At 60.5% G+C, this 135441-nt stretch overlaps 6 protein-coding genes across 11 annotated transcripts; 4 read left to right on the forward strand and 2 right to left on the reverse strand.

The window, feature by feature from the left end:
- The first annotated feature begins 19715 nt into the window (after positions 1-19715).
- On the forward strand, positions 19716-45231 carry TANGO2 (transport and golgi organization 2 homolog). Of its 2 annotated transcripts, none has more exons than XM_082667712.1 (9): positions 19716-19802; positions 28099-28196; positions 34094-34182; positions 38119-38238; positions 38632-38746; positions 39699-39769; positions 41971-42124; positions 42497-42597; positions 43088-45231. In XM_082667712.1, exons 2-9 carry the CDS (start codon positions 28141-28143, stop codon positions 43126-43128), a joined length of 747 nt encoding a protein of 248 aa, XP_082523838.1. In that variant the 5' UTR covers positions 19716-19802; positions 28099-28140; the 3' UTR covers positions 43129-45231. The 2 variants fall into 2 exon arrangements, with proteins under 2 accessions (XP_082523838.1, XP_082523837.1); XM_082667711.1 differs by having other exon boundaries at positions 42493-42597; positions 43088-45230.
- Positions 45232-48044: 2813 nt separating this feature from the next.
- Positions 48045-69310, forward strand: DGCR8 (DGCR8 microprocessor complex subunit). The gene is made up of 14 exons (XM_082668044.1): positions 48045-48165; positions 52704-53704; positions 54150-54309; positions 56133-56275; positions 56437-56719; positions 57995-58192; positions 58350-58451; positions 59011-59109; positions 60366-60448; positions 64800-64900; positions 65130-65236; positions 66143-66270; positions 67211-67324; positions 67619-69310. The coding sequence occupies exons 2-14, from the start codon at positions 52985-52987 to the stop codon at positions 67700-67702; spliced, it is 2322 nt and encodes a 773-aa protein (XP_082524170.1). The 5' UTR covers positions 48045-48165; positions 52704-52984; the 3' UTR covers positions 67703-69310.
- A 427-nt stretch (positions 69311-69737) lies between these two features.
- On the reverse strand, positions 69738-74061 carry TRMT2A (tRNA methyltransferase 2 homolog A). Its single transcript, XM_082667435.1, has 12 exons — positions 73814-74061; positions 73132-73697; positions 72829-72937; positions 72404-72585; positions 72111-72225; positions 71904-72019; positions 71716-71827; positions 71154-71276; positions 70896-70971; positions 70509-70625; positions 70277-70373; positions 69738-70188 (listed from the first exon to the last, which is right to left on the reverse strand). Exons 1-12 carry the CDS (start codon positions 73835-73837, stop codon positions 69957-69959), a joined length of 1869 nt encoding a protein of 622 aa, XP_082523561.1. The 5' UTR covers positions 73838-74061; the 3' UTR covers positions 69738-69956.
- Positions 74062-74359: 298 nt separating this feature from the next.
- RANBP1 (RAN binding protein 1) lies at positions 74360-80288 on the forward strand. The gene is made up of 6 exons (XM_082667436.1): positions 74360-74516; positions 75582-75718; positions 77231-77388; positions 78722-78850; positions 79510-79575; positions 80034-80288. Exons 1-6 carry the CDS (start codon positions 74502-74504, stop codon positions 80147-80149), a joined length of 621 nt encoding a protein of 206 aa, XP_082523562.1. The 5' UTR covers positions 74360-74501; the 3' UTR covers positions 80150-80288.
- A 3122-nt stretch (positions 80289-83410) lies between these two features.
- ZDHHC8 (zDHHC palmitoyltransferase 8) lies at positions 83411-98125 on the forward strand. Of its 5 annotated transcripts, none has more exons than XM_082668311.1 (11): positions 83411-83552; positions 89786-89907; positions 90075-90232; positions 90310-90482; positions 90686-90788; positions 91218-91309; positions 91471-91612; positions 91806-91926; positions 92000-92109; positions 93434-94434; positions 97264-98125. In XM_082668311.1, exons 1-11 carry the CDS (start codon positions 83449-83451, stop codon positions 97487-97489), a joined length of 2352 nt encoding a protein of 783 aa, XP_082524437.1. In that variant the 5' UTR covers positions 83411-83448; the 3' UTR covers positions 97490-98125. The 5 variants fall into 5 exon arrangements, with proteins under 5 accessions (XP_082524437.1, XP_082524436.1, XP_082524439.1 ...); XM_082668310.1 differs by lacking the exon at positions 97264-98125 and adding an exon at positions 96179-96748; XM_082668313.1 differs by lacking the exon at positions 97264-98125 and adding an exon at positions 96179-96748 and having other exon boundaries at positions 90075-90148.
- A 741-nt stretch (positions 98126-98866) lies between these two features.
- CCDC188 (coiled-coil domain containing 188) lies at positions 98867-101041 on the reverse strand (the record flags this gene model as incomplete). The annotated part of the gene is given in 10 exon segments (XM_082668429.1): positions 98867-99053; positions 99143-99192; positions 99321-99378; positions 99567-99631; positions 99722-99781; positions 99889-99945; positions 100033-100137; positions 100292-100399; positions 100505-100984; positions 100988-101041. Coding segments are annotated over 10 exon segments (1224 nt in total).
- Between the last annotated feature and the right edge of the window lie 34400 nt (positions 101042-135441).

The following is a 135441-nucleotide window of genomic DNA, read 5'->3' on the forward strand; positions in this document are numbered from 1 at the left end:
TTACGAGTTGCTCCCTGGCTGACCAGCATGTTTGCTTTTTGTGGGCAAAGAGCAGCAGAAGTATGTGTGCTCAGACCCAGGCGCACAGCAGCGGGTGGGGCGCAGGCCACGCGGGGGCTCCATGTGCAGCACAAAGCCTGACCCAGGCCAGCCCGCCAAGGCCATACCAACATGGGGCCTGGGCATGGCTGGCAGTACCCCTGAAGGGTCAGCTCTGCTGCTCATGGGCCCCTGGGGAACCGGCTGCAAGGACAGAGCCCTGGAAAGGAAGGGTCAGCGCTGGGCTTGGCCATACCAGTGCCAGCTGGGCCAGGGGTGCGGGTGCACTTCAAGGTGAAAGGACAGCACAGAGACTCCCTCAGCACCCGCAACAGCTGGGGAAATCAAGGCCCATCGAAGAGACCAGCGTGGGTCCAGGGCTGGGCTCCACTTCCCCAGCACCTGTCACATAAATGAAACAGCAACGAACTGAATTCCTGCTGGGAGAGGTGGTGGTCAGCACGGGGGTGGTGGGCTGGCTGCAGACCCACGTGATAACATGGAAGGCAAAATATGCATGAATTTTTAAGATGGACCATGAGACTTCAAAGATGCTTTACCCAGCTGATCCTGGGTAGAGGTCGGCTCCAGACTTGCTTCCTCTGCTGTCCCGGGAGGCCTGGGGGCCGCCAGGGAAGTGCCATGTGCGGGACCTCAATGACCCTCTCTCTCCTCTCTGGCCAATGCCTTCCCAGCCTCTGTTCCCCTGCGAGGGCCCCACACTGCCTGCTGGGCAGGCCCCTCCCGCCCCTGCCCAGACCAAGCCACCAGCTTCCTGAGTCCTCGGTGGAGGCCGCTCCTCACCACGCTTGCCCGTCACCCATGGGGTGGATTTAGGAAGAGGACAGGGACACATATGCCATGCAGACACAGGCAGCCTGTCCTGGGGCACGTGTCCAGGCCTAGGTACCCCAGGAGTGGCCCCAGGTGGGTGGATGTTGGGTGGATGGAGGGATGGAAGGGCAGGAGACCGGGTGGAAAGGGACACAGATGAACAGTGAGGGGACGTATGGAGGCTGCCAGGAGGGGGCTGCATGGGAGGGTGGGTGGGTACGGAGGCAGCAGGGTGGGGGGAGAATGGGAGGCGGGCAGGAGGAATGAGTGGACGGGTAGTTGGGTGGATGAATGGGTGAGCAACGGTGAGGCTGAGAAACACTCCTGGGAAGGGGCCCCCAAAGCCGCTGGGGCACCACTGTGACCAGCGCCCGCTCCCCCATGAGGGTGCAGGCACACGGAGGAACTGAGGAGATGCCCACCCTCCCCCGAAACCATGCCCACACTCAGCATCTTCCTGCTAAATCAGCCGCTCCTCCTCAGAAGGAGTCCAGCCAAACCCTGCTCCAGAAATTATGGGGACAGAGTCCAATCTGGGTTGAGGAATTAGAGGAATTTCCTACGGGTCAGGCTGGCAGGAGGCCTGGGCTCCAGTGCTGACCCCTCGCCGGCCATTTGTTGGTACACTGCCCACTGCCCCAACCTTCACAAGGGGAGGGAGGGGACTGGCTACGGGTGGAGCCTCCTTTCACACCCCTGGCCCCACCCACTTGATGGGGAGGAAAGTAGGCAGCAGGGGTGCTGAAGGCCACCCACCTGGGAATGCACGGTGTCCCCCCCATGCTGCCAGCACTGTTCAGGCCTTGCAAGTGCCCATCTTTACCCTACCGCCCCTGCCGTGGTTGGATGGTGCCCACAGCCACGGGGACAGCTTCTGGCCAAGCCCACGAGGACGGGCACTGTGCCACGGCCAGGACCACAGGGTCACCCGTAGTTGGTGTAATGCGGGGGTCGCAGGGTGAGGGGGGGCTTGGATGGGAAGAGTCCGTGCTTGACCTTAAAGCAGTGGAAGGAACTGCCAAGGAAAAAGGACCAGCTTGCCTTTGTGAGAATGAAACATTTCTAAACATCCAGAAAGAGTGCCACGTGCTGTGGTTGTGGCTTGCTTTTCAAGTGTAGCGAGCGTTTCAGACAGACAACAAGTGGGACTGTACATGTAGACACGGCTCCACTGCTGCGGAAAATGCGTGGGCACGTGGGGACACGTCACACTACTCTCCACTGTTGTGTATGCAATTTTCCATGATATGGGAAGTAGAAGAAAACGACAAAGAAAACGAAAATACTGTCAACATACTGGGATCGTCTTCACAACATCCAGTAGAAAAGTGATATCCTTCATCTATACGGTGACTATATAAGTCAGTAGGAAAAACCGAACCCCAACTCGAGGTGGGAAAAGGTCATCAACAAGGTATGTGGCCCAGAGATAAGGTGCGAAGGATGAGTGTGGAAATGGTCACGCGCGCGCACGCACACACACACATATACACACGCACTGGAAAGAGGGCGTGTCGGCTGCAGCGGTGCTCTGGGTGGAGGGCTCCTGGCCCACAGGTTGCAGCAGGTCCGAAGTTCTGCACGTACCCATGTTCTAAGAGCTACTGCCTTCGAGAGAGGCAAGTAAGAAATGGGAAAGCAGGTGCCCCTCCCCCACCCCAGCAGGCCAGGCAAGTGAGCGCGAGGCCAGGGAACTCTCCCCAGGGGCTTGGGCGTTGCCGCCCGCCACCTGAGGGAAGCAGCTAGGTTTTCAGGGAGCTGGGAGAACTGTAACAGAATTCAGCCTGGAAACTGGGTTTCCCTAGCAGAGGAGGTGACCCTATCGCCACCTGGACCCGACACCATGGGGGTGGGAGGTGGACAGAGATGGCCCCTCAGTGACCTCCTCCTGCCCCCAAACCGTCCCTGTGGACACCCAGCAGCACCCACTGACCACACAGAGTACAACTACTCTGTGCAGGGAGAACGGTCTGGGCGGTTCTTCCCAAGGGGCTCTTGCCCTGCACTGATGGGGCGCCCTGGGCTAAGGGAGAGCCAGGTCCCTGGCAGCACTGGTCAGCCCCAGGGCAGGAGCCGCTGGACTGGTGGTCCAGGAGGACCAGGGGCTATGGGGAAGCTGATGCAGGAGGCTCGGAGCCAGGTCAAGGCAGGGACACTTCTGGGAGCCCACGGAGCCCGAGGTCTTGGGAGCTAAGGGCCTGGGGCCGGGCCCAGGGCCAGGGCTGGGAAACGGCCAGGTAACTACAGGCTGGACATGGCAGAGGAGGCCTCGCCCTGACAGGAGGGTGGGCCAGGTGTAGGTGAGCATCCAGCTGCTGCCCCTCCTCAGTGGGGGGTTGAGCCACAGGGAGCCCCCACCAGAGGCCCCCAAAGGGTCTCAGTCTGAGATTCCGGCCACGGCAGGTCACAGACACTTGCTCCAAGTCTCCGGGTTCCCTGCCTCTCTGGGTGGACCTGTGGGATGGCAATGGACAGCAGTCCCCCAGCCCTAGGCTGCCCCTCCTGCACCTGACCCAGATTCCAGCTGCAGCTGCAGTCAGAGGGCAATGCCTGACAGGCTCCAAGTGTGGGGTCTGGGCAGCAAGGACCCACCTCCTCCACAGTCTCTACAGCAGCAGCCAGGCCAGGGGCACCCCAAGGGCAGGGCAGGGAGGGCTGGGGCTGGTGGTCCCTCTGCCTATACCAGCAGCCTACCCACTCCAGCCTGGCCACAATAGGTGAGCCCGGGCATAAGGCTGGGGAACCCCAAGGTGCCCCACTGTGTGGGGTGGGCTGGCCTGTTGCCTCCATACCTCCCCCTAGGGTCCCTTTGGGAGGTGGCTCCCCCAACCCCCCATTCCATCTCAAGGAGAGCAGAGCAGCGAGGGGGCAGTTCTGAGGGCCCAGGCTCAGAGCCCCACTCCACCGTGCTCTGGGGTGGGCACAGGAGCCAAGGCGTTCCTGAGGCGGAGCCTGAGGCTCACAGCCAGGCTGGGACCAAACCCGACGGATCCAACTGGCACCGGGGCCTGGGAGCCCAGCTCCTACCCAGGGGCCAAGGGGTCCATGAGACCCCGAGGACCAACCCCCCACCGAAGGCACAGGTGGGGCAGCTGTCCGGTCAGGCTGAGGGCCGGTGGCCTGTGTGCACCAGTGCCGTCTGCCTGGAACACCCTTTCTCCCTCAGGACGCTGGACCCCTTCTTCCCAGGCCCCCTCTGTCACCATGGTAACACCCAAGCTTCTCTGAGGGACAGAGCCTCTTTGTGGTGGCACAAAGCCCCTTTGAGGGGCAGTGGGGGTTCAGCCCCTGGGAGCCTGTGGCCAGTAAGTCTCTGGGGGGCAAGACGTGGCTCGTCAGCCCAGCCCCCACCAAGGTTGCAGAGCCAAGAAAGATGAAGCAGGAGAGCCTGATGGTTAGGGGCTGAGACACCCACCCCAGCACCACCTGCCCAGCTGCCCACGGAAGGGTCTCTGGGATGAGCCCCAGGGCCCCAGGAGAGGCTCTCTGTGGGGGTCTGAGGACTTCCCACAGCCTTTCCGCCATTTGACAAGAAACATGCTCTCCCTGGATAAGTGGAAGAGGCACTGGCAGTGGGGAAACTCCCTGCCAGACGGGAAACCAGACTCAGGACTGGGTGGGAAGCAGGCACAGGGAGCCCTCAGGAGGCAAGCGGGTCAGATGGCGCGGCCTGGCATCAGGCCTGCTGAGGGGCTGCCCATGTATCCCGGCCTGCCTTGCCCTGCTGCAGGGCCCCCCATCTTCGCCTGCCTGCCCTGGGGGAAAACAGCCAGCCAGCTGGGTGGCCTGGGGTAGCCTTGCTGCAGCCAGGACCTCAGGACAGGTTTGGGCAAGAAGGAACCTCGCTGTGGCTGGGCTCACTCCAGGGGTTGGGAGATGGGACCCTGAGGGCAATGTGGGTCCAGGGCACAGTGACAGGGACCGAACGCAGAGCTCCCTGCCCCCACCGCAGAGTGTTGCCCTATCTGTGCCCCGGCCCCGCAGTCAGGGAGGCTCACCGCAGCCATGGAGCCCCTCCCCGTCCCAGTCTGCGGGCCCATGCCACTCTGGCCACTGCTGACCAGGCACGTTGCAGTGCCCTCACATGCTGGGCGCCCTGCCGGGCAGCCCTCCCCAAGTGACCTCAATGTGACCCACTGCGGCTTTGCTAACTAAGCCCCCAGGCTGGGGGTCACAGCCCCCGGGTGGCAGCACAAGGCACAGCAGGCCCCAGGAGAGATCTGCCTCTTTGTGGGCAGATCCACGCAGGGCCCGGGGGTGGGGGGCTGCCAAGGGGCCAACCCTGACATGGCAGTGCCCCTCGTGGTCAGCAGATGAGATACCCCTGCACCCCACGGAGGCCCCGTCTCACGCCCCCACACCCCGCCCGCCTGCCTCCCCGCCAGCATTCCTGCAAGCTGCTGACACTTCTGGGCACTGGGACGGGCCTGCACAGACTATCGTCAGCAATACCAGGTCCACCTCCCCACAGATCCCAGCCTGGGCCTTCTCCATCCAGGAAGATGGGGCCTGGGGCTCAGCTTCCAGAAGGAGGTTCCCTGGGAAGTGTGAGAGTGAGAAACTGGTCCCTTGTTCCCTCATCGGGAACAACACCAGGGTCCAGCAGGGAGACTCCAGGCCCTGCAGGCACAGTACCCACAGCCCAGGGGGTGACAGGTGTCAGGAAGACCCTCCAGCTGCCAAGGGTAGAGGCAGGGCAGCTGTGGCCACCTGGCCCTGGATGGATCAAAGGGGAGTGCAGGGAAGAGACCAGAGCATGCCCTGTGGAGGGAGGTTCCATCGTTGCTCCTGAGCCACAGCATCAAAGAGCCAGGTCCCCTCTGGTCTGCCCTTGCCCAGGGTCCTGTGTGGCCTCCAGCACTGGCTCCTCCCAGGGCCCCTGGGAACTCCCATTCTCTCCCAGAAGCTGAGCTGGATGCCAGTCTCTCTGCTCCAGAACCCCTCACCTGCCTGGGAGCCAGCTCAGTGCTCCTGAAGCCCGGGAGTGCCCATGGCACACAGGTCCAGACACCACCAGCCTCCATCAGACAGTAAAGTCCTGCCTTTTATATGCAAATGATGACCCAGTGGAACTGGGCAGGGGGCTTCACCCCACCCCTACCCAGTGCAGACTCTGGGCCCCACAGTGTCCCTGCCTGGCTCCCCACCCCCCCACACCACATACCATGACAGCCTGCTGGGAATCGGACTTGTCTGTGTGCCCTGCCCCCGCCAGGACGCAGAACACTGCAGCTGGTATGCTGACAATTTGGGGACCTCCTTAAATCCACCTGCAGGCTCACGCATGCAGCCACCCACAAAGTCATGCACACACATCCCCAGAGGCACCCAGGCTGCCCTGTGGGGCCTCACCTGCCCCAGAAAATGGATGGTAGGTGACCTGACACTCCTGACAGGTCCTTGTGCTGGGGGAGGTAGGACTCAGGCTCCTGGGGGTCAGCGTTCTGGGCAGACTGCATTCCTGTCCTGAACACCTGGCAAGGCTGCCCCCGCCAAGACCTGTGAGGCCGGGCCTGCCCTGGCTCCACAGCCTGAAGGTGCCCAGCCTCAGTCCACACCAAAGTGTCTCTGTGACAGGAGTGGGGACCACGGCCGGGCCAGGACCCTGGACAGAAACGCCGAGGCTGCACAGACCTGCCCCAGCCCCCAGGGCCCAGGGCAGACCCTGCTGCCCCCCGGGGACCCAGGAGAGCTGCCGTTTACCAGCACAAACATCAGGGAACAGCTGATGTGCCCTCAAAAGGTTAAAGATGGCCTTGAACTGATGAGCTGGGAACAAACTATAAGGAGAAGGACCGATCATGGGTGATGAGGATCCTGTGGGGATTTGAAGAAAAACATGGCGGAAGCTAAACAGCAGCCGGGACGCTGTCCCCAGGCTGCAGGATGCAAACCCAAGGCAGACCTGCCAAACGGGCAGAAAAGGACACAAAGGTGTCAAGAGGGAAGACAGGAGTGGTGGAAAATGGATCCTGGGAACAAATTCCCCTGGCACAGGAGGTCCCCGAGGGACCCCACAATGGCCAGGAGCCACCCCCAACAGAGGCCTCCAGCAGGGCTGTCGGGGTCGGGTTGGGGTCTGAGCTTTCTGCCCAGAAAGAAGCTGAGCAGACTGCAGTCATGTCAACCCTAGCCTTTACGACTCGCTCTCCCTGGGCTCTGTGCCCCAGCCTCCAGGCTGCTGTCCCTCCACAGGGCAGGAAGGAGGCCGCGTGGCCTGGCCTGCACCGGACACACCCAAGGCGGCACTGAGGAGGGTCCACGCTGCCACCAAGCTGCCCACATCCCAGAGGGGCTGGACGTTATCCATGCACAGATGTCAGCTGCAGGACCCTGCTGCCCAGCTATCGTCTCTTGTTTGCAGAAGCTCTTCTACAGCGAGGACCAGCTGACAGCTTTGTTAACAGGGTGCTTCCCTTTCTTCCTTAACTTGGGATCTTGAAAGAGTAAACCCAGCTCTGTACTTCCTTAAGGAAACATCGTGCAAAGTTCCCGGGCTGTCAGAGACGATTTGTCACCCCAGGCCTCAGTGTCCCCATCTGCACACTCGGTGTCCCGCAGGCACTGCGGCCCAGGGCTCATGGGTGCAGGTGTCACAGGGCACCAGCCTCTCCCTGCAGGGCACAGAGCAAAGGCCCCGGAGGACTGGCTGGCAGCCCCCTCGAAGCCTCGTTATCTTGCAAAATGCAGAGAGCAGCAAGTACATTCAGACGAATGAATGGCCTAATTAGGATTTCACGGAGAGTGAAAATATTTTGAAAAGAAAAAGTTTAACTAAAGGCATATTTGAAATACCAAACTCATCAATTGCAAACGACAACCTGGCAAGATGTGCCAGGGGGGCGGGGTGTCTCCTTCTCCCCACCTGACAATGGGCAGCCTTCCCTGTGGGCGAAAGAAACTGGGCCTCAGCCTACCCAAATCAGAGCTGCAGGGGGGTGTCCCCACAGAACAAGACCTAACTCAGGGCGGAACTGACGACTCTGGGTGCCCCGGTGGAAGGTCACGCAGGGACGGAGACGGACGCCCAGGGCCTGGGGAAGAAAGGCCCCTCAGCGGCCTGACAGTCCAGTCCAGGCAGCAGAACAAAGCACAGCAAGCCAGGGAACCGCCAGAAGCTGACTGTGGCTGGCGTGGCAGGGAGAGGCCCCAGGGGTGAGCTGAGGGGCAGGGGCTGCTCCAAGAGCCACTAGGCCAGTGGCCACCTCAGGCTTGCACAGACCACCCAGCACGGCTGGCGTGGCACTGTCCCTCCTGGTGGCCTGGGCCCCGCAGCGCAGTCACACCACCAGCCGGGAGGCACCCTGAGCAAGGAATGGCACAGCCAGAAGCTGGCATGGCTCTCGCACAATAACACAGCGGCCAGCGCGAAGTGCCACCTGTGCGAGCCCCACAGGGCGAGCAGAGCCAGGTCTGAACCCAAGTTCCACCTCGTAGAATGTTATTCCTGAGAAGCATGTGCTCCAGAGTGGGAAGGGGCTGGGGGCATCCCTGGGGCCGTGGTCTTCACTCCTGCCTCTCATGTTGAGCCCCCCCACCCGGGGAATGACCCACGAGTCCAATCACAGAGACCCCTGGATGCCTGGCTGAGAGCCGCCCACAGGCGAGGGCCAGCACCTCGCTCTCTGGCAACGCAGGCAAGATGCTTGCGAGGCAGGTGGACCGGCCGACCCAACCCGAACTGAGACACAAACAGGCATGCGTGTGCCTGGCCCAGTGGTGCTGCCACTGGAGGCCCTGGGGGTGCCAAGCCCATGACCCTAGAGGAAGAGGCCCGTTCACCCCCCACAGCATGACAAAGCCACTCGGGCATGGGACAGCCATGCCCTCCCAGCCACAGGGAGTCACACATTCACAGGCCGGATGCTGCAAAGGGGCCCAGATCACTGTGGGGGCTTCTGAGGGGCCTTCCCACAGCAGGGACCTGTTCTCAGTAACCAAGGAGGCTCAGGGGGGCTGGAGACCTGGGGAAACCAGAGCGGGATGCACACGCGCACAGGCCAGCACACCAGGGGTCCCGGGGAGGAGGCCCCGACTGCGTGGACCAACTTGCACCTGCAGGGCAAGCGCGAGGCCGCCCGTGACTTTTCAGAACAGAGACTGGTCAAGGGGAGGCCCCGACCTGATCTTCTAACAGGGCCACAGGCACCTCGAACCTGAGGATGCGGTATGTCACATTTATAGTTCCTGGTGATAAAAAACATCAGTCAAGAAACTGTTCAGATACAACCATATCAACACAGTTCAGCCCCTGCCTCACATTTATGTCACAGTAAATTCTAGACGGATGGAATCTCAAGTGTAGACGCTGACCTGGAAACACCGACAGGAGAAGACAGATGTGTGTTTATCTGGCCACATGCTAGACAACGCATGGAACAACAGAAGGATTGAAGGAGGAAGAATTCCACAGATTCCACCAAAACGTGAAAACTTTGAACAATTTTTGAACACGAAAGCCATCATAAGCAAAAATTAAAAGGCTGAAGAAAGACGGATGAAGGCAGGACCCACTCTGTGCGCAACTGCGACCCCAAGAGGCCCCACAGGGGCCGTGGCCACAGAGGCCCAGCCTCCCTCAGCCCGGGTGAGACTGGTGGAACCAGTGCCCGCGAGGCTGTGCCTAAGTGCCTGCGGCAGACACGAAGAGTCCGTTACCAGACTCGAGAAGCGCAGGAGATGGGGTAACAGGAAGAGGCAGAGAGAGAGGGACAGAGAGAAACAGGGAGAAAACGAGGAGCATGAGGGAGGAGGGAGAAACAGGGACAGGAAAAGAGCAGCAAGGGCAGGCCCAGCAGGCGAGGCGGTGGGCAGCCTCCCACAGACCTCATCACCTGCCATTTGGTGTCTGGTTGGCCTGCCAATCTGAGGCACGGTGGTCCATCAGAAGCTTAGGGGGGTGGGGGCAAGCACCTACCACCCTAAGCCCCAGATGCCATGCCACCTGTGCCACCAGCAACACCACGTCCCAAGGCCTGGTGCTCTGGCCCAGCAAGCCCTGGACACAGGCTGAGCCTCTTCATCCCAATCCACAAGGCCCCATGTGGCCCAGCAGTCTGGCCACTGAGATGCTTGGCCAGACCTTGGTCCTCCCACCTGCCTGGCTGGCAGGTTGCCACACCCGAGGTCTTGTGGAACACAAGAGGAAGGAGCAGGTCCCCTGCCCTCTCCTGTCTTACAGCCCTCAGCACAGGACACTCAGGCGTCTGGAGGCTCCTGAGTCTGTAGCCACTGCCTTCTCACCACCACCCAAGTAAGGTGCTGGCTGGGCCAGGCCATCCGCGCTGGACACCCAGGGACACTGAGAATCCACAGGCTGGGTGGGCTGAGCCTCCCACAGAGACGGGGCTGGGCGGGGCAGGGGCAGAGGGCCGGGCTGGGGCCTGGGCTCCCGCACTGGGGCAGCACAAGTGGCCACCACACTCTGCAAATCAGGCAACACAGCAAACTGACAGAGTGGTACCAGCAGGGCTCACTTCCCACCACACAGGGTCCTGGGGACCACAGGGACCACTCAGCCTCTGTCCCTCCTATACTTCCTGGGCACCATGCCTCGTGCCCCTGGAGCTGTGATGAGCAGAGAAGCCCACGCAGCAGGGCCAGCACCAGTGCCCTCGCCATGATCACAGCAGTCACGGCCCCTCCCCACTCCAACGGGGGCCCAGGGTGGCTGTGTGTGCCAGAGGCCATCTGGCCCTTTCAGACAAAGCCTCCTCCCGGCCTCAGTGCCCTCCTCTAGGAGCCGCAGCATGTGGGCCCATTGCCTGTCCTGGCTGGCAGCTCCAACCTCCCTGGTGCAGCAGGGACTACCCTGAGCCGGGAGCGAATCTGACGGCCTGTGCGACACCAGATACTGCCGTGCCAGGCATCCAAGTCAAGGAGGGTGTGAACCAGTCCAGCTAATGTCCTGGTGGGCTGTCCCCAGTGCACGCTTGTCCATCAAGCCAGACGTCCCTCAAGCCGGTATCTGTGGTCCATACCCAGGCCATCGGTGAATTCAAGTAGGGGTGGCAGGAGGCCCCACGTCCAGCCTTGTCCAGCCCAGGGCCCTGTGCCCACCCGGGTTGAGGCTGGCCGGAAGCACACACCACTCAGGCCACAGTCCATCCCTCCATGGACCACACCCACCGGCCCACCACCCGTGTGAGGAAGGGACGTCCCTGGAGGAGGTCAGCATGTTCAGACACCCATCCGGCTGGCTCCACATCCTGCAGGGAACCAGAGGGCACCTGGTGAAGCCAACCGGCGGGGTTAAGTCCCTTCTGCATGGGGCCAGAGCCCCAGCTGGACACTGTCATCCCTGACCCAAGGGCGTCTGGTGGTGCTCCAACACAGACTCGCTCCCACATGACCGTGCGTGTTCTCACCCCCACCCCACTGGGACTGTCACGTCTACAGTTTGCATCGGCTGCCATGGTCCCTCCTGGGCGTTTCTTATGCTGTTAACTATCCTTCAAAACCCTGACCATTTTGAGCCGATGATAATGTCTCCCTTCTCCAGAGGTTGGGTGTGCTCTGCTGTGATAAACTCCCACACCAGGATCCCACTGGCCTGTTCAGGGGGTCATGGCCCCCAGGGGTCTGCCCCCCTCACTTGCCCTGGGGCACAGGCTGCCTGCCTCTCCTGAAGCTCCCCGAGGCCAGCCCCCATCCATGTCCCTCCTAGGCCAGCAGCCAGCCTCCCAGTCCTGGACCAAGGACCATGCAGCTTCCTGTCTCGGCCAGTGGTCTGGGGACACGTTCCCTCTCCTTGTGTCTAGGTCTGGGGATGTTGCCAAAGTGTTTGTGTTGTAAAAATGAAAAACAGGGCACCACAGACAGGCTGGAGGCCACCTCCGGCAGATCACAGTGGCAGAAGCTCTCTCCCCTTGGCTCTGCAGTGTTTACCAGGTTGTTCCAAGCTTCTGTCCAACCTTCCTTTGTGGACATGGCTCATTTGCGGGCCTGCAGGTGGGTCTCTCTGCCTCACAGTAGCCCCTTCATCACGGGGAGGGGCTTCAAGTCAGGGTGGGATCATGGGGGGAGATCAAGATGCCAGGGCCAGAGGCAAGGAAGAACGGGGAGCTCAAGCCAGGCGTGTGTGTGCATGCGTGTACACGTGTGTGAGTGAGCACCTGGGAGGGGAGGCGTGGTTGGGAGTCTACCCACCCACTGCACCCTCCCCACCCACAGCAGGACCTGCTGCTCCCACCCTGAGGTCTGAGGCTCAGGGATCAGCTTTTGCTTAGAATGTGATGCTTCTGGGGCACGTCTGCTTTTGGCTTAAACGTTCACATAGACCTTGTTCCATGGAGAACCACGTGCTTTTCTTATCAGTCCTGATAACCGCCAGCCTCTCCCCAGTGCTGGCTGTGCCCCATCATCTCGGTGACTCTCACTAGGGGCCTGGGGTCAGCCCAGGACACCATTTTACAGATGGGGAAACCAGGTCCAGGCAAGGCAGTGCTGGGCCAGGATTTGAACTCAGGTCTTCCTGCCCCTAGGACACACTCCCCGCAATCCAGCCACAGGAAGAACGTGGTTCTCGCCTCGTGGGACTCCAGCAGGCCAATAACTCCACAAATGCAGAGGAGGGCCGGGAGTCAATGCCAGTGTCGGGGGCGGGAGGGCATCTGCAGGGCTGCAGGTGGGGAGGGGGCCCGAGGGAGCTTCCTGCAGGAGGGTGGGAGCAGGGGGGCAGGGAGGGTCTGGGGATGCAGGGTGGAGGTGGGACCTGAGGTGGAGTCTGTGTCCCCAGGGTGCCTCATCTCAGCAGCACTGTACAGATGGCGGGTGGGGGGAACAGAACCTCATAAGAGCCCTGGGGCCATGGAGAGACAGACGGACAGGTCTGAGATACGAAGGTAGAAGCATTGATGGGATTTGTGCCGAGAGGGTGGGGGTACCTGTCTCAGGGAGCCCTTTCTAGCATCCCTCAGAGGTGGTCCTGGCCAAGGACCCTGCACCAAGAGCCTCGGGGCCAAGGGACCCACCCCCAGCCTTGAAAAGGCCTGCTGTGTCCCCGACTGGGGCAGGAGGCCTCTGCAAGGGCTGGCCAAGAGTCAGAACAGCACAGACCACAGATGTCTGACAGCATGAGGCAGCCCCCATGTGCACAAACCAAGTCTGGCGGAGGGACAGAGCCCAGGCTGGGGGGATGCTGGGCAGGCAGCTCAGGGCCGCAGTGGGTGGTGAGGAGCCCGGGTGAGGGTCAGGCCGGCCTGACTGAGAGCTCGCTCTGCACTCGAGCCTTGAGTCCTGCTCCACCACAGCAAATCCTGACGTGCCCTTCCAGGCCGCTGGTCACTCTGTGCACATCTTGAAAAGGCACCACTTTGGCTGCACCCTTGTTTTACAGAGGACACTGAGGCAGAGAGAGGCACAGCCCTGCGCTGAGTGGCAGACACAGAGACCTTGCCCGGACCACTGGGCAGTGGCAAGATGGCCTATGGGGGCCAGGGAGGTGCCTAGGGCACACGCCCGAAGGAGGACCCCACCTCCACGGTCCCTGCTGGAGCCTGTGCTCAACAACCCCGTCACCCAGCCCTCGGCCTCCCTCTGCTGTACTGAGGCGGTGAGGGCACAGGGTACTTGCCCCTCTCCAGCTCCCCACCCTGAACAGGGGGCCTGGAGAAAGCAGAACTCCAGCCTCCCAGCGGATGCCTTGGCGGGTGCCTTGGGAAGGGTCCCACCTCTGGGGGAAGCTGGGTGGAGCCAGTCTTGCTGGCCATGGCAGTCCTGGGTGCCCTCTGGTGGCTGCACTCAGCTTGTTGCTGCTTTGCTAGAGGCCGCTGGCCCCTCAGGGTCCACTGGGGCAGTGGTGAGCGCTGTGCCTCACACACACACAGCCCGGCTGGGGGCCCTGTAGGTGATGTAGATGTCCACCAGCTCTGGGCTCTTCTTTCCGACCTGTGAAATAGGCTGAGCTGTGCAGCTCTCCCATTCGGGAAGCCCCAGGAAGGAATTCCTGACCCTGAGTCTCTCTTGGTTACTCTCTGATTCTGGGGCTCCTGCAGAGTGGCTGAGGCCTCATCCTAGTCTTGATGGAAGCTGGCAGCAAGGGAACAGATGTCTTCCCCAACCCAAGCCACTGCTGGGGAAGGTCCCAGAACCCCTCGCTGCCTCCCTGGCATCCCACAGCACCCCAGCTCTGCCCCCTCCCTCCCTCTGCTGACGCAGGGCACGTGCTAGGGGCTGGCCGAGGCTCTGTTGGGCCTGGTGTCCCCACCCCCCTCTGCGCTACAGTTCTTGGCTCCTCTTGGAAGTGCAGGATCCCACTGCTTGTGGTCCCAGGCCTGTCTCCTGGGATGAAGGGGAGTGAACCCACCTGAATCCTTGTGCAGCACAAAGAGGGATGGAGGTGCAGCCCCCATGGAAACTGGGAGATGCAAAGGGAGCCCTGAGGGGCCACCCTGGGGGAGGCACACAGCCCAGATTGGGGGGCATCTCTAACCTGGCAGGACTGAGGGCTGGCCCAGCTCACACAGGAGGCACCTGGTCAACAGGCACTTGTGCCCATGAGGAGAATGGGGTGACGGCTGTGCGGGTTGTGCTTATGTGACCTCCTCCCCAGGCCAGGACCAGAGTCCTGAGCACAGCAAGTGCTCTGTGCCCAGCCCTGTGCTAGATGCCTGTGGACCTCAGAGTTGGGGGTATGGGGCGGCAGGGAACAGACAGAGTACTGTGGATGGGACAAGGCAAGGCTGGGGGGAAGCACGAGTGCCCAATTCACAGCCCCACACGCTGTGGCCAGACCCCAGGTCCAGCTCGGGAACTGCTGTGGGTCCAGCACTGTCCCAGATCCAGATACACTGAGCCCAGGACAGGTGGGACCTGCTTGGGGTGGGCAGACCTCTGGCAGCCTGGACCTGGGAGTGGAGGTTCCCAGTGCAGCCCTGTGTGTGTCCTCACGGGGGAGGTTGCCCCACAGGTGCTAAGCCGGTCACCATCCAACCCCCTGGGTTCATAAACCCTGACTCGCCGTGTGCCCTGCTTGGTGACTCGGGAAAGGGGTGTGAGTGAGGGGTTATAAAATGAATCGATTCTAAAGAATGAAACCCTTGGGGCAGTTCTTTTCTTTTCCTTGTTCCTAAACACGCCTGGGTCTAAAGGGAAAGGCCGCTGGAGTCCCCAAGTTCCGTTTCCACTGGGACACGTTATACAGACGTTAGAAACGGTGACATACTGTAATAACCCAATATTTAATTATTTAAGATTAAAATAGGAAGGTTGGGGATCTCCGGCTGCCCGCCCAGGGTAACACCACGGCAAACCTGGGCCGAGTCCCACTACGAGTGGAGGGGACACGCCTCAGCCAGGGGACAGGGCGCAGGGGTGACGAGGAGGGGGACCCAGGTTGGGGCTCCGGGCAGGAACCCCAGGCAGCGTTCCCTCCCTCGTCCTCTGGGCGGCGGGAGCAGCGCGGCGCCGGGACATCCCTCGGCCCGGCCGTGCCGGTGCTTCCCGGCGGCGCGCCGCCCCAGGAAAGTTCCCCTGCCCCGGGCCCCTCCGGCCGATGGAAAGTTTCCGTGGCTGAGCGGCGCCAGCTCCAGGCGCCCGGTCGAGCAGGGGGAGGACACGGCTCATGTTGGGCCGCGGTCTGAGGGGCGCGCGGACCGAAGCGCACGGCCGGTCAGGCAGGACCCGAGGCTGCGCACAAAGGGACCCGCCCCCGTCGGTCCGGGGTCTTGCGCACCGCGGCGCGGGCTCGGTGCGGGTGAAGCAGAGCCGGTCTGGACCCCCGACCTTGACCCCTGCCCGGACCTCGATTCGGGCCCCTGCCCATCCCGCAGCCCCGATCCCGGCCCCGACCCCGGTCCCCGGCCCGAGCCTACCTGGAGCGCGGCGTGGGCGGCGCCGCAGCGCGGCCCCCGCCCCAGACGGGCGTCCCCGGGTCCCTCGGCGCGCGGCGTCCCCGGTCGGGCGCAAGTGACTGTCCCGGGGCCTCCGCTCGCACCGGTGCAGGACTCACTCCCCGAGGCCAGTGCAGCCCGTGGCAGCCCTCCGCCCCTCTCGCGGCCCGTGCGCAAAGAGGGCCTGCCGGCGCGGCGACCCTCGCCCCGCCCCGCCGCCGCCAGTGTTTCCATTGGTCGGGAGGCCCGGCAGCCGGCACCGATTGGACGGGCGCGGGGAGACACTGGCTTGCCACTGGGCGCTCCGGCTGTCCGTCTCTGCCGACCACGGCCCCTCGTGGAGTAGCGGAGGCCCGGGCACCTGCCGGGACCTCTGCGGCTGAGGCCCGGGCGCGGGCCGCCCCTTCCGGCGGGTCGCCCCCTCCCGGTCGCCTTGGAGGACGTCCTCGGACCGTCCGCCCCGAGCGGGGAAGGGAGCAGGCCCGACGCCCCATCGCCGGACTCGGGCCGGGTCGCCTCTATCACCACCCCCAGTTCCCAGGTATCCTGCTTCAGCGCCTGCTGTTGGCCCGGCGCTGGGCGCCACGCCCTCCCTTCAGCGTCAGTTGTGTGTATTCCCCACTATCCGCGAGGGAGCGTTCTGCTGCCCTCCCATTTTACAGACGGGAAACTGAGGCTCAGAGAGGTTCTCACTAGCTTTAGGTCACCGGGGCTCCAACCCAGTCCATCTGACTCCGGGGCCTGGGCGCTCTCCCACTCTCATTAACCCCAGGGTTCCCACTGTGGAGGCCGGAGTGGGTGGGGCTGGCAGTTTTTCAAGGGTAGAAAGGGACCCCTCGGTGAACAGCGGTTTTCCTCCTCGGTCAGGGATAACTCGACAGACACCGTGGGCTCAGCCCATCCTGCAGGGCCCCAGGGACTGGCCTCCCTCACGCGGCTCACCGAAAGGCCACAGGTCTGGGCCTGGGGAGGAGAAGTTTGTGTGTGCATTTTCCCCGCTTTCTGGTGTCCATTTCCTCCACCCTACCTGGGGTCATGCAGGATCCCTGTGGGGCTCAGCCACCTGAGTTGGGTTTAGCACAGGTTACATTTCCCTGCCAGGTGGAGAGCAGCCGCCTGGTCCCTGCAGTGACACAGGGCCCACACATGACCACAAATGGGACCACAGCCCTAGGCCAGCTCCAGGTAACTTTGGGGTGCAGGGGGCTCCAGTGTGGATGCTGCCCAGTGGGGCTTGTTTCAGGGGGTCCCTGACCAGTGACCCTGGCTCGTGTGTGGTTCTAAGCCGTTCTTGCTCTGGTTGCACCTGGAGATGACCAGATCCTCAGCTCACCGTATTCCCCAAGGCTGCACAGAGCCACATGGCCCACCACAGTGCTAATTGGGGGGACGGGGGGGGGGAGAGACATTCATGTCTTATCCACCCACATCAGGGGTCCACTGTGTTCACCCAGAAGTTCCTTGGTCAGAACGAATAAATGGAAATGATTTAGGGCTAGAATTCACCACTGGTACCACATTGGGTTCCCCTGTACCCTGGCATACATGACAAATCAACCCCCAGCAGCCACTCAGAGCCAGGCAGCCACAGCCAACTGACTGGAATTGGCACTGGAGGTGTCACCAGCACTAGAAGTGACAGCCATTTGGCACCCTGGCACAGGGATATTGCTTGAAGCTCTGGGTGGGCAGAATGAAGGGTCCCTCTCCAGAACATGGCAGACCCTTTCCTGTATTTAGGAGTGGATTTAATTAGCCCAAAGTTCTCTGTGGATCTCTCCAAGGGCATTGGGCCCTGGTCCTCCTGCAGCCCCTCCTCTCATAATGACCTTGTGGCCCAGCACCACCCCTTTCCCACACACTTGCTGATGGTGGCAAGAGGGGCTGGACAGATCTCTGCTGAGAGGGCAAAGGGGAGAATTGTGTACCAAGATCGGCCCAAGTGAGGACTCCCTCCATCCCCCCTCATCCCTACCCCCACCTCTCCTGACAGGCTTCCAGAGACCTGTCTGCTGTCAAGCTGGCTCACCAGCTGCACGGAGGGTCAGGGCAGGCAGTGCCAGTTCCACGAGGACCCACCATGACCCAGGCTGCAGATGGGGGTCAGAAACAGAGTGCAGAAGAGATGGTCTCTACCCCTAGACCACTGCCACAGGGGCCAGTAGCCTGGTCTCCTCCATTTTGCCCTCTCTACCTGGCTTCTGGCCAACTCTGTAGGGACATACCTGGGGCATGTGAGGAAAGCTGCAGGGAGAAAAAGGTTTCAGCCAGATATTAGGAGGAACTTCCCAACAGTTGCAGATGCATGAGATCAAAAGGGTGACCACACAAGGTAATGAGCTCCCCATCTAAGGATGTATCTATGTATGTATTTATATATATTTTTTTAGATTTTTTTTAACGTGGACCATTTTTAAAGTTTTTATTGAATTTGTTAGCTCCCTGACCAAGGATCGAACCTGCACCCCCTGCATTGGAAGGTGAAGTCTTAACCACTGGACCACCAGGGAAGCCCCTGGATGTATGTATTTAGAGGTGGGGTAGCAGTGAACCCCTTGTAGTCCTGAGACCACCCCCACCCAGATGCATCTCATTGGGCGATGGCAAGGTGGGATTTAAAGCTCCACGGAACCCGAGCATGGCTGCATCCCCCTTTGCAGGTAATGGGAAGGCACTGCTCAGGAGGGCTTGACCAGTCTGTGTCCCACCCCTCTAAGGCATTGGCCCAGTGATTTGGGGCAGACCACTGCAGTTGCTGCCCCATCCCCCAGGGCATGGTCACTCGCCTCCAAGCCCCCCAGGTCCTGCTTATTCAACACTACTATCTCTTGGCTGGACTGCATGATCCAGCTGCCAGGAGGGGGTCACTGGCACCCACCCAGCATGACTCTCTTGCCAGATGGCAGGAGGGAGGACTGAGTGTCTCACTGGGTCTGCTGCCTGCTGGCCAGGAGTCCTTGGACGTCGGGAGTCCTTGGCTTCCGTACCTGTAAAGGGCTTTTGTTGAGTTCCGGGAGGAACATAGATGAGATGGCAAGAGAGTGGGGTGGAATGGGCCTTTGGGGGTGTCATGCAGGTTTGGGTTTTACTCTTGTCTCTGTTTACTACCAGCCAGGCCCTTGCTCTCTCTGAGCCCCAGTTTTCACAGGGCGTCAGTGCTCCAAGGAAGGATCAGGGCACCTAAAACCTCAACACAGGGCTGTGGAGCTAATCCAGCCACTGCTACTTGCCATCTTCTTTTGACTTCAAGCAAGTGACATACATACTGCTCTGAGCCTCGATGTTTGCATCTGTAAAATGGGATAAATGAGAGCTGTGTCCTGCAACTCTGGGTTTAGAGCACTTAGCACATTGTTATTAACCTTAATATAACTATTTGCTGAGGGCCCACTTTGGAGCAAGCCCTGGGCCTCTGACTCCCCACTTTCTCTGCACTCAGACCCCAGACATAGCCCAGAGGCAAATGTGCGCAGGGAGCCCAGTGAACGACTCTGTCCTCTTGCAAGGGCCCGGGTCAGTGCCCCTTCCCAGCCTCTTGCTCACTTGTAACCCGGTGCAGATCGAGCCGGCAGCCCTTCATCCTGGGGCCGGCCCTGCAGAACAGCCTCGAGGTGGGTTAAAGGCTGCAGTGGCCGGTCCAGGGTCTGTCCTGAGTTTGGCAGGGATGTCAGGGGTTAGGGGTGCAATGAGGAAGATGGCCAGTTCAGAGGCATGGAGGGGGCAAGCAGGGCCCCACCAGTGAGCATCCCCGCAGAGCCTCCAGCAGGGCCCAGTGCAGCGCGGGACGCTGGGCGGGCAGGTGACATGTCCTCGAGGGCAGGGCCCAGGGCCGGTGTCTGAACCAGACGAGCTGCGAAGGCTGCAGGGGTCACGAGGCGCAGCCGGGCGCTTGGCGCAGCCCCGGGGGCGGGGCGCCGGGAGGTGCAGCCCGGAGCGATGGTACGCGCAGCCAACTGTGCTCCGGCTCGCGGCGCGCCGCCCCGCCCCTAGCCATGCTGCCCATTGGGAGCGCGCAGACTGTGTGGGGGCGGGGCCTGGGCGGTGGCGGCGACGCGCGGGCGCAGCACCCGGAAGTCGGCGGCGGCGGCGAAGGAGGCGGTGAGTACGCGGTGGACTACGGGCGGCGGGTGGCCGGCGGCGGGTGGCCGGCTGCGTTCCCCGCGGTGCTCGGGGCTCGGAGTCGGGAAGCGGGTCTCGGGAAGTGGGGCGCGGAGTCGGAAGCGGCCGTACAGCCCGCCCTGCCTCAGTTTCCCCTTCTCGAGGCAGTGAATGCAAATCCAGCGGCCGGTCCGGGGAGACCAAGCCAACCCCGGCCGAAGGAGCGTTCCTCCCATTCCTGGAAGGCGTTTCCAGTGTCCCCGCCTGGGTGGGGCGTGGGCCCCGCAGGCAGGGCCGGTGTCCCTCGGTGGGGCATACTGGCCGGCCGGGAGCTGCGCGGTCACCGCGGGGCGAGGGTGGGTGGGCTCCGCGGCTGACGGCCCCAGAGCCCTGAGTCACGCTGCTCCCTCCCTGCGCCCTGCTGCGGGTGACAGCTGATGTCTCTCCGGGGAGGCAGCAAGTGCCAGGTCATCTGTGCGTCTGGACACGGTCTTCCTGGGGTGGCTCAGTACTCAGACCTTCCCCCCAGGGCGTCAGGGGAGGGGACTGGTCAGGGCTGCACGCTGGGCAAGGCCTTGTAGCCTCTGGGCTTTAAGATGCCTTCCCGCCCAGCAGCTACCATGCTCGCCTCTGGGCCACAGATTTGACGTGGGCCTTCTGGCCTTGGACCGGTCCCTGAGGCTCAAGCCCCCGTCTGTCCTCCACTGGGGATGTCACATGGTCAGCCAGGCCTGCCGCTGCCATCCTGCTGCGGACCTGCCCACTGATGTTTTGCTGTTGCTGTTTCCATGCGGCAGCTGTGCAGTAATGGTGCTGTATGGGGCGCCTACAGCTGGTAGTTCTTGGGAATCGCTTTTTGCTGCTTGTTCCTTAGTCTTCTGGGCACCCTTTCACGGCAAGTGTTTGTTGGCCAGATACCGTTCACAGCAAAGAAAACTCAGGCTGAGGGCCAATGGTGTTCCCAAGGTCAGTAAGAGCCAGGGTTGGCCTCTCCTCCTGAGCCCCTCTCCCAAGAACCTTCCTGTGTCGGGTGACCTTTCGTGTGGGATGGGGCTGCAGGAGGGTGGCTGTGTTGGCAGGTGGACACAGCAGAGCTTCTGTTCCCCCCTTTCCAGGTTCCCAGGGCTCCCAGTGGGCGGAGCATGTTGCCCTGGTGCTCCCACCCCCTTGGACCCCTGACCATTCACTTCAAAAGCATGTGTCCTGCAGTCCTGTGGCTGTGTGTTACTGGTGTGTCTGCAGAATGTAGACCCCTCAGACCAGGCCACTAGCTGTCAGCTCTGCCCTGCTGCCCAGCCCCTGAGCCGTATTACTGCCTCACGCTTTCTTTGTGTTTTCATTTCTGGGCTGTCACTTTGATCATATTTACCCTGGGTGTAGTCACATGTGGTGTTGTGGGGACTTATTCCTGTGCTGGCTGCTGCTCTAGAAGGCGCCTCCCAGTCCCACTCGCCTGTCCGTGGATGCTGCTGCTTCTGAGGATGTCAGTAGCCCAGGGCAGGGAGGTAGGCGGGCTGCTACAAATAGGGCCACACTCGTCACTGACACCCCAGATGTGTGAGGACTGGGTCCATCCTTTGGCAACATGTCAGCCGGTGTTGAGGACAGTTTGTTGGTCTGGACCTCGGGGTTTGGTGATGGGCTCTGAGAGAATGAGGTCACCCCTGGACCACTGAGTTCCCTTTTCAGGGTATTGATGAAGCCTTTTTTTTTTTTCCCTCTCAACTTTTTTTTTTAGGTTGCAGAAATAATGGATACACGCTTAAAAGTAAAGAGGCCAGCCCCCACCTCCTGGTACTCAGGGCGGCTCTGCTGGGTCTTCAGGACCATGCCTACTATAAGTATTTGCTTCCACCCTCTTTCAAGGGGCTGGTGGGAATGCCCCCTTCCTCCCCTATTAACCATGTGAGCTATAGGGGCCGCCATAAGGCCGGGCTGGCCCCCGCCTTGTGGGGAAGCTGTTCCTGCCAGGAGGGGCCGGGGTGCGGAGCATCCAGAGCTCGCCGTGGCTCACTGTATCCCTCATCTGTGTTGCCCTTTTGAACCTTGAAGGGACAGTGATACTTGGTATGAGGCTGAATTAGTGCTCCTAAGACATCTTGAAGATCTCAGGAAAGAGTGTCGCCATAGAAAATGTGTCATGGTGAAATGCTACTTATCAGCCAGATGACAGAGCGTAGATTGTGGAGTTCTAGGTCGTGGGCGGGGAGGAGGGCGTGGTGTTTGGGGGGTGGCGGTGGGCTGCTTGGAATGATTAGGATGGCAGGGCTTTCTCAGCGAAGGCTCCGAACAGGACAATGTGTTCCCATGTGTTTACCTCCTCTGCTGGCAGCCTGGGGGGACGTCACACGTCACTTGTAAAGAGCAGCTCCTGCTGTCCTGCTCTGCCCTGTGCAGGGTGGGTGGGCTGCCCAGCTCCTCTGCTCAAGGGCAGATGGACAGGCTGGCTAGCCTTGACCGCGTTCCTCCACATGTGTGCGGTGCTGGGCATAAGGAGTGGGGCCGCCAACTCTAGGGCTCCGTCACCCCCTGCCCAGAGCCCTAAGGAACAGCCAGAGGAGACTGATTGCTGGGACCCGGGGCCTCACTGTCCCGCTGGCCCAGGCCCCCTTGTTCCTGCTTGCTCGCACGCGTCCCTGCGTTCCTCGCTGCCTCTGGCCAGCGTGCTCCCCTGTCTGACAGAGGGAAGTGCTCCCCGAGGGCACAGGCCCCCACCCCACCCGGCGGTCACCTGAGTGTGTGGGTCCTTGTGCAGAACTCAGGGCAGCCTGGCCGCTCCATCCTGTTCTGAGGAGCTCTGAGCTGGGACTGGATCCACCTTGCCCGGTCTCCCGAGAATTGCTCTTCCTGCCTCGCCCCTCAGTGCCCCCCACCCAGAGTAGCAACTCAAAGCCAGCGGGGAAGGAGGGCAGGGTCTGTCCATGTTCTCCTCATGGGCAGCTTTCCACGTGGATGATCCTGTTTTCCCTACCGGAAGTGTGCAGCGTCCAGCTCCAGGGATGGTGCAGAGTGAGCCCAGCATGCAGCCGCCATCCAGATCAGGGTGTGGACACCGTCACTAGCACCCAGACGTCTCCCTGCAGGTCTCCATTGTTCCCTGGCCAGGTGGCCTGCCCTGCTTCTGTACCCACGCATGAGTCTTGCTTCTTCCTTGCCTCGTACAAGCACCGAGTGGTGTGCTCTGATGGGTGGGGTCCCGCTCTGCCCCATGCTGCTCAGGCAGGTGGACACCGCTATGGACAGACAGCCTGGCTTCCAGCTCCGGGCTGTGGACTTCCTCGTCTGTGTCACTTCATGGACACGGGTGCCCCACAGGGTGCCCCACGGGTGCCCTGATCAGTCGGAGTTTTAGAAGCTTCTGTGAAAAGCCAAGAGGGAGACTCACCTTCCAGATACCACAGCATGTGCTGAAGCTCAGGGGCTGAGGGGCCGAGTGGTGGGGTGTCCAGGGCGTGGCCCAGGTGGTGGCAGACAGCATGCCCGTCTGCTGGGAAGCATGGGGGTCCGTGGCTCACACCTCCCACATAGGCAGACCCTGGATACATCCTAGAACGAAGCCCAAACGCAACCACGCACGGAAATCAAGAGAAAGGGGCTCTTGCTTTGGGATGAAGAGGGCAAGAGCCATGCAGTACAAGTGGGGGGACTTGCTGTGGAAGGACAGATGGGTTCCAATGGAGGCAGCACAGGCAGAGGGATGGGCCACCCCACCCCAATGCCACCGCACTGTGGGACAGAGGCCCTGGATCCTGGCACGGTGTGCCAGTGGCTGCTGGGGGATGCCAGCAGACCACCTGAGCATCTCCTGCCACTGCGGTGAGTGTGGGGGGAGCAGTGGCGGGTACCCTCGTGCTGGACGCCCCTGCGCCAGACATTGGAGGGAGTCGGCCAGGCATGCTCATCTAAGAGCGTCACCCCCTGCCCAGTGATTCCGCCTCCTGGGTGTCTGCCTGGGAGACAGGAAGGCACCTGTCGGGAAGGTCCTCAGCCTGTTTGTAGAACGTGCGTGCCGGGCCCTGCTGTGTTGCTCTGCATGAGTGGAAGCTGGATGGCAAGAGTGGATAGAAGGCACACGTGCCCTGGGCAGCAGCAGGCAGGTGGGGGACGCCGCTACCCCGGGCGTGGGCGAACTGCACGGCCAGGTGGCAAGAAGACAGGGTGGCGGGGTCCTTGCATGTGATGGAGCATACATCTGTGGAGTATGTGGAGCCATGGGCAGGGGCCTTCCTTCGGGGCCTTGCAGTGAGCACAAAATGACATGCCCTCCAACCCTAGTGGTGACAAAGATGGCTTCTCTCTGCCACCAGGCCCAGGGACCCACTGCCACGCCACGTGGGCACCCCGGGCATTTGTCAGGATGTTCGGCCATCTCACAGCCTGCATGCTCCGGTCCCGGGAGGCCCCCTCAAGACTGCTGCCCATGAGGCTTCCCCTCAGCCCAGGCCACCGTCTGGGGTCTTCCTTCCGTGGGGGCCCGTCTGAGGCCTGGCTGCACCCCTGTATGCAAGGCAGTTGTAAGGCAGCCCCCCAGCGAGATACACATGGGCACAGTGATTCCAGGACTGTGGCCAGGACGGAGCCGGTTGCCCCACTGTGAGCTTTCCTGGGGGCTGCTCGCACCTGGGGAGGGTCAGCAGGGATGCTCAGGGGCACGCTGGCTTCCGAGCATTTCCATGACATGGCTGGAGCAGCTCGTTTGTGTGCCAGGGGGTGCAGATGGGCAGGTCCAATGCCCGGGGCATCCTGAGAGCATGTACAGGGGTCAGGAGACCCCACGTGTGCCCACACTATCACCCCGAGTGCAGCCAGCAGGCACCCCCATCCCCCAGAGCCCCCGTGTGGCCTCTGGCACCACCTGAACTCTTGGTGAGAGAGGAGCCTGCCCAGGATGTGCCCGACCTGGGAAGTGGGTCCCCATCTGTCCCTCCCCTGCCCCGTGGCACTGGGGCCTGGCCTCCTCCAGGTCAGTGTGTCACCTGCCCCATCGGGTGGGGGCCCTGCCTGCCTGGCCTGGGTCCCCCACTGCCATCCTGCTTGCCATGGGGCCAAGCGAGGGGGAGGGAGGGAGCCCCCTCACCTGCAGAGGGCAGGCGTGTGGCATCCGACTGCCATCCGCACACCTGGCAGGGTGTGCGCGTCACCTTAGCGGCCTCCACGCCCGTTGGGCCGGCACTGCTTCCTGTATCGCTTGAAGCCGCAGGCTTTGCCCACCTCCAGGCGGCGTCCTCCCTGTGGTCGCTGAGGCCCGTGGGTGAAACTCCTCATCAGGCCCCAGGACCTTCCTGCCCACCTCTGGCTCTGCCTCTGCCTCTGGCCACCCGGCCCTCATGGCGGCCCCAGCAGCCAAAGAGCTCTGACGGCGTGTGGACACCCCGGGCTCCAGGTGGAGACAGGCGGGGCGGGGATGGCATTAGAAAGCCGGCGCGCTTCTGCCCTGGTCGACCCCCCTTCCTCGGCACCTGCCAGCCCAGGTGCTCTTCAGGGTGACTTCCTCCTGACAGGCTTAGGTGTCACCTGGTGAGGAGGAGTGCTGAGTTTACCTGGAGCAGTGGGACCTGTTGAACTGCTCCCCCCACCTCACCTTCCCACTCCATGGCCTTGGAAGCCTTGGGAGCGGAGGGGAGCGTTTCTCAGGAGGGGAGCGTTTCCCAGCAGCGGAGCGCCCCAGGCAGGATACCCCAGTTAGTGCCCCGCTGCAGTGCAGTGGTGGGACAGCAGTGGTGTGTCCAGGGCTTGCTCTGGGAGCCCCGAAAGTCACAGGGGTGTCAAGGAGGATTCGCCAGGCCCCGAAGAAGGTGTTGGAGTTCGGCCTGGGTGGGGGCAGGATGGGAGAAGGGCCCTGCACCCACAGGACCTGCGAAGGAGGGTGCTGGGGGTGGTGGGAGTGAAGCGGGAAGGGGAGGGGCCAGTTGGCAGCGGGCCTGGCTCGAGTGGGGGGTGAGGGATTGGAGAGAAAGGCAGTTCCTGATGGTCTCCTCCCCAGGGGCTGGCTTTCCTCTGGTCCTTCCCTCCCAATGACTGCGTCTTCACTCTTCATTGAGGCCGCAGCCCTGGGTTCCGCGCCCACACTTCTTGCAGCAAGCTGCCCGGAGACCTCTCGGCAGCCTTCCTCTGACCACGGAGCCCTTCTTGCCACCACCTTCTGGAGGGCTTGTCTGCCACCCACCTGGGCCAGCTAGGGTGGCAGGGTGCTGCAGCCGAGTTGGGGGGCTCTGCATCTGGCCTGTGAGCAGCGGTGGCCGGCGACCTCACCCAGTGCCAGTCATGCAGCCTGGGCTGGGCGTGGGGGGGATGGCAGGCATGCTGGCCTCCTTTGACGGCCCAGAGTAGTGTGTTCCTGGTGAGGCAGCCCTCTGTCCTGGAGGGGCCGGGGTAGGTGGGATCTCAGCAGGGCTTCTCCCATTGACCTCGGCCAGCCTGGTTGCCACAGATGACACATTGCCTGGAGCATCCTTGTGTCTGGGAGAGACCAGCCCCCTCAGGGTGGGGGACCTGTGTCTTCTGTGCTGGACTCCGGTCACGTGGCAGGTGCTGGGAGCCCCGCCAGCTACACGGGACGGGTGGGATGACCCGGCTCTGTGACGCCCAGGGTGCTTCCCATCACCCTGCACTGCGTTCTGGGTGGTTCTCATTCTCTGTGCCTAATCTGCTCCAACATTGCCTGCCAAGTTTTAAGTCGTACTTCCTGGGGCTTCTGTTTCTAAAGGGTCTTTCTGGTGCTGGGTGGACCCCCCGTTTACTCTTTATCATGTCCTTTCCCTGCAGATATTCCTGAGCTCCTTTCTCCTGCACTCAGTGGCTGGTTTTTGGGACGTGTGGGGACTACTGCTGGTTCTTGCTGTGGTGCTTTGTTTTATGTGGTTCTTTCTATTGTACTGCTTTTTGTTCTTGAAATTATTTGTGAGACTTCTCGGAAGTCTGTGATGAAGAGGAAAACTTTGGTTTGCCTGGTGCCCAGGGGCACTGCCAGTGCAAGCACCCATCAGACCAAGTCCCTGGACCCCCGGTGTGGCCTAGCTCTGCACATGGAGCTTCTCATGGACCACCCCCACTTCTGTGCGCCTCCCCTGCGGTCCTGGTGTGGCTGTGGATACAACCCCCCCACCCTAGGTCCCTGTCCTGGGGCGGCTCTGGGCCGTGTCTTCTGTCTCCCTCACCCCTGAGGCCACCAGAGCCCGGTTTGCCCCATGGGCCAGTGCCCTGAGGCAGGAGCCGCTGCTGTACTCTGCTCTCTTTCCTCTCTGGGTTCCTGTGTTCTCTGAGATGTTGGCTAAATCCTGCACCACCTTGTCAGCTCTTGGTGGCTTTTAATATTTTTCACCTTCTTTCAAGCGTTTGGAGTTGCTTTTACCAGGGAGGTTGCTCCCAACAGTCTGCCTACTAGTATTGGGATCATCAGGCACTCCTGGGATGATGGCCACCAGTGGACACTACCAGGCCGCCCTGGCGGGAACCCAGCCTGTTCCCATCACCTTGGGGAACCCTTCTGCACAGGGCCCTTCGGCATCAGCACTGCATGTGGCCCAGCGTCCCTGGTGGGGGGGCAGCGGCTGGCAGCCCATCTCACATGGTGCATGTCCCCTAGCGCCCTGGGCTGCTGGAGATGGTGCTTGTCACCGCGGCAGCGCCTCAGCTGCACAGCCACAAAAATTGGTCCTCTGAGGCTGTCACCACATCTGTGCCTGGAGGAACACAGGGCTGAATCCTGGGGGTCCCTCCAGGGCCCGTGGGGGCTGACAGGGAAAATAGTGGGGTGAACCCTGACCCTGCCACCCGCGCCAGCCAGACCAGTGAGCATGAGTGAGAGGAGGTTGGGATGCCCGAAGGCCTTGTGCGCTGGGCAGCTACTGCATGGCTCTGAGCCACGGTTGTGTCTGTGGTGCTGGCCTTGGGCTCCGGCCCCTCCTCGGCTTCTCTTTGCATGGTGGCCAGAGCCACCACGCCCGCCCACCCACCATGCGATGCTGGCATGGCTTTGAAGCCGGGGTCAGTGTGGTGGGAACATCCTCCTGTGAATCCCAAGGTGGCAAGTGTTCCATTTCAGACCCCAGAACCAGAAGCAATTGCCAACAATCCAGGGCCAACGAGGTCACAGGCGTCAGGGGAATGTCTGACCAGTGCCCAGGAGCGTGTTTACAGGGATGGGCGAGTGTCAGGGCAGCCGACACGTGGTCTCCTCGTCCAGCGAGGGTCTGGGTGTTGTGAGCCTGTTCCATTTGGGCAAGGGAGCTTTGCAGGTTTGGGAGGCAATTCTGTCGTCTGCCATTTACTCAACTAATTTTTCCTTCTCCCGCAGACCTCGTTACCCCGTGTGAGCCAAGCCACCCCTTGGGGACCCATGTGCATCATCTTCTTTAAGTTCGATCCTCGCCCCGTTTCCAAAAATGCGTACAGGTAACCCCCTCGTGCTGCGTCTGCTATCCTGCTCGGCCTTGGGAACACGCCATCCTCAGTGCCTGTTTGGGCTCCATGTGCGGGGTCGGGGGCAGAGGCCAGGCCCTGGGACACACTGCCCGGGCCCTGCCCTGCCCTCTCCCACAGTGGCCACTCAGTGTGGGCAGGGACCCTGAGTCGATGTGCAGAGATGCTAAGACTGAGCCGCTGAAGGTGGCCATGTGGGCAGGATGGGGGAATGACGTGGGTACAGCACAGCCCTGCACCTCTGACTGGGGATCAGGTGGCAACAGAACAGTGGCAGGGAGCGAGACCTGGCTTGTGGGGCTGGAGCCTGTGGCCAGTGAGCAGTCTGGGTGGTGAGGGCAGAGTGCAGGGGGTGGGTCAGGGAAGCTGGGGGACCAGCTGGAGGAGGCAGGAGGCTGAGGCCAGGGAGGGGCCACACGGTCTGGTTTCCTCTCCTCCCCATGACCCCTGGCTCTGGACGGCGCCCCTCCATTCCCCGGCACCCTGGTGGGAATCCACCGACATTTATCCACATGGAGAATGAGGCTGGGATGTGACCCTCAATCACAGATGAGCCACTAGTGCGACTGCTTAAGAAGTTTACATCATCTCAAGATCTGGAACATTTCAACTGGCTTCTGGGATTCCGTGCAACCTGATGTGTGGCTGAAGTAACTCATTCCAGGCTGGGGAATGGGGAGAAAGGGGTGCCCAGTGTCCCCTTCCTGCAGGGGAGTGGGCAGCAGGGCCATGCTGGGGCCCGGGAGTTGGCCCTGAACAGCCCCTGACAGAGCATGCCGTGTGAGTCGGGGTACAGCCAGGGGACAGAACCCCGGAGCAGTGATTCGAGCAGGGAATGTCTAACTCGTGGAAATATAAACTGTTGTGAGATCGGGGTGCCCGAGGCAGAGCCTGTCCTTCATCCTTGGGCTGAGACCCAGACCTTGTTGGGGGCACAGCCGTGGCATACCGGGCGGCCGGGAGCTCTCTGGGCACTTGCTGGAAGTCTGCCCGCTCTGCTCACGCTGGCTGCTGTCGGGCGTTTGTTGCTGGGGAAGCCGCACCCAGAGCCTGGGAGAGAAGCCTCTCCCCCTGCAGCGTCCCTCCAGCGCCCTCTGCTGACAGAACTGGACCCGCAGCCACTGCAGAGCCCCCAGGAAGGGCGGGAGTGGGGCTGAGGCAACAGGTGGATGGATCACTGGCGCTGTCGCCTCCTGCGCTGAGAGTGGCACTCCTTCCTCCTGACAAGTGAGGACACGCAGCCTGATGGCCACCGAGTCCATGGCTGCCTTGGTTCTTACTCACGGATTCAGCCAAGCCCTGAGGTCACCCCTGTTCTCCTGGGAGGGAGAAGGAACGGAAGGGACGGGGAGGGGAGCCTGCGTCCTGCCACGACCTGCCTCTGACAGCTCCAGGGCTGGGACTCGGTCTCAGCATTGATCTCAAATGTTGTCCTAGCCTGATGGCGCTGGAGGTTGAGAGGGACTTCTGGCTCCGGGGTGGGCAGCTCTCACGTGTGATGTGGGACTAGGATGGGAGGAGTGGGGGTGGGGCTGCTGTGGGAGGGACACTGCAGCAGGGCCGTGAGGAGAGCCTGGTGAGCTGACCCTGGGCCCATCGGAGACCAAGGAGGGGCCCCCAGCTCCTGGAGTGGGGGGGGCAGGCTCAGAGCCAGGAGGCCTGGATGTCCTCACCTGGGCTCCCTCCCACCTAAGCTGTCACTGCCCTGGCTGGCAATGCAGCAGCTTCTACCCCCACCCCAGTGCCCATCACTGAGTTCACTGCCGGCCCCCCACCCAGTGATGTCAGGAGAAGATTTGTACTTTCTGTGTGTTTGTGGTTAAGTATACATGACATAAATTTACCTTTTTTTTTTTTGCCATACGCGGGCCTCTCACTGCTGTGGCCTCTCCCGTTGCGGAGCACAGGCTCCGGACGTGCAGGCTCAGCGGCCATGGCTCACTGGCCAGGGCCCAGCTGCTCCGCGGCACATGGGATCTTCCTGGACCGGGGCACGAACCCGTGTCCCCTGCATCGGCTGGCAGACTCTCAACCACTGCGCCACCAGGGAAGCCCAAATTTACCATTTTTAATCGCAGGGCTCAGCGGCATTGAGCATTCACACTGTCATGTAACCGTCACCAGAACTTCCTCATCTTCCCAAACTGACACTCTGTCCTCAACAAACACTGACTCCCATCCCCCTCCCCAGCCCCTGGCACCCACCCTCCTTCTTTTTGTCTCTATGACCTTGGCTCTTCTAAGTCCCTCATGGAAGTAGCATCATATGTTTTCTTTTTGTGTCTGGCTTTTTTTCACTCAACATAATGTCCTCAAGGTTCATCCACATTGTAACATGTGTCAGGATTTCCTTCCTTTTTAAGGCTGAATAATGTTCCTTTGTGTGGATGGACAACATTTTGCGTCGGCGTCCATCCTGTCAGCGGACACCTGTACTGTTCCCGCTTCTCAGCTGCTGTGGACATTAGTGTACAAGTACCTGTCCCAGCCCTCCTTTCAGTCCTTTTGGGTATATACCCAGAATCAGAAAATCCTGGATCACACGGAACCGCCAAGTTGATTTCCTCGTGTGTCTTCTGATGGCTGTGCCAGAGGCTCCCTGCAGCGTTGGTCCATGTCCTCATGTTGGGTGGTGGAGTGGGTCTTTGTGGCGCTTCGTCGTCATGCATCATTGAGACTAGGTCCTCTCCCCACAGCCGGAAAGGCCCAGACCCAGGGCCGCCGTCCACTTGGACACCGCTGCCCACAAAGCCTGTCCGGGGCCTGGGACCCACACAGTCCCCTGCTCCGGCACCTTCGACATCACACCTGTTTTCACCTGTGTTTGTGAGCTAAGGTCACCCGTGTCAGTAATGCTCCAGGGTCAGCTGATTGCAGAGGACTCTTCCATCTGGGTCTGTGGCCATCCCTGCCGTGTGTAAGCACTGATCTACACAGATCACCTCTGCCCTGAAGGACAGAGTGGGACATCCTCACTCTGATGCTGTGGGCGGTGCCGCTCCTGGCTTTGTCCTTTCCAGTCTCACGGGAACCTGTTTTCTGGCCTCCCTAGAATTAGTTCCTGAAAGATGAGGCCAGCCCTGTCAGCCCCACCGTGCCTGTGGGGTTCTTGAAGCCTCTCTCCCCTCCTTGGGCTGCAGCCAATTTAGAGCGTGTGTCCTGTGGGCTATTCAGCCAAGTGCCCTCGTGGGTGTGGGAAGGGAGGGGAGACAGCCCAGTGTGGCCGGGAGTACATGTGAACTGCCTCTGCAGAGCAGCTCCAGGCCTGATGTTGGGCTGGGCCGTGACTGTCATGGACCCCTCATCTGCACCCCACCCCCATGTCACCAGCCCACTGCCCTCCATATTGGGGCGCACATCCCTCCAGACGTGGCAGCCCTCCCCCATCATATCCCACTGCCATGTCCCCCCAGACACTGCCCAGCATGATCCCCCAGGCGCCCTTGGGTTTGACCTGCCTTCCAGGCTGCATACCTGCCCACCCACAGGTGCTGCGCCCTCCTGGGGTCACCCCTGGGGGGTCCCGGCCTCTGCACCACACCCCCCATCACGCCTGAGGTTGCCCAGCACTTGGAACCTCCATATTTTGCTGACACGATGAAAGTTCCAAATCAGGGGACCCCGAGTTCATGGGATGGGGATGTCCTGGGTGGGCCTGACCTCATCGGGGTGGCCTGCAGAGGGACCAGCCCCTCCTCAGGGAGTAAGCTGCTGCCCTTGGAGGGGCCCGTGGCCAGAGCTTGAGGGCAGCCTCCAGGAGGCGAGTGACCTCGGCGCATGGCAGGCGAGACCAGGGCCCCCAATCACATGGCTTCAAGAAACTGACCCCTGCAACAGCGGAGACGCCGCCGACCAGCACCTGTGTCACCCCGGGGCTGAGCACCTGGCCGAGATGATGGGTGGGCGTTGCTTTAAGCTGCCGCATTTGTGTAGATGTTTGGCTGCATAGAAGACCAGCATACTCCCGTCAGTATGGTGCTGTCATGGCTGTCACGTCACCACCCTCTTTGTCAAAATGTCATTTAGACCCACAGGTTGATGCTTTTACTGGCTCCACCTGGAGGGACTGCTGGGTCAGCTGTTGCCCTTTGGGGTGGCTTCCATGGAGGTCGTCACTACTGGACACTTCACTGGACCCTGGCCTGTGCACCCGTCACTGCTGCCAAACTCCCCCCGGCGGTGTGCAGACCCCTGCCCTGACTGTGCCCAGACCCACCCCTCAAATGGTGACAGACCCTTTCCATGACTGTGCCCAGTGGGACTCGGAAGTGAGGAGTGAGGGGCTTCCTCTCGCTTGGAGCCTCCACGTGGTACCATCATGCCCACCAGCAGTTCGGCTAAACAGTGACTCTGATGAAAGCAACCCAGCGCTTCAGGCTCCTAGCGATTAGCAAACATCTCGCTTCTTGTCTACAAATGGGCAGTTGGAGTAAGAGGACAGAGGCACTGCTCTTTCGCTTTGTTCTTTTCCCTAAGTTTTCCTTTCTGGAGTCTTCACAAGAATGGTAACCAGAAGCCACGGCACCGGCCTGGTTCGGGCTCAGCCTCCCGTCCCCTGCGACTGCAGGGGTCAGGCGAGCGGGCAGGTGAGGGGCGCTGGGCACCTGAAGGAGGATGCTTGATCCTGGCACAGGAGCCACTGCACCCTCTGGGGGGCCCAGGCCCCGCAGCCAAGTCTCCCCATGCAGGGAGGGGGGGGCATTGCGCTGTCCTTCTCCTGACTGCTGGTTAGCCAGCTTCTGCCAGGATGGGTCCCGGACTGGGTCCCAGGGGGACAGGGCAGACATGGCAAGGGGCCATGGGGTCCAGGTCAGGGCCTGGCAGCTGGAGCTGCAGAGGATCCTTCTGTGAGCGGCTGCAGCTTGTGTCAGAGACAGTGAACCCCCCCGCCCCCTGCACCTGAACCTGGCGCAGCCCTAGAGCCAGCTGTGTGGAGGGACAGCCAGGTCACAGGCTAGACAGGTATCCTGAGGGTGGTGAGGCTCCAGGGTGGTCCCTGGCAGTGCCAGCGCCTGTGGCCGAGGTGACGTGGGAGGCACAAGTGGGGGGTGACACGTGCACACAGGTGAGAGACTTGCAGGGCCCTGGGGTGCCAGCACTGGTTTTGCCTTCAACTTTGTGAGTGTCTTTGTTAATTCACGTTTTACCACAAGCCGATATTCATGAAATCAATGAGTCGATGCAAACAGTACTTCTGAAGACTTCTGAGGATCTAACCCCTGACTCAGCGAACTTGGTTTCAGACCCACTGTGGCCCCAGGTGCCGTGCCCACCTGCGGTGCTTGGAGGGTCCTTCGGTGGCCACTCTTAGACCCCGGGGTCTTCGGGACCCTGTGGGGTGACCCTGCCCACTCAGTCGCCGTCTGTGTTCATAGTTATTTTTATTTATTTTTTTTTTTCATAGTTATTTTAAATGGCAGAGCTGACCGAAAACTTCGTTTTCTTACCTCAAAACCAGGGCCCTGAAAACATTGATGTCTTTGCTAATTGCCAAAGAAATACTTGTTTGATTCATAATACAAAACACTAGTGAAACACAGAAAAGTCCTCACTCGCTCCCTCCCAAAGACACCCCAAAGCGCGGGATGGAGCAGCCCTTGGAGTCCCTGAGCGCTGGTGGGAGGCTTACAGGGTGTCCCTCAGGGGAGGGACCGAAAGGCAGGAAGACACGCCCGCCCAGCGCCCTGTTCCGGGTGGCGGAGCCAGCAGGGCTGAGCCGGCAGCCACCCATCTCCTCCTCCCAGTGGGGTCCCGTCCTCTCTGGGACTTGCCCAGGTTGCTGCCTACCAAGGTGCTTTGTCTTGGTAACGAGAGGAAACACGTGACTCTTCCACATTCACGCGAGACCCTCAGCCGTGCTCTCTCCTCAGGCTCATCCTGGCCGCCAACAGGGACGAGTTCTACCACCGGCCTTCCAGGGCTGCAGACTTCTGGGGGAACAACAACGAGGTCCTCAGCGGTGAGTGTCCCCGCTGTCCACCCAGCACTGTCCACTCAGCTTCACGTGCCCGGATCCCCGGGGGAAGCAGCTGGAAGGTGGGGGTTGTATTTGGATCCACCATCCGCTGCGGTTGGTCTCGTGTGAGGCATGATTTCAGACCGGTCACCTCGGAGCATCATGGTTATGCGTGCACGTGTGTGTGTGTACATGCATGTGTATGTGCATGTGATTCTGTTAGACACATGCACCCCTTGCCCCAGGGAGAGTGGCCTGAGTTTGGGGAGCAGAGGCCCGGCTGGCAGGGCTGGGGGAGCCGATGGGGAGCCCATGGGGTGGAGTGGAGGTGACCGCACCCTGCCTGCCCTGCCGGTGGCTTCCGCGGGCCCCTTGGAGGGAGCAGCTCCTATTCCTGCAGGCAGGGGCCACTCGGAGGACGTGCAGACAGGTGTCGGCCGGGCCAGGGACCCTCTGCCTGCGGAGCCTGGAAGCTCGTCTGGAGCATCCACGAAGGCCTCCAGTGTGGACTGGGGTCGGGCAGTGGTGCTGCGTGGGAGGAGGATGGGAGTGGGGAGACCAAAGTGGGGGTCTGAAAGGAGGTGGGGAGAGCTGTGAGCGGGGCCCTCAGGGTGGGAGTGCAGGAGGGTGGGCGTGCAGGAGGATGAGGCTGGGTCTCGGCCTCACCAGAAGCTGCTCAGGAGACCTTGGATACCTGCTTGCTCGGGAGTGCGGGGTGGGGCTGGCGGGGAGGCCCCCGCTGCCTGAGCTCTGGGCACAGCGGTCATGTGTGTGGGGACTTCAGCCAGGCTGGCCATGGCTCCCCCAGAGGTCCAGTGGCAGGCCTGCTGGGCCACGGGAGGGGGTCCTAGGGGAGCCTGTGGGCATGGCCAGGACCATCCTGGGCTAGGACGGAACAAAGGGATCGTGGGGAGAGGGCAGGCCGTGTGTGTCACTGCTGCAGGGCACGCATGGGAGGCTGAAGTGGGGGCTGCTCAGGACGGGTGAGGTGAAGGGTGAGGAGCTGATCCTTCGGGAGGGAGGCAGGAGGCACTGCTGGGGCACTTTGTCGATGAAGACATGGAGGCTCAGACGAAGGGTGAGCCTGCCTGGGCCCCTTGGCTGTCCTGGCCCCTGGGTTCCATGCTTCCTGCCCTGGTCAGTGCCCATCCCGCTGGGGAGCCCCAGCCACTCAAGTCCTTCACCCTTTGCAGTGGTTTGGAGGCGGCCCCTGGTGCGTTGATACGCGTCCTGCCAAGCGGGAGGGTGGCCCTGCTGCACCGCAGTGCTGGGTGGGCCCGTGGCCACCACGCCTGGCTCAGGCCTGGGAGACCCCAAGGTCCACCCCCTCCCTCTGTCTGGCATCGCCCAGCGTGCACAGAATTGTAGCAGCAGCGTCAGCATTGCTGGGGACTTGTTAGGCGTTCAGGAACCTCTGGGTTCTGTTTCTTCAAGTCCTCCGTCTCCTGCTGTCTCTCCTCAGCCCCCCCAGTCACACGTGTGTCAGTTTATCTGAAGTGATCAGTGCCCTTCGGTTATGCTTGGTTCACTTAAAAGCCCTCTGTTGTCCCTGCTCCTTTTTAGGTGGTTTCTATCGCCATATCCTTTACTCACGTTCACTAACCTTTTCTTCTTTAGTGTCTAACCTGCTTCTAATCCCATTCTGCATATTTTTCATCTCACACACTGTAGTTTTTATCTCCAGAAATTCCACCGTGGTATCTTCCTTGTCTGGACTGTGTTGTTTGGCCAGATGTGGAAGCTTCATTCACTTTCTAGTTGTTGGTTTGTCAGAAGCCTCTGTGCTCTGGATGTGGATCCTTTGCTGGATAATTGTGTCACTGTCTCATTTTCTTCATGATGTCCTTTGGTGAGCAGAATATTTTATTTTAATGAAGTGCTGTTTATCTTCTGTTTTGTGACTTGTTCTTTTTGTGTTTTACCCACAAAGTCTTTGCCTATCGTGAGGTCGTAAAGATATTTTCCTCTGTGCTTCTGGAAGCCTCCTGATTTGGGTTTATGCTTAGGTCTGTGATGTATCTCAAATTAAACTTTGCGTGCGGTGCAAAGCAGGGACTGAGCCACGCCTACTTCTCCGGCTGTCCCCACAGCACCAACCAGTGGGCCTCCTCTGGCCTGTGCATGACTACGGCAAACTGGCTGAAAGTCAGTTGATCACATCCGTGTGGGGCCATTGTGGACTCTTGTGTCCCACTGACATGGCTCGGGTGCTGCAGCCTCTGAGCAAGTCTGGGAACCAGCTGAGGTGAGCCCTGTGGCTTTGCTGCTTGTTGGAACTGCTGTGGACGTCCTGAACTTCAGGGCCAGCTTATGAATTTCTATAAACACCAGCCCACAGGGTCTTCACTGGGATCATGTCACCCTCTTGGTCATTTGGGGAGAACTGTCATCCTTTTTCTGTTTTGTTTTATTATTTTTTTATTGAAGTACAATTGATTTACAAGTTTGTCTTAATTTCTGCTGTTCAGCACAGTGATTCAGTTATACATACATATGTGTATATTCTTTTCCATTATGGTTCATTATAGGATATTGAATATAGTTCCCTGTGCTGTACGGTAGGACCTTGTTGTTTATCCATCCTATATGTAATAGTTTGTATCTGCTAATCCCAAACTCCCACTCCATCCCTCCCCTCCCCCCCCTTGGCATCCACAAGTCTGTTCTCTATGTCTATGAGTCTGTTTCATAGATATGTTCATTTGTGTCATATTTCAGATGACACATACAAGTGATATCATATTATATTTGTCTTTCTCTTTCTGACTTATTTTACTTAGTACAATAATTTCCATCCATGTTGCTGCAAATGACATTATTTTATTGTTTTTTTTATAGCTGAGTAATATTCCATCGTATATATGTATTACATCTTCTTTATCCATTCATCTGTCAGTGGACGTTTAGGTTGTTTCTATGTCGTGGCCATTGTGAATAGTGCTGCTATGAACATTGGGGTGCATATATCTTTTCGAATTAGTTTTCTCTGGGTATACGCCTAGGAGTGTGATTGCAGGATCATATGGTAGCTCTATTTTTAGTTTTTTCAGGAACCTCCATACTGTTCTTCACGGTGGCTTCACCAATTTACATTCCCACCAACAGTGTAGGAGGCTCCCTTTTCTCCATACTCTGGGAGAACTGTCCTCTTAACCATGTGAGCTTCCCGGGCAAGGAACAAGACTCCTCCTTTAACTAGGTCTGCCTGACGTCCATCCCTCAGCACACACGTCTTTCCTGTAACATTTTCCTAAGTGTTTTGAAAATCTTTCAGTGCTGTTGTAAATGATTAATTGAATTTTCATTTTCCAGTTCTTGCCAAGTATTCACTTACTCCAGTAGGTTTTTTTTGTAGATCCTTTTGGATCTTCTTCACATACGATCCTATCTTGTACAAATAAGGACAGTTTTGCTTCTTTCAGATCTTTGCAGCTTTTAGTTTTTCTACTATTGTAACTTATTATTGTTATAATAATAGTATGTTAATGACTTAGCTATTTTCACTCCAGTTGTCAAGTGAAATGCCCCTCTGGCCTGGGAAGACACTCTCCTGGGGCTGTAGTGGCCTTGCTGGCCCTGCGGCGGGGCCCACGGTTATGGAGGGTTGCAGCCTGCGGGGCTCCTAGTGAAGGGCCCGCCGAGGGCTGGGTCCTGCCTAGGGAGGACAGCCAGTGTCCCTATACCTGATCGGGATGCGGGGCTGGGGCCTGGCGCGATTTCTGCGATGGAGCTGGTGCTGTGCCCCCAGCCTGATGCCCACCCAGGCACCAGGATGTGTTGTGCAGGGGCCGGGGGTTCCCAGGGGCATCAGGTGTTGTCCCGGGAGAGGGTCTCTCCCACATACCCATGGTCCCCAGGGGCTGCCTCAGACTGCGGTGTTCCAGCCCCCGTTTCACCACAAGGGCTGCTGGGCTGGTGGTGACACTGTTGTTGCCGCAGGGCTGGACATGGAGGAAGGCAAGGAAGGCGGCACGTGGCTGGGCATCAACACGCGGGGCAAGCTGGCGGCACTTACCAACTACCTGCAGCCACGGCTGGACCGGGACGCCCGGGGCCGAGGTACGGGGCGGGGGGCGGGGCTTCCTGGGCACCTGGAGGGATGGGAGGAGTGACGAAAGGAGGGGCCCTGAAGCCCCCTGGCTGGCAACGCCGGGAGCCACCCTCGGCCTGGCCATATGGCTCCCACTTGTGGCCATGGCATGGCTCCCGACTGCCGTGTTGTCACTGCCCATCTGGTAGACATATACTGTCCCCACTGAAGACGTTTCCCCTCGTGCTGGACTTCCACGTCGGGGCACAACAGGAAAAATTTTCAGAATCAGAGTTCTTGGTGCCGACCTCCTTGGCTGCCGGGTCGCTGAGATGGGGCCGTCCCGTGGGGGACCGTCAGTCTCCCCAGGAGAGGGGCTCAGTCCTACTGCCCCGGCCATGGGTGTGTGTCCCCTGATGCAGGTGAACTCGTGGCTCAGTTTTTGACCTCAGACATGGATAGCTTGTCCTACCTGAAGAAGGTCTCCGCAGAGGGCCACCTGTACAACGGCTTCAACCTCATAGCGGCCGACCTAAGGTGGGTCTACCGGCTGGGGATGCAGCCCCCAGGCGCCGCACAGGGCCGGGTTGCAGGCTTGGCAGGCAGCGGGAGCCGGGGCATCTGTGGCAGCCTCTCTGGGGACATTACACCTGGTGGGCTCAGGGAGCGTCCCAAGGGCCGAGCCCCTCCCAGATCCACTGTCCTGGGGACTCAGGGATCCAAGCTGGGGCAGTGTGAGGGCCGCCAGCTCCTGCTGTGGGAGCTGGAGTAGGGCCGGGGGTGCACGCGGGCCAGATCGGTCCCTCCGTCTCGTCTCCTCCCCGCTTCTGTGGCTGAGGAGCCCGTTTTTGAGCCATACCTCACTTGCCCTGTGGTCTGGTGGCAGAGGTGCCCCGGTGGAGAAGGCGGTGCAGGCACAGCTGGGTACAGAGACCCCGGGCCCCATGGTGGTCGGGCACTGCCGAGTGCTGGGCAGAGTGGGTGGCAAGGCTCACGTCGGGTTCTGCAAGGGGCTCGGCAGACGGCTCCTGGGGCAATGACGCTGTCCATGCCACCCATGGGCCCTGTCGCCAGAGGATATGGTGGCCGGGAGCTTTCTCCGCCCGGGGTGGGGCAGACCAGCTGGGAGCAGGGCAGGAGCAGGGGCAGAGGGGCCTGTCCTAGAGGCGGGAGGAGCAGGTCCCCCAGGGAGGTGCAGGCCCTCGAGTCTAGGGCGCCTGCGCTGGCTGTGAGATTCAGGAGTCAGGTTGCTGGGACTCTGCAGGAGGCTGGGGCCACGTCGGGAAGTGGCAGTTGGAGTGTGGCCAGGCCCATGTTGGCACACACAGAGATGCTGGGCAGGGTGGGGGGCAGATAGCTCAGCAACAGCGGTGCCTGCACGGATGGTGCCACCCGAATGCTGGGGCCCGGGCTGTGGGGCTTGCCAGGCAGCGAGGGTTGGGGACGCCCTGTGGCTCCTGTCTGACCCTGTCTCCCCTCTGGTCCGCAGCACAGAGAAGGGAGATGTCATTTGCTACTATGGAAACCGGGGGGAGCGTGAGCCTGTTGCCCTGGCACCAGGTGAGGCTGCTCTGGCGGGTGGCACAGGGTGGGGCTGCTCCTGTGGGGACCCCAGTACTTTCAGGGACCGGGTCCCTGCTGATTTCCCTCCTGGTGCTGTTTTTCGGCCGTTCGTGTACCTTGTGCCCAGTAGTGGCCATGGCCTCACCCGGTCCACATGAGGCTGCACACAGGTTAGGTTGCCTTCCCCCTGTACCGAGTCCCTGGCTGTCTGGAGAGAATTGGAAGCTAAAAGGCACAAAAGGACGCAGAGACCTTCCCCCGCAATTCTGTGGCCTTTGTGGAAGCATCTGGAAACCACCCCATAATGCCCTCAACTGTGACTAGAGATGCTTCTTTTCTGCTAAATTGCTGCTTAGAAGGAATTCTTTTGAACTCCATCCTATTTCATCCCTGAGCCAGCCGCGCCTGATCCATGTCCCTTAAAAAAATAAACAACAGCTCCATTGAGACATAACCGCGTGTCATACAGTTCACTCATTAGAGTGTGCCTTCAGGTGTTTTACTCTATCTACAAAGTGGTGCAACCATCACCAAAATCTAACTCCAGAACATTTTCATCACCTCACCAAGAAACCACACCCACTGGCACTGTCCCTGGCCCCTAGAAACCACTAGTCTCCTTTCTGTCTCTGTGGATTTGCCTATCCTGCACATTTTACATAAACAGATGCAGACAATATGTGGCCTTTTGTGTCTGGTTTCTTTCCCTTTCTGTAATGTTTTCAAGGTTCATCCATGCTGTAGCGTGAGTGAGGGCTCCATTCCTTTTTATGGCTGAATAATATTCCATCGTGTGGATTTTCTGCCTTTTGTTTATCCATCATCCACTGAAGGACACTTGGTTGTATCCACCTTTTGGCTATTGTGGAAAATGCTGCTGTGAACGTTTATTATGTTTTTGTGGGGAAACGTTTTCATTTCTCTTGTGTGTGGACCTAGGAGTGGAGTTGCTGGATCATAAGGTAACCATTTAACCTTTTGAGGAATTGCCAGACTGTTTTCCAAAGCAGCTGTACCATTTTATTTTCCCAGCAGCAACTTATGAGGTTCCAGTCTCTCCCCATCCTCGCCAAGACTTGTCACTGTCTGACTTTTTGATCGCAGCTGTTCTGGGCTATGGTGCGGTCTCACTGTGGCCTTGATTTGCATTTCCCTGATGGTTAATGACGTTGAGCAGCTTTTCATGTGCTTGTTGGTCATTTGTGTATCTTGTTTGGAGAAATGTCTATTCAAGTCCTATGCTTGTTTTTAAATTGGGTTGTCTTTTTGTTATTGAATTGTAAGAATTGTTTTATATATTTTAAATACAAGTCTCTCATCAGTTACATGATTTGCAAATATTTTCTCCCATCCTGTGGGTTTTTCCCCTTTCTCGTTGGTCTCTTTTGAAGTACATCATTTTAAATTTTGATGAAGTCCAGTTTTATGGGGGTTTTTTGTTGTTGCTCATGCTTTTGGTGTCACATCTAGGAAGTCATTTCCTAATCTGAGGTTGTGTAGCTTTTCCCCTATTTGGTTTTAGCTCTCATGTTCAGGTCTTTGAGACGTTTTCAATGGACTCTTGTGTGTGGTGCGCAGTGGGGGTCCTGCTCTGTTCTTTGCATGTGGCTGCCAGGTGCCTGATGGATACAGTGTGGTGATGCCGTGGCTGGCGGTGTGACTATGGGCCCCACAGTGCCAAGTGGCAGTAGTCGTGTCAGAGTTGGCCCGGAGTCCGGTAGCAGCAGAGGGTAGTGGCTCTCTGTCCTTGGTGCATCTTTTCAGGCCGCATGGCTCTGGGTTGGCTGCCCCTGCTGCCTCTTTTGAGAAGAGGCTCTGGGGGCCTTTCCACCTTGAGACTGGGACTCTTCTTGAGAACTTGTCCTGAGAAACTTGCTCTAAGCCCCTACAGCGCCCCCAGCCAGGGACCTGGCCTACGCCTCGGGCCGGCCAAGGTCAGCGGGCTCCCTGACCCCGGCTGACCCCGGTGGGCCGCCTCCTGGCCTCAGGCTGTGGTGCTCCCAGCCTTGACCTTCTCAGGTGGACCCCCACGTCGGGCTCCGCCACTTATGGACGGACCTTCCTCTGCTGTTGATTCCGATCACCCACCCCCAAGGCCTGGCGAGTTCCTGGACGCATGTAGAGAAGGGGCGGGTGGGTGGAGTTCCAGCCAGAGTCCCCCCCACCTCCCACGCTGGCCGAGCCAACCCCTCCTGCAGGGACCTACGGGCTAAGCAACGCGCTGCTGGAGACGCCCTGGAGGAAGCTGTGCTTCGGAAAGCGGCTCTTCCTGGAGGCCGTGGAGCGGGGCCAGGCGCTCCCCAAGGACGCCCTGGCCGCCCAGCTTCTGGACGTGCTCAACAATGAAGAGGCGTGAGTGCTGTGCCACACACACACACACACACACACGCCCCCGCCCCCCGCCAGCTCTGAGAGGTGGCTACTGTCCTTCCACAGGGCCTGCACGGCTCTGACCGGACAGAGCCCATGAGCTCGTGTCCCTGGGCCTTGGGAAGCTCCTGGTGGCCCCAGCACAGGGACTGGCCCCCACAATGGAGCCCTGAGTTAAAGGCTAGATGGAGGTTCGAGGCCTTGACCTGGAAAGTGCCCGGAACAACCCTTGTGGTTCCCCCAGCCCCTCTCTGAGGCTGGTGGGCTCCTCAGGCGCTGCAGGGCTGTGGCTGAGCGTTGGCGGGGATAGGTTTGGGGCGGCCAGTGGTGACCCCTCCTCTGTCCTTCAGGCAGCTGCCAGACCCAGCCATTGAGGCCCAGGGCAGGGAGTACGTGCAGCCCATACTTAGCAAGTACGCAGCTGTGTGTGTGCGCTGCCCGGACTACGGCACCAGGTACGACGGATGGGCCGCTGGTGCGCCCTCCTGTCCCTGGAGGAGCCCATCTTGCCCAGCTCCTCCCCACCTCCACCCTGTCTAGAAGCCATTGCAGGTGTCTGGGCACCACCCCAGTGGTGGTGCTGGGAGCCCTGGGGGTTCTGAGCAGGGAGGTGCCTGGTCAGCCCAGGGCCTACCCTGCTGAGAGTGGTGGGCGATCAGGGCTCATGCTGCAGAGGGTGGGCAGGGCGGCCTGGGGGTGTTTCAGAGGGGAGGTGATAGGACTTGTGGGCAGGGGCCTGCAGGACCTGCGGCTCAAGACCCTGATGCCTCACAGGGGACCCTCTGCTCGCCGAGACAGAGGCTGCTGCTCTTTGTGACCCATCTCGAGCCAGGCCAGTGCCCAGCAAGGCCCCTCGCACCTCTGGTCTGATCCATTTGGGGCTCTGACTGGCGTGCAGGGGTCCAGGGGCAGCGGGCTGAACGCAGGCCCCATGCTCTCTTTCAGAACCAACACGGTCATCCTTGTGGATGCAGATGGGCACGTGACCTTCACAGAGCGAAGCATGCTGGGCACGGACCCCTCTTGCTGGGAGACCAGCACCCACGAGTTCAGGCTGCAAAGCTAACCCCCACCCGGGTGTGGCCGGGGCTCCCGGGAGGCCCTGTCACAGGTACTGCCTGTGACTCGGCCAGCGTCCCCCAGGGCCAGAGCCCTCTGATGTGTGTGAACTGTTTGCATCCCCATGTCAAGCTCGGGGTCCAGCCTTATGACAGAGGCCCATGGCCAGGTGTACGGCAGGCCCAGGTGTGCTGTGCCTCCCCCGGCCCATGCACAGAAGCTCACACAAGGCACACGTGACACCCATCATGCATGCGCGCACACGTTACAGGCAGTAGACGTGTACACACGTGCTCAGACACACACACGCTCCAGGCATGCACCCCCCATGCGAGCCAGACACGCAGAGCTGTGCCTCTCAACACCCACACGTGCTTCTGGCCAGTGAGTCTTGCTGTGATCCCGACAACAAGAGTGGATGTCTGTTTCAAAGCGGCCCCTCCTCTCCTGGGCGTAGCCAGTTCCTGACCACCAGCCCTGCTCTTGGAGAGGACACAGGCCACATTTGAATGAGGAAAACCTCCTCCATAGCAGAGGCACAGGCCGCTGGGTGGGTCCGGTGGTTCTGTGGGTGCCGAGGGGTCCTGTGCATGGAGCTATCTTGTGAGGGAGCATCCATATGCAATGGGCCGCCTCAGCAGGCTCTCAAGCCTCCACCTGTGCAGGAGGATCATGGGTTCCGGGCAGGCCCATCTCAGGGAGGGGACACAGTTGCCCCTGCCATTTCCCTTCTCCTAGGGAGTTAAACTTCATAATAAGACTCTGTACTTAAATGTGAGACGCTGATAATAAAACTCTGAGGCCGTGGTGAGCCAGTGCATTCCAGGCCCTTGACTCTGTGACAGGATGACCAGAGCTGCTGTCCGGGAGCCCCCAGGAGCTCCTGGGGCCCAGACCCCGGTGCAGGGCTCTTCCACATTTCCCTTTTGCTCATGGCCTCCTGAGCACTGTGACGGAAGCCAGGAGTTCATCCGGGTGCAGGTGGGAGCCCCGGGGAGCCGTGCACACGGGCTGGACCGTGGAGGCCAGGGGATGGCAGGAAGGGCTGGGCTTCGGGTAACAGAGCAGGTGGAGTCTGTCCTACCCCAGGGCCCTTGTTTTGGGCAAGCACCTGGAGCTCCTGTCCCCAGCTGGGGCCGGGCATTCGGGGGTCCTGTGTCCAATGCTGACACTCAGGCTTCCCTCCGCCTCGGCGGTCGACCCAACTTGGCCTTCTCAGTGCAGTGACTGCTCGGGTGGGCTGTAGACCTTGATTGGGCCCAACCTGCCTCTCCATCCCTTCTCCCTTCCTGCTCACCACCCCACAGCCAGGCATGAAGGGGCTCCCAGTATGATGCAGCCTGTGCCCCCCACCCACGTGTCCAGCTGAGCCATGGCTAGCCAGGCTCCCAGCTCCGGCACTGCCAACACCCTCTGTCTGCTTTAGCAGGCCACCCCGCACCATGGAATGGACCAGGTCCCCACACCAGCGCCTGCCCTGGCCAGGCAGGTCTGCCCTCGTGGGGCGCCGCTGGACTGGGTACAAAGCCATCTGAAGAGCCTTTCAGATGTTTGCCGCTGCCCCAGGGACGGGCCTGCACAGGAAAAGCTTCCCCACACTTGTCATGGTCCCCTCTGCCCCTGCCTGCCCTGGGCTCCCTGGCAGCTTGGAGCCCCTGACGAAGGGGCAGCCCAAGACTTGTTTCTATTGTTATGGGCTGAGTTGTGTGCCTTCCAAAAGATATGTTGGACCCCAGCAACCAATACCTCAGAATGTGATCTTGTTAGGGTCTTTCCACAGGTAATCAATCAAATGGGATCGTTAGGGTGGCCCTAATCCAATATGAGTGGTGTCCTTATAGAAAGGGGGAAACGTGGACACAGGGACAGACAGGCACCCAGGCAGACGTCTGTGAAGACTGGAGCTGGGCTGCCTCACGCCAAGGAACCCCAGAAGCTGGGAGAGAGGCCGGGACACGTCCTCCCCTGGAGCCCTCAGAGGGAGCAGGGCCCTGTGACACCCTGCTCTCAGACGTCCAGCCTCCAGAACTGTGAGAATAAATTTCTGTTGTTTAAGCCCCTCACTTGTCGTACTTTGTTATGGCAGCCCAAGCAAGATTAAAAAATTGTGACCTTGCTTTACACACAAGGAAACTGAGGCTTGGGGAGACACAGTAACAGCCCCTCAGTCCCCAGGTGGGTGGGGAGGCAGAGCCACGAGGCCAGGAGGGAAGAGGATGAGGGCGAGGTGGTCCTCAGGGTCCTGCCACACCCGGCTCACCCTGCTGCCTGGCACCCCTGCCTTCGCCTCACTTGCCCTGGCTCTTGCCACTGCTCCTGCTCCAGGGCCTTTGCTCTCGCTGTCCCCTCTGCCTGAAGGGCTCCTTCCCCAGACACCCAAACCGCACTCCCCCTCGTGTCCCGCAGGTCTTTGCTGAAGTCCCGGGCAGTCGACCTGTCTAAGGCAGTCTTCCCTCCCTTGGTCCCTGCTCTGCATTGCTCTGTAACAGAAAGCGCTGTCTGATGTGCTGTGCATTTTGATTGACTGTTTCTTCTGTGTCTTCCTGTCGGAACAAGAGCTCCAGGAAGTCGGGACCTTTCCTCTCTTGTCTACCCCTGTATCCTGATGCCCAGGCCAGGTAGATGTTAGAGCTGAGGATGACAGTGCTGGCCCTTCCCAGGCCCCATTGGCTCAGGCCAGTGTCTGGAAGTGAGGTCGGTGCTGTAGGTGGGTTTGGGACCCTGGGAAGCTGTCTCCTAGAATTGCTTTTGACATGCCCAGAAAGGCCTCTGTACTTGTCACCAGATGCATCTGATCCCTGAGTCCCCAACATGGGTCTCTTCTCCTGGGCAGAGACTCTGCCCCTTCCCAGATGAGCTGCTTCTGTTCTCTGGCTCCAGGATAGCCAAGCGGAGGTGTGCAGGCACAGAGGCTGGAGGCGTGGAGCTGAGCGAGGCAGAGGCATGTCTACGAGCACACATGGCCAGCCTAGGGACACAGGAGACCTTGGGTCTAATCCCATGCGGGCCTGGGCTCCTGGCCTTCTGCCCACAGAGACCGCCCCCCCATCCCCCCATCATCCCATCTTTTGGTCTCATCTGCCAGCAGATGGCATCATCCACGCTCTCCAGAGGGAAAGGTTTCCTCCCCCAGCTTGGGCTGGAGTTCCAACTTCCAGGTGTTGATCTTTGTGACTCCAAGGCTGGAGCCAGGTGGGGATGGTGGGGAGGTCCCGTGGTAAGGTCCTTGTCCATCACCCAGTTGGTGCCAGGCCGAGTGGAAGTTGGCTGTAGTGTGCAGGGCTGTTTCAGGTCTGACTGGGGTAGGCAGGGTCCCCACCTCACCAAGCAACAAAGCGTGGCGAGGTGGCTAGTTGGAGGGTGGTGTGCTGAGGGTTCCCATGGGCTCTGACTGCACTGGACAAAGTCAGCAGCTGGCTGAGTCCAGGAGCCAGACCCTTACAGGGCTCGGTGTCCACTGGGGTTCCTGGTGCTGTCCCCTGGCGCAGCCTGACAAGCAGAGGGGCAGGCAGGGAGGGAAGGGCCTGGGTAGGCCTCCAGCTTAGTCACCTGCAGCACCCCTGCCCCACTTTTTTGTAGGAAATGATTTCAACTTGCCACAAACTTGAAAAAAATAGAAGAATCCAATATCCTTTGCACAATTCCTCCCGACTGTAACTTTACCTAACCACAGTAAACTGTATTACAACCATGAAATTAGCATTGACCTTTTCTGAATTTTACCAACTGTCCTGCTAATAACCCTTGTCTGAGTTCAGACCCCTCATCCCACTTAGTTGTCTCTCCTTCAGTCCAAGACAGCTCCTCAGTCTGTCTTTGAGTTGAACAATCCTGACACTTTCTGAAAAGCACTGGCCCGTTTTTTGGGTAGAAGGGCCCTCCTATGGGTTTGCTGGATCTTTCTTCACGATTACATTCAGGTTTTGCCTTTGGGGCTTTAATGTGGATATATGTCCCTCTCAGGAAGCCGTCCATACGTCCCTTTACTGGTGCTTTTTTCATTTTTAATCGAGGCATCATTAACACACAAAGCAACACACGACTTTCAAGTGCATCCTCTGATGTTGGTCGTGTGCACCTTAGGTCACCTGGTGAAGGGGTCTCCCAGATTATTTCTTGAAAAATCACTGTATTCACTTTGCCGTTAGTGAGAGTCTGGGGCGGGTGGGAACTCTGCAACTCTGCCAAACTGACAACCCCCGTCTGTTTCTCATTCTTTGCCCTCTGTCTAGCACCCCTGGCTTTTGTCTGCAGCAGCCACCGTGCCGGCTGCAGACGGGAGAGCGTGTTCCCGGCGTTCCTGGGAATTCCCGCCTCAGCAAGAGCGGTCCCTGCTCCACGGCTCAGCACCTTTGTCAAGGTTCCTCGCGCAGGATCAGCAAATGGAAAAGTGCCAGACACTTGCGCACACTTGTCTTTTTTCCCCTAGTGGTTACGTTTAATGCTTTTAAATGGAAAACGGGTGATGTCTCTCTGTGTACGGTCTCGTCCTCACCGTGCACACAGGAGAGGCACCCTCTACCCCCGGTTCCCGGCGTCCTCCGCGCTTCCCCGTTCCCGGCGTCACCCGCGCTCCCCGTTCCCGGCGCCCCTCGCGGCCGCCGTCCTCCGCGCCGCGAGCCCCGCCCCGGCGGCGACCGTTAGCGCGGCCGCGGCCTCAGCGCCTGGTCCCGCCCACGTGGCCGCGCCATTGGGCCGCGCGCCGTGGCCGGGAGCGCCGCGCGCCGCCGATTGGCTGCCTCTGCAGCCCGCTCTGCGGTTCCCCCAATGCGGGGCGGCCGCGCGCAGGATTGGCCGCGCGCGCCAAGGTCCGCCCTCCGCTCGCCCCGCGCGGCAGGCGGGTCCCGCCGACTGGAGAGCGCCCGCGCGGCCCTTCTGGAGGGCGGCGGCGGCGGCGGCCGGGCAGTAGGGATCTCCGCTGCAGTTGGGCTGCGGGCAGCTCGCGCCGGCCGCGGGCGCCGGAGGTAGGTGCGGGGCGCGAGGGGCGCCCCGCGGCCGAGCGGGCGGGCGGGCGGGCGGCGCTGCGGCCTGCGTGAGGCGCGCCCTTCCCCTCCCTCCCTCCCGGGCCGAGGCCGCGGGCCGGGGTCGAGCGGGCGGGGGGGCGCGGGCGGGCCTGGTCTCTCGAGTCCCGGCCTTTGTGAAGCATCATGGCCACGGGCCTCGGAGCGCGGGCGGGGGGCCCGCGGGGGCCGGGGTCTGGGCTGGGCCGGGGGCGGTGGCGGGCCCCGGGCCGGGGGGCGCCGCGCCGGTCGCTTTCCGCCCGGGCAGACACCGGGGTGTGAGGAGGCCCCTCGTCCCGCGTGCCCGAAGCCGTAGATGGCTTTCAGGCGGGAAAGGTACCAACAGGGGCGGTGCTCGCCCAGGACCCTGCCGGGTGTAACACAGTTTGGGAAATCTGAGAAGTCGCCCGTCTTCACCAAATGCTCACGGACTGAGTGTCACGTAGGTGATCAGGATGTGGTTTTGTCGTAACAATGACCATGATAGAAATAAGTGGAAGGTGGCAACCTGTTGACAGAGGTACCTGTCAGGTGTCGTCCGATGGACTTGGGTTGCTCAGGGTAGGAACTTGATTTGTCGTTTGCATGCTTGCATGTACCTTGTTACCCGGTGCACGACAGTCCATTCTGGGGCTGGGGACTGTGCCAGGCCAACCGCTAGGCGGGGATCCTGTTTCCTGGCGGCGGTAGAGTGGGCCAAACCCTGCTACAGGCGGTCACCCACCAGAGGGAGTGAATGGCCAGTCGGCAGTGCCGCCTGTAAGTGCGGGATGTGAGGCCGATGGAGGATGACAAAAGGACGGGATGAGGTCATACTGCTGCTGGGTTGGGCGGGAGGCTGCAGCGCCGAGAGGCTTGAGCGAAAGGCAGCAGCCACAGCGCTGGACCATCACAGACGGCACCTCCATGCCAGCCCAGCAAGCGGACTCCAGTGAAGGGCACTGTCCAAGCGTCTCGGTTTTACCCTGTGTCGGGATCCAGGGGAGCCTGCTGCAAGTCTGCTGCTGGCTTATGGTCCACTTGGCAAGCAAGGTTTGCATCCGTGTGTGCAGTCAGCTGAAGCAGTAGTGAGGCCGATGGCAGGAGAGCCACCCTTTGAGCCTTTTGTGGCCAGCCACTGTGCAGGGCACTTCCCAGGGGTTTTATAATCTAACCGTGACCTTGGGGGTACGAAAGTGAGTCTGACTGGTTTGCCCAGTCTCGGCTTCAGGTTGGAGCTGCCCTCTACTCCTTGGTGATCTCGTCCAGTCTCCTGGCTTTAATGCCGTCTCTCCTTGACATCTGCATCTCCATCTCCAGCCCTCGCCTCCCTTCTGAGCTGCAGCCTTATGCCTGTGGCTGCCTCTTCCACATCCCCCCGTGTTACTTTGATGCCAAGTAGCCATGTGTAAACCTAAACTGTGATCTTCACTCACCCCAAACACTCCCCATGCTGCCTTCACCACCTCTGCATGTGACATCTCTGTCCTTGAGTATGGAGTCACTCCTAGGCCTCCATGCAACCCTCAGGACAGTTTCTCACCACCTCCAGCGTGACATGCTGGTCCAAGCTCCCGGTGAGCCTCTTTATTCTTTTCTTTGCTCTCACCCTTGCTCCTCCTACTGTCCACCCACCTGGGGTTTTTCTGGACCTACAGTGTTTCTTTTAAACTGCAAGACTGTAATCCCGAGGCAGTACAGACTGGAGCCAGCTTACCTGGGTGGTAAAGCAGCTCCACCACTTTCTAGCTGTGTGACCTCGAGCAAGTTGCTTCATTTCTCTATCCTTAACTTTTTCTCACAGTGCTGTGTGAGAGCTGGTGAGTGACAGTACCTAAAGTGCTTAGAACAGGGCTTGCCTGAGGGTTGGTTGCCACTGCTGACCTTGGATCATGTGACCTCACCGCTTGAACCCTCCTGTCCAGTGGCCCATCTCTCAAGATAAGAGCCAGAGTCCTGCTTTCCCTCGCCCTCATTGATCTGGCCTCCTCTCTCCCCACTGGGCATACTGCTGTCACCTGCCACCCCACGCTCCTACCCGGAGGCCTTTGCTCTTCTCGCTGTTGCCTGAAATGTCCCCTCCTCCCACCCCAGCTACCCACCCGGCCCACTCCTCTACCTTCAGGTGGACGTTGGCTGTGAGGCCTTTGCTGCCCACCCGTTTTGAAGCTGCCTCCCCTTCCCCAACTCCTTGCTTTGTTTTTTCTTGAACGGTTCTCAGTTTTTCTTAGTTGTTACTTGTCAGTCTCTCTGCTAAAACGTGAGCTCTGTGGCCAGGGGTTTTGTCTGTCTCATGCCCTCAGCATCTAAAATGGTATGTGTGTGCCACCTGGAAGGTATTGATAGGTACCGACAGGCAACAGGGATGGTAAGGAGCTTGCTTAGGATGGCCTGCTGTGGAGCCCTCAGCATGAGCTGCTGCCCCTGGGGCTGGGCAGCTTCCCTGAGCTCCAAGGACCACACTTTCCATGGCTTCTTGGAGACTCCACTCTGTGCAGCTCTTCCATTCTTCAGTTTTTATCATTCTCATCCTGGCTTTATGCTGCTCTTAGCCTTTGAACGTGGTAGCAGGTGTCCCCGTCCTCTGCCGAGTGTGTCTTCAGTGCCCCCCGTCTCCTCACATCTCTTCATGTTAGCCTTTTTAGCCCCAGAATCACGAGTTGGCTCTTGCTAGGGTCTCTGCAGACCTGCCTGGTGCCAAGGGGTTTGGTCCTGGTCACATCTGTGTTCTGTAGCACTGGGTATGCTGACCTTCTGTCCTTCTCTGAAACGATCTTTCTTGGTGCCAGGAGACTGGCCCTACTCCATTCAGTGTTCCTCGTGTGTGTCTGGCTACAGCCTCCTCAGCGATCACTGCGGTTCTGAGTCTGTCATCATTTGTGTGCTATGTTTCCTTGGTCCTTAGCACCTTTGACAGACATACCTGTGTGGGAGGTATTATGTTAAATTCCCACTGAAATCAGAAATGTGAAGACATCTTAGAATCTAGGAAATAGATTGACAGTCAGTGGTTGTTGCCCTGTAGTTCATGGTAGTGCCCCCATCAGAGTAGGTAGTCTTTGGGTAGTTGTTGGATGAATTAATCAAATCTAAACAAGTCTCTGGTTTTTATGTTATGTCCCCTTCAAAGTTCAACCACCACGCTCTGTCCCTTCACTGTAAACTTCTTAAACATGTGGTGTCTGCTGTTTACTGTTCTGTCTGCAACCAGCAAGCTGCCCCGAGTGGGCATGGGCACGCACATGTGTCTGCATCCGCGTGCATATGGCATGTTTGTGCGTGTGTCTGCACGGTGTGGGGGTGTACATGTGAGCACATGCGTGCGTTTCTGCACGTGCTTCTGCTCTGGTGGGTGCCCTCCCTCCTGCAGGCCCCTGTGTTTGGATGGCCCCCTGCCCTGCCTTCTCAGCCTTGTGTCTTCCCTTCCGTTGTGCTTCTCCAGAGTTGCGTCCTCAGCCCTCTTCTCGGTCTGCATTCCCTCTCTGGGCGGCCTCTCCTGCGGTTTGGGTGACCGCCTGGCTGATGTGTCCTGGCGGCCTCAGCCCCGTTGGCCAGGTCTGCCCAGAGGCTCGGGGCGCCCTCCTCTGCAGGCACTGCTTGACTGTCCCTCCGGGGAGAGGCCTCGTTGGTCGTCAGGGCCCCCTTGTCCCAGCTCTCCACCTCTGCCCACTCAGCAGTGCGGTCAACTCTGTGTCTCTGCTGTTCTCGAGGGCACGGGCACCATGCCTGGCGCAGCTGTTGGCCTTCCTTCTCAAGTAGGGACTGAATTGTGGCCTGAGGGTCCCTTCACTCCCGGTGGCTTCTTGTTGCCCCCCAGGATGGAGCCAGGCTCCGGGCGGCTCCCAGGACTCCCCGTGCCTTGGCTCCAGCTGTCTCCTGCGGCTCCCCCGACCCACTCTGGCTGGGCTCCCTTCCCTGCGGTCACCACCCCTACCTCTCCCGGGAACAGAACCACGCCACCTCTGGCTCCCCCAGCCCGCTGCATCACTGTCCCCATCCACGTGCCCCAGGGTCCCGGGTGACAGAACCCCTGGCCCTAGTGCCGCAGAGTTGAGCCGAGGGTCTCCCGCTTGCCCTCTGACTGACCCGGCCCTCGCAGGTGAGTGGATCCATGTCGCTCTGGTGCTGGAGGGAAGCCGCACACCTTCTGTGTGTTCTGGAAAGGGCAGCCTTGCATTGCATGCTGGCTTGCCTTGTAAAAACTGAGTTAGGGGGTGCTGCGGTGAAGTTTAGTGGAAGATTTTTTTTTTTAATCCTTTTTGAGCCTAAACATAATATGGTTTTTGTGTTTCTCAAGTTGGAATTACAGTGGACAATTAATAAAGTATTTAATTTGGGACTTAAGGTACAATTTAGGTTCTGAAGAAAAAAGTAAAGTTCGATTGTTTTGAAGCATAGAAGGTTCTCTTTTTGGGCAGCATTCTTTTTAAATTTTCACTGCTCTGTCAATAGCACTGGGCTCTTGGTACCAGGACGCGGAGGGCTCTGTTGCGTTGTGACAACGCCTTTACGTCTCTTTGCAGGTGGAGGAAGACGGGTGCCCCTCCGGCTTGAGGACAGACTCGCTTAGTCGTCAGTCATTTAAGCTGAGTGCATTGTGATTTCCAATAATTGAGGCAGTGGTTCTAAAAGCTGTCTACATTAATGAAAAGAGCAATGTGGCCAGCTTGACTAAGCCGCCAGCGTGTGCAGCGCGGGCAGGACGGCACCCGGGTCTCGACGGACTTGTGCATGTTAGCTGTATAGATTTATGTAAGGTTTTTTAAAACTCTGGTCTTTTAAAATAGTCTTAACCACTTTTACTATGGAGACATGTGAGAGCCCCTCTCCTCTCCCGCGTGAGCCCGCAGGAGGAGCGGTGATGGAGAACCAAGCTTGCCCCCTCCGAGCGCTGCCCCGTGGACAGTCTCCACCACCTCCCCTGCAAACGTCCAGTGATGCAGAGGTAATGGACGTTGGCTCTGGTGGTGATGGACAGGCCGAACCCCCTGCTGAGGACCCGCTCAACTTCTACGGAGCTTCTCTTCTCTCCAAAGGATCCTTCTCTAAGGCCCGCCTCCTCGTAGACCCGAACTGTAGTGGCCACAGCCCGCGCACCGCCCGGCACGCACCTGCGGTCCGGAAGTTCTCCCCTGACCTTAAGTTGCTTAAGGATGTAAAGATTAGCGTGAGCTTTACCGAGAGCTGCAGGAGTAAGGACAGGAAGGTGCTGTACACGGGAGCGGAGCGCGACGCGCGGGCAGAGTGCGGTCTGGCCCTTAGCCCTGTCAGTGGAGACGTGCATGCTTGTCCCTTTGGCGGGAGTGTTGGTAACGGGGTAGGCGTAGGGGGTGAGAGTGCGGATAAGAAGGATGAGGAGAATGAGCTGGATCAGGAAAAGAGAGTGGAGTACGCAGTGCTGGATGAGTTAGAAGATTTTACTGACAATTTGGAGCTAGATGAAGAAGGAGCAGGCGGGCTCACGGCTAAAGCGATCGTGCAGAGAGACAGAGTGGACGAAGAGGCCTTGAAGTTCTCCTACGAGGTATGTCGGTGTCCCCTCCTTTGGAGCACTCTTAGCAAAACCCAAAGAGAGGTGTTTGGGAATCGCAGCATCTCTGTAAAGCTGATGTTGCAGAGGAAAGAACACCCACAGGAGGTGGAAACGTAAATGTGAAAAGAGAAAGCCATCAGGAGTCCAGGTTTTCAAACTTTGCTAATGAAAAGTTTGGCTGACAGGTCTGCCTCGTACCCTTGTCCCAACTGAGTTGGAAGGAGCTGCTGGCCACGCTCCCTGGTGGCACGCACACCTGCCTGAGCGTGTGCTTCAGCTGGCGGTTTCATTCCATTTGTTTTTCAGATGATCACGCAACATAGAGGCACACCTAGGCCCCCGAGAGCGCCTCCTTTCTGTGTCGTTGTCAGTGACACTGTGACACTTGCCTGGAGGGCACCGGGGGGCTGTGGTGTCTGAACAGCATATTTTGCAGGATGATTTTGACAACGATGTTGATGCTCTGCTGGAAGAGGGCCTCTGTGCTCCCAAAAAGAGGCGGATGGAGGAGAAATATGGAGGAGACAGCGACCACCCATCAGACGGAGAGACAAGTGTGCAGCCAATGATGACCAAGATTAAAACAGTGCTCAAAAGTAAGTCGGGCCAGGAAGTAGCGAGTGTTCACGGGACTTTGCATGTATGGGCATGAGAGCCCTCGGTGTCAGGCAGCAGGTGTGTGTCTGAGGCCAGGAGGGCCCTGTCTGGTGATAGGAAACAGACAAGATGTGAGGACACACCCAGATGCATGATGGCCCAGCTGCAGGTGGTGCAGGTGCTGTGGAAACCAGAGCAGCTGGGCTTGTGCGGCATGGTGGGGAGAGGCCTTCTGAGGGGGTTGGGCAGATCCCTGGGGAGGGGGCATCCAGGGTTATGGATGCTGGGCCCAGAGGCGGTTGCTCGGCATGGTGGCTGGTGATGGTTGCAGTCCGGGTTCTAGATTCTGTGCCAAGTGTCGGGGGAGCCACTGGAAGCAAGCAGGACTCGTTCCACAGTCTGGTCTGAAAGCACGGCTCGCGGTGCACGTGTGACTCCTGCACTTTGAGTAGAGGTGGAGGGGTCGGAGACGCGGTGGGGAGCGGTCAGGGGGTGCCCAGAGCTGGCCCGTGCAGCCCCCCTGCTGATGCGGAGAGGTCTGAGGGGTCTCCGTGTCTGTTTCTGTCTTGGCCTGGAGGCACCTCTCAGTGTCTAGGTGGAGGTGTTAGGTGGGTGGTGGAAAGGGGCTGGAGGGACACAGGACTCAGGCACACAGGTTACATCTTCTGCTGAGCACCAGCGCAGGTGGCCAGCGTGATGGGAGGAAACCGAGGGTGGCCGACGTACAGTCTCCTGGCTGCGGAGCGGACATGTTGGCAGTGCTGGGCCGCGCGTCTGCCAAGTGGGCCGCAACAGGAACAGTAACAGACTATGAGATGCACGCGAGCTCTCCGGGCAGCTGGGCCAACTCTGTGACAGCTCACTATCGCAGACATGCCTTGTCCCATGATGTGCTCAGCTTGAGCTGTGTGAGTGCCTCCTTCTCCTTACTTAGCCCATAGCTGGTTGCAGACAGCTCCCAGCCCAGCCCGCGGTGGGCATGGGGGTGCCTGACGGGGTCTGTGCGTGTCCAACCTCACATTCCCTCCCAGGGCCGTCCTGACACAGGTGTCTGCTGGTGTTGGCCACGTGTGGGTGTCAGACCTGGCACAAGGGTGTCATTCTCTTTTCTGTGAGAATAGCTGGTGCTGTTTTCATCTCGTATGTGTCTTTTTAGATTTCACTTGGTTTTTCACTTCCATTTGTGAATTTTTAACTTGTTCCCAATACCTGTAAGAAAAGTAAGTTTTACTTAAGTCTTTGCCATGTGCTTTTTTCAGCAGCCAGGGCTGTCAGTAGCAGCTCGAACAGCACAGGCTTGTCACCTGGTCACAGGGAGCAGTGATCCACAGATGTGCAGTTACTAGCGAAGCCTACCCAGGCCCTGCGGTGCCTCTGGCCACACCTGTGGGAGGCGGGCGGGGAGTCAGTGTCCACGGTGCTTGCCAGCCGTGGAGGCAGAGCTGTGGCGAGGCCCTGTGTCTTGCAGAACCCTGCTCTAGGCTCCGAGGCCTGCCTGTGCCGTTCTAGGCTGGGGAGTCTAGCAGTGAGCAGGGTGGACAGCTTCCTGCTGCACGGAGGGACTTGGAGCCTGTGGGTCACACCCAGAGGGACAGGCACAGCAGCAGAGGGAGAGCAGAGTTTTGCAGGTGGGGCTGGGTGGGACTTTCTCTAGTGGAGAGCGGAGTGTTCCCCCCTCCTACGTTTTAGAGGTTCTCTGTAACGTTGGGTCCACCTTGCTGTTGTTTCTGACACGGGTTGTAACTTTGGAAACGTCCTGACAGTTCTTACTCAGTTACAAGTGTCTTTAAGTGATTGCAGGGTGTTCTTGTCTTCTGTGCAGGTCGTGGCCGTCCACCTACGGAACCACTGCCGGACGGGTGGATCATGACGTTCCATAACTCCGGAGTCCCCGTGTACCTGCACCGAGAGTCTCGGGTGGTCACCTGGTCCAGGCCATACTTCTTGGGAACGGGAAGCATACGGGTAGGGGACACATCAGTCATAAATTTAGTCTCGTAAGTTGCAGGAGGAGCATGCATGTCTGCCCACGTTGCATTGCAGCCAGACAGGCAGGTGAAAGGCACCGGACGTTCAGATGTTTGGGGCCATCCTTGTAATCTGTGTTGCAATTTCACTGTCCACAGAAACATGACCCTCCTCTGAGTAGCATCCCCTGTCTGCATTACAAGAAAATGAAAGACAATGAGGAAAGGGAGCAGAACAGCGAGCTCGCCCCCTGTGGGGAGGTGTCTCCCGCCAAGCCCCTGAGCCGATCTGCAGAGCTGGAGCTCCCCCTGGAAGAGCCCGACTCCTTGGGGGCTGACTTGGGGCCCCCAGATGAGAAGGATCCACTGGCGGCTGAGGCCGCCCCCGGGGCCCTGGGGCAAGTGAAGGCCAAGGTGGAAGTGTGCAAAGATGAATCAGTTGGTAAGTTTCCAGAGTGAACTTGGTCCCTGAGGAGGAAGGGACCTGTCTGTGCTTGCTTGTCCACTCCCGCATGGCTGGAGAGGCCGTCTCCCTGAGCTTAGGAGATTCTGCCTGCTGACCTCTTGCTCCCGACCCGCACACTGGTGCTGCCCTGCAGATGGCCTTTTTCTCTGGTCATGTTCGCGATCTTTCCTCAAGTCTTGCTTTTCATGAAAATGGGACATGCTCGCATGGAGTCCTGGTGTACCAGTGCGCAGAGTGGGCGTCTCCACCACGTGGTGTGGATGCCACCCCCTTCTCAGACCCTCAGTTGCTCTCAGGTGTGGGGCGTTCCTCCCTGTCCCTCCTGCATCTCTTCCATGGTGGCAGGCTGTCTTAGCCCCCATGCGTTTTCGGGGTCTCTCACTCTGCTACTGCCCGGCCTGTCTGGGAACTCCTGCATGTGAGGGGCTGGGGCTGCTGCTGAGGAGGGGGACAGTGGTGTCTGGCTCCCCGTCCCGGCTAGCTCTGTCAGCGGGTGGGCTGTTCTCGGGACACAGCTGGAAGGGAGCCCTCCCTGTAAGACTCTAACTTGGCGGTCTGCCTCTTCACACCGTCCTTCCGCACATGCAGGACACACCTGAGTGTGCTCCTGTTTTTCTGAAAACAACTGCCTCCCACCTCTGACCTCATGGCTCTTGTTTCCAGACTCGCTTCTCTGCACTCATGTGTAAAGAACTATGTGGTTTTGGTTTGTCACTAAGTGTGCAAGCACGTTGTTCTGTAGCTCACGTGGAATCTCAGGCATCTGCCTGGTGGGAGGAGGGGTGCAGGCAGGGCGCCAGCAAGACTGATGGGAAGCCCTGGGGTCCTGGGGGAGAGGTGGAACAAGTGCCATGGCCCTGAGCTGCCTACTTGCTGCAGGGCGTGGGGGCGGCCATGGTGGGCACGTGGTGCCTCGGCTGCTGCTGGCCGTCCAGCACCTGTTTCCATGTGGGGAGAAAGGTCCCAAAGGCTGGTTGCGGTTGGCTTTTTTTTTTTAGATTCGTTTTTGTGTTTTTATTTTTGTATTCTTATTCTTGTTCTAAATAAACTAAAGGACATGCCAGAAATTTGTCCCTAGGGGACCTGGCAGGGTAATTTGAGCTGGCAGAATGAAGGGACGTGATTCTTTACTTCCCTCGCCCTTGGAGAGGAAAGGGGAAGGGGGTATCGTGTGGCTGGGACCTGTCCTGCTCACCGGGTGGAGGGCGTGACCTCCACCCGTGACTTGGGTCTCTGGTGAATCCCGTATAGACCTCGAGGAGTTTCGGAACTACCTGGAGAAGCGCTTTGACTTCGAGCAAGTTACCGTGAAGAAGTTCAGGACATGGGCTGAGCGTCGGCAGTTCAACCGAGAAATGAAGCGAAAACAGGCTGAGTCAGAGAGGCCCATCCTGCCGGCCAATCAGAAGCTCATCACTCTGTCTGTGCAGGACGCGCCCACGAAGAAAGGTGAACGGAACTCACAGGTCTGATGTTCCTGGGATGTGTGCTCCAAGGGTGCTGCATCAGCCTGTGTCTGCCCTGCGGCGCAGAGGTCCTCTCCCCGCGGGCTGGGGTGTGGTCACTGCAGTCCCCGCTGTTGCTGAGACGGCCCCTCTTGTCACAGAGTTTGTCATCAACCCCAATGGGAAGTCGGAGGTCTGCATCCTGCACGAGTACATGCAGCGCGTCCTCAAGGTCCGCCCTGTGTACAACTTCTTTGAATGTGGTGAGTGTGACCTTCCCCATCTCACTCCTAAAGCATCAAGCACGTCACTGGGGTCACTGCTGGGGAGGTGGGAGCTGACTGTCATTCCCCTCTGCTGGGTAGGAACGAGAGGGGAGGTCGAGGGGGATCAGATGGTCACCTCCCCGCACCCCCTTCCCACTGCGCCTCCGAGGGTGGAGGGGCTGCAGCCCTGCAATGGCCACAAGCTGTTCTCTGGCCGCCCGCATCACTCCTTAGTGAAAACCAGAAGCTCAGCGTCCACTATTGTCTTCCTGCTTCTCTGGCTCACAATGTCTGCATGCCACCCCTTGCACTCCTCCGTCCATCTTTCTCAGACGTTGGTCCCTGTCCCCCTCGACTTCCTGGCCATGCTCTCTGCCTGCTGACTGTCCCTCAGCCCCACCCCAGTGCCTCAGGGACCCCCCCGCAGGCCTCTGCCTTCCAGCAGCAGCCCTACCTCCACCTCGTCTTGTCTGTCAGCGCGAGCACATTGTGTGTGTGCACGTATGCTTTTAATGTCTTGGCAAGTGTGTTTTAAAATGGTAATTTTAATTTTAAGAGAACCCAAGTGAGCCTTTTGGTGCCTCGGTGACCATCGATGGTGTGACCTATGGATCTGGAACGGCAAGCAGCAAAAAACTCGCGAAGAATAAAGCTGGTAATGTGCCTGCTTGGTGTCAGAGACCCGTGTTGGCCCACCAATGGCTAGGGAAGGCTGTGGATGGGGCAAGTCTGTTTTATTTATGTAATCATCTACTTGGATCTTTTTAAATTATGTACTCACTGGAAAAGATTCAAACAGAAAAAGTAAAACGTGAGAAATGAAAGTAGAGGCCCTTTTCCATTCAGATGGCTGGGCCAGCGCCTCCCGCCCTGTCCCCAGCGCTCACAGATGCTGGTTGCTCTGTGCTGCCTGAGCCCAGGGCACCGTCTGTTTAAACCCAGCAAGGCAGGGGTGTGCTGAGAAGGAGAACAGGTGGCATCTTCCTCAGGTGGTTTTGATGTCCATGAGGACCATTTTTCCAAGTCCTTCCAGCTCCAGACTTGGGACTGCCACTCCTGGAACACAGCCAAGCAGGCCCTTGGGAAAGCTGGTGGTTTTTGGTGGAAGTCTGATGCTCCTCCTGCCCGTGTCCTGCTGCTGGCTATATTCCTGGCACTCCTTGTTGTTGGCGTGCTTTTCCAGAAGCCCCTTAGCCCCAGCACCAGGGTTATTTGGCCTCTTCTGGGGAGTGGACCACATCGCAGGCACGTGATGGATGCACCCCGGGCCCTGGCACCCCCATCGCCGGGTTGTCTTCAGAGCAGCTCTGCCTCTTACAGAGTGCGGAGCGTTTATCGCAGTCTCACCGAGTCTCGGGTTGGTGGAGTGTCTGTGCTCCGGGGCTCAGAGTGCCCCTGGGCCTTGCTCTCTTCTGGTGGTGAATGCCGAGGGTGATGGGACCCCACCTTACTGTCTGGCTGACCCCGTGTGAAGCTGTGCTGTGTTCACAAGCTCTGCCCGATCCCCAGGAGGTCTCCTGTCAATTTTAGAGAGATTCTCTCCAAAGGCTCTTCCTGCTTCACAAGTGGGGTGTTCCTGGGGTCTCGGAGCAGAAGCCTGTGAGGGTCCCATGGTGGGTGGGGCCATCGTCATGGCGCTGGCGCCTCGCCTCCCACCCCCACCCCATGCTCCTCCCCACGTGCTCTTCGTTTTGCACCCCTGTTCATGGGGTGCCTGCACTCGGCTTCTCGCCACCCCTGCGCTCGGGCCTGCAGGCGCCTCCCCAGAGTGTCCTTTTGGCCCAGCTGCTGCTCCCCACCACACCCTTTGCCTGTGCCTCACGTGCAGGCCCTTGGGGCTCTGTCCCCGGGGCCCAGGCTCCCTTGGCCGTGGGGACCCCACCCTCACCCTCAGTGTTCCTCTTTCCACAGCCCGGGCCACGCTGGAAATCCTCATCCCAGACTTTGTTAAACAGACCTCTGAGGAGAAGCCCAAAGACAGCGAGGAGCTGGAGGTGAGGGTTGTGAGCCCACCCTGGTGTCAGACTGTGCTTGGGTTTAATCGCTCAGGTGCCAGGTGCTCCGTCTCTTGTATTTCATCAAAGAGGAGACCTGCTTGTCTTTGCAAGCAGAGGAAATGTTCTTGTCAGAGAATTCTGTCCTTGTGTCTTGCCGAGGGTTGTGAGAAGCTGCGGGTAAATGTTTCGGAAGGAAGCCATGCTCCGCTGACAGCAGATCCAAAGTGGAGTGAGCCTTTGAGGCAGAGGCTGCAAAACCTAGATTGTTCTTTATGTTAAGAACCATTTAAAACTATTTGTAAAGTTTTTTGGGTAAATATGGTCCTATGGTTATTTGTAGCAAGGGCTTCTCACTCTGAAGAATGCATTCTTTTTTATAACACCATAAATTTTTCCCTTTTAAACTACACAGTACAGTGGATTTTTGTACATTCAGAATACTTTCATCACTCCAAAAAAAAACTTTGTCCCCATTAGCAGCCACCTCCATTCTCCCCATTCCCAGCCCCTCAACCCCCAGCAGCCACTCATTTACTTTCTGTCCCTGGATTTGCCAATTCTGACGTCTTCTGTCAGTGGAATCATACGATGTATGTTCCTTTGCGACTGGCCTCTTCCACTTCACGTGCTGTGTGAGCTGTGAGTATTATCAGATTGAGGACATTTCTTCCACTCCTGGTTTGTTGACAGTTTTTGTTAAGAATGGGTGTTGGATTTTGTTTTTTCTGTTTCTGTTGAGATGATCTCGTGGTTTTTGTCTTTGACTTTACTGATGTGGGGGGGTGTTTCATTGACTTTTGAATGGTAAACACACCTTGCATTCCTGGGATAAATCCCACTCAGTCGTGGTGTATAATCATTTTTATGAGTTGATAGGTTTGGCTCACTGGTATTTGTTAAAGATTTTTGCAGCTGTACTTATAAGGGGTACTGTTCTGTATTTTCTTTTCTCGTGATGTCTTTGGTGTTGGTATCAGGGTAATACTTGCCTCATAGAATAAGTTGGAAAGTGTTGCTTCCTCTTTCATTGCAAAGGATTTGCAAAGGATTTGTATTAATTTTTTTTTTTCTTTACGGTACGCGGGCCTCTCACTGTTGTGGCCTCTCCCATTGCGGAGCACAAGCTCCAGACGCACAGGCCCAGCGGCCACGGCTCATGGGCCCAGCCGCCCCGCGGCATGCGGGACCCTCCCGGACCGGGGCACGAACCCGTGTCCCCTGCATCGGCAGGCGGACTCCCAACCACTGCGCCACCAGGGAAGCCCTTAATTTTTTTTTTTTAAAGATAAACCACACGCTTCCTTGGTGGTACAGTGGTTAAAAATCCGCCTGCCAATGCAGGGGACATGGGTTCGAGCCCTGGTCCAGGAAGATCCCACATACTGTGGAGCAACTAAGCCCTGCGCCACAACTACTGAGCCTGTGTGCCACAACTACTGAAGCCTGTGAGCCTAGAGCCCGTGCTCCACCACAAGAGAAGCCACCTCAATGAGAAGCCCGCACACTGCAATGAAGAGTAGCCCCCGCTTGCCACAACTAGAGAAAGCCCGCACGCAGCAACGAAGACCCAACACAGCCAAAAATAAAAAGATATACCATGCAAGCACAATATTTATTCCTTCATTTATTTATTTATTTATTGGCTGCACTGGGTCTTCGTTGCAGCACACAGGCTTCTCTAGTTGTGGTGTGCAGGCTCTGAGGTTTCAGCACACAGTCTTAGTTGCTCCGCGGCATGTGGGATCTTAGTTCCCTGACCAGGGATCAAACACACGTCCCCTGCATTGGAAGAAAGATACTTAACCACTGGACCACCTGGGAAGTCCTGGTATTAATTTTTTAAACACTTGGTAGAATTCACCAGTGAAACAGTCCAAGCCTAGACTTTGCTTGGTTTTGAAGTTATTTATTTACTGATTCAATCTTTTTGCTTGTTATACATCTTCAGATTTTCTACTCCTTCTTGAGCCACTTTTGGGATTTTGTGTCTCTCTAGGAGTTTTCCCACTTGATCTAGGTTATCTAATTTATTGGCAAATACACATTCATAGTATTCCGTTATGATCCTTTTGTTTAAACTTTTTTAAAATAAATTTATTTTATTTATTTTTATTTTTGGCTGCATTGTGTCTTCATTGCTGCACGCAGGCTTTCTCTAGTTGCAGCCAGCAGGGGCTGCTCTTCATTGGGGTGCGCAAGTTTCTCATTGTGGTGGCTTCTCTTGTTGCAGAGCATGGGCTCTAGGCAAGTGGGCTTCAGTAGTTGTGGCACGCGGGCTCAGTAATTGTGGCTCATGGGCTCTAGATCACAGGCTCAGTAATTGTGGCACATGGGCTTAGTTGCTCCGCGGCATGTGGGATCTCCCCGGACCAGGGCTCGAACCCGTGTCTCCTGCATTAGCAGGTGGATTCTTAACCACTGTGCCACCAGGGAAGTCCCTTATTCCTGATTTTTAGCAGTTTGAGTCTTTCCTTTCTCTTGGTCGGTCTGACTAAAGGTTTGTCGATGTTGTTCGTCTTTTCAAATATCCAGCTTCTGGTTTTGTTGTTTTTTTTCCTATTGGTTTTTTATTCTCTATTTATTTCTGCTCTTGCCTTTATTATTCTTTTTTTCTGCCAGCCTTGGGTTTAGTTTGTTCTTCTTTTTCTAGTGTCTTAAGATTAAGGTATTGATTTGGGGTCTTCTTTTTAAATACGGAGTTTACAGCTATAAATTTTCTTCTGTGTACTATTTTGCATCCCATAATTTTGCTTTAATATATGTTGTGTTTCTTTTGTCATTTGTCTCAAGGTATTTTCCTGATTTCTCTTGTAACTTTTTTCTTTAAACTAGCGGTTATTTTAGGAGCATTTACTTTTCATATATTTGTGAATCTCCCAAATTTCCTTTGGTTATTGATTTCTAACTTAATTCCACTGTGGTTCAAAAACATAGTTTTTGTGATTTCAGTCAGTCCTTCTAAGTTTATTGAGGCTTGTGTTGTGACCGCCTGAGAGGATGTGCATTGTGTGTTTCTGAGTGGAGTGAACAGGCGTCTGTGGGTTGAGCTGGTGTGGGGTTTGCTGTTCTCGTTCTTGGTGGGTCTTCTGACTGGACTGGTGTTGAGTCCCCAGCTGTTACTGTTGAATTGTTTATTGCTCCCTTCACTTGTCAGGTTTTGTTTCATGTATTTTGGGGCTGTTAGGTGTGTATGTGTTTGTGATATTGATATAAAATACACGTTTGGTCTTTGTCCTTGGTTCCTGGTGGGACCTTCTAACGTAGTAAATAAATTAACGTTTGGTTTTTGTCTCCAGTTCCTGAAATAGTTCCAGTTGATAAAAGTGAAGGGAATGTTCTATTCTAACCCCTTCAACTACGCCTGAGTTCATGTTCAGGAGGTGAATTTTGGAAGCCCCGAGGATGGGGGTGGTTGCCAGGGGAACCATCATGTAGTCGGAGGTTGGACTTCCAGCCTTGTCCTCTGCCTCCCCCAGTGCCCGGGGAGGGGTGGTGCTGGGGGTTGGGTTCATCCCTCGTGGCCAGGGGTCTGAGCAGCCTGGCTCACACAGCGATGCCTCTGCAGACACCCTGACTAAGGGGCTCGGGGTGCCTCTGGCTGGCGGACCCATTGAGGTGCTGGGGGGGCGGGGTTGTGCTTAGAGGGGGATGATTTCCTGCTTGCTGGAACCAGGGCCTCCTCCTGATGCTGGGTGGGGAGGAAGCCCCCTCTCTGCCAGAGCAGCAGGTTCCAAGGCTTTTATATGAAGAGGGCAGGGCTGTGGTTGATGCTGCTACAAGCCTAGGGGCCCTAGAAGCTGGACAGTCTGGGAAGGGACCTCTCTGAGAGGCTTCAAAGGAGCATGTGGTTCTCCGTTATGGCCAACCCGGGAGGGGGCCCACACTCCTGAGTGGGAGCCGGGGGCCATGGGGTCAGAGCGGCCTCTGGGCTGGCAATGCCCCTGTCACCAGCTTCCTTTTTCTTCCCTGAACCAGTTGGGCGTCGCCTCTTAAGAACCTTGGTCACGTTTCTGTTCTGCCGTGTCTGGTCACTTTCTCTCTTCTATAACCTCACTTATGATGGTTTTCAAGCTTTTTTCCGAAGGTTGTGTGTCTTTAGACTTCTGACCGGTCGTCTGATCAGCCTCTGATTCAGGATGGGCTCCCCAGGCCAGCGGCAGGCAGCCCGGCCCTTGCCATTCCTCGTTTGTGTCTCGGGCATCTGGGTGGGGAGGTGTGGGATGTGGGATGCAATGTCTCCAAGAGGTAGTGGTGGGGGCAGGAGGCCCCAGGGGAGGCGGCAGCATGGAAGCCGCTTCACGGGGCCACGGGAGTGGCCAGCACTATGACCGGCTGCTTCATTTTGTAGTATTTTAACCACATCAGTATCGAGGACTCGCGAGTCTACGAGCTGACCAGCAAGGCTGGACTACTATCTCCCTACCAGATCCTCCATGAGTGCCTTAAAAGGTAAGTGGGGGGGGCGCTTCCCTGGCCATCGGGCATGGGGGCCTCTCTTGGGTGCCCAGCACCCTTCCACCCAAGGGGCTGGATGGCGTGTGGTGGGAGAGTCCCTCCTTGGAGCAGCGGTTTGGGGAGAAGGGTTGGTTCTGTCTTGATGGGCCCTTGGAGGGCTTTCTGGAAGCAGCCATTTCCTCCCCGTCAGTTGATGTCACCTACTGTCTGTTTTCTCCTACAGAAACCATGGGATGGGGGACACCTCCATCAAGTTTGAAGTGGTTCCTGGTAAAAACCAGAAGAGTGAATATGTCATGGCGTGTGGCAAGCACACAGTGCGCGGCTGGTGTAAGACACACACCCCTCCCCCAATACACCCACACACAGGCTTTCAGTGATCCCGAGGACCACTGCCCTGGCATCAGCCGAGCCTCAGTTGTATGCTGACTGCCCACGGTTGTGCCCACAGCATCCCATGTCCACATCTGAGTCACAGCTGACCTGAGTGCAGCTGTGGGTGTCCAGTCCCCGGGCTGGTCATTTTGGCTGGGCTGTGTTGCTCCCCAGCGGCTGCCACCACTGCCCCTGTCCAGCCCTCGGTCCCTGTAAAGGGAGCAGGAGCCTCCTAAGACAGCAGCAGAGCCCCCCGCAGGGCCCTCTGCTGTTGCTGGGCACCAACTGTGCTCTTCACCTAATCTGGTGTTTGGTTATAACCTTACTTGCAAAGAAACTTTGTGTAAACTGTAAACACAGACCAGCACTGGGTAAGTGAGAAGGTCATGACCAAGCAGGCCCTGGGTGTGCCCTGTGCCCTGCAGACACCATTCCTTGCTGAGGCCAGCCCTGAGCAGGTGGGCAGGGCATAGGATAGATCCCCCATCTGAGCCAGAGGCCCTTGCTGCTCTCCAGGCCTGTTCTGCACCCTGGCCCCACCTTCTCTCCATCTAGAAACGTCCCCAGCACAGGATGCCCTCTGGATGCTCCCCCACCCCTGTGTCTGCCCTGCAGGTGCGTCCTCTGTGTCAGCAGATGTGGGCTGGGGGCCGGGAGGCCTCATAAGCTATGGCCTTGGGTGTGTCCTGGCCTCCCCGAGCTTCTGATGGGCTGTTCTGCAGGATGGGCCGGGCTGAGGTGCTGTGCCCAGTGCAGCGGCTGCGCCTTCTGCCCCCTCCCGTCGGGAGCACCCCTGTCTGGACGAGGTGGCCTTGTGGATGGCTGGTATCTGTGACTCCCTCTCTCTACATTTCCTCTCAGGCAAGAATAAGCGAGTTGGGAAACAGTTAGCTTCTCAGAAGATCCTTCAGCTGCTGCACCCACACGTCAAGAACTGGGGGTCCTTGCTGCGCATGTATGGCCGTGAAAGCAGCAAGATGGTCAAACAGGTAATGGGGTCCCCTTCTGGCACAGGGGGCCGGGGGCAGAGTTGGGCTCTGGCTGCATGGGGAGGGGATGGGGTGTGGGCCAGGGCTAGAGGGAGAGCGAGCAGACCACACACAGACAGCTCTCCCTGGCCACCAACTTTCAACGGCCCATGTGTGTCATCTGTTTTGTTTCTGCTCTTTGGGCCAAGATCTCAAGATTTTAGCCAATACCCTTAGGTTTTTGTGTTTGGGGTGGAGAGAAGTACAGGGAAGCGAGGTTTATGTTGACTTTTTCCCTGATGTTTACAGAAACGGTCTGGGTCACCAGCACCCCTGTGAGTGGTGGGTGTGGAGGGTGGGGACTGTGGATGGTGACCCCCAGGCCGTCAGTGAAGAGCTCCTTGCTCTCGGCCTGACAGGGTGGGTGAGGGGAGGGGACACTGGGCCCCGAGGTGCTTGGCCCTGTGTTGCTGAGCCTCTGCCTTCGGGTCTGTGCTCTACTTCTGTGCATTGTGCTGGGCTGTGAGTGAGGGGAGAAAGCCTGCTTGGGCCCGTGGTGGGAGCCCCCTGGAGCTGGCGGGCAAGGGGTCCATCCAGAGGCAGGGGAGTGTGGCACCCACGGCCAGCAGGCATCTTCAGATATGGCTTCTTCACCCTGGACGGGCCTGCAGGGAGCTCAGCGTCTGGGCCCCACAGGCTCCCAGGGGCCGCAGTGCCGGGGCAAGTTCTGTCCTGCAGTGTGCTGTCTCCCCGGCTGAGGCTGTGTCCTGGTTGCTCCTGCCTGAGGGCTCTGGGCATGTCGAGTGCCTGCTCAGTGGCTATGTCAGAGGCCAAGGGGGCCGGGGGAGCACCCTGCGCAGGAGGCAGTGGCAGAAGTGGGGAACAGCTGGCAGGCAGCCATCCAGGCGGGTCAAGGGAGGGGTGACCCCAGACGGTCCTGCGAGCGGGCTCTGCTCCCCAGGAGACGTCGGACAAGAGTGTGATCGAGCTGCAGCAGTTTGCCCGGAAGAACAAGCCCAACCTGCACATCCTGAGCAAACTGCAGGAGGAGATGCGGAGGCTGGCGGAGGAGAGGGTGAGGCCTGTCCGCATGCTCTCAGGCTGTGGCAGTGCTGGAGAGCTGATGGCCCTGGCCTCCTGTGCACTGATGTGGGGTCCCTGTAGGGCTTGTCGGGGCAGCTTCAAACCCCTGGTGGCTGTGACCTCCTTGACCCTCCACTCCCGGGCATGCGTCTTGATGCCCACAGAAGTGCCAGCACGTGGTGCTTTGCGATCGCGCACATTCTGCAGCCCCGCCACCGGCCTTTCGCCGAGGTTGGGCTGCAGGTTCCCATGTCGCCTACATCCCTGACCTTGGCTGTTCTTCCAGGAGGAGACGCGGAAGAAGCCCAAGATGTCCATTGTGGCATCTGCGCAGCCTGGCGGCGAGCCCCTATGCACTGTGGACGTGTGATGGCTGGTGGTCCGGGCTCAGGGGCTGCCAGCTCTGCTGCGGGGGAGACCTGCCCTCACTCTGCAGCCCCGGGTCTCCAGTCCACGGTCCCCTGCCACTGCGTGTCTGACAGCCAGGTCCACGCAGCTCTTCCTTGGGGGCTACCCACAGGTCTGGGTGGCCATGTTAAAGCATCGACTCAGCCTGCCACACAGGTGGACACAGAAAGGTGGGAGGTCGCCATGGACCTCTGCTTGTGTGGACATGCTGCAGACTGGTGTTATGAAGGTTTTCATGAATTTTAGTATGTAACAGGCGCTGACAAGAAATGATAGTTGGATGACATGAAATGAGAAAGCCCTGCGCCTGGTGCTCCCACGGGCACCGTAGGGACCTGGCCAGAAGATGCACGCTGGCACCCCATCCCCTTCCCCGCCTCCTGGGTTTTCCTTTTTTCTCCGAAAAAGTTATAGTTAGGAAGGAGTATTTCAGACCTCTTTGGTTTAAAATAAACACAACTTAGTATCAGAACTATTTTTCAGAGGCTGTAGGCAAACCACCAAGGTGATCATTCTTTGCCTTGAAATGCATTGCCCGTGACGTGGATGAAGGCACCTGTCCCTGCCCAGCTTGCTGCCCCTGCCTGGGCTGGGGGGTGCAGTCCATTCTTCTGAGTAAGTCTTAATGCCCCCAAAACATGCCTTCTTAGACACTGAGGCCCCTCACCTTCGCTGGCCTCTGGCAATTTTTTACTAAATTTTTGCACAGTCAAGTCTGTCCACCCATCAATTTTTAAAGCTTTTATGATATTTTAGCGTTTGGAAAGAAACTTTTACAGTGAGAGTAGAAGATAGATTTGGAATCACGTAGCAGATGTGAACAGTTAATGCATTTTAGCTCGTGGATTTGAGAGGAAACGAGGACCCTCAGTGCAGTGTGTTCACATGCTGGTGCTCCTGTCCAGAGCTGGTGCGAGCATGTTGGGACGGCACTGGGTTTTGAGAGCAGCCGTCTGGTGCAGCCAGGTGACTAGGTGGCCCCTATGGACAGGTGTGGGGTAGATTTGTTCCCACTGAGTCCCAGCAGTCCAAGTTGGTTGTGAGCCGTTGGCTCCCCGCCCCTGGCATCTGTTCAGGGCACCGTGTGCTCATGGCACAGTGCTTGACACCTCCCCTGTGGGTGGTGGTTTTACAGGAGACAGTATTCTCTATGCCCTGCCACCCACCGTGACTGAGGTTGGCGCCTGTGCCGACCTTTGTAAAAGAGTCCGCAAATCGAGTTGCTATAATTACACACTTGCTTCTGTCCTGCCCCGTCTGTAGTTGTGAATAACCATTTGACTATAACTGTTTGCCCTTAAAACAGTCAGATGCACCACCTCGAAGCAAAGCTTTGTGCACACTGGAGGCAGGTGAGCCTCACTGAGGCCTCCCCGAGTCCTTCCTCTGTCCCGTGTATGGGTGCAAGTATCCTGTGAACACAGCCGTACTGAGGGGGCAGAGGGCAGGGGGAGCCTATGCTGAGGCCACTTTTGGGTGGCCACCACCCTTTGTGTACCTCCCATGTGGCAGCTGGGCCATGGCTATAGGGGTGAGCCTTGATTGTCTGAAAGCATAAAGCAAAATGTCCAAAAGGAAATGGCTGGTCTGTCTTTCTTCTGGCCATGGGGTGGTCCTTAATTGGCTAGAGCTGCCCTGAAGGCCAGAGCAGCTGAGCGGTGTCCCAACCCCACCCCTAGCTCTTGTGGTCACTGGGAGGTATGTCCCTTTGGGGATGGGACTGCAATGAAGGTGGGGAAGGGCAGTAGGGCAGCATCTCGTTCTGTGCTCCCCACGCCATGTGTACAGTTGGCCCTTGGCCACAAGGCCTGTGTCTCTTGTCAGACAGCAGGCTCTCTGCTGGGACACTGGGACTTTTGGCCACGCGAAGAGCTGGGAGAACTGTTCCAACTGGGCCAGTTCTTATGAGCGCTCCTGGCCCTGCCCCGTTGCACCTGTGGTGAGAGTAGAGGAGAGTCCCTGTGTGCCAGGCTCTGAGTTCTTATCACAAACATTGGTAGTTCAGCACTTGTTTATTCCAGCCCTTCCGGCCCATTTTGGGGGTGAGGGGAGAGCAGGCCACAGGAGCCCACGGGGACAGGGGTTTTGTACCCTCTGTGGCTACTGCCTGAGTATGCCAGGCCGGGCAGGGCAAGGACTTGGGGAGCCCCAGGATTCTGCCCATGATGCAGTCTGGGTGCTGTTCTGGAAAGGCTGGTTTCTGCTGCCCCAGAGAACTAAGAAGCAGGGGAGGCCCTGGTTTCTGGTGGGGTGTCACCTGGGGGCCCTGGTGGGGGCTGGACAGGAGGATCCTGGGGCTCTAGGGCCCCCATGCCATTGGGGTGCTCCACTCTCTCAAACAGGATGAGCATCTCACAGTGTGGGGTCTGCGGGAACAGGTCCACGGCCACAGCCTTAACTGGCCGGAACGGACTGCCCTTCACCCGGTTCGACGGGGCCCTGCAGAGGCTGTATGGGAGGGAGTGCCATGGTCAACTGCGTGGGTACAGCAGGGTCTCCTGGGGTGAGGCCCCATCCACCCATGCCCCACACTCACTCCACAAAGTTGCCCATGGCTGCTCGGGGGTTGCAGGAGACATATAGGAGTCGCTTGAGGTTCTCAGCTCTGCGGACAGCCAGGATCACTTTGGAATCTGGTGAGGCACAGACCCCTCAAGGGAGAGTCCCCAATGGCTCCCCCTCAAGGAGCGGACAGGGGCCCGAGACCAGGCAGCCTAGTGGGCCACCCTCTGCCTCCCCACACCACCCCTCAGGTGGACACCACTCACGTAGACCGGCGCGGGGTGGGTCCAGGATGGCCATGAGCTGCTGGGATGCCAGTCTGCTCACCAGTGCAGGCACCAGGTCCTCGGCCCTCCCGCAATGGAACTCAACGTTGCTCAACTCTGGAGGTGACAGAGCAGCAGCCCTGCCATGAGGCCCGGGACACCCCCCAGAGATCTGCCCGGCCATGTCCAGAAGCCCCCAGAAGACACCTCAAGAAAACCCTTCCCTGCGGGGCAGCCCCAGGCATCGTGGGCGCACAATAGGTCCGCACAGTAGGGGCCCTTTCTGCCCCCACCCCGTGAGCCCTAGGAGCCACTGGGTGGGTCCCAGGTGCCCTGTGGAGGGACACACAGGGCCTGCCACCCACTGCGAGGCCCGCTGGCTCTCACCGTTGTCCAGGGCATTCACCCGGGCGTCCTCCACAGCCTCCTGGCACAGCTCGATCCCCACGACTCTCTTTACCTTCTGGAGCAAAAACAGGGCAGACTGATGGCACCCCTCCCCACCCCTGGATCTTCTGGGGGGCAGCGGAAGAGGACCTGGAACAGTCTGAGGTTATCTTAGGGGAGTCATGACAGACAGGACGGGTGATGACACAAGGGTGGGGTGGGGGAGAGCATGCTCTTGACCGGGGTAGGAGGGCTCACCCGGGCCAGAGCCAGGCCGATGGTGCCGGTGCCGCAGCACACGTCCAGCACTGTGCTCCCTGCGTCCAGCTGGGCCCAGTCCTGGATGAGCGTGTAGAGCACCTCAGCTGCGGGGGTGTTCACCTGGGCGTGGGTTACACATCAGAGCAGCCTATCCGCTGCCCACCAGCCCCCCAGTGTCTGCATCCCCAGGCGCTTGTGCTCTTGGTTGCCCCCCCCCCCCGACTCCCTTCTCCACCTCTAACTGCCTGAGGGCCCCAGGGCCCCTCCGTCCACACCCTGTCTCCCGGCCCAAGAAAGCAACTCAATGCTACCCCCCTCCCACCTCCTCGAAAGCTGGACCCATGGGACCCCTGCAGCAGCTGATACCAGACCCCACCAGTGCCAAAGCCTGGTGTCGTGCCCACAAGCCACCCTCCCACAGGGTGGTCACCAGGGTCTAGCGAGTGGCCACGGTTAGTAGCCCTTCTTCCAGGTGGCCGACCTCACAGCCCTGGCAGCTCCCTGCCTGGATGCTCTCCCCTCTCTGCTGCACCAGCCCGGAGCCCAGGGATCTGGTCACCTGGAAGAAGGCGTGAGGGGAAATCCGGAAGGTCAGCCCCAGCAGGTCCTCGCGGATGCACTCGTCCCCGGCCACGTGCTCCAGAGGCAGGCCCTCTTGGCTGGGGGTCTTTCTGTGGGCGGGAAGGTGGGTCTATTGGTGTCACCAGTCCTCGGAGAAACCCGCCCAGCCCCACCTGGACTACCTACCGCTGTCCCTCCTCCACGAAGTAGAGGCAAGTCACCCCGCTGGTCTTGCCTGACCCCTCCATGAAGTGCTGTGCCAAAGAAGCCTTCAGCCCCTCCAGCTCCTCAAGGCTCAGATTCTGGAGCAGGCAGTAGAAAAAGCCCATGAGACTGTGTCGAAGTCTGCTCTGGCCCAGACACCCCTCCCCCAGCAAGCCACCCGCTTGAGACCTGCGGGTGGAAGTAGGCAATGGCCATGGCTTGGCCACGGCGGCTGATGCGCACGGTCAGCTGCTTCCAGTGACCCGAGTATGTCTCCGGGTCATACGCCGAGTAGGGAGTGGACCTGTGGGAGCCACAGATGGCCCTGAGTCCCTGACATCTGCCGACCAAGATAGGGTGAGCAGCATCCCTGCTCTCTCCTCCAGCCACACCCACCAGACCCCCCAGATAGGACCCAAGTCTTCTGCTCCCAGACTGCCTCGGGATGTCCCGAAGCCACCAGCCCAGCCACGTGTCCTCACCGGATGAACTCCTGGAAAGCCTTCACCACCTGCTTGGTGGCCCCAGGGATATGCACGGTGTCGAAGGGGGCTGCCACAGCACACGTCCCGCCCTTGTACTTGCCAAGCCGGCAGCCGACTGTGTTGTCTTCCCCATCCACCCCAACACCAACAAGAAACTCACATTTGTTCCGATACTCGGTCTGCAAGGAGAGAAGGAAACAGAGATGCCCACCCTTACCCCAGCGGTCCAGCACTCGTGCACGGAAGGTGCACAGCAAAAGACAGCAATGACCAAGGCCCTGGTTCCCCCGCAGGCCCTGGCAGCCCAGGGCAAAAAGCTGACAACTAACAAGCACTTGATGACAACCATAAGCAGAAGCACAGCAGAAAGAGAGATGGAAGAGCCAGGAAGGAGAAGCTTCTGTGAGAGCAGAGGCCCTGACCTGCTGAGGTGATGGCCGGACCCCCTCCAGTGGGCAGCAGGCCTTGTTGTGTTTGTACCTCTGTAAAAGCAGCCAAGGGAGCAGGGCGCGGTTGGTGCTCCCGATTTCCCTGCGGGGCAAAGGAGGGGCAGAGGTCAGGCTCCAATTGCCCAAGCACCTGGGCCCCTTTTTGGGACCTCACTGTCCCGACCGGTAACACGGAGTTTTTACTGGTTGGCTCCCCAAAGGGGTATCTGAGCAGGCTGAGCGCACAGGGAGCCGCCGATGGGCGCTCTGCCCAGGAGTGCCTGCACCCACACTCACTTGGCAAGCTTCTGCAGCACCTGCTCACACTCCAACCGCTTCCGTTCAAGCTGCTCCGCGTAGGGCATCGTCCAAAGAGGGGTCACCACATCAGCAATGCACGTGGCGGGGGTGGTAGGCGGCTCCCCTTGGTCCTCCCGCTGCCTCTTCCGGGCCAAGGGGTCAGCCTTGGGCCTGGCGAGGCGCACGCTGAGCGGCCGGCCCTTCCACAGGGCGCCGTGCAGCACACACAGGGCTTTGTCGCGCTCGGCGGCGCTGCGAAAGGTCACGAAGGCGCAGGGAGGCTGCCCGAACAGCTTCGTCTTGTGGGGCTGCAGCCCGAAGCGGCCCAGGAAGCGCCGGACGTCGCTAAAGCTGGCGTGGCGCGGCACGTTCTGAAGCTCCAGCTTGAAGATCTCCGAGGTGAACAGGCCAGCCCGGATGTAGCCGTAGGGCCCCGGCTGAGCACCCGGTCCCGCGGCCCCGGCCCCCGTGGCCTGCTCCTCCCCCTGATGGGGGCCCGGGGCAGCGGGGCTGCCCGGCGCGCTGGGGCCGTCCTGGACGGGGCCCCCCACGCACGCCCGGCCCTGCGTGGAGACAGCAGACAGGCGGGCTGGCTGGGGCCCGCGCGCTCCGAGCCTCTCCCTCCCCGTCCCATGTCACCACCCGCCCCCGGCTCCGCCAGGGTCTCCCTTCACCGTACTTCGCCGTCGAGCTCGTCACCCATCGTCCGCTCCGTCCGCCGCCTCGCCCGGGGCCTGGCACACGGGCGGCGAGCGGAGAGCGGCTGCGACTCGGCGAGGCCGGCCCTGCTCCGGCCCAGGCAGGGGCGGGACTCGTACCCTCTGCGCTCAGGTCCGGGTCCCGGGCACGGGCTGCGTAGCCAGCCAGGCAGGGTCCCGCGCCCGCCGCTCTCCTCGCCTGCCGCTCTCTCGTCAGCCGGCGCGCGCAGCTGAGGCGGCGCGTCTCTATCGTCCCCGCTTCCGGTGACGTCATCGCCACGCGCCGCTAGGACCCCCAGCACTGTCCGCAAGCTCTAGGGGCGCGCGCGGCCGCGGACGGAAGTGCGCGCGAGGGCCGCCGGGAGTGCGCGCTCCCCGGCCTCCGGGCGGGCCGGGCATGCGCTGCGGGCGTTTTGGCGGGAAGCGCGGGGCGGGCTGGACAATGAGAGTGTCCGCCGCCTGAGCCAATAAAGCTGCGCTGGTTTTGAATCGCGGCGCGTTTCCCGCCGCCGGGGTCAGGGGTCGGGGTTCGGGTCGCGGGGCGGAGGGAAGAGAGGGCGGGCGGGAGGTGCCGGCGCCAGACGCGGAGGAAGGAGCTGCGACCAGTCGCCGAGAGGCCGCGGAGCCCGCGACGACCGAGCCAGCCGAGCCGCCGTCGCCGCCGCGCCCATGGCGGCCGCCAAGGTGGGCCGGGCTGGGCGGGCTGGGCCGGGGGCCGGGCGGGCCGGGGCCGCTGCCGGCGGCCACGTGGGAGGCCCGTGCCGCCGCCAACCCCCGCCGGCCAGCGGGCTCAGGCGCGGGGCCGCGTGACCTTGGGGCGGCCGGGCCTCGCTCTCACTCCTGGCCGCCGGGCCGCGGGCAGGCGCAGGCCTCCCGCTCGATCCCCGAGGGCCCCGCACCGAGACGGCCCCCGCCCGCCCGCGGCCCGCGCAAAGCCCCATTCATCCGGTGCTGGTCCCCGAGCCGCCACCGGTCTCCGCTCCCGCGCGGCCCGGCGGGTGGCCTGTGGCGGCGGGGGCCCGGGGGTGGCCGTGCGGCCCGGTGCGATCTGGCCGAGGAGTCGGCGAAGGCCTGCGTTTCTGGGCAGAGCCCGGGAGCTAAGTCTGGGTGTCTTATCCTCCGGAGTTATGGATTGCCAAGCCACGTGCTCCGTGAGACAATCTAAAACATGATCCTTTGTGCTCTACAGTTAGTTCTTTGTACTGGATTAGAATTCTGTAGCTCTTATGTGAATTCTTTTGAATTTTAAACGTAATTTTCCCAACCTAGGTATAACTGCCGGCAGAAATGTGAGTCCTGTATAAACGCTAGCAGATCCATCACAACTTTTTTTCCTCTTAAGCAAGAACACAGATTTTTCTCAACCAGTAAAAACTCAAAGGGTTGCTTTGTTTTAACGGTAGTGTTTCTTTCTAGGCCCTCTTTTCTCCATCATCGTGTCCTTAGTCTGTGCGTGGCAGTACCAGCATCTGCATCTTGCAGATGAGGAGCCTGGGGCAGTTTCTCCCCGGCACTGGGAGTTTCAGGGTTTAGGGAGACCAGTCAGTCTGTGCAGGTGTGGTTGTTGCATCTGGGGGAGGGTGTCGGAGTCCGGTGTCTCACTGCAGATCCCAGAGAAAAGCTTTGGGTTGAAAGGCTTTTTTAATCCCTTGCTTTGTGGTGAGGCCCTTCACTAGTGGGGATGATGGCTGTGGCCACTGGTGAGCTCTGGCATGGCCAGTAGGGTCACATCTCCACCCTCCTCCACAGGACACGCACGAGGACCACGACACCTCCACCGAGAATGCCGACGAGTCCAACCATGACCCCCAGTTTGAACCAATAGTTTCTCTTCCTGAGCAAGAAATTAAAACGCTGGAAGAAGATGAAGAGGAGCTTTTTAAAATGTAAGTAAGTTGGTGTCTTTTCAGAAGTAGGCATTTTTAGTATAAGATAGTAACTGGTTTTTACGGGTGTCAGGATCTTGACTTGACCTTTAACCACACGGAGAGTTTTGTGATGGCTACTCCCATGTGGAAATCAAGGCTGTTGTTAGAATCAACTTATTCCTAGGTCCTGGGTGTCCCTGCTGCCCTGAGGCCAGTCCTGGGGAGGGCATGGGCACTCCCAGGTGTCATGTTACCACTGCTCTGTCCACAAGGGACATCTCCCCAAGACCCCTGTCCTTGCCACCCTTGCCTCTAAGACTCTCTCAGACCCCTGCCACTGGTTGAGCATTGGGTCTTTGCTATTATCTTTTTTCCTTAAATGTGGGGGTATTTTGAAGTTTATGAATTTCCAATTCAATACTTTTAGTATACAAAACAATGCCTGGAATTACAAATGAGAGTGGGCGGTGCTATAGTCATTAAAGTTACTCTTTAAAAATCATACGTGATTCTTGGTGCTTTCAACAAGAAGCTACGGTGGCCGTGTCACTTTGAAGCAGTGGTCACAGAAGCCGTGCATCCAGATGTGTGCAACAAAGTGACGGCACCGCGCGGACACGCAGGATCGCAGGAGACGCTAATGTAGCTACAAGTTAGTGGAAATCAGGGGGAAGCAGACTCTCCACCCATTCAAATTCTGTCCAAGATGCCAGGTTATGGTTTGAGTGCTTTGCTGTGGGTCAGGGGAGGGAAGCAGAGGGGATCCCAGCACTGCGACTCCTTCCTCTAAGGCAGGGAGGCTGGAGAGACCAGCCCCTCCCCACCACTTCCAAGGGCCTGGGGAAGGAGAAGCTGTCTGCACCCCTTGAGTCTCAGAGGGTGCTGGGCGGCTCCATAAAGACACTGGTTTTCTGGGTCTCTGATCTGCATAGAAATGTTGCTGCACTTCCTGGCATCCTGAGGGGGGTGGGGCCGTCATGATGGGCCTGGGGCTTCTTCCTGAGGATGCATCTCCCTTGACAGAGTTGAGTTCGGAGAGCAGAGTCTTCCACAGGAAAGGGACCGGCTGAGCTGGGGTCCTGTGGGGAAGCAAAGGGCAGGGCTGCTCTGGACAGGAAGGCAGGCTGTTGGGCCAGAGCCTGGCGGCCTGAGCAGAGGCCTGCAGTCCCGTCTTCCCAGCAGAGGGAAGGCTCCTCGGCTCCTGCCTACTTCCGTGCTGCCCTTGTGGCGCCGGGGACGCCAGGGAGCCCCCCGTCCCATGATTGCAGCCTTGCCCAGGACGTGGTGGGCTCTCTGAGAGGTCAGGACTTCCTGTTGGAATACGTTGCAACTTCTAGGAATTTTTTTTCTTTTTTTATTGTGAAGTAAAAACCTGGAGTTTGTTGAGCCGCCTCACTCTTTTGTTGACATCTTGACTTGTGGTTCTGGGAGTAAAAAGAAAGGCAAGGGTGTCTCGTGATGCCACGGGCGCAGGCTCATTTGTCCCCTTCCGTGCTTGCCTAACCCCTCGCTCAATGGCTTTCCTCAAAGGCGGGCCAAGCTGTTCCGGTTCGCTTCAGAGAACGACCTCCCGGAGTGGAAGGAGCGGGGCACCGGGGACGTCAAACTGCTGAAGCACAAGGAGAAGGGGACCATCCGCCTCCTCATGCGCAGGGACAAGACCCTCAAGATCTGCGCCAACCACTACAGTAGGTGGCCCCGGGCACAGTGTGGGGCGTCCAGGGAAAGCCACCTGCAGCTTGGCTGGCGAAGGGGTGACAGTAAGATTCCCCCCATTTCAGTCCCTTGGTTATTGGGCTGCTCTGGAGCCGCGAGTGTGTGTCTGGAAGCAAAAGTGTCCGGTGGGGCAGGGCCCCTCCTCTGGGCACACAGGTGACCCTGGCAAGAACCAGAGGGAGCAGCCCTGGAGGGTGATGTGGCCAGATGAGCAGGGAGGGCCCTCCTGGCGCCACAGTCCCCCTGGCCTTCACGGGCCAGACTCCATGTCCCTGCCCCATGGTCCTCCCACCCTGCCCAGGCCATCGGCTCTGGCCTGGTCCTTGTCTTCCAACCCAATTTGAGGTGTTTCCCCGGGGGTTTTCCCTGACTCCCTGCTTTTCCCAAAGCCAGGCCAGTCACTGGGTTGTTTGCTGTGAGCTGCAGGTGGGTCCCAGGCCTGGTGCCCTGTAGGAATGCAGGATCACTGGGTGTCTGTGGGCTGGGATGACGTTCTCGGTTTAGAATGTGACGTATTCCTGGGGCTGGGCATGTCCTGTATCTCAGGAGGCTTCTGCCAGGGCCGTGGGGTGAGCGTGGCTCTGGGGTGCTCCTGTTTCTTGGGGAGCTCGTCCCCCTTGAGTCTGTGCGAGGTCTGAGAAGATGGACAGCTGTGCTTATTCCCGGCCGTGGCTCAACCTTCTGTGACATACGAGCAGGTCACGAGGCCCTCAGTGTCCACTTCTGGTGGCCTCGTTCCCCGTGGTGTCCCTGGACAGTGCAAGGCTGAGAGTGGTTGCCCTGGTCTGACCATGGCCTTCCTGGGTGATCACTCCACTTCCTGGCTTCTGCTCCTCTGCCGCTCCCCACTTTCTGTGGGCCAGGTCCCAGATGGAGTGGCCAAGCATGGACACAGCCACGTGGTGGGTGCCCTTCACTGGAAGGGCTGGGCGCACCAGGCCTTGTGGCCTATGTCTGCGCTGGGTCTGGGGGCTGCTCAGACAGGGGCAGGGCCGTGGGGCTGGGTGTGAGCAACCATGGTGGCATTGGAGGCCTTGGCTGAGTTGGGATTGGAAACCCTCGCTGAGGTGTCCTCGTGGTCAGGGAATGGGCCACCCTGTTCCCAGATTCAGGGCGGTCCTGGTTTTAAGTGAACATAAGATGTTTTCAGAGGTTTGGGTAAAATCCAGACCCCACAGGACTTTGTCTGAACCTGGTTGGCAAACCCCAAACCAGGCCTGTTTTGCCCCAATTCGGGCCTTCAGGGGTCAGGGTGGGTGGGCCAGCTTGACAGCTGCACCATCCTCATGGGGCTTCTCTCTCCAGTCACGCCAATGATGGAGCTGAAGCCGAACGCAGGCAGTGACCGTGCCTGGGTCTGGAATACCCACGCAGACTTCGCCGACGAGTGCCCCAAGCAGGAGTTGCTGGCCATCCGCTTCCTTAACGCCGAGAGTAAGCAGGCCTGGGCCAGCCTGCCGCTGCTTCTTAACGGTGTAGCGGTTTGGTTGCAGACGCCAGTGCTGTTGCTTTCCTGGGAGAGTTGATGGCAGCTGGGAAGCGTGTGGTGGGGACTGTTCCTGCCCTGCCTGATGGGCCCTCGGGGAAGGGATCTCGGTGCCCTCGAGGTCTTGCCCAGACTCTTGAGTCCATGACAGTGTGGTTCCTTTGCTGAGTTCACAGGGGCCTGTGCTGGCAGTCTGCCCAGGGCCGACCTGTTCTCTCACCATGGCCTGAGTGCCAGCAAGGGCAGTGCCCAGGCAGACCTCTCCCCTGCTGGCACATCTTTCCAGCTCGGGTTGTCAAAAGCAGCACCCAGTGGGCCCTGGGGGGTTGGTTGGGTGCTGGGGCTCAGCACCCCAGTAACTGAACATCCAGTGCTGAGTGGACCTCGCCTCTCCTCTGGGAATGGGGCCTGCAGGAGCAGAGAGCAGAGCGCCTGGCAGGAGCAAGGCTACCCTGCCCTGCCCAGATGGGTGCCAAGTCAGGCAGGGAGGTGGAGGGTTGGGGCAGCCTGGGATAGGCCTTATGAATCTTGGAGTTTCAGACCCACCAGGACACGTACTCCTCACTGCTCAGGGACCTTAAGGGGGTATCTTTTCTCACCTCTGCAGATGCACAGAAATTCAAAACGAAGTTTGAAGAATGCAGGAAAGAGATTGAAGAGAGAGAAAAGAAAGGTGCCAGATGCCCATGGGGTGGCGGGCGCCCGGGGGGGCTCTGCAGACTCACTCTGCACCTGACTGCAGCCCCAGGCGGGTGCTTTTTCTGTCTGCCACAGCAGCATTCCGGGAGGTTGTGACCACTTTGACCTGTTAAGGGCAATGCAGCCACCCCGGTACACGGGTGCTTTCTGAGGGGCAAGCCAGCCACTGGGGCCCCGTGCACGTGCTTTCTGGCCTGGCCTAGCAGTCAAGTCACGACGTCTCCTGGAGTCTCCCAGGGGCTGCAGGGGCTTGGAGAGGTCCTCGTGGTCACCTGCTTACTCAGGGCCCCATGCTGGTCGCCAAGCATCCTGAGTGGGGTCCCAGGCGTGAGCACGTGTTTACCTGGAGGCACACAGGGAAGTGGTCTGTCCGCTGCCACGGGGCTGGGCAGAGCGGTGATTCTTTCTTACTGCGTTCCTGTGTCTTGGCAGGATCTGGCAAAAATGATAGTGCCGAGAAAGTAGCTGAGAAGCTAGAAGCTCTTTCGGTGAAGGAGGGCAAGGAGCCTGAGAACGAGACCAAGGAGGTGGCTGAGGAGGAGCAATGAGTCGGCTCCCGTTGTGTTCTTTCTCCCTGTCTTTTCCCTTTTTCTTTTTTTAAATTTTGCCCTGCACCCTTCTTTTTGGTTTGTTTTTATTCTGTTTTGTTTTTACAAGGGACTTTATATAAAGAACTGACTTCCAACATTCAGGTTGTTTTTTTCTAAGTTTTTGCCGTAATGAAGACGACTTCAGAAAATCCATTACCCAGTCGTGAGAATGTACTGTGCTAACTTTCTTTTCCATAGTGGAAACACTTATTTATAGTCATCAAAATAGCAAATAAACAACACGTTTGAAACTTGCATGGAGGCAGGACCATGTGTGCGTCGGCCCCATCCTGGGACAGTGGGTTCCTGCCCCGTTGGCTGTCACACACACTCTGCTGTGTGGCCTTTGGGCCGCGGTGCGTCTGAGCTGGTGCTGGTGGGGCAGGTGGTCTGGGGAAGCCAGTGCTGTCCTGGAGACCTAAACAGCCCTGCTTTGCCCCATGGCCAGGAGCAGGGAGGTTTTTTCCTGGCCTTTGGGGGAGAGAGGAAGCCCACCAGGTCCCCTTGACTGCGGCACAAAGAGACCTAGTGGGTCCCCTGCCTTCGGCTGGGCATCTTTCGTTGGCCCTCAGTCCTGGCAGAGCCACCCATCCACAGCTCGCACATCTGGCCTGGTGCTGGGTGCAGGCGGGGCTCAGCCCCACAGCCATCCTCGGAGAAGACCTGTATACGTGCTCCTGGCCCTCCGTCTGGGTGGAGGCTGGGGACATCTGCAGGAGCTTTCAGTAAGGGAGGACTTCAGGGCTGCAAGCGGGTTAGTGCCATTTGGAGTTTGTCCTGTAAGGCAGGTAGGCCTAAGCAGCAGAGAGGTTCTCCAAGCACACGGTCTAATGGCCTGTGTCCCGGGAGACCACCCGGGCTCGGAGGAGCTCCCACAGGGGAGGGGAAGGAGCCTGGCAGGAGCCGACCCTGGAGCACCTATCAGAGGCTTCCATCATGGCCTAGCCCTGGCCTGTCTTCCCTGTGTCCTGTGTCCCATTTAAACCTCACTTCCTTGGCACCTCTGGTGGAGGCACCTCCAAAGGAAGCCAAACTGAAGACCTCGCTGGCCTTGGTCACGTGCTGGCATCCCAAGCCCTCGCTTGCTTGCCAGGCACCTGTGGTGGTCCTTGCCTCCCAGGGAGGCCCAGGGAGGGACATGGAAGCTTTTGCACCTCCCCATTTCAGTCGTGATGCTGGTGGAGGTCACGATGCATTGACCGGAAAGGCTGCTGCTGGGCCGTGGTCCTCCAGGGAAGGGTGGTCAGACACCCCTGCCAGCACAGAAGGGACGTGGAACGTCTCTGCTTTGGGCTGTAGTACATGGTGAATTCCACTTGCTGTAAAACGCCAGGCTGACTTCCCTCCTCTTGGGTGAGGAGATGTGTCTCCAAGGGGGAACCCTGAGCGGGGCGGCCCCTCAGGGTGGCTGGGGCACAGCCATGCTGTGACCAGGCTGCACTGCAAGGTGTGGCAGCCAGGACGATCGGGGACACTGTGGGGGCTCCTTTGAGCCCCCAGCCAGTGTATGTCCAGGTGGACTCCCTGAGGCGAGGGGGTGTGTGATGGGGTGTGTGATGGGGTGGGGGTGGGGCGCGAAATGGCCACTCTGTTCCAGGTCAGTCCCTTGGGCTGCAGCTCAGGCACTCTGCTGTGCTCAGGAGAGGACACCTGGGCCATGGCCTCACTGGGTCCGCCCCACCCGGGACCCCTCTGCCCAGGCAGTCGGCAGGGACCTCTTCAAGGGGGACACATGCCCTTCCTGCCCACGCCCAGCGACAGGTGCTTACTGCACAGCTCTCACCCCGCACAGACCTGGAGGCCCTCTGGGGGCCTCCGTGTGCTGGGCCACAGAAGAGCTGGAGCCAGGGCCAGGCCCAGGGGGTGGCGGAGGGCTACAGTGTGTCCTCAGGCCCTGAGGCCACCAGAGGCTGAGGCAGCCCGGGCAGAGCAAGGAGGTGTCTGCTCTCCGCTCACCTCTGGGCCCCGGGCCTCCTGGGGTGGGTGGGCTCCCCGAAGGGCAGAGGCTGTAACTGGGGTGGTGGGAGGAAGCCCATTACCACCTCTGCTGTCCAGCAGCTGCATTAATGCCTCTGTTCTGGCCCCCAAGCCCAGGTTCCTTTCTAACAGCTCACGGCCCTGCCTGCTGGGCTAGGACCTTAAGACGAGGTGGGGTCTTCCAGTCTGAGGAGTCCCAGGGCCTGTGCAGCGTGGCCCAAGGAGGTGGCCTGAGGAGGTGGCCGCTGGCCTGCGCGGGGTTCTGGCTGTAGAGAAGCAGATGCCCAGGGCCAGGGAGGGCGAGGGCCCCACATGGATTCTGACCTGGGGAGGGGGCAGATGGGTCTTGGTTTCAGAACAGAGGACCCAGGGACCGGTCCTCACTGTGGAGGCTGTGGTCCGCCCACGCGCGGCCCAGCACTGCGAGGCTGCTGGTCCACCTTAAGCGACAGCAGTGGCGGTGCTGGAGGGGTGGGATTTCCTGCAGGAGGTGGGCCCGCCCGCAGGCCTATCCCAGGCACGGGCAGGGTGCCCGGCCCTTCCTGAGGGGCACTCCTTTCTGTCCTGGGAGGCCTGCAGCCTGGGCTGGGATGCAGAGGGACCAGCAGACCCGCCCTCCTTACCCTGCCCGCTGGCCCTGTGGCTCAAGGGCTGTGAGGTGGGCAGGGGATAAACAACCAAGGTGCCCCTGCAGTGTCACAATCCCCCACCCTCATAAATGCTGCGGGTGGGGTGGGGTGGGCGGGGTGTTCCTCCAGATGGGAGGGGCCAGGCCCTACCCAGGAAGAGCTCCGAGGTGTTTAGGGAAAGATCTGTGCAAACAGGGACCCGGAAGGGACCTACATGCTCCAGCGCCGCGGCCTGTGGGCTGGGGACAGGAGGCCTGGCGGTCGCCGTGTGTACCCCGGTGGGCAAGACCTCAGGTGTGCGGCGGCCGCATGGCCTCTGAGGGTCACGGGCTCCCAGCCTGGAGTTGGAGGAGAGGCCCCGCTGCGGGAGGGTCCGCCGCCGGCTCTGCCCCGAGCTCAGAGGGAGGAGGAGGAGGGAGATGGCAGGCCGGGCAGGTGGGAGGGGCCGGCTGTCGCGAGGGGCCCCGCCCGGCCCCACGGCCCCTCACCGCTGGTCCACCTTAAGGGGCGCGCTGACATCAGCACGCTGTCTCCGCCGCCGCCCGGGAGGTGGGATTTCCTCTGCTGCCACCGCTGCTGCCTGGGTCCTGCCCGTCCAGCCGGCCCCGCCCGCCCGGCCCCGGGGAGGGATGCGGCGGCGCGGTGCCCAGGATGCCCCGCAGCCCCGGGACGCGCCTCAAACCCGCCAAGTACATCCCGGTGGCCACGGCGGCCGCACTGCTGGTCGGCTCCAGCACCCTGTTCTTCGTGTTCACGTGAGTCGGCCGCGGCGCTGGGGCCAGAAGGGGCAGGGCTGCGCACAGCGGCGGACGCGGCCTGGAGGGACCAGGGCCGGGGTTGGGCTGGCGGGCTGGGCTGGGTTGGGGCACCAGGGCCGTGGGCAATGTGAGACCCCACTCTGGACCAAGGCTGATGCCACGAGCGTGCCCTTCCTGGGGTGTCAGGGACAGGTGAGACCTGGGTGTGAGAACACTGGTGTCCGATGGCCACCCTGTGAGCATACCAGGCAGGCCCTGGGTGCGAGGCGCTGGCCCGGGCAAGGGAGTGCGTGCGGGGGCTGCCCAGGGTGTGGCTGCAGTCCTGCCCTCCCCACGAGGGGAGGGGGGCCGCCCAGAGCCACCAGCCCTCCTTGCTAGGAGCCAAGGACGACTCTCAAGTGCCCTCCCAGCCGTCCGGCCCCAGGCCAGAGCCAAGTTCCCGCGTAGGTGTGGCCTGGCCCGGCTGCCACGTGCCTGCCCCATGGCCACCACCGACGCTGGCCTGGCAGTGCCCTCTGCCTTCTCTTGACCTCCTTCTCAGGAAGGTCCAGTGGTCACAGCTGGAGGCCCAGGTCAGGCCACACCCAGGGACACTGGCCTCAGTGGGCGCTGGGACCCTTGAGGCAGAGGGCAGGTAGGTCCCGGGCCCGTGCAGACCAGGGCAGGCGCTGACCACAGTTCCCTCTGCATTGTTGTGCCACCCCCCTCCCCAGGGCTCCTCAGGCACAGGGAAGGGTTGGGGACCCCAGGCTTCAGCCATGCAGGTCTGCGACCACCTCCTGCCACAAGTCCCAGGCTGGGACACAGCCAGGTCACCAGAGTAGCAACCACTCTAGCCTTCCTGGGGACCTGAGACTTGGGGTGGCCGCAGCCAGTGGGGCATCTGTTCCAAGGCGGGGGTGGGCAGAAGCCAGCCGGGTACCCTTTCACCTTAGCCGGGGCGAGGGCAGCAGCACAAGGATGGAAGGCTGCATTGGGCACCTTGGAGGTAGGCGAGCCCCGACCTGGAGGCTGGGCTGGGTGGGCACCACAGGCTGCCAACAGCATGTTTAAAAAAGGCCTGTGTGGACAGGCTTATTTCTGGCTTTGGCGAGCAGACTTGTTCTTGTCACTCAGATGCTGCTGGCTATGAGGCTGTGGGCAGCGGGCGCGGGCCGAGGTGGGATGCGTCCCGCTGAGGCTTCTGGAGGGTGGGGCCTGGGCAGGGGTCTTGCGGGAGTTTGGGCCCTGCTTCCCTGCAGCCTGGCCTCCACGTGCTGGTTCTGGTTTCTCACTCCCCAAATGCAATTCAGCATTTGTCCTGACTTTAAAAGGAATATGTGTTCTCTAATGAGAACTTGTGAAACGCTGGGGAAAAGTTCAACAAGCAACTGAGATCAACCCCACCCCAGGGAGCTCACCCACCTCCTCTCCCCTTAGGTACACACAGGCCCCCTGAAGGGTGCTTGTCCTGAGCCTTCCCTTGATCTCAGAGGGTCCCTACTGTCCTGTGAACTCAACCTGCCCTAGGGGCTGGGCATGGAGGCTGCCTACCCTCCCTCTGCTCTCACTGCTGGGGTTCTGGGTTCTGGGTTCAGTGATCCAGCGCTGAGAGGTTCGGGGTTGCCTCAGGGCAGCACAGGTGTGCCCTGCATCCTGCCCTGAGTGACTCACTCTGCCTGAGAGACCATGCGGAAGATGGAGGTGCAGGGATGCTAGCCGGCGTCCAGGTGCAGCAATCATCTTGCCAAGGGACCCTCACTCGCCCCCTGGAACAGGGATCCCTGCACCCCACGGCCACATTCCTTGGCTGAATGGCCATTGAGGACCCTGGCTGGTGCCCAGCCCAGTTCTGAAGGCATTGTAGTTCCTGAGGGGGTCTGCTGGGTAGCCCAGGCCCAATGACACCACCCACAGTGGGCTGATTCCGGGTAAGCAGGGGGCCAAGCAGTCCCCTTCTTGGGACAGGCCTCTCGTCACCCCGGTACCCACACCTCTGCCCTGTTTCTGATCCCAGGCCCACTGCAGACTCAGACACCTGCTCCTGGGCCCTTCCTACCCTGCCCTCGGGGCCCCACAGGATTCTGTCTGCTCTGCTCCTTGGACTTCACTGGAAGCTGAGTGGTCCCCGGCGCCCGCTCTATACTCAGTAAATATGAGTTGCTCCTTTGAGACAGGTCCACGTAGGCAGCAGCTCCGGGTGTCACTCAGGGTGGGGAGCCCAGGCCTAGAGGACCAAAGACCCCTCCCTTGGGCCAGCTCTCTGAGGGGCTCGGCCAGCAGGACATTCAGACATGTCACCAGGAAAGACTGGGGTGTAGGGAGGAGGCCCAGAGCTGGGGGTGTCCCCCCACGAGGATGGGTAGCATGCCTCAGGGTAGGTTCCTGGTGGCCCTCCTCCTCCAGGAAGCCTTCCTGGGTTCTTGGTACAGTTCTGTCCCCCTGGACCCCAGAAGGCTCAGCGTCAGGCCGGGTCAGGTGCTGGGAGGTGTCCGAGAGTGCCGAGGCCAGGTCTCTGCCCCTTTCCCTTCCTCCTCCTGGAGCCACCTTACAGAACGACAGGGACCCTGTGAACCTCAGAGGGCCAGGGCTGCTTGGTGGGATACCCATGCCTGGGGCCGACACTGGGCTGTCTTGTCTCTGTCTGGGGCCAGTGGGCTGACTTCTGGGATGTCATGGCAGGTGCCCAGGATGGGCCTGAGCCCTCCCTATGCTTAGAGGCCCAGTCAGCCACAAGGCCCAGCCTAGGACAGTGAGAGTTCCAGTCCAAGACCAAGCCAGCCTGCGGCGGGCCTAGGTGGATGGAGCCGCTGGCAGGGACCATATGGGGAGGGGGACACTTGGTGTTAGTCCCCTGCCAGGACTTCCTGTGTGTACCCCTGGTCCCCTGAGCTTCAGTTTCCCCATCCGCTTGGGTGTCTGTAGGGTGGGTGCATGTGGCCAGAGGCCCTGCCTGGCTGGACCAGGCAGAGTAGCCGCAGACCCTCTGGTTCCGGGTGTCCCGTGTGTGAGCTTCATTAGTCAATGTTAATGAAGAACCTGATTTAAGTGAAAACGTCTGAGTTAAAATTTTCCATTCTGCATTTAGCCGAGGCAGCATGCTACGCTGCAGAACCCCATCCTGCTGGGCGGTGTCTCCCGCCGGCCCAGGTTGGGCCATGGTGGAGGCTCAGGAGGGGGGCCGGCCCGGGGGAGGGGCCTGCAGTGTGTCTGCCACCAGTGGGCAGTGTACAACCCCTGCCTGGCAGGGCGAGCCTGGAGCACACCATTCCCTGGGAGGGGAGTGGGGTGTCATCCCTGAGGGCAGAGAGGTGCTCCTGGAGCCTGGCACAGACTCAGGCGGCCGGAGCAGTGCTGCCTGCCAGGCCTCGCCCACGGAGCTCGCGTGTCCTCACACATCCTCACACTTGCCCAGCCCACAGGGAGCTGAGAGATGTCCAGAGAGGGCTGGGGTGTGTGGGTCAGTGGAGGAGGGGCAAGTCTGCATCTGTGTTTGTGTGTGAATGAGGGTACAAATGTGCCATTGTGTGCACGAGTGTGCATATCCATACACACGTCAGCACACACGTGCCTTTTGTGTTGATCACATGTGCGTGTGTGTATGCATGCTTGTGCAGTATCCACACATGTACGCCTGGAGCATTGTGTGTGTCTGCATGTGTGCTACACACGTGTGCATGCATGGGTCCCTGCATGTTCATGTGGATGTGCGTGTGTTCTTTTGTCTTCTCCCCTACTTAGCCGTTCCTGGGCCCTGGCAGCATTGGCTAGTGAGCTAGCCCTTGTTGGGCATGACCCAGGCCTCAGCCCCTCTTATGGCACAGCCTGGGGGTAGAGACCCCTGGGGTGAGGATGGGGGGGCAGAATGCGTGCCAGTGCCTGATCCTGGGTCTGAGTGAAGCCTGGGGGGCTGGAGGTGGTGAGTGGAGGGTGCAGTGGCTCAGGTCCCAGTCAGAGAACCCATGCCCTCCCAGACTTGCCCAGCACAGGCTAAAGCCCCACCCTGCCCTCCCTGGTATGTGCTGCCCACGCATGCAGTGGGTGGGTGGTGTCCACCCTGGGTAGAGGCCGTCTAGAGCCTCATTGCAAGCGTTACTCCATCACCTTGCAGCTGCTGCTCTCCCCAGCCCCAACTGTGTCACTCAGGGTCATCAAGGCCCAGGGAGGACAAAACAGTGTGGGCCTCCGGGGCGGGGGTTCAGTCCCTGCCTTGGGTGACAAGCCCTCAGATACCCTTGATTGTAAAATGGGGATGACAGAAGCGCCGCCCCCCAGCCTGAAGGGTGGGATGCATGGTTCACTGAGCAGGCCGGTGGGCAGTGGGCTCTCAACATCTGCCGGTAAAACTTGGAGGGCGATGATGAAGGGCCGTGCTCGGCCCCCGTCCCACGTCCTCCCGCCTTCAGCGCCAGCCTGCCTGCTGCACGTGTCTGCGTCTGTCCGTTCTTGGCCGGTTCCTTCCTCTCGAGAGCAGGCTGGCTCCCCAGTGTGCGACAGTGCAGGTGCCTGAGAGCCACACTTTCCTTTTGCACAGACTACATGGTCAGCCCTCCCAGCAGGCGCGTGGGGAGCTGGCTCGCAGCACCAGGGTGGGTCCGCGGTGCCCACCTCTCCCAGGTTCTGGCTGTGCCTGGCTCTCTCTCACCTGTCTTAACCGGCATCTGGGCTCCTAGCCCCCTCCCACCCATTTGGGCAGACCATGCCTCAGGGACCCACCATCATCCTGCCAAATGACATTGGATCGGAGGTTACAAACATACATTGAGCGCTGTCTGCACGCCAGGCTCCAGCGTGCAGGGGTGGGGAGTATGGAAGGTATCTGCTCTGGGCCGCCTGGTCAGGGGTGGTGGAGGAAGGCCTCCTGGCAGAGGACCCCGTGTCCTCAGACTATGCATCACTTCCACGGCGGGTTCTGGAGAAGAGGTAGGGGCAACTCACGGCTCCCAGCCTGCCGAGTGTGCTGCCTGCCGTGGGAGCGGAATCTTTAAATAGCCTCTTGCTTTCCACTAAAAATAGAGAAGTTCCGCTACCATGGAGGTGGTTGCTGGGGTGGCAGGGCTGGCTCCTGGCCAAGGCAGGCGTGGGCACCAGTGTGGCCGGCGTATGCCATGGGGGCGGGCAGGGCCACGGGCACGACTCACTCTGCAGGTGGCCACAATGCCCTGTCCACATGGTCAAGTCTGGTGTAGGGGATCCCCACCGGCCCCCCAGCTACACAGAGGGCCTGAGTGCGGGGAGGGAAGCAGACCCACTGGGTGCCCCCTGCTTATCACAGCAGCCATGGGAGAGATGGTGAGCCTGAAGCCAGAGGGGCTTCGTAGCAGCCTAGTGGGCAGAAACCCACCACAGAGTTGGGGCAGGGGGTCACAGGCCATGTGCCTGAGGACTGGTGAGTCTCCAGTCCTGAGGAAGATGCTCTCTGTGCCAGAGTGTCCACCAGGGAGGCGTGTGAGACCTTTGCAGGGAGCCATCAATCTGAGAAGGCTTCATGGAAGAGGGGGCAGCCTTGGAGCCAAGTGGCGAGGGGTGATGAGAGATGGCGGAGGGGTGGGAGGCGCCATGCTTTTAGTCTCCAAGTATTTTGCACTGCCCTATGGAGAATAAGGTGACAAATTAAAAAGAAGAGGCAGCCTGGGTGGGGATGCACCCAGGGCCCAGGCCCTGAGACTGCACCCCTCAGGGAAGAGCAGGGAAGAACCCCCCATGCATTTACTGACCGAGGATTGGGGCTCCCCACACCACACCCCAGAATCTCCCTGGCAACAGGATCCTGCCAAGCTGGGGACAGGTCTGGGTGAGGCCCAGGACTGGCCTGAGCTGCCCGGCAGTTCACTGGCCTCTACCCGTCAGAGCACATGGGCAGAGCCAGCTCCTTTCCCATCCTGGGTTCCCACCTCCTGTCTCCTGTCTCCCCATCAAGGGCAGGGGACCCGGAACGATTCCCAGCTGGGGCAGGAGGACGCGGCTTGGCTCTGGCCTATGGGCCTCCCTGAGCCTCAGTCTGCTCAACGGGGGGTTGAGCTCCTAACAGGCGCTCAGGGGTGTCTGGGTCAGGGCTGGCACACACGGAGCCTGTGCACAGCCCCTGAGGGTTGAGTAGAGAAGCAGTGGGCCCGTGGCAACAGTGGTCTCCCTGACTGCCATGCTGAGCGCTGCACGCGTGTGGCCAAGCCTAATTCCTCTGCCCCGCGTCCCCTCCCCACACACCTGCCACACCCCCAGACCCAGCTCTGCACTGCTGTCCGACACAGGTGCCCATGGTTGACACGAGCTGTGTCCCCAGCCGTTCCTGTCTACAATGGCATCCTCTTCCTCTTTGTGCTGGCCAACTTCAGCATGGCCACCTTCATGGACCCTGGCGTCTTCCCCCGAGGTAGGGCCCTGTGCTGGGGTAGCTCATCTGGCTGACTTTCGCTAGAGTGTGAGTGGCTGACAAAAGAGAGTCTGGCTGGGGGCGATGTGGGGGGTGGGTGGGAAGGGCTGGCTGGAGAGGGGCTCTCCTGCCAGGGAAGTCACTTTCGTGCTGCCCCCGACCCACAGCGGATGAGGACGAGGATAAGGAGGATGACTTCCGGGCCCCGCTGTACAAGAACGTGGATGTGCGGGGCATCCAGGTCCGTATGAAATGGTGCGCCACCTGCCACTTCTACCGCCCGCCGCGCTGCTCCCACTGCAGCGTCTGCGACAACTGCGTGGAGGTGACCGCCTGCCCCGCCCCCAGCCCACGCCCTCCTCCCCTGCCCGCCGTGTGCCCTGACGCGCTGTTCCTGCCCAGGACTTCGACCACCACTGCCCCTGGGTCAACAACTGCATTGGGCGCCGCAACTACCGCTACTTCTTCCTGTTCCTGCTGTCGCTCAGTGCGCACATGGTGGGCGTCGTAGCCTTCGGCCTGGTCTACGTGCTGAACCACGCCGAGGGGCTGGGCGCCGCGCACACCACCATCACGTATCCTTGGCCTGACCACAAAGGCGGTGTGGACCGGGGACGCTTCTCACAGGGGAAGTCGAGGCTTGGAGGGGTGGGTCGGCAGCCCAGAAGTCCCCAGGGAGTGGGTCTCCTTCCCTGAGCGGGCGGTGGGGAGGGGCGGGTAGTCTGTCCACAGGTGCCTGCTCCATCCTCACCCACGGCCGTTGGCCTTAACGGGCCAGCATGGCCGTCATGTGTGTGGCCGGCCTCTTCTTCATCCCTGTCATCGGCCTCACTGGCTTCCACGTGGTGCTGGTCACTCGGGGCCGCACCACCAATGAGCAGGTGCAGACCCTGGGTGGGGCCATGCAGTGATGGGGCTGGGCATGGGAGGGTCCCTGATGGGCTGAGCGAGGAGCCAGGGCTGCACAGGGACTGGGGTGGGGGGTGCGGGGCAGGGCCGGGGCCCTCGGCTTTGTGCAGCTGTGGTAGGGGAAGCTCTGGCCCTGGAGACCCCAGGTGGGGTTTGGCATGTGGGGTCTCACCTGCCCTGTCCCCCTCCTTGCCCCCATCTGTAGGCACTGCAGCCACCAGTGAATCAGAGCCCAGAAATTCCACAGCAGGGGCAGACCCTGGTGACCTGGGTTGGGGGCACCCCTGGGCTAACCCTGCCCAACTCACCTCTGCGGAACCCCTGCTGTCCCTGCCTGTCCCCCTGCCCTCCTTGGCCAGACCCTGGCTGGCCAGGCTGGCTGAGGGGTCCCATGTCCACAGGTGACGGGGAAGTTCCGTGGGGGTGTGAACCCCTTCACCCGCGGCTGCTATGGGAACGTGGAGCACGTGCTGTGCAGCCCCCTGGCGCCCCGGTGAGGCCCGGCGGGTGTCCAGTGGGCCTCCTCGGGGTTTGGGGTGGGCAGCCATGGGCCCTCAGCCTGATCCACTTCTGCTTTTGGCAGGTGGGGTCCTGCCCTTGGCATGCATTCAGGCCAGGTTGCCCTGGCCACTGACCCCTCTGGCCCTGGTGCAGGTATGTGGTGGAGCCACCCCGGCTGCCGCTTGCCGCTCGCCTGAAGCCGCCCTTCCTTCGGCCGGAGCTCCTGGAGCGAGCTGCACCACTCAAGGTCAAGCTTAGTGACAACGGGCTGAAGGCTGGCCTGGGCCACAGCAAGGTGGGGGCCCAGGGGTGGGGTAAGGGATGGGGTGAGGTGGGAAGTGGTCAGGTTGGAGGGGCCTAAGAGTAGAAGGGGGAAGGACTGGGTGGAATCGGGGAGAAGTCTAGGTCCCAGGCCTCAGGATGGAGTCCCCAGTTAAGCCCTGCCCGTGGCCTGTACCCTACACACCACTGACCGTGCCCCCTCCCAGTCCAAGGGCAGCCTGGACCGGCTGGATGAGAAGCCGCTGGACCTGGGGCCGCCGCTGCCCCCCAAGGCGGAGGCTGGCACATTTGGCAGCGACCTGCAGACCCCACGCCCCGGCAGTGCTGGTGAGGCGGGGGCGGCCAAACGGAGGGAGGGGCACAGACTGATCCCAGTCTGACAGTGGTCCATCTTCCCCAGAGAGCGCCCTGTCGGCGCAGAGGACCAGTCCCCCGACACCCGCCATGTACAAGTTCCGGCCCGCCTTTCCCACGGGTACCAAGGCGCCCTTCTGTGGGCCGGGTGAGCAGGTGAGGAGGCCTGGCCCTGCCCAGAGGTCCCGAGGTCCTGCCCCGCAGGCTCCACCCAAGAGCCCCCCCCCCGCCCCCCGGACCCCGGGAAACTCCAGAGCCCCGCCCCCAGACTTCGCCACACCCTGGAGGCCACTTCCCAAGGAATCCTATCTAAGGCCACGACCCAGGTCTCACCCCTGAAAGACCCGCCTGGGTCACAGAGGGTGTGGGCATCCCAGCTGGGGCTGGTAGAGGGGAGCAGGGCCAGGTGTCCTGGGAGGGGCTGGCACAGGCAGTCCTAGCCACCCAGCCCTTGGCCAGTGTTGCCTGCTGGCTCTAGGCGCTGCCCCCGGGGGCACTGTGTGCCAGGATGCCTGGAATTCCACAATTAGTCACTCTGTAAGGTCCTCAGGGCCCTCGGGAAGGCTTCAGAGGAATTTGAGATTGTTTGAGGAAGCACGTTTATTCTCTGCGTTCACGTGGAGCAGCGGACGGCCTGAGCAGACACCCAGACCCCTGAGGTTCCCAGGCTGCCTGCCTCCTTCATGCCACCAGAGGGCAGGCCCATGGCTGAGCCAGCACACTTGGACCAGCCCCTCTCTCCCAGGGAACTCCCTCCAGGACTGATATCCTTCCTGACCCTGCCTCTGGGGCCTGCTGGTCAGGGCAGTGAGTCTGGGCCTCCCTGGCCAGTGTCCGGTGGCCCTTCTTGGAATGAGGGGGCTTAGGTGGGTTGCCTCCTTCCTGGTATTGTCCTGGGTCCCATGGAGGGTCCGGCTGGTTGGCCAAGTGCCCTGAGGCCACATTTGTCCCCACCCATGCGCCTTCTGGGTTTTGAGGTTCTGCAGGCTCTTGTCCCAGTCCAAGTCTGTGTGCCTGGAATCACGGAGAATCAAAAAGGTCCCTCTCTGTCACTGTGGCTACCCCCTGGGCTGCTGGGCTCTGAGGGCACTGCCCTGCTGTCTGCTTTGCACTGCCTGCCCAGACCCTCAGCCGTGGGCTGCCTGGGAGAGGCCCTGGGTCACTGTGTGGTTAAGTCTCTCTGAGGTCCTGATCCCAAGCCTGCCCCAAGGCCCCTTCCTCTCCCTGGGGAGTTGGGCTGGAGCAGATGCACAGCCTTCCCTGGAGAGATACTGGGGCCCCCGGCTCTGCTCCACCCTTTCCCCGCTTCCCTCCGTGGGGCGCAGGGGATAGAGAGCTTCTGGGAACAGCTCGTCGGTTGCACCTGCCGCCATCCCTGATGCCACCGGGATTGCAACTTCCTAGTGGGCACAGAGCACCTGGTGAGCGGGCAGGGCACGGTGGGTGGGCCAAGATGGATGTGTGCCATCTCCCCCTGCAGGTCACGGGCATTGACTCCCTGACGCTCGGGGAGGACAGCATCCACAGCCTGGACTTTGCATCCGAACCCAGCCTGGATGTCCCTGACTACCCGCCCAGTGGCCTGCATGCGGCCTACCCGCCCTCCCCACCACTCAGTGCTGCTGACACCTTCTCAGGCGCCTTGCGCTCCCTGAGCCTCAAAGCCGCCAGCCGGCGGGGCGGGGACCACGTGGCCCTGCAGCCCCTGCGCTCTGAGGGTGGGCCCCCCACGCCCCACCGTGGCCTCTTTGCCCCCCACGCACTGCCCAACCGCAACGGCAGCCTGTCCTACGACAGCCTGCTAAACCCTGGCTCTCCCGGGGGCCACACGTGCCCGGCCCACCCCTCAGCTGGCGCAGCCAGCTACCGCTCACCCTACCTGCACGCGGGTGCAGCGGGCGACCCACCACGACCCCCGCCCCGCAGCTTCAGCCCCGTGCTGGGCCTGCGGCCTCGGGAGCCCTCGCCTGTGCGCTACGACAACCTGTCCAGGACCATCATGGCCTCCATCCAGGAGCGCAAGGACAGGGAGGAGCGTGAGCGGCTGCTGCGCTCTCAGGCTGACTCGCTCTTTGGCGACTCGGGCGTCTACGACGCACCTAGCTCCTATAGCCTGCAGCAGGCCAGCGTGCTGTCTGAGGGCCCCCGTGGCCCCGCGCTGCGCTGCAGCTCCAGGGACGACCTGGTGGCCGGGCCCGGCTTCGGGGGCGCCCGCAACCCCGCGCTGCAGGCGTCGCTGTCCTCGCTGTCCAGCGCCGTGAGCCGAGCGCCGCGGACCTCCTCTTCCTCCCTGCAGGCAGACCTGGCCAACAGTGGCGCCCCGGGGGCCCGGCCTGCCAGCGGCTCGCACAGGTCGCCCGTGCGCCAGGTCCCTCCGTCCCCACCTAGCACTCCCCGCTCGCCCTCCTACGTGGGCCCCAAAGCCGTCGCCTTCATCCAAGCGGAGCTCCCAGAACCGCCGCCCTCGCTGTCTGTGCAGAGGTGGGTGCTCAGGGTGCGGTCAGCTGCTGGGCACAGGGCAGGTGTCTGGCTGCCTGCAGGGCCTCTTGGCCAAGCACGTGGGGGCTGCCCAGGAGGCCTGAGGCTACCTAGGGGGGTGGGCCTCACCCACTTTGGAGGATCCTGGCGGCCAGTGTGAGGGTAGCCCGGCTCCAAGGGCGCCTTGGCATGTCCTGGGACCAGGGGCAGGAGAATTTGCATCTTGAGCCCAACACCCACACTCTCCCCTGGCTGGCACAGACCCAGCATGTGGGGGACCCTAGGGTTCTTCCTCTAGAGATGATGCCACTGTCCATGCCCAGAAGGCCAAGTCTGGGTGACCCTCCTCCCACAGCAAAACATGCCACTCTGGGCACCACGGTCCTGGCCCTCGGGGGGCACACAGCCCCAGGAAGCAAGGGCTTCCCTGCTCAGAGATGGGCAAACTGAGTCTCAGAAGGGCAGGCTGGTCCCAGGCCCACGTACAAGAGCTGAGCAGCTGCTGGGCACGTTTGCTCACCAGGGCTTCACCTGGCTGCCGTGAGCACAGGCTCAGTTGACGAGGAGGTTCCTGTTGTGCGTGTGACAGGCCCAGAGGGGGCAGCTGTGAGGCAGCCCAGGGAGGGAGGGGCTCCTGCCTGCATGAATGCTGGGCAGCGAGGTCCATGCTACTGGTCAGTGCTGGGCAGGCTGGAGGGCAGAAGGGCAGCCCCTCGTTTCCCTTGGAGGGAGCAGGGAAGAGGCCACATCGTCACTGCTGGGCTTCCCAGCTCAGGGCACCAGGACAGGGCAGGGTCTAGGGACTCGCCTGGCCAGCATCCACCTGGCGTCCCTGTGTTCTGTGGTCTGTGCCGAGAGGCCTGGGAGGGGATGGCAGCCATTCTGACATCTGTCTGTCCTGTGACAGCACGGCCCTCCCCTGGCAGGTTCTGCTCCCCGACCCATTTCCGTGTGGGACCGTCCAGGGTCAGAGGCAGGGGCTGCCCAGTGCTCCGTCTGTGTCTGTGTCCTCTGTCCTCTTGCCTCCGCTGGCCCCTGTCCTGCCATGGTCCCGTGTTCACCGTGTGTGTGCGTGTGTGTGCTTGTTTTGATGCAGGGACCACCCTCAGCTGAAGACCCCCCCAAGTAAGCTTAATGGGCAGTCCCCGGGCCTGGCCCGCTTGGGGCCTGCCACCGGCCCCCCAGGGCCCTCCGCCAGCCCCGCCCGGCACACGCTCGTTAAGAAGGTGTCCGGCGTGGGTGGGACCACATACGAGATCTCGGTGTGAGGACTGACTGCCACCCGTCGCCGTGGTGCCATGGGAGCCAAGACCCCCCCCCCACAGCGGCTGCCCCCCTCCCAACTTCTCTACCCCGGGAGAGGAGGCCCAGGCTTGGTGTGGACGCATCAGCGGGAGGAGAACTACGCCTCCACGGGCCTATCCCTCGTCCTCAGCCCGTGCATCCACTCATCTGCTCACCAGGGCACGGCTGGGCCAAGGGCCATGAGGCTGCAGGATCTGCGTGTTGGTGGCCCTGCTCCCGCGAGCTGGGGCAGCAAGGGGGCGTGGACTGCACAGGTTGTCACCAGGCCAGTCCCTACCCACTTCCCTTACACATGGGTCACTGTGGCCCAGAGATGGACAGAGAGGCCTGGGCCCCTGGCCATCCTCCCAGACCGAGGGCCCCACCGCCCAGCTGCTCCTAACCATTGCCTTTCAGGGACCCGCTGGAAGCTTGTAGCTTGGCAAGGCCCACTCTTCTGCAGGGAGTCCAGGCCCGGCCCACAGGCACCCAGCTTCGGGACTGCTCTGGGTTCTGACGGACAGGTGCACAAATGGACAGACGGACGGACAGCCAGCTGTGGGTGGGGTCCTGGCTCCGTGTGTCTCGTCTCGCCCAGCTGGTGGGCGCGTCCCCGTGTCTGTGCGCTGAGCTGCCATGCCACGTCCCATGTGTTCACGCTCGGGCCCCCGCTGCCCCCACTGCCCGGAAACTCGCTTTAATTGAAGCCTTAATCTTTGCTTTATGCTCTTGTGGGAGGTGATGGGGGCAGGGGGAGCGGGCACAGGAGGCCGGATGCCGCCACAGGGGGCCCACGCGACCCCGAGTCCCCTCCCTGCAAACTGGAGACCCCCACCCGAGGCATGCAAAGTCCAGGCCCTGCTGGAGCCTGGGCGCCCACGTGGAAAGCACATCGGGGAGGGGTCGGAGTTTTGTCTGGCGCCAGGGACCCGAGAGTAAGCACACGGCAGCGTCCGCTTGCGTTGTGTCTGTTTTATGTTTTTATATCTACATCTATATATCTATAATTTTATTAAAAAAAGAAAAAGAGTCATTTCGATCCTTTCCTTGAGCAAGGCCAGGGGCTCCGGGCGGGGGCAGAGGGCGTCAGGCTCCGGGAGAGGTGGTGGCAGATAGTCTGGGCGTGGACGTTCTGCGTGGGCGTTTCCGTGGACTTAAGCCAAGTTGGAGGCCTGGGGGGTGGGGGCTGGCCGGTGGTTCTCTGGCTGACCAGCGTGAGGTTTCCCTGGGTCTGCGTCATCCCTGGCAGTAACAGGACGTTTGGAGAGAAGCTGGGACTGCAGCTGCCCCAGGGGCCCCGGGATCCCAGGAGCAGGGAGTGCCTGCCCGTCCTGCAGCTGCGCGGACTGGAACTCATCTCCCGTTCCCCCTGCAAGTGTCCGGGGTGGGGGCGTCGGGAATCCACAGCTTTTCAGGGGCTGGGGGACCGGGGCAGGGGCTGGCCATGTGTGGGAGGCCAGTGGGTCCTCAGACCCTGAACCGGGCAGCTCTGCCCCTTGCTGACCTCCGCCTTTCTGCTTCTCTCTCACGGGACGCTGCAACCCGCAGGGGGCGGATCGGTACCTGCAGCCGTGGATGGGGGCGGCGTGGCCAGCCCAGGGTGCCCCCCGGCCTGCACCTGTGCCACCTCGGCCTCCCGGTGGACCGCCCGTCACTGCGGGTCCCCTGGAGCCCGGCCACTGGGGCGCCCCCCCGGGGGGCCGTGTGCCGTCTACACTTGGCCGCCTCCAGCCTCTTCCCCAGCCTCTCAGGGCCCGAGCGGGACACCAAGTAGAAGACTCCGGGGCCCAAGAGGCCAGGCTGCCGCGGACCCTAGGGTGTGGGCTGGGCGTCCCGTCTCCACCAGCGGCACCTTGACTGACCCCGAGCCCACCAGGGCCCGTGACCCTGTGCCCTCCCAGCTCAGGAAGTCCCCACCTGCTGCAGAGGGTTCGAAACCCTAGGTGGGGGCCCTGGAGCTGCTGGGACCAGCACAGCCTTCCCGGGTGTCACCATCACCTGATCCCCCTGCCTGACCAAGCACTTTACACGCCACTTCCTCCCAGGGAGCCCCGGCCTCTGTGGGTTGGGCTGGGTGGGGGTCTCAGGTCGCCCCTGCAGGTCGCTATACTCCCCGCTCCCTGCACCCAGCACATGAACAGATGCCTTAAGCTCCTGGAGCTGCCAGCTGGAGGAGACCCCAGCCCACCGGCCCTGCCCGGTGGTCTTCACTCCTTCACTCTGAGATGTTGCACCTGGCGAGCTCAGAGGGCCCTGCCACCCCCAGCCTTGCAGCCCCCAGCCGGCTGGGCCTGGACGCTCGCAGGGGCAGGGCTGGGCCCTGGCCGTCCCCTCTGCCTGGGCAGCAGCTCTGTTTCTCCCACTTGGGGGTGAGCAGCCACAAAGCTATTCTCTATTGTTCTAAAAGGTATTGCCCCGCCCCAGTTTAATGCACTAAATAAAATTTTTGGTGTTTACCTCCATGGCTCTGTCCACCAGCGTGGTCCCCCTGTCCTCCAAGCCTCTGGGAAGCGCCAGGAGGCTGGACTGGACAGGGACCCTGGGGTGGGGAGGGAACAGGAGCCGGGGGACGGGTGGTGGCTGGGTGGTTTGGGAAGGGGGGTGGTCAGCCAGACAGGGATGTGACTTATGTGAAGCGACAGCAGAGCCACAGGCTTATGTGAAGGGTCCCTGATCTCCGAGGTCCGCCAGTCCCAGGGATGAGGCCTGAGGGTCTCACTTTCAGTGGAGCCCCTTCTGCACACCCTCTGCTCAGAGCCCTTCTGGTGGCCAGGGCGGTCTGGGGGCGTCCTGTGGAGAGGCTGCCCTGGCAGCGGATGGGGCTTGGGGGACGAGGCAGGGGCGCCACTGCAAGTGGGACCCTAGGGACCAGGCAGGGACCCTCACTGCAAGATCCGCCTCAGAAGGCGGCAAAGCCTCCTGTGCCCCGCCCCCATTTCCATGGAAACAAGTGCACAGGCCTTGTGTCACTACTATATGTCCAGTCGCAGGCCCAGTCCTCAGGACAGACCCCGCCTCCACCCTCCTCCAAGGCTCTGGGCTGGGACCGGTGCGTGGCAGTGCCATGGGTGGGGGCTGGCACGGCCGCTGGGCACCCTGGGCCACACCAGCCGCCTTGCTTCCTCCTCGCTGGGGCTGTTGGGCCTCCGGCCTAGAAGGGCAGGAAGTCGTCCACCTCAAGGCGCAAGAACGGGCCCAGCAGGGTCCGGAGCTTCCAGACGGTGGCGCGGCTCAGCAGGGGCGGCACCAGCCCCTCGAAGGGCGCGGGGTCCACCATGTACACGTAGGCGGCGGTGCAGGCTAGCAGGGCGCCCAGCAGCAACCTCAGGGCCAGCAGCCTGTGGACAGCTGTGGTCAGGGGGTGGGGGCACCCAGGGGACAGTTCCTGGGGACTGGGCTCTGCCCCTGAGCTCGGACGGCCACCTACCAGAGCTGGCCTTTGAGGCCCTCGGAACATCCCAGCTGAGGCCGCGCCTTCTGCGGGAGAGGGGCTGAGTCAGAGCGAGTTCCTGCTCTCCCTCAGGACAAGGGTGATTCTGGTCACAAGGATCCTCTCCAGCTCCCTAAGCGGGGCCTCCAGGGAGAGGGTGGGGTGGGGGACTTACCCCTATGCACGCCATCTGCTGCTCCTTCCTGACCCGGCTGTGGCACTGGGCCCGTTCCCTAGCGGGGGTGGGGGGGGACAGCACACAGTCAGCGCCACATGTACCCCCCACCTCAGCCTGGCACCACCTGGTCTGGTGCAGGGGAATTGGGGAGGGGTCAGGGATTGGTCCACTCCATCCTGACCTGGACACCTACCCCCATCCCGGCTCAGCCAGGCCCCGCTGGCTCCCAACCCTGCACATCACCCCAGAATCTCCAGCTGGATGTCCTCCATCTGGTTCAGCACCCCCCGGATGTCCTTCTTGAGCTTCTGGGGGGCAGAGAGGGTAAAGCTGGTCCCCCAACCCCACTGCCCCCACCCAGCCCCCTCATCCTCTGGGTGTTGCCTTTAGGAACCTACCAGGAGCCCGGTGGCCTGGTTGTTCAGGGCCATGTGTACTTCGGCCACGCCGTCCCACACCTGGTGGAGGGTGGAGACTGGGTCACGCCCCAAGGAGCGGGACCCATGCAGGATGCACGTCACAGGTGGCTGCCCCAGCGCCCCCTCCCACCCTTGCAGGTGGGCACCTCGGTGATGGCCATCTTCTTCCTCTCAAAGGACAGTCGGATCTGCTGCAGCTCGTTCTGGGGGAAGGCACAGTGTGGGCAGAGGGAGGGCTGGCGGGTGGTCAGCTCCTTCCTCCCCGCACGCCCCCGGCCTCCGGGGCCCACCTGGGACTGCTGCACGAAGGACTCTTTCCCCCGGCACAGCTCCTGCTGCAGCAGCTGCAGAGGGGCCCTGTCCTTCAGGGGCCGGGCGCTGGCCTGCTCAAGGGGCTGCAGAGGAGCCACCAGCTCAGCCCCAAGGCCATCAGCAGCATCCGTCGTCAAGGACTGCTTGGGAGTGGGGTGAGGGTAGCGCATGGAGTGGCAGGGAGCTCCCCAGAGCCTCCCATCGTCCTACTGGGGCCGCACCCCGCCACGCACTCACCCAGGTCAGGGCCATGCAGCTCAAGTGCTCCGGGCACAAGGGCAGGAACTGCTGCCCCGGCCCCAGGAGGGCCCCCAGCTGCTCCCGCAGGTCCTGGTTCTGCCTTTTCTGGGGGTGGGGGCAGAGAGATGGGAACAGCCACTTCGCAGGCAGGAGGTCGAAGGGGGCGGTGGTGGAGGGCTTGGGGCCTGGGAGGGCTGGGAGCGCACTCACCAGATTCTGGTTCTCCTGCTCCAGCTGGAGAAAGGACTGCTCTGCAGGCCCCAGGAGCACGCTCTGGAGCTGGGAGGGGGCTGCCCTGGGCGAGGCCGGGGTCCCTGCCCCCGGGGTCAGGGGCGGGCAAGGGCAGGGTCTGGGCCCTGAGCTGGGCCCCGCCCCCTGCGTGGGTGTCCCCTGCTCGCGGCCTGAGTGCAGGGGCCAGCCCCACCCCAGCCCCGTCTCTACTTGTCCTTGTCTCGCCCCCGCCGGGTGGTCTCGTGGCCTCTGTCGCTGCATCTCTCCCTCTTCAGCTGTGATAAAGTTCCCAGGTACCTCGTCACCGACCCTGGGCCCCCCACCCCCTGTCCCCGGGGCTGGGAAAGGCCTGGCAGACTCCACTGAGTGGGTGGAGCTGAGAGGCGCCATGCAGGGCCACCTTACAAACCCCTGGCAGGGTGGGTCCAGGCATCCTCCATGGCTGCTCGAAGCTGGGGGTTAGGGGCACTGGGGGTGGGAGTGGCCACGGGGTCCCAGGGTTTTCGGCCCCTCCATACCTCCCTGTGACCCCTTCCTGACCCCAGGTCTAGGCTTTGGCCTGGCCTGAGCTGCCACCCTCTTACAGATGGCCCTGTGAGCCATCTGCCCCTTGGGACTAGATCATGAGACACCTCACAAGTCTGAGGGCCCTCTGGGTGTCATGGCTCACAGGTGCCTCAGGGGCACCTGTCACAAAGGCCTGGGCATGGCCAGGGAGGTCATAATGGGCTGGGGTGGTGGTCAGAGCAGGGCTGGCAGGGCCCCTCCCACCGTGTCCCTGTTCCTCGAGTAACCTCAGGGGGTCACCCCCTCTGCATCGTCCCCACCACACCCACCTCAACTATTTTCTTAAAATGTACAGCAGATCATGCAGACACATGGTTAGAACAAAGTCAAACAACAGGAAGTGTCCAGTGTGACCCTGCCCCCAGCCTGTGATCCCCGTGGCTGAGACCTTTCTGGAGGTGGCCGCACGTCTCATGGTCTCTCTTCACACAGAAGAGATCATCCTACAGCCTGGGCTTTTCCCCTAACGTATCTCCAAGTTTTTTTAAAAAAATCATTTATTGAACATTCGATGGTCCTGCAAGGACTATTATTATCCTCTCCCTGTAGGCGGGGGACTGAGGCGTGAAGACACTTGCCCGAGGCCATGGCCTATTCAGTGATGGGACCAGAGTCCAGCCTGGTCTTCACCACTTTAGGGGTCTTTTCAGTGACAGCAGAGCGTGCCTCCCATGCGGAAACAGATCCAGTCCCCGCCCCACAATGGTTTCTCCTCCCTTCCTACAACATCATGTGGTGCTATCTGTCCCACCGCACCCCCGCTGCTCCTGGAGCCCCTGCCTCACATCCTCCTCTTTCTCAGTTCCCTCCCTTGTTCTGTGGAAGCACATCCTCAAGCAGCGTCCTCAGAAAGGTGGGTCAGTGGAAACCCGAGTGCCTGTGTGGTGGAAACAGCCGCAAATCCCTCCTGTCCCCGGGTCCTTGGCCCTCTGCAATGTGACCCTGGGCTCTGGGCTAGCCTGGGGGTTCGCTAGGGCCAGTGGAGTCTTACCAGCAGAGACCTGAACAGTGCTTGTGTGTTGGGCTGTGACTGTCTTCTGCTCTGGGGACCCTCTGTGGTGGGAGGGGGGCACGACCTTGCTCTCAGATACCAGGTTGTGGGGAGGGAGGCTCTGGTCATCCCAGCGGGTCCCCAGCTGCCAGGAGCTGGGTTGAAGAGCCCAGCGAGACCACAGAGACCCACCACGTGGGGCCGGCCAAGTCGCCAAGGCCCGACTGACTTGTGCTTGTTTTAGCCTCTGAGATTGGGAGCCATCTGCCCCTTGTGACTAGATCATGAGACACCTCACAAGTCTGAAAGCAACTTACTCTGACCTCACGCTTGTTGGCTGAGTTTGGGCAGAGTCAGCTCGGAGGGCATTTTCCCACAGGAATTCAGGGGCTCCACAGTCCCTGGAGCTGCTACCCGCAGGCCGTGCTGCAATCGTGCTTTAAAATTTCAAGACATCTCCATTGTTCTTTGTGTTCCCTTATTCTTTTTTCAGAGCTTCCTGTTCTGTTTTAGGGATAACGTGGATTTTGCAGGGAGGGGAACTTTTGCTTCCTGCTTTTTCTCTTTGTGGTTCTTTTTTTCTGTTTGGTAGGACTTCCTATTAGTCCCTGTCCTCAAATGTCTGGCTTTTCTACTCCTGTGCATAGGGAGGCAGGATGGAGCTGAGGAGTTCCTCTCCCTGTTAGCAGCCGGGGTGTCCCAAAGTCAGTCCCCTGGAAGGAAGGCCTCCTGCCTCTGGGCAGACATCTGGAGAAGGGGACAGCTTGGGGAGTTTGCCTGGCAGTCCCCGTGTCACCTGCCGTCCCTCACACGTGCTGGAGGCCACCCCAAGCCGTCTCCTAGCCAGCCCAGTTTTTATGCCCTGCCTCGTCCACACCCAGGTGATGTCAGCCCCTGTCCTGCTATGTCAGTCCCCGCTTCCCGCTTCCTGTCTGAAGAAGTCTGTCAAAATCCCTTATCTGCTGATGGTCTCACTCCTGTCCTCTTTGTAGGACAGATACACTACAGGGGCTGCTGGACGGGGGCCACCCACAGAGGAGGGGGCATGCACAGCTCACAGGCTGTGTCTAACTGGACACAGGTGGCCCAGCCCCAGGAGGTCACTCTTTTTCTAGGGTTGCATCTGTGAAGCATTAGCAACAGGCTCTGGCTGGGGATGGGCTGGGAAAGATGGGCCTGGAGCCCCACTCAGGCATCAGCGGTCCCCTGAACTCTCCCCTGAGCAGACTCTGCTTAGCCACCAGGGGAAGAGGGGGCCTCTGGGGTGGGGCGGGGAGCGGCGCCCTGTCAGGTGCCAGCAGGTGCCTGGGAACGTTAAATGGGGAGAGGGGATCTCCTCATGGAGACTGGGGACCCCCTGTAATAACAGCAAGGACAGTGGCTGCAACCCGGGATCTGCTAGCAGAGGCCTCAAGTCTCAGGAGCCAGGCAGGGCACCCAGGCGGGGTGCAGGAGGGGGTGCTTGGGACACCCCGTGACACAGGAGCCTCGGCCCCACCCAACGTGTCCCGGCCTGGAACCCCATGTTCCTGGATGCAACCTTTACCCTGGCTGCGCCCCATCTGGGAAGTTTGCTGGTGGCTCACAGCCCAGCCCTGAACAACCCAACACCCTGAAACCTTCCTCACACCCTCCCTGTGGTCCTTGTGAAGTGCCCCTGAGCTTGAGAATGGCCCAGAGGGTGGGGGGCTCTCAGAGGGAACCTCAGCTTTGGTGGCATTTCCACAAATGGGGACAGGTAAGGTAATGTATGCGGGGCACCCTGCAAATCCTTGTTGATTGAGGTGAGGGTCTGAACTGAGTCAGGGCTCCAGGATGGGGTCGGGGAGAGTCTGCATCGTCAGATTTCCTTGCCATGGCGGGAAGCGAGGCTCAAGTGCGTCGTGGAAAGAGCCAGGCCAAGGCCCTCCTTGTCATGCAGTGTGCACCTCCCTGGACACCAGTTGCCATGGCAGCCGCTTCCTGCCCAAGTTGCCATGACGCCCAATAGCCTCAAGGAGCCTGAGCCTGTGAGCAGGGGTTGGGCTTCGGAGGGAGAGGAGGTGTGGAGGCCCGCGCCCTTCCTGCTCCTGCCAGGACTCACCGTGGCCTCGACATTCATGGCCCCACGCTTATTTCTAAAGCTGGGAAACAGACCTGGAACTTGGGGTCCCTGGACCAGCCACAGCCCCTCAGGAGGAGTCCCATCTGTGTATCCCCTAATCAGGGCCCTGGTCCAGAACCCCCCTCCAGCCCTCAGACCCTCAGGCCCTGCAGGCTTCCTGGAGCAGCCCCAGGCTGGGGATCACCCCCTTCTCTGGGGCTTCAGGTCACTCTTGGGATCTCACCTCCTCCCAGGGCCTCCCAGTTCTCCTGTGCTCTGAGTTTGTAGCAGACACAGATGGCCTGAGGCTGGGACCCACGGGGCTCTGAGGGTGGTCTTGTGCCCTCTTGGGGCACAAAGGGGTGGTTAGGCCCATAACCAGGAGGACAGGTCCACTGGGTGTGACTGCATGAGGGTGGGTGGCCTGGGGAGTGACCGCCCCAGCCCAGGGCCAGAGCGCAGGCACACTGCAGGCGAGTGGTCACAGGCAGCTGAGCGCTGGGCAGCTCCCTCCCCTCCCCAGCCTGTGGGGAAGCCCTTCGGGATGGAAAACAGGCTGGGGGTGGGCCCTGGGAATGCGTGAAGGTGAAGGTGAGAGGCGGTGCTGGGGGTGGGCCCATGGGGTCCTCCCACAGTGGTTCTATTTCAGAGGCTGTGACTGAGCAGCTCCCAGGGCATGGGCTTGGCGGGCCATTTGTCTCGCCTCCCTCGGTGACTCTTTGGGCAGCTGCTGCTCACATTTTCTATTTAAGAATCAGAGGAGACTGTGCATTTGAGATTCACCACGAGATAGTGTCAAAATGTTTTTTATCATAAGATCTACAAATAATTTTCTGACAAATCTATGATACCGTGTATGTGTAATATAAAGTCACAACCATGGAAACTGTTACTTTGGAAAACTATGCCTGAATCTAGGTATGATTGGAGCTTTAAATTTTTTTCCTGCAATAATGCTTGTTACTTGTTCACTTATTTTGTCAAAAGCAGAAAATCAATAACTGATACTATAGATTTAAGCAAAATTTATGAGAAAATTATTTCAAACTAAGGCAATGCTCTCCATGAGCCTAACTTTTATCTGTAAATCAGGAAAGACTGTTTTGGTTCAATCAGTGATGAGACCCATGGATCATTGGTGCAGGAAAAAAAAAAAAAAATCAGATGAGATAATGTCAAGGAAAATACTCTCTATAAATTACCATCAGCCAGGGTGCTGAGGGCTGAAGCCTGGGGAGGTGGCTGTGCTGCGGCTGCAGGGCCTCCTGCACCCCAGGGTGGGTGAACTGGGTGTGCTTACCCTGCCTAAGCCCAGAGATCCCCCCCAAGAGGGTCTCACCCAGCTAGGTTCACCCCCTTTTCGATACCCCCATGCCCATCTGCCCCTGCTAGCCCAACAGTGGTGCCCGGGAAGCCAGCATGGCCAGAGCACCTGATGGTCAATGCTGGACTCACCTCACCAAGTCCATACCGCGGCCAGAATCCAGGACATCGGCCCACCCCGCTCTCCACCCTCTGCCCCTAGCCAGCTCTTGCTGGGCCGTGAGCTACTGGGTCCATCCCTGAGTCCAGGCAATGGGCCCAAAGGGGCTGAGTGAGACTGGGGGTAAGGTGAGGGATGGAGACCTCGGTGGCAGATGCTCCCTCCCTCTGAAGGATGCTCCATCCTCTCCCGGCTGGCTCTGTGTAGGTCCCAGGATCCACCACTAGATGGCGCCAGAACGCTGCAGACGGGCTGCAGGCTTTGGGGAACCCCAAACCCAGGGCAGGGGCAGCCCTGGGCTGAGGAGGAGCCAGGGGTGGTTCCACTGAGGCCTAAGCTTCTGGCAGTGCTGGGGGAGAAACCCCCTCCCCACTTGGATCTGCAGTTCTGTGGGGGTCTGAATGCCTCCTGCTGGTTCCATCTCACTGTTCACACTGAAATAAATGACCCTGGGACTCACCCCCGACTCCTTCCGGCCCCTCGCCTGCTCCCTGCCCAGGGTCTGGGCTCCCAGAATGGGGGGGAGCCTTCCCCAGTGTGGGAACACCACCCCTAACCCTTGCTAGCAGCCCTGGGCTGGCCACATGATGCCTGGTTGTCAGTGGGCAGCCAGAGTTGGTGAGGGGGGTCCCAGGTTCAAGACTGTGAGGCCTTGGCTAGAACGTGGCTCAGGCGCTGGGAGGTGAGAGCCCATCTGCAGGGGGCAGGCTGGGGCATCTGGCACCCTTAGGGGGCCAGTGCGGCAGGGGCAGGTTGTGGTCACCTGCATGGTCTCCAGGGTGTCTGGGAAGCAGGGGGACAAGGAAGGAGGCGGAGGGGTTGGGGAGAAAGAGCCCCCACTACCAACTGTTGCCTCAGCCCCCAAGGCAGCAGTGGCGGTGGCGTGGGGATGGGGGACGCTGATGCTCTGTGCCCAGAGATGCCGCCCCAAGGCTTGCCCTGGGGTGACGGGCTGGCCGGGCAGCAGGGCACAGCCACTGTTTTGGGGTGACCACGTGGTGCTGGCACAGAGAAGAGGCCTGGAACCATCTCTGCCTCCCACAAGATCATCAAGGTGGACACACTGGACGTTTGCTTGCGTGCTGGGGACAGGGCCTTGGATGGGTTCTCAGTGCAGGCTCTCCGGACTTGGGACTGGACCCTCAAGGCTTCCGTGCCTCAGCCCTGGGGGGGCCCAGCCCTTTCTAAGGCCTTCAGTCCCCTGGGCAGCCACCCTACTCTTGGAGCCAGGCCAGGGGTCTGGGCTCTGTCCTGGTGAGATGGGGTTTTGGGGTGCGGGACCAATTGCTGGGGTGGTGAAGTTGGCTGTCTGGGCTCTGCGGGTGGGCCTCAGAAGTCGGAGGGAAGTGGGTCAGGACTGGGGCATGAGTTGGGGGTTCCTGGGTTGGGAGATGCAGGCTGGAGGGGACACAGGCTCTCTCAACCCTGGGCTTTTGGGGCCTGAGCCTGGCTTCCTTCCCAGGCAGGCTGTCCCTTTAACTACAATTCCTGCATGAATGGGGAGATGTGATGAGGGAGTATCAGAGCCTCCCTTGGCCTGGCCCAGGACACACAGCTGGGAAGTGGACCGAGGTCACACTGTGCACCTGACCTTGGGGCTTCAACACCGACCATACCACCAGAGCCTCCAGTTGAGCCTGGGCTGCAGGGCCACAGCGGTGGGGACGGGGGGAGCCGGTGGGGGATGGAAAGGAGGCAGGCGCATAGTTGTGGGGTGCAGTCGTCCATCCACCCACCTGCACGGGGCTTCCGTCATCCTCCCTGGCTGCCCATCCGGTCCCCTCCAGGGCTCCTCCAGAGGGCTCAGCTTCAGGGGAAGGTGGGACCTCCAGGGCCAGTATTCCAGGCCCCTGGCAACCCCAACTTGTAGCCCTTGGCCAGAGTCCGCCCAGACATCCACAGTGGAAACTGATTTGGGGCCTTCCCCCTCCCCTCCCTACAGAGCAGAGACCAGCACCCACCCCCAGCTTTCTCTTGTGAATAGTCTCACTGTTGGGTCCTTTGTCTGAAGGTGGTTCAGCTGAGCACAGCGGCCAACACTTGTAGCAAACTCAGTCTCTTGTCTGGGCACCTCAGCTTCCCCACTACCCAAAAGGCCACCCACCCACCCAACCAGCAAGAGGCACGTTTCTGCACCCACCAGCCAACTGTGACCACCAAACCCACCAGCTAACCAGCTCACAAACTTACTGACCATTCAAACACTTGTCACCTACTCCGCCCTCCCTTCTGGCACTGACCCTGAGATGCCCCAGGACCCTTGGGTGCCCAGCGCAGCCCAGTGGGAAGTTAGCTGCTGGGGTCAGCTTTGGTCAACAGGAAGGGGCAGGTGGGTAACCCCCCTCCCTTGTTGTCAGGCCTGCTCTCTGCTGCCCTTCCCTCAACCCTCTCCGACTCCAGTCCCCTACCAACCACCCACAGCTTCCAAGCAGAGGAACCCACCGCCCACACACCTCCCGAGCCGACCGTGTCCCACTCCGGACTGTGCGGTGGAGCCCAGGCGCCTCCCGGGAGGCAGCGTGAGGCATTCTTCCTAAGAAGGCCCCACGTCAGTGATAAAGGGCAGGATCACCCCTTGCTGATGTGCCATGAGCCGCCGGCCATACAGGGAGACGTTCATTTATCTCAGGAACTGGGCGCAAGTTATAAAAATGGTAATTTCTTGGAGATTCAATTACGTGTTTTCACTGTTACCCTCAGTAATCAAGGAAACGATTTTTAAAGGAAGTCTGTGGGATGATAGGAATCTGGAGGGGAGGATCGGGCCAGGCGTTCGCTGGTTTGAGGACCGGGAGAAGGATGGTGTCTGCTGCGGGCAGGTGGGCAGAGTGGGGCTGGGCTGCTGGCCTCAGTCTTCCACCCAAGACGGGCCCATCTGGGACCCTGCCAGCCCGCAGCAAGATGAAATGATCCTAGGGCTGCCGAGGACGCCCACTCCCCGCCCAGCCCCTGGGCGGGACTCGTCTGTCTCCCAGGGCCTCTGTGGGAACAGAAGTGGCTACTTGTGGGGTTTGGGCTTGATTTTCCCCCAGTGATGTCTTGACTTTAAATAACAGCTCCAGGATTAATGGTGCTGGCAGCCAACAGCTCCAGGTGATTGGAAAAGGGTTTTATGGCCCCTCGGGTGAAATTGAACTTGCTTCCTACATGTGTTTCTGAGGTGAGATTGTCCTCCCTGGCAAAGGCGGCAAGTTTCACGCTAATTACAGCGGCTCATCACCCACGCTGCCTGTGGTCGGGGCTGGGGTCACTGCCAGGTCCCCCTAATCTCAGCAGATCCTGGTGCCAGTTCTGGGGAGGTGACCTCACCCAACCAGGGGCCAGGGAGGGGAGGCAAGGCTGGCCCAGCCAGTCACACCAGGGAGGGGGCTGGAAGGAGGCCCCAGCCTGTGGGGTGGGTAGTCTGGGCTCCCTCCCACCAGGCCCACAAGGTGGCCCTACCTGCCAGTGGTGACCCTGACAGCAGGGGGGGCGGTGCCCAGAATCCAAAACGGGGACTTTTCCCAGAGTAATCATCTTTGATTCACTTGCAGTAAATACTAGGTTATTTTTTTCCTTTCCAATAATTGAACTTATTTATTTTTAACTAAGATTAAATGTTGTCTGTCAGCTCAAGATATACCACTGTGCTGTCAGGTCTGGCCTAGGCTCTCTTACCTGCTGCCTCTAGGGACAGCCCACAGGCAAGGATGGGGCCAGTGGCTGGGATGGGGACAGTGGTCAAGACATTGTTTGTCTGGGAAACTCTGGGTCCTGGAGAATCAGTTTTCATTACCACTGCTGTCGCCATGAACATGACCATCATTATCATCATCTCTACCTCCACAGCTGCCACCATCACCTCCTCCACCATCACCTCCACCCTCACCTCCACCACTACAACCACCATCACCTCCACCACCACCACCACACCACCACCACCATCACCTCCACCACCACCACTACCAACAATACCACAACCGCCACCACTACAACCACCATCACCTCCACCACCACCATCACCACCACCATCACTACCATCACCTCCACCACCACCACTACCAACAATACCACAACCGCCACCACTACAACCACCATCACCTCCACCACCACCACCACCACCACAACCACTACAACCACAACCACCATCACCTCTACCACCACCACCACCAACACAACCACCACAACAACCAACACCACCAATACCAACACCACAACCACCACCACCACCACCTCCACCACCACCACTACCACCAACACAACCACAACCAACACCACAACCACCAACACCTCCACCAACACCAACACCTCCACTACCACCACCACCACCATCACCAACACCACCTCCACCCCCACCACCACCACCACCACCTCCACCAACACCAACTCCACCACCACCGTCACTTCCACCATGACTGCGATCACTGCGCCTGTGCCATCAGCACCACTGTCACAGCACCGTGTTGACAAGCCGATCGTGGGTTCAAGCCTCCATCAGTCGGCACTAATCACTCCAGCACAGGCACCTTTATGCGGTTCTGATCACACCTGAGGGGAGGTTGGATGTGGCTGTCTGTGGGGGACATGTGGAGCGGGAGAGAGGCAGGCTTGGCAGATCTTGAAGGACTCGGGCTTTGGGGGACCCCAGCCCAAGGACACTCCCAGTGCCCCCTCCTGTCTCAACACTGACCCACATTCTGTCTTTGGCCACATGGGGGCAGAGGAAGTGCTAGTCCTTCTGTCCGTCCACACCCACGTCACACAGGCTGGCCTCCCCAGGGCAAAGGAGGCCTGGACCAGATGCCCAGCTGTCCTCTCCTTCAGACCCCAGCCAGTGCTTGGGGAGCCAAGGGGCCGGGCTCTGGGCAGAGGTGGCCCTGGGCGAGAGAGCCAGAGCTGGACCAGTCTCCTGCCTCTGAGCTCGGTTTGCTCATGTGAGATGGGGTGACACAGTGCCCTCTATGCAGCAGGCCTTGAGGGCAGGGTGGGAAGATGCCCATGAAGGGCAGCAGGAGGGGCCGTGGACCAGCATTAGCCAGCGGCCTCACTGTGTCAACTTGCTGAGAACAGCGGGAAGTAAGCGGGGAGCTCGCACTCACTGTGGTTCTAGGTCACTGGTGTCACATAATGTTGCCGCACACTGCCAGCTCTGTCCCCGCTGGGATCCCCAGCACCACTGTCCTGCCCTCAGAGCCGACACACAGCGAGAGAGGCGCAGCTGGTGGCTCCTCCCTGGTCTGCTGGTCACAGGGCTGCAGCCAGAGTTCCTGGGGACAAGGGATGGTGGTGGGGCTGAGTGGTCAGTGAGGCCTGTGGGGACACACAGGCCTGGATTTGACCTGGGACAGCAAGGCCCTCAGTGGCACCTGACCTGTGATGGGCACCCTCCTGGTTGGCCTTGGTGCCAGGGCCTCAGAGAGGCTGGCGGGTGTGGGGTGGGCATGGACACCAGGAGTGGGCCACTCTCCTGTCCAGGTGTTCGGGGGCCCTAAGGGGAGCTTGGGAGGGCTGGGTCACGCCTGGGGCCCAGGACACACGCGTGGGGGAGCAACCCTGCCAGGGCGGCGTGGGGGGGGCCCCTCCCTGCCTCATCCAGGCAGGGGGGAATATATCGAGGTGCATTAAACCTCCTTGTGCTTGGGAAATATTATTAACAATCAAAGATCTTAAATCTTTGCGACACTCCCGATGACCAGAAAATTAATATAAGAGCAGATAATAATTACTTAATGATTAATAATTACACTTAATAGTTTTCAAAGTAATTGTGATAAAGAAAAAGTTAAATGAAAACCCATCAGAATTGCTGATGCTCTGCACACTGCAGGAATCTTGGTGCTGGGGTGTGGGGGAGGGGTGGACAAGTCATCTGGGCCACGTATGGTTTCTCTGGACCCCTGAGCGGCCCAATTCCCGAGCCTGCACCCCAGGGCTGGATGTTACCCACACACAGACGGTGAGGACCCCACACTCGCCTGCAGAGAGGGATGTCTTGCCCAATCACTGGGCCTGGTGGGTGGAGCCTGTCTCCCTCCCTTGGGTGCTAGTGGAGTGGTTACAGGGTTGCCTCAGTGAGCCCATGAGTCTCTGCTCTGTGCCTATAGGTGTCCTGGGTCTCAGGGCTGGCAGGCAGGGACATCCTCTGCCCCCATTGGCCGATCCCTGGTCCTCCCATGGCCTGTAGACCCTCTGGGCCCTGGGAGTACCCCTCTGCTATCAGACTTACCCTGCCATCTCCTGGATCAGCCCACCAATTCTCACTAAAGTGTGAGTGGTTGCTCAGTGCTGCCCTAATCCTCTAGGCCTGCAGTCTCATGAAACCTTCACCTGAGGGAGAGGAATACGGCAGTTCCAGGCAAAGGAGGCCTGGTACTGGCTGCCCTGAGTTTCTGGACTATCTCAGCCCTGGACAGCATGTCAGGAAGACCAGAGCCCTGGTAGGGGCAGGACCTGGGGACCTGCTGCCCTTCATGTCAGTCATTTTTTCTGATCTTGGTTTCTGGCCCCACCTGGTGAGACTACCAGCTGACAGCACTCTGCAGCCCCCTCACCTTGGCCTCAAAGCAGGACCACCTTAATTATGCCCCTCCCCCAAGTCATCACAGCTCCCAGAGCTCTCAAAGCCATGTTGTGCCCTAGCCAGGGCCAGTACTGTCTCTGCACAGCCTGCCACAAGGCGATGGTGGGACAGAGAGGTCCCCCAGCTCCTGCTCTGGGCAGGCAGATGGCCACTTAAACTGCTCTTGCAGCTTTTGTGAGGGTTTTAAGTTTTTCAAAGCACAAGTTAGGAAAAGGTGGCAGCTGGAGGAACGAAGAGAAGATGGCAGCCCCACAGGGAGGGCTGGGTGGGGACCCCTGTCACTCAGCACAGACAGACAGTCACCACACGCGACAAGCAGACAGATGCGGTCCTGGCATTGGCTTCCGCGTCCCCCGCTGTGGAGCGCTCCCCTCCCTCATCAGCCCTGTTCCAAGGGCACCCCTGGATGGGTAAACTGAGGCCCCAAGAGGTTCAGGGCTGCCCAAGGTCCCAAAGGCCCTGCGCCCAGCCCAGGCCCTCATATTCAGACCGTCTTGACCTCTGGCCTGGGGTCACTGCTCTGAGTGTCCCTCAGTGTCCCCTCATTAGGCCCGTCATGGTTCCCTCCTGAGTTCAGCGGCTCTGAGGCCATTAGTGGGATCGCAGCTCCTCCAAACTCAATTGCTCATTAAGGCTCCTCCACGGGCCCACCCTCCTTCTGCTCCTGGCGAATGGCCTTCCCAGGGCAGGCGTTGGCTGTCCACCCACGCGAGCACCCAGTGGCCTTGGCCCTGACCCATGGGTGACACAGTGGGGTGGGCGAGTCTGCCCACCACCCGCCCTTCCCGCCTCTGCCTGTCACCACCCCACCCCCGACTCCTTGCATCAGCCGGGAAGGGACTGATGACCTTGGGCCGGGCTGTCCCAGGATGCACCCCAACCAATCCCAGGAGCCAGGAGGGGGCTGGGAGGGGCCTGGTCCCAGGCTCTGCTCTGTAGTTGGGGCTGCCTACCCCGGGTCTCAGTTTCCTTGTCTGTGAAGTGGGTTTGGGTAGCCGTGAGGCACTGACCTTGATGCTGAAGTTTCTGTTTCCCAGAGTCCTTGGGGCCCAAGCCGTCCTGAGGGCAGCCTCCACGCAGCCCTGGGGCAGGGGTCCCCAGCTTCCCTCTCACTGTGAGGAGACCGAGTCCCACTGTGGGCCCAGGTCGGAGCAGAGGCTGCCTCTACCCCCAGGGGAGGGGTGGACAGTAGGGGTCAGCGCAGACCCCTAGGGCAGAGGACCAAGGCCATACTCGGACACATTTGTTGTGGGCAGTGCCTGTGCTGTGGAACCCCCCTCGGCTCCCCTGCTGGGGTCAGAGGCTGGGGGTGGGGTGCTGCCCACGGCTGCCCTCGCCCAGCAGCAGAGGCTCAGCTGGTAAAACGTGTGGCTCAGCCAGAGGCAGATGGAGCTGGGGGTCCCCAGGGCAATGGCGTGGGTACTACTTGGGCCCCTGCCCCGAGGCCTGGACACCACTGGGGTCCTCGGTGCTCAGGGGCCCACCCCCCTGCAGCCTGGCGGACGCCCCTGAGGGCTCGATGACTCCCTGTTAGTCTTCAGGGATTCGGAGTGAGACTGGTGATTCAGTGGTCTGCCTAATTAGGCCTCCTCATTAATAATCCATTCCTGCTAATGACCTTCTCTCCTCCATGACATTAAAACTGTCAGTGGGCTGGTGGGTAGAGGGAGGCAGCCAGGAGGCCTGGGGTCCTCCGGGGTGGGGTGCTGGGGGAGGCTGGGTGGGGCTGTGTGCGGGGTCCCTGCTCCCGGCATTGTCATGAGACGCTCTGGAGGGTGGATGGGGCTGGGCAGGGAACCCAGGTGAGGCCTCTGCGTCCTGTGGTCAGCAGGTGTGGGTTGTGGTCTATGGCTGGGGTGACCCAGGCCCTGGGGGCAGAAGCCTGGGGATGGTGGAAACGACAGGATGAGGTTTGGAGGGAAGGAGGCTTGGAGCACATGTTTGGGGCAATCCCATGCAGTGATGGATAGAAGTAATGGCAGCCCTTCCTGTGGAGCGGGGCCTGGGCCACGGGGCAGGGGACAGATGAGGAAATGGGTCGGGTGGGGAGGCACCCAGCACCGGCCACTTCCTACCCACCCAGGCTCTTCCCCCAGGATCCAATCCCCACCAGGCCAATTCTGCCCATGGGCTGAGAATCATAGCAGATTGAGGACAGAGGACACGGTGGCTCTGGGGGGGTGACAGGTGAGTCAGGCCAAGGCCCAAGGACGCCCAGGTGCCAGCCCTGCCCACCTCTGGGGCAGGCCGGCCGCAGTCCTGCTCCCACCGTCCCCTCGGCAGCACAGAAAGGAGTCCTCTGTCAGGTACAGTCACAAAACTTCGAAGACTTAATTAAAATCAAGCTCCAATTACTCAGATGTCATTGACTCGGGTCTTGACCGGTGGGGAAAATATGATCATCATTATGGGAAACGTCGATATTAGGCCATCGACCATTCTTCTCCACACAGAGCTGGCCAGGGCCCTACTGCGCTCTGGCCCAGGCCACTCAGCCCTGGCTCAGAACCCCCGTCCGGGCCCTTCTGGTAGGGATGGCCCTGTCACTCCCCGGGCTGGCATCCACGTCCATGCCCTGCTGGCTGAGCTCCAGGCACTCACAGAAACGGGAGCTGCTGGCCGGCTTGACAGTTTCTGAAAAGTGTGCATCTTGGGGTGGCTCCATGGAGGTGGCTGCGGTCTTCTTGCTGTTGCAGTGGGGACCCCTGGCTGAGTCTCACTGGGGTCCACGGCTCCTGCCCAATCAGCCCCATGGCCTTGACAGAAACCCCTCTCACTCAAGTGGGTTTTGAGGCCTGGAGCCCATTGGGCAGCAGCTGTCCAGCGACCTGCATCGGACACCTGGGCCTCTGTGCCCCTTAGTTCAAACCCCTGGGTTCAGCCTCCGCAGGGGAGCGAAGATGGAGAGCAGGACACATCAACAGAGGTAGATATCCAGGAGGAAGGAGGCGACACTGTGTGGGGCTGGGAGAAGTGGCTTAGACCAGGGACCCTTGGGCCTGTCCTGGGGCCGAGGGGCAGCATACCCATGAGGCCTCAAGGGCAGCCCAGGGCAGAGGGAAACCCCGGGAGACAGTCAGGCTGTGGGAGAGTAAGCCACCTAATCTAGTTTTCTGTTTTTCCTTAGAGAAAGAAATATAAACCCTCAACTCTCCTGCCCTTAAAATAAAGTCGGCTAAAGCGCTTCTCATAAATGCAGCAAACACTCAAGCCTCGTGCGATTCTTGATCAGGGTGCTGGGGGTGAAGGCCAGGCAGGGGTGAGAGGTTGGGAGGTGCGGGGACTCAGGCAGAGGGAGATGGAGGGGACTTGGCCAGTGCTGGCTGCAGCATCCGTGTTTTGTCTCTGTGTCCCCTGCCCCCTCCCCAGACCGCATGTGGCCCTGCGAGGTCAGGACACGAGGCTCCAAGTGGCCTTTGACGTGTGGGCCATGGTGGAGATGATTAGAGGACGCTGGGCTAAGGGGGTAGAGAGCTTGCGGGACGAGCGTGGGGCCATCCCTGCTGGCCATGCTTGGCCTCCCCTGACCACCTGGCCACAGCCTTTCCAGCTGGGCCCCGCCCGTGTTGTGCTGAGTCTTTGTTACTTTAATTAATGCCCAGCTTCCTGACGCCTAATTAAACTGGAATCGCTCCATGTCCATGCGTCCCATTAGATACAAGTTAATGCAAGCGTCGCTGTGGCAGTGCAATGAGGCTGGCCTGTCCCCGGGGAGGGGCCCAGAACACAATGGGATGATGGATGGCGGCACACAGGGAGGGCACCAAGCCTGGGCCCGGGAGGGTGCCCTTCACTGGGCTGCACATGTGGGGGCCCAGCCCGAGGGAGCCTGACCCCCTTGGGGCCCTGGGCCTCCAGCTTCCGCCGCCCGAGGGGAGCCTGGTTTCTCCCTGCTGACACTCTCTGTTCTGATTACCTGAGAAACTCGTGCCCATGTAAGAAAAATTGGAAGTGCAGAAACATGAGAAAAGGGAAACTGCAAAAACAGGTGCCCATTTTCCTGCCTTGGGCTCCTCTGCAGCTGGGGCTGGGGGCTGGGGCAGGGGTCCCAGGAGTGGGCTGTGGGCACAGAGGCTGGTAGGGATGAGCTCTGTACCCCAGGAGCTGGCCGTACCAGAAGGACCCCTGGGCAGGAGGGCAGCAGGGCCGGGAGCAAACTGGGGGTCCGGGCTCCTACCCTGATGGCCTCGCTGACCAGGGCAGCCCTTGTGAGGGCTCTGTTAGGGGCCAAGGGGCGTCCTGCCTGGTTGGTCTGTCACCCCTGAGTCTTGGTTCTGTTCCAGGAGGAATTGGGTGGGGTGAGGAGTGGACTAGAGGAAAGGCCACTCTGGGCAGCTCCATGGAGGTCATTACGTGGGCGCCAACTGTCCTCAGGTCTGGGCTCCCACATAGGGCCTGGGGGACCCCCGAAGTAGGGACGGCCCTGGCCGGAGGGCAGAGCTCAGGGTTGGGATAGCTGCAACAGTGGTGGGGTAGGCACAGGTGTGGGGGCCCGGGCTGGCATCAGGCTGGTGGTGCCACAGGGCTGGGCACTCCCTCTATAGCTCGTACGCTGTCTGGTCCCCTCCTGAGGCCAGGGCCATGTCCACCTTGCCCCTACAGTCCTTCAGTGTCCAGCTCGGTGCACATGAGGGCTGGGTGGGCGTGTGTCTTAGGAGATGTCCCATGTCCCCAACCCAGGGACACCCCATGGCTTGGTGTTCCTGCCATGTTCCTGCCCGAAGGACTTGGCCCCCAGAGCCCCACTGTGTGTTTGGCTCTCCAAGCCCCTCTTTGGTGCTGTGGCGTTGCTGCTGTTTGCACAGAGCTAATCCGGGGCATGTTTGTTTAGTGAGATTGCCTCTGCCGCCAGACGCGAAGCAGGGAACGTGTGTGTGGTGGCCTGAGGGTAGCACTGCCCGCTGCCCGCTGCCCGCACCCTGCAGCCAGCCCGGAGTGCCGGAGGCACGGTCCTGAGGCGGCCACCACCGTGGGTCACTGGACCCGCACAAGCGGGTCCCTGCCCAGTGGTCCATCACATCCAGCCCTTCGTCCAGTCTCCGTGGTTCTGAGCTGCCCAGGGAGGGGCCTGGCCCTGGGCCCGAGGTCAGAGGAGCAGCCCCCTTCCCTGGGGGAGGGTGACCCAGAGAAGCCTGCCCACTGGCAGGTACGGGAAGAGTGGGAGGTAGCAGATGTGGACTCTGGGGACCTGGCTGTGGGGAGGGGCAGTGCCAGCCTGTGGCCAAAATGTGGCCCTAGAGCCAGGGACAGGGCTCACCTCCTCGCTTTGCCGTTTATTTACAGACCGGGGGACCTTGGGCAGGTGTGTCTCCTTTCTGAGCCAGTGGGTGAGGACCAGCCTCTGGGATGATGGGCCACATGCTGGCTAAGCTTGGCTGCCCGGGCATCCTCGGCAAACAGCAGCCGGGCAGCAGGCGTTGAAGGCAGCCGGCCCTGCCTCTGAGCCCAAATCCCACTTCAGCACCAAGACCCCATCTTGGCAAGGGTTCACCTGCTGAGGTCCTGGGTTTACCACACACCTGATCCACTCAGGACTAGGAGGCCCTGGGCTGCTTCTTACCCACAGTCTTGGGGACGTTTCTGTTCATTTTTTTCCAGAAAGGAGCTCACGAGGGCATCTGCCCAGAACCTCGGGAGCTTCCGTTGGACGAATTTTCCAGGGGTCTGGGGTCCAGGTGGGCCTCTGCCCCTTTGCCTGCCCCGGCACTCTGGTCTGAGGCGGGCCTGTGGGGACCCTAGGAGGTCCCTGATCCTCCATGACCTCGGTCTTTGTTCCTCCCTGGACCCAGGTGGCCTGGGATACCTCTGACCGCAGATGGAGGGTGGACGTGATGCTGAGCTGGGCCCTGGGCCTTCAGAGCCTGGAGCTTCTGCCTCCTGCTCTGGGCCTCGAGCTGCCACTTAAGGAGTCTCACCACTGGCATGGCCACGTGGAGAGGGGCGACCTGCTGAGTCCGGCCAGGCAGCCAGCCCGCCAAGGCCAGGAATGTGCTGAGTGGCACCCAGGGACCCAGTGGACGTCACACAAAAGGGAAACTCAGCCCCCACAGCCCAGCCTGGATTCTGACCCCTAAACTGAGCACATGGGAGGCATGGGGTCTGTCTGTCACCTGTGGAAGGTAACCAGGCACAGCCTCTCCCCTTTCCTTGACTTCCCCTCAAAGCCTGTGGAGAAGTGACTGGTCCAAGGGCTGAAAGCCCTTTTTCAGGAGCCTGGCCTCCTGAAAAAGTCCCCAGTCAGGCCGGCCTGGGGGTCCAAGGGGGGTTGGGGTCAGGGTCTGACTCAGAGCTCCCTTTCTAACCCTAGTCTGGATCCCATCCAGCACCGGTGGCACAGAGGATGGTGACAGATGCTTCTCACACTGGCGAGCTCCTACTTATGCCTCAAAGCCCAACTCCACAACTCCCCCCATTGGGGCATCGTGGCACCCATGCCTTCCTCTGCTACAGCACCAACCACTCTGTGGTTTTAAGTGTTTAAGGAAAGTCCTGTGCAAGGTTTAGTTGACCTGGTCTGTCTGCCTGGGAGGGTATGAGCTGCTCAGGGCGCTTGGGTCCCCTATCTTGCCAGGCACACAAGGGACACATGGACGAGAATACAGAGTGTGCTGGTGAAGATCCTGGTCGGGGCGGGGGGACACACCAACCCCCTGGGAGGGGCAGGGGCTGGCGGGGCTGGCGGGGCTGGCAGGGCACCTAGCTCCCACCCTTCACCTCCCGTTGTTTTAATAGCAGCTGAGGAGAAAACAAGGACTTTCCAGCCGGCACAGATACTTCCTCCTGCGCGTTTTACAGTCCACGGCTGCTGGGAACTCTGGGCTTCTGTCGGAGCTGGAAGATTCATAGAATATGCCTGAGTTTTTATGTTCAATGATCCCAGTCCCCATGGGGGGCCCATGAGCTGCCCTGTGTACCACCCAGGCCCCTGATTCTGTCTCAGCCCCATCCCCACCCTGGCCCCCACCTGCCTTCCCAGGGGCTCTGGTGAGCTCTGAATGCTATACCTGTCCCATTACCCCCCCACTTCTCTCCCCTGCCGTGGGGCTGGGTGATCTCCGCTGTTACAGCCAGGGCTGGGGGACCTGGGCCCGGGGGTGGGGGGTGGGAGTGGGGGCTGTGCGCCCACCAGGACCCATTCCTCAGGCTCAGCCTCCCTGGGCCTCAGCTTCCTCTCCTGGAAAGAGGGTATATGAGTAATGTGGTTGCTGAGAAAATTCTTGTCCAGAGCTTGGCACTTGGAACCGCGATGGGGCTGGGCTGGCGCCTCGGCGGGGCCCCCCAGCAGGCGGAGGGCACGGGTGCAGCTCATCAGTTGCGGCCTCACGTCCCTTCGTTACGGTGCCAGCAGAAGATGTTCTCTGATTAGTCCGCTGAATTATGAATTAGGTTCCGGGTCCCTGTGCAGCTGTTCCCGGCTTGTCATCCCCACCACTTTATTTCCCCATCTGCTTATAAAACCAGGAGCGCCGTCCTGCAATAAACACTTCAAACGCTTTTTTTAGGGGCTAATTAATCGTGTTGCATTTCTCCGACACAGCAGCAGGCTGGACCTGCTCCGAATTCCCAATGCCGGCACAGCTCACCGAGGGTCTGGGGAGAGGCTGGGGTGCCTCAGGGCCCAGAGCCTGGGGCTGCAGGTGGCCTCCCCAAGTGCATGTCCCTGTAGGCAGCACCCACCCCTGTTCTGGCAGGGTTCTCCCTGCTCCCTGTCCCCTGGACCACAGGACGTCCCTCCCCTCCAACTCACCGTGACACATCCAAGGTCAAGTTCATGCTCCTCCCCTCCCCCTGCCACTGGCAGTGCAGACTCTGTGGCCCCCAATCCTCCCGCCCCCGACAACATCCAAGCCCCTTCGGCGCCCATGCTCACGCCTCCTGCCTTCGTGCATTCCATCTCCCTGCCCCAAGCACCCCCGGCCTTCATCAGCTGGAGTTTCTCCCACCCCTAAGATACTGTTCCCACATCCCCCTCTTTAGTGGAGTCCCCCTCTGCTCTGCGCTTGGAGGCCCAGTACAGAATGTGGTGGAGGAAGTTTAAAACAATGACATTAATAAGGAAACAAAATCACAATTATTGAGTTACAAAACAGGGAGCTCTGAGGCAATTAAGTTATAGCAACCATTTGACTGTTCCTGATGGCGGGGGAAGGGGCTTTTTTTTTTGTGGTACGCGGGCCTCTCACTGTTGTGGCCTCTCCCATTGCAGAGCACAGGCTCCGGACGCGCAGGCTCAGCAGCCATGGCTCACGGGCCCAGCCGCTCCGCGGCATGTGGGATCCTCCCGGACCGGAGTACGAACCCGTGTCCCCTGCATCGGCAGGCGGACTCTCTACCACTGCGCCACCAGGGAAACTTGGAAGGGGCTTTTTATTGAGATGATTCTCACGGTGGACTCTGCATTGCTCCAGTAAGATGTCTGGGTGTTAAGCCCGCGGCCAGGCGCCAGGGTCCCCATCCAACCCCTGTGGGACCCGGGAGACGTCCTTCCCCAGGCCAGGAGGGCTCCCGCGGGTGGTGTGGTCATGCCCTTCGGAGCTGGTTCCTCATCTTCAGATGATGGGAAGGCAGGGCCTCGGCGGTGTTCCCCAGGAGAGGGTCCTGCTGTTCAGAGCACAGGGCCTGGCAGGGGCTGAGCCTTGGTCCCGCTCGTCTGTTGGGCCTCCAGGCCCAGGGGTCATGGGTGCCCGCCCTCACCTCGGTCCACACCACAGGGACCCGGGAGGGCTTTGCTCCTTTGACCGGCGAAGGAGGCCGAGGCAGGGGGAGGCCAGGAGAAGGCCGGGCTCCCTCCCCATGAGCCCCAGACCCCTCAGGCCAAGGGTGCAGGGTGACGGAGCTCGGCCTGGGAGAGGTGGGCCCCCGGAGACTTGAGGGAGCATGGCCACAGGGGGACACCAGGACACGTGAGTCCTTGCACACGCAGGGAGCACGCTAGCCGCTGTCTTGCTGTGGATCCCCCAGAGCGGCCCTGACCCCAGGCTGGTGGCAGGGGCTGGTTTGGGGGCAAAGTTGGGTGGGGCAGGGCAGGGCTGGGGGGACAGAGAGGCCCACTGGAACTGTGAGGCCTGGCGAGGACCCCCTGGAGGGGATGTAGACTAGCGTCCCGCTGGGCCGGGCTCCACTCAGGACACTTTGACGGGCTGTTAATCTTTATGCCTCCATTTAATTCTGCGTGTCATTCCCTGTCAGCCAAGCCCGGTGGCTGGGATTTACACCCCGAGTTACAGGGCTCAGACTGGTCGGAGGTGAAACAATCACCCATCAATCAGCATTGACTGGCTCCCTCGGGACTGACGGGTGCGGAGGGGAGGGCAGGTGTGTGGGACCCCAGTCACCATCTCTGGCTCCATTTCCGAGAGGCTTTGGGGTCAGCGGCCCGGCCTGGAGGAGCCTGGGGTCTGCACTTGGACGTTGTGGACGTGGACACTGTGACACAGGAAGCCCGTGTGTCCTGTGTGATGCTAACCCTAACCTAACCACCCAGGAAGCGAGGTGTCCAAACGACAGAGGGGGCCTCGACTCGCCTTCTGAGGACCAGCACGAGGGATGGGAGCTACTAGGTGGGGATGGAGCCCCAGATCAGCTCCTGAACCCCTTGGAGATATTCTGTGCCTTGGTTTCCCTCCTGTGAGCTCCGGGCAGTGGAGGGTGGAGGAAACTGGGGGGCCCCGTGGAAGGTGGGCTATGCAGATGCCCAGGCCAAACCTTGCAGGGATCTTCCTGGGGAATGAGAGGGGCAGTGACCTGGGAGCTCAGAGGGAAGAAGGGCTGCAAGGTGTTGGGGTGAGATGATGGGTGAGGTGAGGGGTGAGGTGAGGGGTGAGGTGAAGGGTGAGGTGATGGGTGAGGTGAGGGGTGAGGTGAAGGGTAAGGTGAGGGGTGAGGTGATGGGTGAGGTGGGGGGTGAGGTGAGGGGTGAGGTGAAGGGTAAGGTGAGGGGTGAGGTGAAGGGTGAGGTGAGGGGTGAGGTGAGGGGTGAGGTGATGGGTGAGGTGAGGGGTGACGTGAAGGGTGAGGTGATGGGTGAGGTGATGGGTGAGGTGAGGGGTGAGGTGAGGGGTGAGGTGAAGGGTGAGGTGAGGGGTGACGTGAAGGGTGAGGTGAGGGGTGAGGTGAGGGGTGAGGTGAGGGGTGAGGTGAGGGGTGAGGTGAGTGATGGACATTCCCACACCTCCCAGTCTTGTGCTTCGTCCTCCAGTGTGAAGGTGCCTTGGTTTTGGGTCCCTGGAGGGGCTGCTCTGGGCACAGGGGTTGGGGGGCAGGGCTGCCACTTGCCGTGGGGGAGGGGCCTTAGGGCCCCCTGCAGCTCTGGCCCAAGAAGGCAGTGGCTTCATCGCACTTGCACTGGCAGACCAGCTGGGAGCCCCTCTCCCAGGTGCCCTGTGTCATGGTGCCTGCTGTCCCCTGGCCCTCCCCCCGCCCCTGCCACGCCCAGGCAGCTGCACTGACATTTGGAGCCCTGGGAGCCTGTCCGGAAATGTCAGGCTGGGGGCAGGGGGCTTCGCCAGAGACCACGGGGGTGCTGCTGGAGCTCTGGGGCCGCTGTAGTTGCTGAGGGACCAGGCCCGTCCCCATGGTTTTACTGCCCTGCTAGGCCTCTGGTCAAAGAGTGAGGGTGCCCTGGGGCTGAGGCGTCTGAGGGAGGGCTATTGGTGTCACCGAGTCACCGGGCCCCTTGCTGTCAGGCACATGGGGGTTGTGACGAGGGGCACCGGGGACCGTGGGCTGCCAGGAGGCAGGTGGGAGGGTCTGTGTTGGGAGAGGGCAGGGGCGGTTATGGGTTGGGGGCACCGGGGGACACAGTGACAGGGAACCAAGCGCCCCGGGGAGGCCCCTGCAGGACAGAACTGCTGTCCCCGTGCTCTGCTGCCCAGTCTGGCCGACCAACCCGCCTGCACCGCCCCATGGCCGCCACCTTCCTGGCCCCAGCGCCCTCCCTGGAGGCCCTCCTGGAGAGCCCCTTGCTCCTGAGCCCAGGGAGGGCCACCCACCCCCGGGCCACGGCCCTGGTTGGGAAGGGGCCAGTCCCTGGCAGGTGGCTCTGAGGAGGCTTCCCCATGGGGCCGGCTCAGTGATGAGGGGCAGGACCTCAGCCCACTGTCACCATCATGGTCCACGGGACCTCCACGTGGCCCTTCTCCCTGGAGAGGCCAGGGCTCAGTCAGCCTGTGACCGCGGGCCCCTCCTCCATGCAATGGGTTGTGTGGGCCGCGCTCTACCCCTCCCACTCCTACTCTCCACCTCTCACTCCTCTGGGTGACAAAGTCCCCTTTTCCTGGACTCATGTGTCCACCCTAGAGAGAAGCCTGCGTCTGCTCAGTCTTTGGGCCACGTGGGATCTTCCAAGTGCATGGACACTGTAACGACGCTGACCTGGGCCCGGTCCCGGCCAGCATGCTTCCTGTGCACCTGGCCCTTTCCGTACCCCCGTCTGCCTGCCTGCCCCATGGCTGGGGACAGCTGCCTTGCCTGTATTGCTCAGGCAGGCTGGCCATGTCTGGTGGGGCTAGCCTTCAAGTCCAGCCACTCTGAGATGTGCTGGGCTCAGCCTCGTGTCTGCCCCATGTGGCCCCCGGCAAGTGCCCCCCGTCCCCCATACCGAGCTGGCCCAGGCTCTGCCCCGGGTCAGACTCGAGGGTCCCTCAGGACAGTGACTGGCTCCGAGTCGAGCTGAGCCTGGCCCAAGGTCCACAGCCAAGGCCCAGCCCTCTGTGCAGGGCCTCTGGGAGGCCCCTGGCCCCTCGAGGGCTCAGGGTTAGGCAGGGGGGACAGGTGGCTGTTTTGAAGTCCCTGGCACAGGATCGCACCTGGGGTGCCAGGTGCACAGTGGGACAGATGGCTCTTGGCAGGACAGGAGCCCCCACCCTTCAGGGCCAGCTGCCCCCTGCTGGCATGGAGCACAGCTTCCGGCAGACCCAGAGGGGTCAGATCCCGCGGTGGCCAGGATACCGGGGATTCTTGGTGCCGGTATCTGGAGCTTGATGTGCATGTAGGGTTGGGACCCAGGAGTGCAGGGCTGCAGGGGAAGTCCAGGAATGCACAAGTGTGTCTGTTTCCTCCATGGGGTCAATTCCGGGCAGATCACCGGTCCCCAGTGCCTTGCCAACACTGCCCCTGGGAAGCAAAAATTTTGCTGGCTCCGTGCCATCTCCCACCACATGGGGCCATCACGGACGCAGCCCCCAGGTGCCCTTGCCAGCCCAGCAGTGCCTTTGGGGCCTTCACCTGGAGCATCCCTTGTGGGGCCCATCCCAAGAGGAAAGACTCTGCAGGGAGTCCTGAGGTCTGGGACTGGACCCAAGGGGACGTGAGTCCCCGTGGGGTGCTTGGAGACACCCCAGAGGCCCAGCTGGCTCCTGGCCTGGCAGCTCCATTGCACTCTGGGTCCAAAACCTGACGTCCCCAATCCCAGGAACACCTTGGAAACCACGTAAAACAGTGACAGGCTGCCAATTGTTTGAGCAGCACACAGTGGCCGGGGCCAATTAGCTGAGATTCTCAGGGGCTCCCATGGGCTCAGGGCTGGGGTGGGGAGTGTTGGCCCTGGTGCCACTCCACCAACTGGGCCCCATTGACTCCAGAGATAGAGCCTGCCACCCAGGAAGCGACTCCTTGCAGGAGTGGGATGTTTTTTCTCTCCTTTTTTGGTTCAGATAGAGGGACGTCAGTCGAGGTGCTGATAAGGCCTGCAGGGAGCACACGGCCAAAGGCTGGAGCTGGGTAGGGCCACCTCTGGACACAGACACAAGGCACAGAGAAGTCCTGCAGGGGACCCCTTAACCTTGTTTAACCCAGAGTTCCCCGGGGGACCTTCTTCCTGGCTCTGCCCTGGTCTGTGTGTGGATGCTGCCAGGCTGGGGCTGCCGTCTTCCTGCTCTGCCCTGGGCCTTGTGCAAGGGCTTGGGGTGAGGCTGGGACTGCCCAGGACAGTGGGAGGTGGGGATCCCAATCCCCAGACACGTCCTCTGAACTGGTGCCAAGATTAAGTCATTTCATGTCCTCACTAGACAGTGCTTGCAGGAGGTGCCCGCTTGGGTAAAGGAACAGCTTTCTGACCCTCCTGTGGGGCCCCCCCATGCGTCGGGACCAGTGCCCCTCCTGGCACTCAGCTCTGCGTGGAGCTGAGCTGCCAGATCAGGGCTGCAGACCTGCGGGTCCGGGCCTCGCGGGGTTTCATAACATGTTTTGTTTTCATTCTGTTTGTATGGATACCTTCTATTTGTCGCCTGCAATGCTTGTTTTCCATTTCCAGTGGTGCTGTAAGATTTCCTTTCAAAATATAATCATTTAAGTAAAAAAAAATCCATTTGAAGGAAACCCTCCAGTAAATAATAGTGAAGCAGGCGGGCAGGTGCAGGATGGAGCAGAGTGTGGTGGGCCTTGGTGGTGGGCAGGATGAGGGTTGCAGGCAGGGAGGTGTTGGGGAGAGGGTGGGGAGGGATTGGGGACCCCCCTGTTGCTGCCTGGCCAGCTGGGCCCCATTGGCCACTGTCCTGAGGCCGTGGAGCCGTCGGCCGTTTGCGTGTTGAAGTGGCCGTGGCCATGCTTGTCCAGCCCTGGACTCCCCTGGATCTCACACCCACTTGTGCCCTTAACTTGTGTCTAACTGTACTTTTTTTGCCTGTTAACCTTCCAGCATATGTATTCATCAGGAAGGTGCCCAGGAAAGGAGTGTTTGGGGGAGTCTAGGGTGCCCTGAGTCGGCAGGGGGCTCCCAGAGTCCACCTCAGTCGGGGCCTTCTGCGCGTGGACTCACACACGTAGTGGAAGGTCCCGCCTCCCCACACACTCCCTCTTCGCAGGGGTAAACTGAGGTCCAGGGCGCTGCCCCTGCCCGAGGTGTGTGGCTCGGAGGACAGGCCCTGACCTCTGTTCACCAACCCCCCGACCGAGGGCTTGCGAGGCTGTGCACAGGGCAGACCATCCAGGAACTGCTTGTTGGGACTTTGTAGCTGTCGCCCTGTTCTCCCCACACTTTCCTGGCCTGTGGAGCAGAGGTGGGGTGGGTAATGAGGTGCGGGACGGGCTGGACCTGTCACCAGAGGTCACGTTGTCCAGCTGGTGAACTCACACGAGCAGGGTCCAGGATGGACACTGTCGGGGCCTGGACACCCCTTATGGGGGCAGGAAGGGGGGCCTGGCACAGTTGGGGCGTCTGTGGGGCATCTGTGGGCCTGGGTCTAAGTCCTGACCTGGCTGCCCCTTGGCGAGGACAGGCAGGGCTTGGCCTCAGTGTGCCCAGCTGTCCCCTCCGCCAGGGTCTGTGGGCGTGGGGGGCCGGGGCTGCAGAGCCCAGGGGACGTTCACAAGAAGTGGGCTGGGGAGCCCTGGTGGCACTCGGCCCCGCGCCCTCTCTCCGTACAGACAGGATGGGGGTAGTGGTGGGCTCTGCAGCCGACTGTCTGGGCCTCACTCCCTCACTCCAGTTGTCCCCCCCATCCCGCAAGGAGACCCGGCCCAACATCCTCTTCCCACCAACTGAGGGGTGACTCCCACTGGGACTCGTGGGTGAGACCCACTGTGCACCCCCTATCCAGGCCACGCCCTCCTGGGACACCCTCCCCCAGCCCCATCACCCGCTGCTCCGTCCTGTGTCAGACCAATCCTGGGGTCATTTCCGGGATTTCATGACAAGACGCTCGAGCAGGTGTTGCCAACCAGTCGACCCCAGGCCGCCCCGTGGGGCATCCCCCGCAAGCAGAGGCCTTTCCGGAAGGTCATGGACTCCCGACCCAGCTGAGAGCACTGCCAGACAAGCTATAATCCCTGGGCGGGGGCAGGGGGTGAGGGCACCAGGGGTGGGGGCACCCAGGGGCTCCCTGCGAGCCAGCCTGGGAACCAGGCTGGTGTGAGGATTAACAGAGGGTGTGTTGTAATAAAGAGCAGGAAGTCACTGGCAACCCTGCCTCACCCATGCCCCTCAGGGCCCCCAGCCTGCCTGACCCCTCCCCATAGGGCAGACCCACACGTGGCCTCTGGGGCAGGCACTCTGCCTGAGGCTGTGCTGGGCTCTGGGCGTCTCACAACACGGAGCTCCTGAAGACCCAGCCCAGAATCCTAGGACCACCCCTCCCATCTCAGGGCCTGGAAAGGGTGTCAGGCGTGTGAAGCCAGGCAGCCCGTGAGCATCTAGTGTGCCAGGCTCTTGCAGGTGCATGGCCTCCCTGTGAATCAGGCCTGGTCATCCTAGGTGGGGTGGGGACACAGGGGTCCCAGAGGTGCTGGGTGCTCATGGTGTCCCATTGGGGGTCCAGGGCCCCTGTGCCAGACCGAAGGTCACCCCTGGGCCTGGCTGTGTGTCCTGGCGTGTGAGCTCTGAGCACTGGTTGGGCCTTGGGAAGGTAGGGCTTCCCAGGGGCAGGGGCCGCCTCTCAGCCGGATGCGGCCCTGTTTCAAGCCTGGATCAGCCTTGACCTTCAAGCAGGTGTTTCTGCGCTGCCCACTGCCTGCCTCCCTGCCAGAGGCCTGCAACCACCTGCTGTGTGCCTACCTTTCACTTAAACCTTAGGATAGGGCGTGTTGTCAGCCCTGGGCCACCCCCCCACCCCGTCCTCCCCCTCCCGGCCAGGACACTCCTGGTCCGACCTCCAGCTGCCACTCAGGGTCTGCAACCCAAGGGCCCCACCGAGACATAGGGCTTACTGTCACCACCTTGGCTCCCTGAGCCCTGGTCAGCCCAGGGAGGTCTGAGAGGGACCTTAGTGAGTGGATCCCAGCCCAGCTGTTTATTTCCCTGTGCAAACCTGTCCCTGCAAACGCTCAGCACCCGCCGTGGGGGCAGTGGGCAGGGGCAGCAGGCGGTGGAGTCTGTGGGCCGCCCAGAGGCCTCCTGAAGCCTCACACCCCGGCACACAGGAGCCCTGCTGCCTCACCTGGCCTCCCGAGTCCCTAGGTCTGCCCTCCTCCACAGGCCCCTGACCGTGCCCATTGGCCTCTCCCGGGTCATCACCACCTCCTCCACGCTGGCCTCTGAGGCTGATCATATGAGAATTAGGGGCAGAAATGAAGAACAGGCTTCTCTGGGGACAAGGGTTCAGGACGCTGGTCTTGGTCACCACTTTGGCTGGTGGCCTTGGGATGGTCAGTGCACCTCCCCGTAAGTAGGGCCATGAGGACTGTCCTGTCTCAGAGACCATGTGAGCCCCAGGGGAATGAGGCAGGGGACACCCCCAGCTCTGCCCTGCACGTTTGTGTCCTCTATCAGTGGCAGCTGCCTCCCCTGGCACTCTCCCTGGCCCCAATCAGGGCTGGCCAGACACCCTGATGGGCTCTGTTCCTGCTTTGAGCCCATGTCCGTGGTGGTCCCTGCTCAGTGCGAGGGGGAGGGAGTAAGGGTCCTTTCTGGGGGTGCGGGGATGCTGCTATCAGGCGAGAGAGTGAGATGCTAGTCGGGGCCCTGGGGACACACCACATGACTGGCTCTGTGGGAACCACTGGGCAGGTCACCCAGCCTCCAGGGTCCTCATGCTTCTCTGCCAGGCGGTCAGACACCGGGCCTGTTGTCCAGGCTCACGCATGGGAGCAGGCCTCTCTGAGGGACCGGGAATGATGCCCTACAGACAATATTGATGCTGTTTCCTCCCTAAACAACCAAATGCCAGATATTAGTTCCAGCTCTGCTGGAAACAGGGAAATCGATGCCCAAAGATCAAGGAGCACAGACCTGAGATGCCCTTCATGGTGACCTCCCGGCGGGAGGCAATGTCAGCGGGAGGGTCAACAGAGCTCTTGACAGGTGGACCCATCCTGTCACCGCCCCTCCCCCAGCGCAGACATTCCTGATCAGGCTCCGGGAGGTGGGGGGCCCGGCTCCCTCTGCACTGTGAGGTTGACTCAGCTTCCCCAGAGGCAGCAGTGGGACCCCATCCCAGCACCTTCTCACTCCAGCACGGGGCATGCCTGGGGCATGGGGCATGCACCTTCCCACCGGCCTCCTCCTGGGAATCTCCTGCAGGAGGTTCCCAGTGCTCCTGGGCCCATGGCTTGCTTGCAGCTTCCAGGAAAGGCTCCTGGCCTCCTCGGTCCCCTGCAGCCCCCACGCTCCATCTAGGACCCCACCTCTGTGTCCCCCCGCCCTGCCCCCCTGCTCGGGAGCTGGTGCCTCTGTCAGAAGTGGGAGTGGGTGTGGGGCAGACTCTGGCTGGCTGGTCAGTCAGCCTCCCGGTGCCTGGCGCCCAACGTGGAACCAGGGAGGTGCCAGCGGCCTGGAGAATGAGGGCAGTGGAGCCTCTCGGGCACCCTCCGCACCCTGGGGGTGGGCAAGCCAGGCTCTGAAAGGTGGGGGCCTGCATGGAGTCCCCCAGCTTGTGAGTTCTGTGAGCTGAGTGCCTGCTGGGTGGTGTAGAAGGAATGTCTCTGTCCCCCTTATGCAAGTGTTAGAATCCTAACCCCCAGGGCATGGTATCAGGAGGGGGGGCCTTCAGGAGGTGATTAGGTCATGAATGTGGAATCCTCATGAATGGGAGTAGTGCCCTTAATCAAAGAGCCCCAGAACTCCCTTACCCCTCCTGCCATGTGAGGACCCCGTGGGGACCTCTCACTAGACACCCAATCCGCCTGTATCTTGATCTCAGACTCCCAGCCTCCAGAACTGCGAGAGATTCAGCCCCATGGTTGATAAACTGCCCAGTTCCTGACATTTTGTTATAGCAGCTGGAATGGATGGAGACAGCGTCCACTGTAAAACGGGGATGGGGTCGAGGGCATCTCCTGTAGACACACAGCAACGCTGGGGGTGCACGGTGGCCCGCCTGCCCAGTCCCCCTGCTGCCCCGTCCAGCTGGACTGCTGCCATCTCCCAGGGGTTTCTAAGGCCCCCATCTTGCCCAGGCCCCTCCCCATCCATCCTGAGACCTCCTGGCCCCACTTGGGCGCCCAGCCCTCCTTGTGGGGCTGCCTCTTGCGGCCCTGAAGACGGATGCTGCTCCACCTGCACGGCCCCTTCCTCTGCCCACAGCGGCCCCTCGGTCCCAGCATCCCTGGAGTGGGGTCCCACCTCCCAGGCCATCCTGGCTGTGCTCCCAGCCCCTGCCAAGGAGGTGTCAGAATTCCTGGCTTTTTGGAAGGAGTCCCTGAGTACAGCTCTATTTAATCTGGAAGGCTGAGATGCTTGGAGCACAAGCAACAGGGTGTTAATAATAATGGGCCAGCAGGTAGTGGAGCTGGAGATTTGCCCCCAAGGACTGCACGGAAGGAGGGATTTGGCACACACTGGAAGGAGGTGGGAGGGAAGGGCAGGGCCTCTGCTGTGACTGAGACTGAACCCAGCTACAGAGCAGATGGTCTGCCGGGCTCTGGCCTCCTCCCTGACTTTCATCCTACTTTAAAGATTGGCCCGGGATCAGAGGAGTGCAGGAGTGGCCAGGCATGGGCTTCCTCCTCCAGGAAGCCTCCCAGAGATGCCTCCAGACCTGGACCTCCAAGCTGCACAAAAGAAGAGTTTATTCGGGAGACACAGATTGTGGTAAAACAGAAAGAGCTTTCTGGGAAAGCGAGAGGGGCTTATAAAGGCTAAAGCCTTATGTGCTCTGACATAAGAGCCCCTTTGTCTTTAAGGGGTGGCTGTCATGAGTTGTTTTAGGGTAAGTGTCCAGTAAGTATCTTGAGTTTCTGGCAGATGTTCTGGGTGCTGCATTGGGACAGTAAGCGTTAGAGACGTCAGATTCTACCCGTCTGAGACGGGCACTGCTCGCACCTCCTCCATGGCTCTTGTGGCAACACCGACTGTGCCTTGACTTTCCTTCCACACGTCAGCCTTGGGAGGGCAAGGAGCTCACCGTTCCCAAGAAACTGCCCAGTGCACGCCATCTCCTGAGCAGCCCCAGGGATCAGGACTCCAGGATGTCTGAGGCTGCAAGAGGCCTTGGTTCCTCAGAAGCTCATGGGAACAAGCAAACAGCCCTAGGGATCGGGACACCAGGATGCCTGAGACACAGTGACCGTGCTCCATCCCTGGGTGTGGGCAGGGCAGGAGCTGAGGTAGGCGAGGCCTGCCGGGAGGGTGGCCACTGGCTGGCTGCTTGGCCTCCATTCATCAGCCTGTAGCTCTCCTACCCCAGCCTTTGAAGCTGCAATAAATATTGATTCAGGCAAATCGATGTGTTTCTGAGGACCCAGCTCGATAGCAAAGTTACAAGGATCAGGGCAGTCATCCACTCACTGAGTGTCCTCGCTGAGCCTAGGACTGGGGGAAGGGATGGGCAAAAAAGTGCTGTCTGCCCATCCAGGGGCCAGTGCCAATGGCTGGGTCCACCTGAGGGGAAGGGAGGAGCTTGGCAGGTACCGGCCCCTGGCCCTCACCTGGCCAAGGCCGAGGGGCCTGCTTCATGCCACCCCTGTCTGGGTGTCTCCCGTTGGTACCTGAGCAGGTCTGTGCTTGGTGGTTGAGGGTCTAGGCCACAACAGAGGACCCTGCCTCAGGGCTCTCTCTGCAGCCTCTGCTCTCCTTCCCTTGGTGGCATGGCCCCCCACGAGAGGGAGCTCACTACCTCACAAGCTGCCTCTTCCATCACTGCCCGCAGCAGCGCCTCATGATGGACCAGGGCCCCAGACGTGGCACCCCTTCCCAAATGCACACTCTGGGGCGGGGGGCAGCCTCTGCCTGCTCTGGCCCCTCCAGCTCTGATCACTTCCTCCCTGAACCAGTCTGAATCCCCGGCTGGCCCTTGGGGCTCCCGGGGCCCTGGCCACCCCTCGGTACCTTTGCATGTGCTGCTCCCTTGGCCTGGAGCTCTCATCCCCCCCCATCTCTCCCCACCACTCAACACCTCCCCCTCCTTCCTCTGAGCTCCGACCTGCCTGGAACTGGGGCCCAGACCCTCAGAGGATCCCCTCGGAGTCTCTCCAGGGGGGAGGCGGGGAGGACTAACTCCAGGCCACCTGGGTGGGTGGGTGCCTGGCCCTGCCCCCATCTGTCTCAGGGACATTCCTTCCCTCTCCTCCCCACCGCCCAGGCATTTCTGTGTCTCCAGCCCTCTCTGCTTCCTTCCTTCTCCTGGGACTCTGAGGCTAGGTCAGGTGCGCTCTGGCGGGCGGCTGTATTTATGAGAATTGGGGAAATGCAGATGTGATGTTTCCAGCTAATAGAACCGAATCACTCGCGCCACCCCATTAGCAAGGAACCCGGCCCGTGTACATGATGCCCTGCGCTGCCAAAGTGGGAGCCAAGACAGCGGTTTTATGACCCCATAAAACTTTGGGAGTTTATTGCTATTGAACAAACATGTAATCCAATGCTTCAGGTTCAATAAATGTAGCCAACGGCATCCCGAGCCGGTGGCGCTGCGGCTCCCACGGCCAGGCCAGGCTGCCATGCAGGCCGAGCACTGAGACACCCAGGGGCTTTGGAGCTGGTCAGTGATTGGCTGGCTGCAGGATGGGAGCAAGATTTATGGTGGCCAGGCCGAGGCCTGTCCTTCTGCACCCTGAACAGCCCAGCGGTGGGGCAGAGGGGAGGAGCAGCACCTGGGACCTGGGCTCTAGGCAGAGGGTTAGCCTGCAGCCCCCAGGCAAGGGGCTGGTCTGAGGGTGCTGAGGTAGAGGCCACAGCAAAGGGAGTGTGTGCGCCCCAGAAAGAGGTGGGCCCTCCCCTAGGAGGGAGGGGCAACAGGACAGGCTTGGGGAGGGGTCAGTGGCTATGTCTGACACGCCAGGGACCCCCACCCACTCCCCCATCCAGTCACCTAGCCATCCCTCCGCACACGTCTGTACATCCACCCCTCCATCCCTCCAACCCTCCACCCGTTCATGCGTCAACCTGGCCATCCCTCCACACAGGAAGGGCCACTGCAGGTGAAGGCTCAGCCTCTCACCACTCAGGACGCTGACGTCCCACCCACTGAGCCCGCCCCTGTGGATGGTAGATGGGGCCCTTCTGTGCTGCCCGGAGGGCGGGCTGGTGGGCCAGGGCTGGGGCGTTGGAGGGGCTCCCCTCTGGGGAGGCGGGTGTTCCCCTGGCTCCAGGGCACTCCCTCCTCTGAGTTTGCTTGCGTCCTTTGTGCTCCGGCTTCGCTTAGGCTCGTGCTGTGTCAATGTTTCTGTCACGTTAGCATCAGAACTTTGCCGGATTCATCTCTTGCCTTTTCAGCGTATGGCTCCGTCTGAGCCCCTGAAAGTTTAGCTCCCGGTGTCCCTGCCTTTGCTTTTAGGAAGTTCTTCCCACTGGGGCACTCGGTCAATATTTGTCTGTTGGCTTCAGCTCCTTTCAGTGGCTCCAGAGCCTTGTCAGCGGGCAGCCCCCATCGCCACCCGAGACTCAGGGGTCCCCCCTCCCAGTGGAAACTTTCCTCCACAGCCTGAGTTGCAGCTACTAAGGGGACGGATGCACAGAGCAGAAGGCAGGTGTGGAGTCAGGACTGAGGACGGGGCAGTCGGAGCCAGGCGGCTGGAGGAGAGGGTGCTGGGGCGAGCCAGGGATGCCACAAACCCTTGGAGCCACAACCGCCACGGGGTGGGCAGGACTCGGCCAGGTGGCAGGGGGTGGACGGTGCTCTGTGCAGGCCCATTTTGTCCCTGTGTCAGGTGTTTGGGACACCTGGAGTGGGGGGAGGTGGCGGAGCTGGGGGGCTGGACAGGGAGCCATTGGAGGTGGATGGAGGGAGAGAGGGAGGGCCCGAGGCAGGGGGCCAGTTGATGCTCCTGCGTGGCGTGGCTCCCTTGGCCTCTGCCCCCTTTTGTGAGGACCTTAGGGTTTCTGGGGACGAGACCCTGACTTTGTTTGCAGCCGATGGAGGCACAGCTGGGTGACCATCCTTGCTGGAATCCCAGCTCTGCCTCTCGTGTGTGGTGCCAGCCGAGCCTCACTTTCTGCACCCGCATGATGGAATGAGCGGGCATTGAGGCAACTCAGGATTTGCCCAGCCCGGGGCCTGGTGCACAGAGGCACTCCCAGGATGTTCTGGGAGGACTTCCTCCTACCAAGGACTCCTGAGGCCCCTCTGTCGTAGGCTCCGTGCTGTCCAGGCCGGGGACAGTCTCTAGAGCCTCCACCCTCTCCTTCCGGTGCTCCCTGCAGTGTGGCTGGTGGCAGACACCCATGCCTTATCAGCGCACGTCCTCCTCCCCGCTCATAACTCAGCCCCATGCAGCTCAGGCTCCCAGCCGACCTCGGCAGGGTCGTGGGGCTGGCGGGGGCAGGGCCTGTGGAGGCAGAGCAGGAGGGAGGCCTCGTTCCTGCCCCTTGGGGGGCCACGTGTGGGGGGCCTGGGACACAAGCCTGGACCCGGTGGGCTCAGCCTCAGCTGATGACAGCGAGAGGGATGGCACAGCTGCTGTGGCCCCTGCGAGGAGTGAGCTCAGGACATGGACCAGCCCCCAAGAGGGAGCTCCATCCCACAGCCAGAAGGAGTCTTCCTGGGGACGCTGCAGAGATGCCTGGGGACAGGTGTTACCAAGCCAACCAGGGTGCAGGGGGCACAAGGCGTGGTCTGCGCACAGCCTGGACAAGATGGGGCTGACATGGTGGACTGTCTCGTCTTTGCCCACAAAACCCATGACTCAGGGTCAGGTGGAGAGGCAGGCCTGGCCGGTCACAGAGAAGGAGACTCAGAATCAGGCTACAAAGTCCCATGAGTCCCCAGTGTGGCTGGACGCTGGCTCAGATACCAGCACTGTCCATAGTAACAGAGGTCGGGGCCTAGAGGGAGGGAGGGGACAGGTCTGCTGGGTGGAGAGGGGCCTGAAGCTGCGGCAGAAGCAGGTACGAAGTGGTCTATACCTAAAGCTGGACATGGGCCTGGTGGCTGCCTGGGCCAAAGGGCGGGGGAAGAGGAGAGCTGCCCCTGTGCGGTGGCCGGTGGCAGGGAGGCAACCCTGGCGGGGGGCGTGGAGGGAGTAGGAGGCTATCGTGTCCGATTGGCTGTGACACGGGACTGTGACAGCCTGCCGGGGTACCCACCCCAGGGGTGTGAGATGGCCAATTCGGGAGCCAGTGAGCAGGGCAGGGTGGCCATCCGGGGCTGGGGGCTGGTTCTGGGGGCCCCTAGCCCCCAGCCTCTCCTCATTCAATGGCCTTGTGGTTACAGCTGAGATGCAGCCCCGTTAGCTCTGGGGCAGGGCCAGAGCCACGTCTAGAGGATTAATGGTCAGAGAGGAGGGTCTGGGCCTCTTCCCAGCCTCCCCGAGTTCATTATCAGTCTCCATTAACTCTCGACCTGTGGCCAGCAAGGGCTCCGGTCACTCATTACCGCTAATTGTGGGGACTGGGTGGCCCCTCTGGCTTCTGTCACCTGGGCCT

This window comes from Grampus griseus (genome assembly GCF_964374135.1).
Source record: "Grampus griseus genome assembly, chromosome: 12".
Lineage (NCBI taxonomy): Eukaryota > Metazoa > Chordata > Mammalia > Artiodactyla > Delphinidae > Grampus > Grampus griseus.

What these genes read in the sequence shown, in the direction of transcription:
- TANGO2 (XM_082667711.1), top strand. Translation starts at nt 28,141, where the DNA reads ATGTGCATCATCTTCTTTAAGTTCGATCCTCGCCCCGTTTCCAAAAAT. An exon ending in GTTTCCAAAAATGCGTACAG is followed by an intron (nt 28,197 to 34,093) that starts GTAACCCCCTCG and finishes CTCTCTCCTCAG; the next exon opens with GCTCATCCTGGCCGCCAACA. An exon ending in GCCTGTTGCCCTGGCACCAG is followed by an intron (nt 39,770 to 41,970) that starts GTGAGGCTGCTC and finishes CCCCTCCTGCAG; the next exon opens with GGACCTACGGGCTAAGCAAC.
- DGCR8 (XM_082668044.1), top strand. Translation starts at nt 52,985, where the DNA reads ATGGAGACATGTGAGAGCCCCTCTCCTCTCCCGCGTGAGCCCGCAGGA. An exon ending in GATTAAAACAGTGCTCAAAA is followed by an intron (nt 54,310 to 56,132) that starts GTAAGTCGGGCC and finishes TCTTCTGTGCAG; the next exon opens with GTCGTGGCCGTCCACCTACG. An exon ending in AAGACAGCGAGGAGCTGGAG is followed by an intron (nt 60,449 to 64,799) that starts GTGAGGGTTGTG and finishes TTCATTTTGTAG; the next exon opens with TATTTTAACCACATCAGTAT.
- TRMT2A (XM_082667435.1), bottom strand. Translation starts at nt 73,837, where the DNA reads ATGGGTGACGAGCTCGACGGCGAA. An exon ending in GTGACGAGCTCGACGGCGAA is followed by an intron (nt 73,698 to 73,813) that starts GTACGGTGAAGG and finishes GTCTCCACGCAG; the next exon opens with GGCCGGGCGTGCGTGGGGGG. An exon ending in TCGGCCTGGCTCTGGCCCGG is followed by an intron (nt 70,972 to 71,153) that starts GTGAGCCCTCCT and finishes TTTTTGCTCCAG; the next exon opens with AAGGTAAAGAGAGTCGTGGG.
- RANBP1 (XM_082667436.1), top strand. An exon ending in GATCTGCGCCAACCACTACA is followed by an intron (nt 77,389 to 78,721) that starts GTAGGTGGCCCC and finishes TTCTCTCTCCAG; the next exon opens with TCACGCCAATGATGGAGCTG. An exon ending in CCGCTTCCTTAACGCCGAGA is followed by an intron (nt 78,851 to 79,509) that starts GTAAGCAGGCCT and finishes TCACCTCTGCAG; the next exon opens with ATGCACAGAAATTCAAAACG.
- ZDHHC8 (XM_082668310.1), top strand. Translation starts at nt 83,449, where the DNA reads ATGCCCCGCAGCCCCGGGACGCGCCTCAAACCCGCCAAGTACATCCCG. An exon ending in GCCGCACCACCAATGAGCAG is followed by an intron (nt 90,789 to 91,217) that starts GTGCAGACCCTG and finishes CCATGTCCACAG; the next exon opens with GTGACGGGGAAGTTCCGTGG. An exon ending in CCCACGCCCCGGCAGTGCTG is followed by an intron (nt 91,927 to 91,999) that starts GTGAGGCGGGGG and finishes CATCTTCCCCAG; the next exon opens with AGAGCGCCCTGTCGGCGCAG.